Source organism: Pseudorca crassidens, chromosome 1, assembly GCF_039906515.1.
Source record: "Pseudorca crassidens isolate mPseCra1 chromosome 1, mPseCra1.hap1, whole genome shotgun sequence".
NCBI lineage: Eukaryota > Metazoa > Chordata > Mammalia > Artiodactyla > Delphinidae > Pseudorca > Pseudorca crassidens.
Genome location: NC_090296.1, coordinates 121974187 through 122110136, shown reverse-complemented (window position 1 = coordinate 122110136; position 135950 = coordinate 121974187). Strand labels below are relative to the sequence as shown.

Sequence of the window (135950 nt, the reverse complement as noted above, 5' to 3'; positions counted from 1 at the left end):
CACCAAAATCCAGGGACCTCCAAAGATCCCTGGACCACACTTTAAGAACCACTGTTTTAGACCATGTCCTGGGAGTGAGTGGCTGATTTTTCACACCCAGTGAGGTCCATCATTCATTCACTCAACAAATATTGACCACCTTCTGAGTATCAGACACTGTTTTGGGTGCTGGAGATGCAGGTTAGAACCGAACAAAGTCCCTGCCCTCATGGAGCCTACATTCTAGTGGGAGGAGACAGGTAATAAACCATTTTTAAACTATAATTATGTTAGGCAATAAATGTCACCAAGAAAAATAAAGCCAAAGAAGGGAACAGAGACTGAAGTAGGGGGATTTGTGTTTGTTTGTTTGTGTGTTTGTTATATTAGGGTGGTCAGGGAAGTCTCTCAGAGGTGACATTTGGGCAGGGACTGTAGAATATGAGGGAGAGAGCCAGGGGGATATCAGAGGGACAGCATTCCAGGCAGAAGGAGCAGCAAGTACAAAGGCCCTGACATGGAAGTGTGTTCATTGTGTTTGAGGGAAAGCAAGGGAGCTGGTGAAGCTTCAATGGAATGAGTAAAGGGGAGAGTGGTGGGAGATGACGTCAGAGGAGGGAGGAGTGCAGATTTTGGATGTAATGGTGGTTTCACTGAATTAATGCCTCTTTAAGGCCATGGCAGATTATATTCTCTAAAAATGGCCACAGCAATATCTCTAGTCCTACATGCTCTTCCAGAACTTTGCCATTCCCCATCTAGAAATGGAGTCTACTTCCTTTGCCCACAAGCCTGGGCAAAGGCTTAGTGACTTCCTTGGTAAACAGAACGTGGCAGAAGTGACATTGTGTGACACTAAAGTCTAGGTCATAAAAAGCAATATGGTTTATGCCTGGCTCTCTCTGTCATTGGATGCTCACCCTGGAATCCAGCCGCCATGCTGTGAGGATGCTCAAACTACTCTAAGCAGAAAGACCACATGAAGAGGCATACATGGAGATCTGAGGCTTTCACCTGACAGCCAGCAAGAACCAACAGACATGCAAGTAAGAAAACTTTCAGATTATTCTGGCCCCCAGCCTTCATATGAGTCTTCTAGCTGAAACCACAGACACAGGCAAGAAAGAGACAAACCACCCTCGCTGCCCTGCCTAAATTCCTGTCCCACTGAATCTGTGAACATAATAAATTATTGCTTTACACAACTCAATTTTGGATAATTTGTCAGGCAGCAGTTGGTAACTGGAACAGAGGCATCTTAGCATCCTAAGTGAGCATTTCAAAGTACTAACCTAATCAAAACAGGCCGGATTAAAATCCTGCAATGATTTCTTAGGCAAAAGCAGATGTACCTGCCAGGGTATTTAAAGAAATCCTAACAATCATTTAGCCTTCTTCCCTCCAGGTTATAACTGGGGAGCTTTGGGATTCAGGCTCATGGATGGAAGTAGTCCCAAAGTAGGTTAATAAGAAGGAAGTAATAATAGTCAGACATGGGCAGTGCCTAGCTTCTGACTTCATCTCCTCCAATGAAAAAAGGCTTCATGAACACCGGAGAAAGCCCAGAGTATCCTTCTCCTGCTAATCCCCACCCTACCTCCTGTCATAAAAAGCCCCTGGTCATGAAGGATTTCCGGTGAATTTCTTAAAAGTTTCAAGTAGAAGTTACATCTGTGGACCACACTGACCTGCAGATATGTGTGTTTTAATGACAGGAGTTAGTTGATATGGTAGACTGTCCAGAGAGATGGCTCCCGTGCCTGTATATACATGTTAAACCTTCCACCAAGAGGTGGAATTTATTTTCCTGCACCTTGAATCTGGGCTAGATGTTCATCTTAGTTTGACCAATAGAATGCAAAGGAGGTAATAATGTGTGACTTCTGGGCATAGACCTTAAGAGTCTTTGAAGCCCCCATTTTCATCTTTTTGGGATCAAGCCACTTAAGAAATAAGCCTGGGCTAGAGATCATGTGGAGACAGGTCCAGCCAGCACCCCCAGCCGTTCCAGCCACCCCGTCTGAGGCACCAGACATGTGAATGAAACCATCTTGAGTGTTCCAGCCCTGGTCAAGCTCCCCACTGAAGGTCTATGAGTGAGTGACCCAACTGACCCATATGGAGCAGAACGGCCAGCCTGAGCCCAGCCAAACCACAGAAACATTAAAAACAAGAAATCATTGTTATTTTTAACCACCAAGTTTTAAGGTGATTTGGGGCTTCCCTGGTGGTGCAGTGGTTAAGAATCTGCCTGTCAATGCAAGGGACACAGGTTCGGGCCCTGGCCCGGAAAGATCCCACATGCCGAGGAGCAACTAAGCCCGTGTGCCACAACCACTGAGCCTGCGCTCTAGAGCCCACGAGCCACAACTACTGAGCCCACGTGCCACAACTACTGAAGCCTGCGCACCTAGATCCTGTGCTTCTCAACAAGAGAAGCCACAACAATGAGAAGCCCATGCACTGCAACCAAGAGTAGCCCCCGCTCACCGCAAACTAGAGAAAGCCCACACAAAGCAATGAAGACCCAACGCAGCCATAAATAAATAAATAAATTTATTAAAAAAAGAAAGTTTAAAGGTGATTTGTTAGCCAGCAACAGTTAACTGAAACATTTAAAAACCTAAACTGTTACACAAAAATATGAAATTTGGGCTTCTTTTTTGTTTGTGTTTTAATATTTATTTATTTGGCTGTGTTGGGTCTTTGCTGTGGCAAGCGGGATCTTCGTTGCAGCATGCAGGGTCTTTTTGTTGTGGCGCACTGGCTTCTCTCTAGTTGTGGTGCTCAGGCTCTCTAGTTGCGGCACACAGGCTCTCTAGTTGTGGGGTGCGGGCTCTAGAGCACACAGGCTCAGTAGCTGTGGCACAAGGGCTTAGTTGCCCCACAGTATGTGAGATCTTCCCCGACCAGGGATCGAACCCACATCCCCTGCATTGAAAGGCAGATTCTTAACCACTGGACCATCAGGGAAGTCCCTGGGCTTCTTTTTTGAAAACACTGGACCTGTGTTGCTCACTTGAACTTCAGGGAAGAATCTGAAAGGTGTGCCAATACCCAGAGTGAAGATCTGTGGATACAACAAGACAACTGCTTTAGAAAGGGGAGTTCTGCCTGTTCCCATGGCTTCCCTGGAGGCAGAAATGATGGGAGCTGGTGACACCCAATCACAACTATTATCTTTCCCAAAGAAGGTTCACTGAGCAGGTCATTCATCAGCAAGTATGCATGATTTCTGGGCAGAGAGAGGGTTCTCCCAGGAATTCTGCAAACAAAATATGCTCTTTTCCCTTGTTGAAATATGTAAAATTTATCTTCTGGGACAGTATGCACAAGGCACCTTGTGATTCAATTCAGAACAATAGAGGGCAGGCACACTTGGTTAACTTCATCTTTTACTCAAGAGAAGGGAAGACAATGAATTACCTGGTGGTGACAGGGGACCCTCATGGCCATAAAGTTGGATTTGACCAACTAGCTCGTTGAACTGGGATGAACCCCAGTTGGGATGAACCCTGGGATGGTGGTGACAGGAGTATTATGTGAAGAGAGCTGCTTCCATTCTCACCACCATGAGGAGGTGGGGAAGGGACAATTGCCAGGAAAAGAGGCGGTGCAGGGAAGAGGACACTATTTCCTGGCTTCTTCCCAGTGCTCCAAATCCTAGGGGCCTCTACAGCAACAAAATTACAGTTTATTATAAGCCTGACTCTGACAGGATGTGATGGGAGAAGGGATCTACGCATGTAACATTCCGAAAAGCTGATACAACCACTCCCCATTGAAATGAAGCAGAAAATGTCAAATCACACAGAAGCAAAACAAAACCACTGGGTCTGCATTCCTACCTGTCAACAAACAGCTGGGGCCCAGCAGCTCTGGCTGCCCCATGAGGGCTGACATTCTGCTCTGCCTCTCTCTCTCTTTTTTAATCTTTTTAACCCCACCCACCAGGTTTGCCTACAAGCTTTGCTGCTCAGTAGCTGAGTCTTTGGACAAGGGATTTAGCCTATATCTGCGAAGTGGGAGTGATGATCCCATGGAGGTACTGGGACAATTCCAAGAAGTAAGTCCTATTATCATCCTCATAGGTTCCATTTTACAATAGAGGAAACTGAGGTCCAGAGAAGTCCCATAGCTTGACCAAGAGCACAGCTAGCAAACTGCAGAGCTGGGATTCAAACCCAGGCAGTCAGGCTCCAGAGTCCATGCTCTTAACCACCTCACCAGCTGCTCATGTGTGTTAGATAGGCAAGCATTTTGTAAGTTGTAGAAAAACTCAGTGCATCCCTGAAGGATAATTGTAATTCTGGGAAGGCATAAACCAAGCACCCTAGCTGTGGCCCAGGTCAGAGTGGGAGGAGGAAGAGCGGCCCTGGTTCCCCCCACCCCCCCATCCCAGGCAAGCACCTGGCAGAACAGAATTCTACCCTGGAGTTCCAGGACCTTCGTTGTGGGTAGCTGCGGAGGCCTAGAGCTGGTGGTTTTCTGCCCTGCTTCCCCTTTCTCCTGCAGATGGTCTAATGCCATGATTAAGAGCAGGCTCAAGCCATACTGACTCTGGATCTGGCTCTACCTCACTTATGAAACGGGTAGTGGCTTCACTGTTGTATGAAATGAGTTAATATGTGTGAGTGTCCGGCACAAAGTAAGTGCTAAGTAAGTGTCCGCTAGAGTTGGTAACTATTCCCACACCTTATCAGCTCTATACTTGCCTCCCACCCCAAGGTTCTCAAACATGCTGATTCTTTTGTTTTTGATCAATTCCCACCTTGGAATTAGGAGTATAACCTTATCTTCAGAGGGCAAAACTGACCTAAAGGTGGAAGAAATAACGGGGGATTTCAGGCATCCCAGCAGGCTCTTGGGAAGTCTTTTGGGGACAAGCACTCTCCTGGGAACTCTAACTTTGCCCAGGTGAGTGGCTTTTTACTATACTTGCCTCTGGAATCTGGAAGGAAGGTGGACGACTAGCGGTAGCACCCACTCCTGAAGAGATGGAGAAGGAGCTCCGGTGGCTTCTTTTGCCTCTCTTCTCCCCATCCTACAGACCCCTCTCCTCACTCACTCTAGGTCTCACATACCCCCTCTGACCCCGGGACTCAGGTGACTTGGCCTGTTGGCTAGAAAAGCAAGCGAATTTCATGCTAGGTTAATGGCTCTTGTCCGCAAAGGGAAGCACTCACTGGGTCTGCTATGCAAACCCCTGTTCTCCATCTGTGGGGCCACAGCCAGCACAGCAGGAGGAGTGGCCTGAAGGTAGAGGCTTTGGTGGTGTTGGGACTCCTGGGTCCTATCCTGGCTGGTCCAAGGGGAAAAGCATTGATGGAAGTGAAACATGGTGAGGAGGCTGGACTATGGCGGAGACAAGGATGGGGAGCTAGAATCAGAGCACTGGCCCAGGGCCCCAGACTCAGTCTAATGGAGGAGGTACCTGTCTGTTATAGCAGAACTCTCTCCCAGGCCACGCTCACCTCCAGGCATCATTGCCCAGCAGTGTTAAATTTACAAAGAGCTCTGATAGCCATAATCCTACTCAACCTCCAGGAGAGCCCTGTAGAGCGGTTACTGCTCTTACGCCCATGACCAAAAACAATCTCGGAAAAGTTGTCACTCTTACATCCATTTAACAATAAACAAATAAATCCAGCTCTCCTGATTCAAAGTCTTTCCACATATTTGCTTCGATATGTTGAGTCCTGATTCCCTCTCCTCCTGAATTTGCCTCCCAAATACTCCCCTTCTGTTGTGGTTTTGAAATGTCTACAAATTCTTTGATACTGCTCCCTTCAAGAATTGGAACCAGATTCCCCTTCAGAGGAGGTGGGGCCATAAAAGGCATTGTGGCTTCGTGCTTGTTCTCTCTCTCTCCCTCCCTCCCTTTCTCTTTCCCCCTCTCTCTCAGCTCCAGGGGAAGCCAGCTGCTTGTCATGAGATCTATGGAGAGATCCATGTGATAAGGAACAGAAGCCTCTGACCAACATGTGAGTAAGCTTGAGAGCAGATGCTCCAGACCCAGCTGACATCTTGGCTGCAACCTCATGAGAGGCCCTGAGCTAGAACCACCACTATAAGCGGCTCTTGGATTTCTAGTCCTCAAAAACTGGGTAAGAAAATGAATGTTTTTGTTTTAAGCTACTGAGTTTTGGGGTAATTTTTATGCAGCCGTAGATAACCAATACATCTTCCCCACTGTAGGAACTGCCTCTCTCCCCAAAACCAACTCACGTTTACTGGGGAGCTCAAATCATTAAGAAGTTTCTTTTTTTCTTAAACTCAGGTGAGGTAGAACACCTGCATTCAGGTATCTGTGATTGCTGCTTTCTAGCTGTGGTATATTGGGCCAGTTACTTAATCTCTCGGGGCTTCAGTTTCCACATCTGTCAAACAATGATAGAAAGGAAGATTTCAAAGTTTAAATCAGGGAATAGATGTGAGGGTACCTGGCCCAATGCTGGGCACTTGGTTGGTGCCTGATAAATCTGACCTCCCTCTGGCCCTCTCTAACTTTCTAGTTTCTGACTCCTTTGCATCCCCCCAAGCCCCTGCCTGGACAAGCTGGGACTAGGACCAGGAGTTTTAGGGGATCCCCATCCTCTTCCTGCCACTGGAGACAGAGAAGGAAGAGACCTGCCCTGCACCAGGGATCTTCTCCCAGTATTGGGGTGACAGGCGACTTGTCCACGAGAGGCGGGATGTACTGCTGGAAAGGTCCCATTGCAGATCAGGGGCTGGTGCTGCATTGGCGAGGCTTGGACTCCAGCCTAGTCACCCCTCCACCTCCTTGGAGGGTGAAAGGAGTCTACTTTGCCACTCACTAGTCCCCAACATATTAGGAAAACTGTTATTTCCAAGGCTTTGCCCATTTCTTTTCCTTTTCACCAGGTTTCTTCCTCCCCCTCCCTTTTTAAATTTTTAAAATTTATTTTAATCACAAATAATGTATGAAAAATAACATTAGCCAACATTTCCTGAGAACTTACCAGCCAAGGTTCTAATACTGTTATGTGTCTCACAACCACTTTATGAGGCAGGTTCCTGTATTAGCCCCATTTTACAGCTAAGAAAACCAAGGCATAAGGATTAAGCAAATTGCCCAAGGTCACAAAGAGGCAAAAGAAACTAATGAAGCTCAGGCTTCAAGATCAGGACCTCACTTACACAGACTGTTCTAAAACACTGGTTTTAATTTTGTATTGATATTTAGTAGTTCTTTCCTTAGAGAGGCCCACAAAATGTGGCTTCAGAGGTAACAGATGCAGTGTGCTGTTTTTTTGCAGATATTTTAAAATTATTTGAAAAATACATTTACATCTATAAACATGCACACACGGAAACAGACTCCCTAACTTTAAAAAAACAATACTTGTGGTCCCACTGTGTGGCTAGCTGCCACCCGACTTTTTTAACAGAAAGTCTTGACTGTCCACGTTTCTAACTGTCGCGGAGTGTGCGCCACAGATGCTCACATTTATTTACCCACGTTCCCAGATTTGAGCCCTCTACTCCCCTCCCAACCTCTTCCGCCCTGTCCTCCCGGTTCCTCCCTGCCTCCCCCAGCGCATCCTGCCTTCGCCCCTCTCCTCATCCCGGTTTCTCTATCACAGCGCGCCTTCCCCAGCTATCCTCACTACCTCTCCTTCGCCTCCATTCCTAACTGCCTTGTGCATTTCTCCGCTCTCCCCGCCCTGCTCCCGCACGTCACCATCGAGCACACTGGCCCCTTTCCCGCCCTCGCGTCCTCTCTGCCAACCTCGCTCCCCTCATTCACAGTTCCTCCCCCACCTCAAATCTTTCCGCTCCCCTCCTCGAGTCCCCCGCCCCCGCTCCTATCCCTCACTCGTTCCCCACCGGGCCCTGCCACTCCGCGGCCCGGCAGGAGCGCACAGCCGGCTGGCTACGACGCGCGCTGACAGTGTAATGAATGGCTTCAGCGGTAATTAGCGACCCGGCGGCTAATCACGGAGTACATTTACATTTTAAGTGCTGCAGAGGGAGCTGGGAAGGGGAGGGGAGGGACGGGAGGGGATGCGGGCCTTTTCCGCGGTCTCCCTTCACTGACTGGGGAGCGAAGTGAATCGAGACTTCCACAGCTGGCGGCAGTGGAGGGGGATGGCGGTGGGGCGCTTTCCAGGGCCAACTCAGGCGGACGCATAACGGCCTCACTCTCACCCGACGTAAACTGGGAGCTCCCAGGCCCCTTTCTCCAAACTGCAGACCCCCGCGTAATCCCCTCCAAGTGAACGTTCTGCCTAGGCTTGCATACCCGCGTGAATGGAGAGCTCGCTTCTTCCCTAACCAACCCGTTCGAACATAGACTCCAGCTGTTCGGGGACTTTTTCTCAGGCCTAGAGAAACTGATGCCCTTTAAGTCCCACAACTGCCCGAGTCTTACAAAGCTTGAGGTTCCCTGCGCCCCGCCACGCGCTGCAGACTCTTGTGTCTTCTCCGGACTGCTGTGCCTCCAACCCCTACGGCTGCTCCTTGTGGGGCCCGCGGGAACTGGCGAGACGGAAATACAGGTTCCGAGGGGAACGCGACCTCGAGGGCCCCTGATCCCAGAATGCGAGCAGAAGATCCGAGAGGCGGTTGGTCATTCGTACGCTGGGGCTCAAAGGTCCACCTGCTCCAGTCACTCCCAAGGGGCGGCAATGGGGTCAGCCCCGGGTTCCAAACAGGAAGGCTGGGAGATATAAGATGGGAGCTGGGAGATATAAAATGCTGAGGAGGACGCGAGGGGAGGGAGGGGGACCCCGGCAGCCCCGTCTCAAGACTGGGGCCCAGCTCCCCCGGGCACTGTCATGTCCCCAGCACTTCAAGGGCTTCCCGCCCGCCGCAGCTCCCTGCGTTCCTCCCCGCCAAGCCCCGTCGTAGTCACTCCCGCCGGATCAGGTCTGGCCCACTCTCGGTTCTGTGCGTGCGCGAGGGGTTGGAAGGATGAAGAGCGAGACGCTAGGGCAGTTCTAGGGAGGGTCCAGCTCCTTCTCAAACCCCCTCCCTCTCATCAGCAGTCCATCAGCAGCCCCAACTTCACCTCTCCCTTCACTGTTCATCTCTCCTGGCAGGAGATCCGGGGCCACTCCCTCAGTCCTGCGGAGTTCACGGGGAGGGGCACCCAGTAGCTTTGTAATGCCCCCGGGGCTTCAACTTCCCACCTACCTCCCTTCTCTCTCAAAACCTGCCCTCACCCAGTCTCCTTTCTGAAAAAGGACCATGCTGGGTCTCATCGAGCCAGGCTAACAACAAATTCCACTTGAGAAAAAGGGGGACCCACTTTAGCAGGGAACAATGCCTGGCTTACCCTAAAGCATGCAGCCCTAATACTCGACTTTCAGGCATGGATGGAGGGAGCTTAATTCCCTTTGAGAAGAGGTCTCCTTGCTCTCTTCCCATTCATCTCAGGGAACAGCCTGGCCCAGCGCCTCAGTCCCCACACCCTAGGGGTGTGCGGGCGTCCAGGAGCCTCCAGCCCCAGTCAGGCACGGCGAGGCTGAGACCTCAGTCTCCGGCTGCCCTGCGAGGACCCCGCCGCGACGTAGTCCTCGAAGGCAGGCGCGGAGCGGAGCCGGAGACAGCGCCTCCCGCACTCTGCTGACGGTGCACAGGGCTGTCCTTGAGTGGAGAACAGCGGCTCGGGAGCCGAAGGGACGAAGGTGGGGGTGGGGGGTTCCACTGAGGAGTGGGAGAAAGAGGTGCAGCCCCCAGTAGGCCGCTTTGAAATCTCTCCTTGGGAGGGGACAAGGGGTGGCCTTCAGCTGAAACGCGGAAGGGCTCGGGGACCCGGGTCGAAGCGCCGCTTGCCCTGCAGACGCAGTTTTTATTTAGGTTGCCCGTTTATCAGGGCTGGCTCTGGGAGGGCTGATGGCGATTACAGGGAAACTTCACCTGACAGGTCACCCCCTAGCGCTGCCACGGCGCACCACGGTGCGCGCAGCTCTCACGCCCGGGTAGCTGACGACCGGACTGGATCCGAGAGGCTGGTGAGGCTGGGGCCCCAGCTGGGCTGGCTGAGTTAGGGGCGGGGCCTGGCGGTAGGGGCGGGGCTCCTAGGCTCTCAGGCGGGGCCTCAGCCAAAGGCGCGGAGAGCGCGGAGTAGAGCAGCGCCCAGTGGAGAGAAGTGGAAGACGAGGATCGCACCGTCCTAGCCCTAGCCCGCCAGCGTCCACGCAGCTCCCTCACCCTTACCCCGGCCGGCCCTTGCCAGACGCGACCGGCCGCCATGCAGCCCCGGGGCTGAGGCGGCCCAATGGCGAAGCCTGCGTCCCCGCGGTCCCGGCAACGACGGCGCATGGAGAACTTCCGTAAGGTGCACTCAGAGGAGGCGCCGGTGGGGAGCGGGGACGAGGGAGGCGGCCCGGGCTCGGGCCCCTTCGCAGACCTGGCGCCGGGCGCCGTGCACATGCGGGTCAAGGAGGGCAGTAAGATCCGGAACCTGCTGGCCTTCGCCACCGCCAGCATGGCGCAGCCAGCCACGCGCACCATCGTCTTCAGCGGCTGCGGTCGGGCCACCACCAAGACCGTCACGTGCGCCGAGATCCTCAAGCGCCGCCTGGCGGGTCTGCATCAGGTCACGCGGCTGCGCTACCGGAGCGTGCGCGAAGTGTGGCAGAGCCTCCCTCCGGAGCCCACGCCTGGTCAGAAGCCTGGCGAGCCAGCCGCCAGTCTCAGTGTACTTAAGAACGTGCCCAGCCTCGCCATCCTACTTTCCAAGGATTCACTGGATCCGCGCCAACCCGGCTACCAGCCCCCGAACCCCCATCCTGGCCCCTCGTCCCAGCCAGCTGCATCGACGTCCAAGAGGAGTCTAGGGGAACCCGCAGCTGGAGAAGGCTCCGCGAAGCGGTCACAACCTGAGCCAGGTGCTGCTGAAGAGGACCAGACCGCCTGAGAGCTCCGGCCTCTGGGCCACCTAGGTGGGCTGGGTCTTACCCCCAGAGCTTCGACCTTGAGATGTACCTCCAGCCTTTCATGCTTTGGTGCTCTGGAACCCACGACCTGGCAGCATGGACCCCAAGGCGACAAGAAGGGGACCCCAGGGAAGCTTCGTGGTGGGGTTGCTCCTTCACCTATGTGGACTGACGACACAGAACTGCACCTTCAGCTTTTCTGAACCATATGGGGACCTTCCTCAGGGGGGGAATGGTGGGCAGTGGGACTCGAGCCTTGCTCAGGACCCCCAAGGGTTAAAGGCACCTAGGATTCTTGAAGTGGGCCTGGAGGGTGGAAGCTGAGGAAGGCTCTTGGTATCACCCCACCACTGTCAGCAGAGGGCAAGGGGTTGGAAACCACGCCTGAGGGCAGCGGATTATGAGTTGTGGGGGTGCCCTGTTGTGCCCCTCACCTAGGACACAGTTTCCTTTCTAGTTTCCCTTCCCCTGCTTTTAAGGAGCATCCTGAGATCATGCTGGCAGGGGCATCTCCATAGGTTCTAGCTCTTTTAACATCCCCCTTTCCCAATGCTGGCCCAGAGGGAGAGACCCAGGACAGAACTTCCCATGCTTCCTCCCCTGAGCCCCACAGCTGGAGTCTTGCTTCCAATAAAACAAACACAAAAATGGCTCTGTCCCTGGGTTTTTTCCTAACCAGTTGTCTGTGCAGAGACTGCTCTGGTCTGCCCCCTTGTGTCTCAGTCCCCTCCAGCCTGGATCCTTAGGCTTTGGAGTCTTAGGGGTCAGGCACAGAAACTGGACAGCTTCAAAATGGTTCAGGGGGCACATTACCCAGTCCCCGGCTTCTCCCTCTTTCTCAGCCCTCCCTGGCTGGCTCTAGCTTAAGGGCTTGTGGCCAGAAGGGGACCATTTTCACCTTACACATTGCTACTAAGGGAAAGGGAGCAGCACATTGCTTTTCTGGATGGGGAAGGAAGGTGAGCATCGATGAACTCTCCTGTCACTGCCAAGGGTGGCAGATCCAACTGGGGTCCCTAAACCTGCAGCCTCCTGCCAATAGACAGCCTTATCCAGAAAGCTGGCACAGAGCCCCCCCATCCCCATGGATAGGGTCTACCCTTCACTGCTTTCTCTCTCTGAGAAAGGACAGCACACCCTTGGGAGAGGGGGAGGAGAGACGGAGCGCAAATCCACTGCTGGAAATTACTATTCAGCAGAGAAACTGGGACTTGGGTTGTGAATCACTGCAGGCTCCCTGATAAGCTGCTGCCTCCAGCCCTGCACAGCTGTCTGTTGAGAGATAATGGCCTTATAAGCCTTTCTGCCCAACTCCAAGTAAGGTGGGAGGGTGGAGAGAGTGCTGTGTGTACTGGAAGCACTCTAACAGGTAGGGCGGCAGCGGCGGGGGGCACATAGCCCTGGGATCTCAGGGGACCTGCCCCCTTGCAACTTAACAGCATCCTTGCAAAGGAGGAGATGGGGAAGTATGTAAGTCACTTGGTAGGCAGAAACCTGAAATAAATCCTGCTGGTAACAAGAGGTAGGTTTCTGCAGTTGACAGAAGGGGCTCTTTGGGGAGTCAACCCCACCCCCCTATCTCGGCTTCAGCTTTGGATCAGAGAGCCCTGCCATACAGATTCTGACACTGGTTGCCCTCCCCAATTTCTTGTTCTTGATAAGTCCCTAGGAGGGCCAAGGGGTTTGTGTGTGCTTGTCTGACTCTCAGTGGTGGCCCAAGAAGTGTGGAGAGAACGTAAACTATCCTGACAACTAAGGTGCCCTGGGCTGGCACTGGGCGTCTGCATCTAAAGTACATGATAAAACTTGGAAGAGGTCCTGCATGGTAGGATCTTAAGAGAGACTGGTCTTGGTTCTGGAAATGGCCAACTTTCCAAGACCACCAGTGTCTGAAGTCCTGATTGCCGGGTCACCAGGACTATGCAAGAAGAGACTTTCTCTTTTGATGCCTTGGGTCAGGTAAGTCCCCTTCATGTTGTTTCCCAACCTTCAGAGCGTTAACCTGTTCACATGTGGGCTGTTTCTGCCCCCATGCTAGAAAGCAGGTTATGAAACTGGCTTTCTTTTGTGTACCTCTACTCTACCCCAGCAGCTTCAGTTCCCAGGATTTTGATAGGTGCTCATGGGTGCCAATGGAACCCAGCACCTGTGAGCTCCCCACCCCTGCTTTACTGGACCCTCTGGCCCTGCTGACCCGGGAGCAGGCTCCAAAGGAAGGTGACAGATATCCCTATACATCCCCACGCCCAAGGCTAAGGTGGGAACCTGAGAAGTGCTGGAGTAAGGCAAGGAGTGGCAAGGGGAGCATCTCAAGAGACGCTCACTTTGAGAACTGACTAGTGGCAGAATGGGAGGGAGTGGGAAACCCCACTACCACCACCACAACCGTGAGACCTCATCTTTCCAATAGTGGCCTCTAACCAAGAGCTTCCTGGGCCCTGCCTTGGGGCACTTCCAGGCTAGGGGTGTCAGTGAAAACTCACACCCACAAAACTGTCCCGTCACACAATCAAAATCCATTTGGGAACATAAATGTGTATCATCCAAGGCCAGAGCTTGTGGTCAGATGGGCCGTGGACCACCAGCTGGACCTCGGGGGACTTCATTATTATGCCAAGTCTCAGTCTAGGCCCAGGGTGGGACTGGGGTGGAAGGATCCGAATAATCCGACATTGTTTCTGCCGCAACGATGTCCCAGTCTAGGAGAGAGAAAAAAGAAAGTTACAGCACAATGCAGTGATAGTGGGAGAAGGGAGCTCTGAGAAGAGGCATTTAATTCGCTCAGAGGTGTTGATGGAGCCGGTTCCCCAATGATCAGAAGGAATTAGCCAGCTGGACAGGACTGGACAGGGAATTCCAGGCAGAAGACAGAGAGGTGATGCTTGTCTGGTGTTGAGGCAGCCACAAGTGTCTGAAGGAAGCATGGCAAGAGGCAGGTGGGACTGGAATACCAGGTGGGAGCTAGATCACAAGGAGCCTCCCTGAATGAAGGGGAGGGGGCAGGGAGTGGAAGCCAGGGAGTGCCCTGGTCTGACTGATGTTTGAGAAGGATCCCTCTGGCACCTGTGTAGGTGGGAGGTGGATTGGAAGGGGCCTGACTGCATTCCATATACTGCAGGGAGGTAGGAGATGGGACAGTGGGAGTGGGGACAGAGATGGGGACAGATATGAGAGCTACCCAGGCTAGGTAGGATTTCACTGCCATTACAGCCAGGATAGAGAAGGGTTTCTCCTTGTGGCTTTAACCCTAGCTTGGCCAGGACTTAGCCTGCCTTCCTGGCATCAAACAATAGATGGATTTTGGTGGGGAAGGGGAGTGAGGTAGGGGGGTCCACAGCTTTAAATTGGTAAAAGCTTTAGAAGCTCTTGTCCACTGCCCATGAATGTGCCAGGGCATGTTCACTGTACAGTTGGGGGAAGACCTGGGTCAGACACTCCCACCCTGCCACACCCATCTCCCCTACCAGCTCCCTTCATGTCCCTGCCCCTACTCCATAGTTCTGCAGTTTGGATCATTGCTATACCCATACTAGCCACTAGGGACTCTCTAGTCCCCTCTATTTCACTGAGATGTTGAAATACTTACAGGTCTCCCAGAGAGAAGGGCAATTGAAGAAAAAGAAGGAGGAAATATAGTCACAGGAAGGTCTCCTTGGTGACACCAGGTTTCTTCCTGTCAGAGCACAGACCTTAGTTTATAATTGTGCCCTCATTATTGTGAACCTCTGGTTGTCAGTCACCCCAGTAAACCATAAGCCATGATTGAATGGATCCTGCCTGCCTTGCTCCCTACCCAGATGTTGGAACACAGGAAGCCCACAGAGAGCTGTTGACTGAGTGAGTAAAGACTGGCTGAACCAGATTTCTGAACTGTTCGGATGCCACATCAAAGTCCTTAACTGTCCAGCCCCATAAACAGTGACCAAATGTTCCCCTTTTCCCCACCACTGCTTATCCCCTGTCCCCACCGTCTGGGCCCTTGGGTTTTACCTTCTCTTTGAAGAAGCTAAGGGTCACCATGGTGATATCAAACTTGAGGATTCTGACATCTGCTGACTATTATAGATACTGTGAGTTGAACTGTGTCCTTCCGAAAGGTATTTTGAAGGCTTAACCCCTGATACCTGTTAATGTGACCTTATTTGGAAATAGGGTCTTTGCAGATGTAATTAATATGTAAGGTGAGGTCATTCTGAAGTAGGACGAGTCCTTAATCCAATATATCCTTATAAGAAGAGGAGAAGAGGGGGCTTCCCTGGTGGCTCAGTGGTTGGGAGTCCGCCTGCCGATGCAGGGGACGCGGGTTCGTGCCCCGGTCCGGCAGGATCCCACATGCCACGGAGTGGCTGGGCCCACGAGCCATGGCTGCTGAGCCTGCGCGTCCAGAGCCTGTGCTCCGCAACGGGAGAGGCCACAGCAGTGAGAGGCCCGCATACCGCAAAAAAAAAAAAAAAAGAGGAGAAGAAACAGAGACAGACACGTAGAGGGAAGAATGGCATGTGAAGTTGGAGGCAGAGATTGGAGTTTATGCAGCTGCAAAACAAGGAATGCCATAGGTCGCCAGCGAACAACAGAAGGTAAGAAAAAGGTACAGAATGGAGTCTTCCCTAGAGCCTTCAGAGAGAGCATGGTCCTGCAGACATCTTGATTTTGGACTTCTAGCTTCCAGAACTATGAGAGAATACATTTCTGTTGTTTTAAGTCATCCAGCCTGTGTTACTTTGCTAAAGCAGCCCTAAGAAACTAATACGATAGGTATTCCCACCACCTTCAGTGGGAATAGGGAAAAGGAATATGGGGTGTTTGCCAAGGTCCAGTCTTGCATGGACAGAGGGTCTCTGCAGGTTTCTGCTAGCAAATATGAAGCCTGGTGTCATATTGAACAGGCTTTGCAGGAAATGAGGCTGACTCTGATCTGGAGCAAGTTAATTCTTCTCTGAGCCTCAGCTTTCTCATCTACAAAATGGGACAGATCGCTGTGGGGACAATACCAGGCTTCCCAATCATTCATCATCAGAATCACCTAGGGCACTTGTTTAAAATATAGATTGCATGTTATATGTTAATTATACCTCAATTTTTAAAAAATACAGATTGCCGGGGTTGAACTCCAAAGCAGCGGGATCAGAATATCCCAGGAAGGATCTGGAAATGGGCAGTTCAATTAGATCCTCAGGTGATTTTGATGATTAATCAAGGTTGCCTAGTCCCTGAGATAATATATAGAAGGAGCGGCACTCCCACTGGTAAGAGACCCAAAGGTAAATCCCCTTCTCTTTCCCTTCCCATTCAGCCATGGAGAGAAACTCAACTGTTGAAGAACTCTTGAGAGCTGCCCCCTACAGCTGGTGCTGGAAAAGAGAGTCTCTTGGCTCAAGGAGCTGGGGGACACAGGAAGAAACCTTTAGGAGAGCAGCTAATGAACTCAGAACACAAAGTACCCCTGCCCTGGGCTCTGTTTCCTGATTGGAAACTGGGGGTGTGGGGCTCAGTTCAGACAGCTACAAAAACTCAGCTTTCTTTGTTTAAAAAAAAAATTATAAGGATGTGGAAAACATGGAACCTCCTACATTGCTGGCAGGAACGTAAAATGATGTAGGCTGCTTTGAAGCAGCTTGGCAGTTCCTCAAAAAGTTAAACATAGACTTACCTTATAACCCATATAATACTCCTAGATATATATCCAAAATAATGGAACACGTGTCCACACAAAAACATGTCCGCAAATGTTCACAGCAGCCTTATTCATAATAGCCAAAAAGTGGAAATAGCTCAAATGTCCATAAACTGATGAATGGGCAAACAAAATGTGGAATATCCATATGATGGAGTGTAATTCTGCCATAAAAAGGAATGAAGTACTGATTACAACATGGAGGAACCCTGAAAACATTATGCTGAGTGAAAGAAGCCAGACGAAATAACATTCATATTTATATGAAATGTACAGCATAGGCAAATCCATAGAGACAGAAAGTAGATTAGTGGTTGCCTAGGGCTGGTGGGGTAGGGGGAATGGGGAGTGACTGCCATCGGGTATGGAGTTTCTCTTTGGCGTGATGCAAATGTCCTGGAATTAGATAATGATAATGCTTATACCACATAGTGAGTATACAAAAAAACACTGAATTATACACTTTAAAAGGATGAATTTTATGGTATGTGAGTTATATCTCAATCAAAAATGATATCCTTTAATGATGTTCTGATCATAAAAGAAATAATTGAGGAAATTACATAAGTATTAATTGATTAATTATGAAAAAGTACCATTAGAGCTCTCCTACCCATACTGTATGGTGGCCCCCCACAGGATCACCTTTGAAGGCTCCTGCCACCCTTTCTCCCTGATTCCCAGGTAATCTATATGGTGTGTTTGTCCCCCCCCACCTCCATGCCTTGTCCCTCGTCTCACAACCTGCCATGCCTTGGGAAAAGAACTCTCTATAATTTACAACAGAAGAATACAACACTCACCATTTATTGAGCTCCATTTATTGAGCTATGTCCAGCCAGGACATAGTATTTTATATGCATTATCTTATATAATCTTCCCAATAACCTATTAAGTAGGTTCTATCGTTATTCTTTTTTTTAATATAAATTTATAAATTTATTGGGACTTCCCTGGTGACACAGCGGTTAAGAATCCGCCTGTCAAAGCAGGGGACACGGGTTTGAGCCCTGGTCCGGGAAGATCCCACATGCCTCAGAGCAACTAAGCCCGTGTGCCACAACTACTGAGCCTGAGCTCTAGAGCCCGTGAGCCACAACTACTGAGTCTGCATGCCACAACTACTGAAGCCCGCGCACCTAGAGCCCGTGCTCCACAACGAGAGAAGCCACCGCAATGAGAAGCCCGCTCACAGCAACGAAGAGTAGCCCCCGCTTGCCGCAACTAGAGAAAGCACAGGCTCTAGGAACACAGGCTTCAGTAGTTGTAGCTCACGGGCTCTAGGTGCACAGGCTTCAGTAGTTGCGGCACACGGACCCAGTAATCCATTTACTTTGAATTAATCAAAAGAGAGATAACGCTGGATGTGCCTGACCTGATTAGATGAGGTCTTTAAAGGAGGGTGAAGTGTCAGAGATACTCTCCTGCTGGTTTGAAGAAATAAGTGGTGGTATTGTGAGAGGGTCTATGGAGGGTCCATGTGGTAAGGCCCTGAGGGTGGACTCTAGGAGCTGAGAGTGATCCTTGGCTGACAGCAAGAAAAAAATGGGGACTCAGTCCTACCACTGTAAGGAACTGAATTCTGCCAACAACCTAAACAAGCTTGGAAGAGGACTCTGAGCTCCAGATGAGAATACAGTCCTGGCTGACATCTTGATTTCAGTCTTGTCAGAAGACCCTGAGTAGAAAACCAGTTATGCTATGAAGGCATAACTGACCTACAGAAACTGGGCAATAATAAATGGATATTGTTTTAAGCTGCTTAGTTTGTGGTAAATTGGTATGCAGCAACAAAAAAAACCCTAAAACAGGTGATGAGGGCTTAGAACTGCCCTCAAAGTAGCAGGGGATTCAGAATTTGCTGGGAAGTCAGCAAAGCCTACCTTTATGGGTGGTGGGGAAAGAAAATTTCTGGAGTCAGACAAAACTGGCCTCAAATCTAACTAAGCACTACTGTTTATCAGCTGTGTGATTCTTGGGCAATGTCCTCTGAGTCTATTTCTTCATCCATAAAATAGGGATAAATACTTATCTCACAACAATGTTATAAGGCTTAGATGGGATAATAAATAGTTTGTAGCATGCAGTGGCACATAATAAATTATGGTCATAATTGTTTCTGAAAACAACAACAACAAAAACACACAACACTCCTGTAGCCAATCTAAGGTCCTGTAGGCCAAGTGGAGAGACTGACAGCAGAGACCAGTTGGGATTCAGTTGCCATATACCCCAGTGGGTTTTTTGTTTTGTTTTTTTGGCTGCGCAAGGCTTCAGGGATCTTAGTTCCCCCACCAGGGACTGAACCCAGGCCATGGCAGTGAAAGCGCCGGGTCCTAACCACTGGACTGCTACGGAACTCCCAGCCCAGTGCTTTCTTTTTTTTGTTTTCAAGTTTTTATAGTTTTTTGGTTTTTTTTTTAATTCTTATTGGAGTACAGTTGATTTACAGTGCTGTGTTAGCTTCTGCTGCACAGCAAAGTGAATCAGTTACACATATACATATATCCACTTCTTTCTAGATTCTTTTCCCAGTGCTTTCTTAATTATGGGAGTCCTGACCTCATCCTGAGCTTCCAGCTCTTGGAGATTTGATGAATATTAATTAAAATCAAAGAGGCGAAACCTTCCCCAGGTGTCCTTTCGTTAGGTTGGTGGGAGAAGTTGAGGACAGGTGCTTTGAAAAAAAGCTTTTTTATCATTTTCCCAGCCAGGTTCATACCCCCTAAAGCACTGCTAGGTAGGAAACAGAGAAGGGCCAATACTGACACCCTGGAGACAGGGCCTAGAGTCAGGAAGTGGAGAGTGAATGTCCATCTTTTCTTTCCTCAGATCCAGGGATAGAGAATGAGGGATAACAAGAGATAATGAGACTTGTCTCATTAACTCCTTGTGGCACCGAGATAATTCAGGCCTGGAGAATGTGGTCTCACTGCCCAGGAGCTCAAGGTCAGAATGCAGTTAGTGAAGCCAGATTAGACGTTAAGAGTCTTGGAATTTAATCAACCACCTCCTGTAGGGACTGGGGGAGGGCCTTTCACCAGAACTATCCAGGTGAGTCCTGGGACTGGGGATTAGGTGAAAAGAGCTTCGACTGCCAGCAAGGAATCTAATTTCTGAGCCCGTTTCTTTCTCTGTAACGTCAAGTGGTTGGACTCATTTTTTTAATGCTTGCGGGTGTGGTATAAGAATAGTTACTAACAGGATCCCTTATAGGTAAGCAGTCGTTCTGTCCCACTCGTTCTCTTATTTTAGGCTCAAACAGGGGGGTAAAGCAAAGAAGGTATTTTTATAATAATTTGTCGTTGTTATTGTTATTGTTCCCATGTTGAGGTGCTAGAGTCGCCTCCCGAGCCAGACTTGAACCACGCTACGGTCCACTGACGGTTCTTCGCCTTCTTCCTTCCATCCTAGCTCCACGATCGCCGCTGCAGTCCACGGGACCAGCGAGTCGGAGGAGAGCGGGGCCGAAATAAATTGTCCTGAGCGCGCCGCCGTAGCCCGCCCGAGGCCGCGTGGTGCCCCCTTCCGCCAAGGCGCGAACGCCGCAGTGGGCGGGCCCTCACGCTCCGCCTGCCGTGCGTCGGTGCGTGAGTCCGGACCCCACGAGCTCGCGAGCGGTCTTGAGCTCACACCCGGCTTCTCCTCAGCCTTATCCTGCGCGCCGCCATCACCGTCATGCTAGGCGCCGCTGTCCGCCGCTGCTCGGTAGCAGCAGCCGCAGTCGCCCGGACCAGCCCTCGAGGCCTCCTGCACCCCACTCCGGCCCCCGGCCCCGCCGCCGGTAAGGCCCCCGCCTGCCACTGTCCGCGCCCGCGTGTCCTTGCGGTGACCTGGGCCCCCGCTGCCACGCGAGGGCAGGCTCGCCCAGAGGCCTAGCTCCTGCCCTGCGGGCCGGCGGCCGAACCTGGTGACCGCTGGCCGTTCTCTCCGCCGCCTCGAGTTTTGGAGGACTCGAGGGCGCGCCCCCGGGGCCTCCCTCGGCGTGACTTCCTGGTGCGGGCACCGCGGACGGGTCAAGTGTGGACCTGCTGTGGGCGCCAAGGAGGGGGCACAGCGCACCTCCAGCGCCCACCGAACCCCTTCGGTCCCCGGGCCGTGACCTTGCCCCGGCGCTGACCCCGCGGCCACCTGACTGGGAGTGGCCACCGCCGGCCTGCAGCGCTTCGGCGAAGGTGACATTGAGCTCAGGGTAGGGGCGGGGGGGGTGGTCCCTCCGGGGACCCCGGCACCGCCGCCCCCAGCGTCTTCCGAGAATGCGTTATACTTCCGTGTGGAACGCAGTATAGCCGTTTTTTCTGACATTTCTCGGTTAGCGTTTTGTGTGTCACTTTCTCAGACCATTCTGTTCTTTTTAGAGACTGCTGTGCCACGTTCTGATTCTTCCATTTTTACGATAGATCGACGTGTGTGGTTGTTTCCTGAGGTCTGGAAGAAAGCCTGACTGTTGATAGGTCTTATGATAAGAATATTACTCTTTCGAAAATTGGGTACCACAGATCCAGGAGTACTGGCTTCTACAAACATGGGGAAGCGTTATTTTTGGCTTCCGGTTAGAAGCCTGATTGTTGGAGTATGAAATGGTCTGCTGATTGCTGTCTCTTATTTTGCCTTCCCCTTATATGTGTTCCGGGAAACTTTGTGTCCAGCACGGAACTTCTAATTATTGTAACTGCACTTTGATTTTGGTCCATGATGGTAGTATATGCGACATTATGAAATTTGGCCCCTAAGCATGCATATTTAAACATGTGAACTCAAACTCTTAGTAAGTTTGGACATAGTGATTTATCTTCTAGGCACTCTAGTCACCCTCTTTAGTATAATTCATAAAAAGCTTTATTTTAGGTGTTGTCCTGTAAACCTAAATATTTGCCACAAGGAGGCAGTCTTGGTTACATTTGTGTCAGCTACTTTCTAGCTGTGTGACCAAGGACTTATTAATTAAACCTTAAGACTCAGTTGTCTCATCTGTAAAATTGGGATAATATTTAGTAGTTGTGAGGTTTAACTGAGATAATGTAACTCTTAGCACCTTTCCTGGCACAAATGCTTAATACATATTTGCTTTTTTATAGTGCATTTCATTTTTGCATATTATAGGTGAGGTTTGTTATCAATATGAGATGAAGAGGTTTTATGCAATTAAAAGTCAGAAAGGACTAAGATTCTTGGATGAGGCTATCCAAGGTCAAGTGAAAGAGCTCTGGAGGGGTTACCTGAGGGGCCTCAAGTTTGCTGTAGGTAAGTAGCAACCCAAATTCCATATTTGGTCCCAGGAGAAGTCTCCAACTTGTAACAGAATTGTTTTCCAATAACTGCTGAGTTACATAATTAAATGTTTTGAATAATGGTTAGATTCTCTAGTCAACCGTTAAAAGTTACACAATCCTGGCACCTGTCCTTACCCTGATAGTTCTGAAAAGGTGGGAGGAGTTTCCGCTTTTCCTTTCTTGGTGCAGAGCTAAATTTAAGTAGCACTTTTTATTACCTTCCAACCTTTTCTGCACCACTCCCACATTTATAGATTTCCAGCCTTTGGACCCCAAGGTTCATGACTGCTCTTAAGCCTTACACCTCTGCAACCCTGCCTTTGAGCTTGTTCATGTACCCTCTACATTATTCACTTCTTTCCATTATTCCTAGAATCACCACCACCAAAATGTCCATTCTCTGAGCCTTGTCTGAGCTGATTAGTTATTGAAGGGGATTAATGAGCCCCTTAATTTTTCTAAATATATTGTTAACCCTTTTTTAAAAAAAGATTGCTTAACTGAATGCCAGAAAGCAGTGTTAGAAATAGATTTTTAGATTGTAGCCCTAGAAATGTCCCAATTTTTTACAGTTGCTTCCTTTTCCCTACTCTGGAATCTTTAGTTTATATGAAAGCACTGAGTAATTGTTTTCCAAAATAATTTACCATACAAGCCTCAAAACTAGGTGGAAATGCTGTACTTAAGTAGGGGTGGTGTGGGGGAGGGAAAAGATGCCTATATAGTTTACCTAAAAATCAAAATGTTAAGCATGTTCATAATAACTACAAGAATAGATCCTGCTCTGCCCATTACTAGAATTAAGAATATAATTTAAACCATGTGGGAGAGTATGTTTTTCCCAACCTGGAAGCTATGTGTGTTCCCAGTGCTTGCTTGGTATTCTAAATACTTGTCTCATACAGGGTTTTTGTTTTTTGTTTTTGAATACAACCAGTTTGTAATTTGGGACTCTCAGAAGGAAAGTGAACAAATTGTCGAAGGTGATCCATTGATCTCCCTGTCTAGGATTTGTAGTTGCTAGCCATCTTTTTCATAGTTAGAAAACAAAACAAAGCCGCGGTCATCCAGTGAAATCCATGCCCATGCCCAGCAGTGAGCAAAAGAAATTTGTTATGAAATGCTTTTCTGGGTGGTTGGAGAGAATTATATGCTTCATTTTTCTTGGGTAAATACTTAGAAGTGGAATTACTGGGTATGGTAGGTGTGTATTTAACTTGATAAGGAACTGGTAAACAGTTTATACTTCGATTATATACTTACACTTTATTCTGCTAGGAATAAGTTTAGTTTTTAAAAAAAGTAGTCTACAAATTTTGGTAACAGTGGGCTAAAGCGTTATTTTTGGTATGTTAAGCCTTTAAAAATAACTAGAAATTATACCAAGCTTGTCTAATTCGTATAACAAGAAATGCAATTTGAAGAATGTTTTATTTCTATAAATTAGAATTTCCATAAATAGAAGATCAATTAAGACATTTCTAGATAAGGATTAATTTAAAGCTACCATTCATTGAGTACCTACATACAAAGTACTAAACCCTGGGCAAAGTGTTAGCTTGCTTTCATTTTTAATCATCATACTCTGCTAAGGTAGTAGTATCCTCATTTTATACATAAGGAATATAAAACTTGAGTTAATTTTACCAGGGCCAAACAGTGGGAGAGTGAAGAGCCTAGAAGCATCTGACCACTAGGCTCGGCTGCCTCCTAAAACCCAAAGGTAAAAATGCCTTTTCCCACCTCCTGCTCCATTCAGAGGCTGTTTAGATAGAATTCAGATTTCTTAACTCCCAATTCACTGTCCATTTGATAGGCAGAAACTAAAAATGGGAAGGCTTTTCATATGGTACTAGAAAGGGTATATTGATTGAGAGCAGAATACTAAGTGTTTCCTATTTTCTTGATAGTGTTATATTAATAAATCTCACTTCTTAGAAATCTAGTAAAACTTTTTTCCATTGGGTGTAAGTCACTTTTTTAATTAGAATTTTCAAGGAAGGGGCTGTAGTTTGATAAAACAATTTTTAAATTACCATTGCTTTGTCAGGATGTATAATTTATTTTGGGATATAATTTAATGGAGAGCATAAGTTTTTTTTTTAATTTATCAAGAAAGTGTATCTTATAAATTTGCTTAAGAACTAGAATGGACATTGTTTTATTTTATTTTTGGCCACACCGAGTGGCTTGTGGGATCTTCGTTCCCCGACCAGGGATTGAACCCGGGCCCTCGACAGTGAAAGCGCAGAGTCCTAAGCACTGGACCGCCAGGGAATTCCCAAGAATGGACATTATTTTAAATTAAGAATTAATAATTGCTTATCATAAAACTAAGTGTATAAAGAAAGAAAGTTTTTCCTTTCAAAGATAACCGCTGTTAACAATTACATGCCAGCATTACACATTAGTGGGATAAAAGCATGAACGTACACACATAGTACTTTTTGTTCTACTTGCTTTAATGTGCTTAATTTTTAAGATTTTTTTCAAATCAGTACATAAGATTTGTTTCATTTGACCTGCTGAATGATTTTCCTACCATGACATACATAGCTGAGTCAAAACTTCATGCATTGAGTGTATTTAATACCACTGAACTGTACATTTAGAAATGGTTAAGATGGTAAATTTTATGTTATGTGTATTTTAAGACACACCAAAAAAAGAAAAAAACAAAAAAACTTTATGTATTGGCAAGATATGTCAAGTACTACTTCTATATATTGAAGTTTTTGCTCTCTCTCCCCTATAGCTATCCAGTCCATTCGCTGCTACTCCCATGGGTCACATGAGACAGATGAGGAGTTTGATGCTCGCTGGGTGACATACTTCAATAGGCCAGATATTGATGCTTGGGAATTGCGTAAAGGTAATTGGAACATAGACATACGTGTCTATTTTCGTATAGAGTTATGAACTGCTATGTAGTCTTCCACTACTTTGTTGAAAGTAACTACAGTTAACCCTTGAAAAACTTGGGGGGTTAGGGACACCAACACACACCCCCACATAGAAAATCCACATATAACTTTGCACTTGGTCCTCTTTATCCACAGTTCTGTGTCCAAGGTTCTCCATCTATGGATTCAGCCAACTTCGGATCACGTAGCACTGTAGTATTTATTGAAAAAAATCCACGTGTAAGTGGGCCTGTACAGTTCAAACCCATGTTGTTCAAGGGTCAACTGTATCATGCAAACTGGGGATTGTCATGCATCTTGCAATTAGGAAAGTTTATAGTTTCCAGAGTAAGTATTTCCTGTAAAGCAGGGTTTTAAAGGAGGCACAGTTGACATTTTGGGCCAGACAGTTCTTTGTTGCAAGGGCTGTCCTTTGCATTGTAGGATATTTAGCAGCATCCTTGGTTTCTACACACTAGATGCCAACACCCTCACACACCCCCAGTTGTGACAACTAAAAATGTCTCCTGGGGGACAAAATCATCACTGCTATAATGATAGGCCGGGGTGAGCAAGATTTAACAGTTGTGTAATTTTTAGATAATTTACGCAAGTAGTCATTTGGTTCTCTTCCTCTCTTGGTAATAGTTTGGGATTTTTGTTATTTTTATTCTCAGTTATGATTTGTCTTGCCCTGAATAAGAGTCCGATCTGAATAAGCTAGAACTTGTTTATCCTAAATTTGTAAGTACACATTTAACATAAGTAAGTAGCATTAATAATAACCAGGCTAGTGACTGGTAGGTAACTAATTCTAAGTGTAAGAAGTTTATCTCAGACCAAGAGTTCATTCTCTATGACTATATTCTAGCATTGCAGTCACTGGTGTCCTTTGTTTAAATATTTTTAAATAAATAAAAGCAAGAAACCTAAGTGCTTCATACTTTTCTGCAGGAATGTAATGACACCATTTTGCTGCAGCTGGGGAAATTCTTATTGGATAATCTTGAGTAGAAGTAATAAAAAGAACAGCAGTTCTGCATTCCCATTAAGAGAATCTTAAATTTTATGATGTATCATTTTGTGCTGAGCCAAAAGGAATCATGCCCAGTCATTTTCTGGTTGAATGTTTTTGATTGTGTGCTAATGGCTCTCTGTATCTCCTTAATGTCCTCATTTGGGCTTCATTACCTCTCCTTAAGCATTTCTGTGGTGGTTTTTAGATTATTTTCCAATCAGATCTATTTTAAAGCAATCAAAGTACATACATCATACTAAGAGTTAAAGATATAAGTTGAAAATGGCCCTCTTGTTTGAAAAGAAACCAGCTACTTTTGAAAACAGGGTTTGCATTTAAGAAAACTCTTGAGGTTTTTTTCCTTCCGTCTGCATGCTGCTGCATAGTTCTTTTCACTAACTCACTGTGGAAGATCCACTGTGATCTCATTATCTAGAATATATTTTATTTTTGGCTGCACCATGCAGCTTACAGGATCTTAGTTCCCTGACCAGGGATCGAACCCAGGACCCTGGCAGTGGACCCGCTGAGTCCTAACCAGTCCTCCCTAGCCTGGGAATTCCCAGTTATCTCATTTTAGAGATAAGAGAATAGAGGCTCAAACAGACAAGATCACATGTCTATGGTTCAATAAAAATACAGATAACTAACTCATAGTTTAAGTGAGGATATACCAGGTTGATATGACCCCTCTTTTTAATTTGACAGGGATGAACACCCTTGTTGGCTATGATCTGGTTCCAGAACCCAAAATCATTGATGCTGCTTTGCGGGCATGCAGACGCTTAAATGATTTTGCTAGTGCAGTCCGCATCCTAGAGGTTGTTAAGGTCAGTAAAATAACAATGTTTTGGAAGTAGGTGGACTGTTGATTAGGTATTAGCATATTCTGTGTTTCTGAGTTTGTTAAAATACCTAAAATTAGTTCTTATATAGCTAGAGGGAATGTACATTGCGGTTACAGTCTTTTTGGAGGGTGGTTTGGTAGAATTTATTCAGAGACTTAAAAATTATGCTTGATACCCATTTGTTCAGCAATCCCATATGAGAATTTACCTTAAGGAAATAATTAAGAGTGTACAGTTTATCTTTGTGCTGTTTGTGATATGAAATTCAATGTTGCTAGTGGTTTCTTAAGGTGGGACTTCCCAGAAGAGGTTATTATTCATGTTGTAGAAATGTGTTTAACATTAAAGATATTCATAGTATATTAACTGAGGGAAATTATGAAATAATTTTTGCAGTGTATGACCCCATTTTATTAAAAAGTATAGAGAGAATGATCAAAATGTAAGAGGATATATACTTATTCTCCTCCCTCTTACTTGATTATAGTTTCTAATTTTTCTGTAATGAACAAGTTAATGCATGGAATTTTAAATAAGAATTTTATAATTTAGCAAACAGCTAAGGGACCTAGAGTTTGTTAAAGACAGAAGAGTAATAGCTTGGCATTGTCTTAGTTCATTTGACTTTTTTAATATTTGTCCCTGAGGAACAAATATTATGACAATATAGGTGTGATTATATGTTATGGCGAGTATTCATCAAAACTCTCTTGCCTTGGAAATAAGTATCCTCTAAGTGTGGCTCTCCGTGAAAAGACATTGTGTTCTATAAGAAAGAAATTCAAGGTCTGTAAGAGGGAAAGTATGATACTACTTTATCTAAAATGGGTAAGATAATTAAGGGTTCTGTAGGCTATCAATCCATTCAGCACCAGTAGTTAATTCAGTTAGGGTCTCAAATTGAGGCAAATCAAAAAACTTTTTTCTGTGATAATTTAATTATTACTGTTGCCTGCTAGGCATGTTTAATTGCCTTCACGAAATTCTGTCATCACCACCTTCTTTTCCAGTAACTCAAGGCTTTAAAATGTTTTTTTCCCTTGGGTTTAGACCAGTTGTCTTAGTTAGTCTCCAGGTGTCTTAAAAACCTACCTTTGTTTTGTTTTTTATTTTTGGCTGCGTCGGGTCTTCGTTGCTGTGCGCGGGCTTTCTCTAGTTGCAGCGAGTGGGGGCTACTCTTCGTCGAGGTGCGCGGGCTTCTCGTTGCAGTGGCTTCTATTGTTGCAGAGCACAGGCTCTAGGCGCGCGGGCTTCAGTAGTTGTGGCGCGTGGGCTCAGTAGTTGTGACTCGCGGGCTCTAGAGCGCAGGCTCAGTAGTTGTGGCACACGGGCTTAGTTGCTCCACAGCATGTGGGATCTTCCTGGACCAGGGCTCAAACCCATGTGTCCCCTGCATTAGCAGGCGGATTCTTAACCACTGCACCACCAGAGAAGTCCCAAGTTGCTGTCTTTTTTGAACAGATATGTTAACTTAAAAGTAGGTGACTTGTATTCTCTGCTACTAGCCTCTGCATATGTGATTAAAAGCATTTTCAAGTTCATTTTGTTAATAGAGACAGCTTTTCAGAGCTAAATGTGACTATTTTCTTTGCCATCAGGACAAAGCAGGACCTCATAAGGAAATCTACCCCTATGTCATCCAGGAACTTAGACCAACTTTAAATGAACTGGGAATCTCCACTCCAGAGGAACTGGGCCTTGACAAAGTATAAACCCCATGGGTAAGCTACATACCTGAAAAAGGCAGGAAAGAATCCAGGGAGGGGTGAGTGAGTGGCATTTCAGTATTCTCAGAGTAAGACCTTTTCGTGGCCTTTTTAGAGGCTGTGAGCTTAGAGATTGAGAGAGTACCTATGATGATTAATTTAAGGAGCTAGAATTGTTGTTTCTAGTTGTCATAATTATTCTTTTACTGGCGTAAAGGCAAGTAAAAGCCTTATTTTAAAATCTATATAAAATATTTCAAGCATAATGAATAGCATAGGGAATAAGTATAACCACACCCAGATTTTGAGGTATTATTATTTTTGCCATGTGTGCTTTAGTTTTCCCCCTCCCCCAAGAAATGACATGTTTCACATAGAGTTGAAGCCCTCTCTGTACCTCTTCCCTAATTCCAGCCCTTTAACCTCCCCCAGCTAAAGGTAATCTACATAGGTGTTCATCATGCATGCTTTTATACATCTGTTTATTTTTAATAGGGTTTTATTGATTTGATGATTCTGTTTTTTGTGTGCCCATGTTGGAATATGATAGTTAAGTAATATTCATTGATAATAAAAGCTTATTTGATACCTTGTCCTCTATGGAAAGACAGATTAGGTAATAAAACGAGCCACAGGATTGCCTGGGTGGTGAGCAGTACGCAGAAAATCCTTTGTAAAACAGAAAATATATAAGTAAAAAGTCATATATTTATTTTATTTAACAAACACACATAGTGTATATAACTCTTACTATGTGTCAGGTACTGTTTTTTGAGCTTTATAAGTATTAACTCATTTAATCCTCAAACAGTCCTGTGAGGTACTTACTATTATTATAATTATTCCCATTTTACTATTTTACTGATGAGGAAACTGAGGCACATTGTCCAAGGTCATACAGCTAGTAGAGGAACCCACATTTAAACCCAGGCAGTCTGGCTCCAGAGTCCATTGCTTTTACTATGCCACACATCCTTTGCATTGCAGTGCTGAGGCATTTACTAAGGCCATACTCTTACTTCTCAGAGGTAAATGATGAGGCTTAAGTAGAGGATTTGCTTCCTAAGAGTAAGAAGAAGCTTATTTTTAAAAGATGGAACTAAACTATCTTATAAAAGTTTTAATAAAAGTGGACCCCAAATTATTTAAAGAGCTAGTATCAGACTCCTCACAAGATAAAGAGCCAGGTTAGGATACCATTAGTCAACATCTAATTTCACACCTAATAAACATTTAAAAATCAGGGCTTCCCTGGTGGCGCACTGATTAAGAATCCACCTGCCAATGCAGGGGACACGGGTTTGAGCCCTGGTTCGGGAAGATCCCACATGCCGTGGAGCAACTAAGCCCGTGCACCACAACTAATGAACCTGCGCTCTAGAGCCCGCGAGCCACAACTACTGAAGCCCGCTCACCTAGAGCCCATGCTCTGCAACAAGGGAAGCCACCGCAGAGAGAAGTCTGCACCATATTGAAGAGTGGCCCCTGCTCCCTGCAGCTAGAGAAAGCCCATGCACAGCAACAAAGACCCAACGCAAATGGATGAAGATGTGGCACCTGTATACAATGAAGTATTACTCAGCCATAAAAAGAAACGAAATTGAGTTATTTGTAGTGAGGTGGATGGACCGAGAGTCTGTCATACAGAGTGAAGTAAGTCAGAAAGAGAAAAACAAATACCGTGTGCTAACACATATATATGGAATCTAACAAAAAAAAACAAAGGCCCAACGCAGCCAATAAATAAATAAATTAAATTAAATTAAATTTTTAAAAAATCTTAGAACTCAAAAAGAATCCCTATATTCAATCTTCCTGCTGACAAAGTGAGCAGAAAATGCCTGAGGTTTTGTTTTTGTTTTTTTAAAGGAGCTTTTTTTTTTTTAAAATTAATTAATTAATTTTTGGCTGTGTTGGGTCTTCGTTTCTGTGCGAGGGCTTTCTCTAGCTGTAGCAAGCGGGGTCCACTCTTCATCGCGGTGCGCGGGCCTCTCACTATCGCGGCCTCTCTTGTTGCGGAGCACAGGCTCCAGACGCGCAGGCTCAGTAGTTGTGGCTCACGGGCTTAGTTGCTCCGCGGCATGTGGGATCTTCCCAGACCAGGGCTCGAACCCATGTCCCCTGCAGCGGTAGGCAGACTCAACCACAGCGCCACCAGGGAAGCCCTGCCTGAGGTTTTGTAATCCAATTTTGAGGTCTCTTTTCACAGCTTGCTTTGGAGCAAGAGTCTTAATTTTATCTTTGTCCACCCCTATGCCACTACCACCTCCTCCTCCTCCCTGAAGCCAGATAGCACATCTTTGTAAAACGTGGAAAGGCTTTCATTTATCAAGTATTATTCCAAGAAGTCCAGAAGATCTTTGTTATGTAGGATATTTTGTAGCAGCAGTAACACTGTACTCTTTTACTCAAAATTTTTTTAAGAGGGCAACTCCCCAACACTCTTCTGATTGGAAAAGACTACCCCAATAATTACCAGGTGTATGACAACAAAAAACTAAGCAGTACCTGGTGTGTTGATTGCAGGCAGGATTAAGTAAGAGCAGAAGAGACTACACAGAGACAGTGATTTTCTTGGGCTGTTGCTCTAAAGGTTATTTTTAGTAAGATTTCTACCTTTTCTTTATTTCCTAGCTAATTTTTCATGTTTTCTCTTACAGATGGGCTTCCTAAGGATTTATTGATAATGCTACTTGATTGTAAACAATCACCTGGAAATACTGATGAAAACATATTACCTTATTTGAACAAGTTTTCCTTTGTTGAGTACCAAACCATGTAATGTAACTTGGACTTTAATAAAAGGGAAATGAGTTTGAACTGAAATTAGGTATTGTTTCATGTGTTTGCATTGAAAAGCAAAAAAAAAGAACTATTATAGGGTCGTTGGTTTCATTGGTTTCCGTGTTATATGCTGAGAGAACTGCTTCAATTCTCTGGAAACCACCCAACATGAAAGTCAGCTACATAAACATATTTGGGTGCACTGGCTGGTAAATTAGCTAAAAATTAAAAGTCATTTATATAGAATTTTCTTGCTGACAGGCCAGCAAGTACCCTGGACTTAGGGGATTGGATGTCCTTGGGGATAGATCAAATTGTGTACCTTCCCAAAAATGGGTGAAATAAAGTTTTAAAGTGGTCATTAAGATAGTCTTGAGGATGTGCTGATAATAGCCAGCCCCTTAGTGCCTCTTTTTTTCCCTACATGTTCTTCCCTCGCAGTACAGTATTAGCCTTGGACATCGAAGACTTTGCTGGGGTAGATTTGGAGGCTTTCTGCTTAAAGAACTGAGTAAATGAGGTTTGTTTTTTTTTTTAAGTAATTTTATTTATTTATTTATTTTTTTGGCTGCATTGGGTCTTTGTTGCTGCGTGCAGGCTTTCTGTCTAGTTGCGGCCAGCCGGGACTACTCTTCATTGCGGTGCACAGGCTTCTTATTGCTGTGGAGCGCAGGCTCTAGGCGCATGGGCTTCAGTAGTTGCAGCACGCAGGCTCAGTAGTTGTGGCTCGAGGGCTCTGGCGCACGGGCTTAGTTGCTCTGCAGCATGTGGGATCTTCCTGGACCAGGGCTCGAACCCGTGACCCCCGCGTTGGCAGGCGGATTCTTAACCACTGCGCCACCAGGGAAGTCCAAGTTTACTTGAGAGAATAAAATACACAAATCCTGTCTTACTTTAGAAGCCCCGTAATAGTAGAAACCAGCTGCTGGATAACGAGGTTTTAGGTTTGAGTGACTTATAATACAGCCAGTTCAGACTGCAGCCTCAGGCGAATTGGATTAATAGTAGGTTGAAATTTAGATGTCTTCTCTCCTAAAGCCGTGTAAGGAAATGTTAGTAAAATCAGTTATCGGGGACTTCCCTGGCGGTCCAGTGGTTTAGACTTCGTGCTTCCACTGCAGGGGGCATGGGTTCGATTCCTGGTTGGGGAAATAAGATCGTGCATGCCACGTGATGTGGCCAAAAAAAGGAAAAAAAAATCAGTTTTGGTAAGATTTAACACAAATGACCTTTTATAAAAGGCTGATTCCCTACCAAAACGTCCCCCTTTCCCCCTTTTTAAGAAGTAGAGATGTGAAACTAACAATATGGTCTACTTTTAGGTAGAGCTAGAACACAGTCATAGCTTGATGATGGGTAGGGCTTCTACCCTAACAGAATGGGGTCTCTAGCTTTTTCTTTCCCTACTCTGTTTTGAAAAATTTCAAACCGATTAATGATTTGCTACATTTGTTTCGTTCTAGTATATACACACACTTTTTTTCCTCAATCAGTTGAAAATGAGTTCCAGACGTGACACTTTACCCGTTAAATGCTTTTTTTTTTTTTTTTTTTTTGCGGTACGCAGGCCTCTCACTGCTGTGGCCTCTCCCGTTGCGGAGCACAGGCTCTGGACGCGCAGGCTCAGCGGCCATGGCTCACGGGCCCAGCCGCTCCGCGGCATGTGGGATCCTCCCAGACCGGGGCACGAACCCGTGTCCCCTGCATCGGCAGGCGGACTCTCAGCCACTGCGCCACCAGGGAAGCCCCTTAAATACTTTTTTTTAAATAAATTTATTTTATTGATTTATTTTTGTCTGTGTCAGGTCTTCGTTGCTGCACTTGGGCTTTTCTGTAGTTGTGGCGAGCGGGGGTACTCTTCGTTGGGGTGCGCACGCTTCTCATTGTGGTGGCTTCTCTTGTTGCAGAGCACGGGCTCTAGGCATGTGGGCTTCAGTAGTTGTGGCACGTGGGCTCAGTAGTTGTGGCTCATGGGCCCTAGAGCACAGGCTCAGTAGTTGTGGCACACGAACTTAGTTGCTCCACAGCACGTGGGATCTTCCCGGACCAGGGCTCAAACCCGTGTCCCCTGCATTGGCAGGCGGATTCTTAACCATTGTGCCACCAGGGAAGCCCCTACCCCTAAATACTTAAGCAACGTTTAAGAGAGAGGCCTTTTCCTCCTAAATAACCACAGTACCATTAACATGCTTCAAGAAGTTTGGCATAAAATATATACAATTGATTTTTCTGAAGAGGCCAGGCCAGTGGTGTAGAATGTCCTACATCTGCATCTTCCTGATTGTTTCCTCATATTAAAATCCAGTTAAATGTTTCTGGCAAGGATATAGTAGTCCCTTCCCTTATCTGCAGTTTTGCTTTCTGCAATTTGTTACCCATAGTAAACTGAGGTACAAAAATATTAAATGGAAAATTCCAGAAATAAACATGTTTTAAATTGAGCACCGTTCTGAGTAGCATAATGAAATCTTTCGCTTTCCCTCTCCATCCCATACATCCCATTAGTCACTTAGTAGCTGTCTTAGTTATCAGGTTGACTATCATGATATCACAGTGCTTGTGTTCAAATAACTTTACTTAATAATATCCCCAAAGTGCAAGAGTAGTAATGCTGGCAATTTGCATATGCTAAAGAGAACCTGGAAAGTGCTTCCTTTAAGTGAAAAGGTGAAAGTTCTTGACTTAATAAGGAAAGAAAAAAAAGTCCTATGCTGAGGGTGCTAAGGTCTAAGAACAACTCCAGTCTGTTTTATCGTGAAGAAGGAAAAATATTTGTGCTAGTTTTGCTGTTGAACCTTGAACTGCAAAAGTTATAGCCACAGTGAGATAAGTGCTTAGTTAAGATGGAAAGACGTTAAATTCGTACAATAAGATATTCTGAGGGAGAGAGAGAGACCACATTCACATAACTTTTATTACACTACATTTTTATTAGTTATTGTTAATCTCTTACTGTGCCTAATTTATAAATTAAACTTTATCATAGGTATGTATAGGAAAAAACATAGTCTTTACAGGGTTCATTCTGTACTATCCCCAGTTTCAGGCGTCCACTGGGGGTCCTGGAATGTATCCTGCATGGGTAAGGGGGTACTACAGTACTACACAGATGATGTGAAATTCCAATTATATCGCCTCAAGAGGGACATGATGTGAGTATGTCCAGCATTTTTTTTTTTTTTTTTTTTACATCTACCCATCAACCAACAGAAGGCAACACAATGTAGAAATAGGGTGAGAAAATGGTTTGTATTTAGACCTATGTTCAAATCCCATTCTATATAGCAGTTATATGACTATGGATAAGTTAGCCAACCTTCCTGTGCTTCTGTTTTATGATCTGAAAATGGGAGCTACTTTGCAGGCTTATAATGAGAATGAAAGATTAATAAGATTAGGTCTTATTCATTATAATCATTTTTATAATCATGGTGCTTAGGAAAATGGTTTAAGCCTAGCCATTCTTTCCTAAGCTTTGCTAGCTGCCAATGCAGTTTCTCCTGTTTGTACAGATGCCAGGGCGCTTGTCCTTAGCAGCACGTGGAGTCCATCTTCCATGTTTTGCAAAGGCAAGTTCATTTGGCCCAATTTTGCATAATTTTCCTACGTTGGGGAGGTTTGTTCAAAACAAAGAAAAGTGGGAGGGAGGAGGGTAAGCTGGGACGAAATGAGAGAGTGGCATGGACTTATCTATACCAACAAATGTAAAATAGAGAGCTAGTGGGAAGCAGCCACATAGCACAGGGAGATCAGCTTGGTGCTTTGTGACCACCTAGAGGGGTGGGGTGGGTAGGGAGGGTGGGAGGGAGACGCAAGAGGGAGGAGATAATGAGGATGTATGTATGTGTATAGCTGATTCACTTTGTTACACAGCAGAAACTAACACACCATTGTAAAGCAATTATACTCCAATAAAGATGTTAAAAAAAGTGACGTGATTCTGTGGTAGCCTTGGCTCACCACAGCTGTGGTCATGCTTTTATTTATGATTAGCTTTCTGCCCAGCATTTTAATTCTAAAAGTATCATGTTAGAGCAAGTATTAAGCTCTGGAAGTAAATTCTGAAAATTTGGAGAATGTCATTTGTATTAGTGTACTAGGGCTGCCATAACAATACCACAGGCTTAAAGAACAGAAATGTAGGAGTTCCCTGATGGTCTAGTGGTTAGGATTTGGCACTTTCACTGCCGTGGCCCAGGTTCCATCCCTGGTTGGGAAACTGAGATCCCGCAAGCTGTGCGGCCAAAAAAAAAAAAACCACAAAAAAAACAAATTTATTTCTCACAATTCTGGAGGCTGGAAGTCCAAAATCAAGGTGCCAGCAGGGTTGGTTTCTGATAAGACTGTCTGCCTTGCTTGCAGAGAGCTGCCTTCTCTGTGTCCTCACAAGGCCTTTTTCTCTGTGTGCACACATCTTTGGTGTCTCTTTTTTTTTTTTTTTTTTTTTTTGGCCACACTGCATGGCATGCAGGATCGTAGTTCCCCGACCAGGGATTGAACCGTGTCCCCTTCAGTGGAAGTGCAGAGTCCTAACCACTGGACTGCCAGGGAATTCCCTGGTGTCTCTTTTCTTAAAAGGACACCAATCCTATTGGATTACAGCTCCACCCTTACGACCTCATTTAACCTTAATCACCCCCTTAAAGGCTTTAGCTCTGAATAAAGGCACATTGGGGATTAGGGCTTCAACATATGAATTTGGGTGGGTGGGGGCACAATTCAGTCCATAACATTAAAGACATACACCTGACTGGTATAAAAAGAGGTCAGGGGCTTCCCTGGTGGCGCAGTGGTTGAGAGTCCGCCTGCCAATGCAGGGGACGCGGGTTCGTGTCCCGGTTTGGGAGGCTCCCACATGCCGCGGAGCGGCTGGGCCCGTGAGCCATGGCCGCTGAGCCTGCGCGTCCGGAGCCTGTGCTCCGCAGCGGGAGAGGCCACAACAGTGAGAGGCCTGCGTACCGCAAAAAAAAAAAAAAAAAAAAAAAAAAGAGGTCAGGCCTTTGAGGCAGATAAGGATTCAACTCTTACCTATACAACTTTGTGGCCTTCGGCAAATCAATCCCTGTGACTGTCACTTTCCTTATATATATGTGAAGTAGGTATGACAGTACCATATGAGGATCGGGAAATATCTCTTCCCTAGAGGGAGATGACATGAATTAATGTGGGGATTAAGGTGGGGCTGGTGACCTGGAAACCCAGAAAGACCCGCAGATTCATAGGCTCCATTTGTCAGTTATCTGTGCTCTACCAGTAATAGGAAAAGTCAAAAGGTAAAATCTGAAACCTGGTGAGATGGGAAAAGAGAACCTCAGAAAGAAGTAGCAGGATAAAAAATTCACCCCTGATGAACACAGATGCAAAGACCCTCAACAAAATAGTAGGAAACAGAATTCAACAATATATTTAAAGTATCATACAACATTATCAAGTGGAATTTATTCCAGAAATGCAAGGATGGTTCAATAGCCACAAATTAAATCAACATGATACAGTAAGTCCCCTACATATGAACCTTCAAGTTGTGAACTTTCAAAGGTGCGAACGTGTGTTCGTATGTCCAATCACTTGAGTTAGTTCACGTGTCCGGCATACTTTTCAAGGTACTTACTTGTAAGATTTAAAATGTTTTCTTTATATTTGTGTTTGTTTTTTATGTATTATTTGCGTGAAAAATACTATAAACCTATTACAGTACAGTACTATATAGCCAATTGTGTTAGTTGGCTACCTAGGCTAACTTTGTTGGACTTATGAACAAATTGGACTTACAAACGCGTTCTCAGAACAGAACTTGGTTGTATGTAGGGGACTTAATGAACATCACATTAACAAAATAAAAGGATGAAAACTGTATGATCATCTCAATAGATGCAGTTGTGATGAATTGGGAGATTGGGATTGACATATACACTAATATGTATAAAATGGATAACTAATAAGAACCTGCTGTATAAAAAAATTAATAAAATATATAAAAACATAATAAATAACAAATTCCAGGTTTACCACTTAACTGGTGAATTTGACCAAATCTAAGCCTCATTTGCTTAGTGGGAGTAACAGTGCTTCATTGGGAGGGCAGGAGGATTAAATATTAAGTTGAGCCACATGAAATTGCTGTCTGGAGGTCAAAAACAGCGGTGGAATCTACCCAAATAGTTAGCATTCCTTTGCGCTTCTGATTTTTCAAAAAATTTAGTCCTTTCCTCTTATCCTGTCTGCGGCATACTCCTGCTCAACTCTCTGGGTGGCCCTGGGGGTTCATAAGTTGCACACGGTTGACCTACCCTGTGGAAGCTAATAAATTCACCTTGGGACAGCCTTGTGAGATTTGGCAATTACTACAAGGATCTGGAGCTACTTTCCAGCCAGCCACAAGCATATCCCTTGGGGTCCAGAAACGTCAAGAGCCATGACAGCTCCATGCCCCGACGCACACAAACACAGCACACTTTCTTAATATTTAGTTATTATTTATTTGGCTGCGCCGGATCGTCGTTGCTGCCCGTGGGATCTTTAGTTGCCTGGCATGCATGGGGGATCTAGTTCCCTGACCAGGGATGGAACCCGGGTCCCTTGCATTGGGAGCGTGGAGTCTTAACCACTGCACCACTAGGGAAGTCCCAAACACAGCGCACTTTTACTCTTCTTTCCAAGTACTATTTTGTCCTTGTTTATCACTGTAAGACAGGTAGTGACGTTGGTTTCATTTTAAAATGTGGAAACTGAGGCCTAGAGAAGGTCAGGTCTCATCCAAGGTCTCGGGCACAGCGCGGTGTTGGAAATAACGAAGGTTTGGCGTTCCCAAGGCACTGCCTCTAGTTTGTGTGACCTCCACAAGGTCCTTGAACCTTTCTCTCGAGCCTGTTTCCTTTTGTAGAGACGGGAGTTAATACCTCCCTTTGTCATACCGCTCTTTTCGGTTCAATCCAGCCTCTCCCCGGTCCGCCCTTGGGGAGCTCCAAATGTGGCGAGAGGACCTGTGCGGAAACACTGCGGGGAGCGCGTGCGCGCCAGGGCCTAACGGGCTCTGAGTCTGAGGGCGCGCACCCGCAGCCCCCCGGAAATATCGATATTTAATTTCGACTAGAGACATAACTTGGCTTGACATCCCCAGGGTCAGGCCGACTACGAGCACCGCAGGGTGCTAGAAAGGAGGGACTGAAACAATCCAGCCCCCGGAAGGGCGGAACAGTTGAGCCAACCCTGCAGCAGGCGCGATCAGAAAGCTCGGGCGCTTACGGCCCACACCTGCGCGCCGCCATCTTGCTTGAGGAGGGACCGCCTCTCTCCCGGCTGACAGCTGGTTAGTCAGGAGGCGGGGCTCCGCGACTCGGCGGGGCGTGGCCAGGCGATGGCGACCGCGGAGCCCAGCGAGCCTGCGGCGAGGGCGTCTGTCCCGGCACCCCGGCCCAGCGGGACCGGCGCTGCAGGGCCGCCCACCGAGCGAAGCGGCATTGGAGTCCCCTGGCTGGGGAAGCGGACCCCGGCGGCTGTGGAGAAGCGGGGGCCGTACATGGTGGCGCGCGCGCCTTCCAGTCAGGCCAAGCTGCGTGAGTGCGGCCCGATGAGGGGTCTCTGCTTGGGCGGGCTGCCGCGTCCCGGGCGGGCTCCGGAGCGCCGCTGGGTCGACCCCGGAGGGGCTCCTATAGCCCGCTCCCGCACCCGGAAGTCTGTTCGGAGAGCGGGCTCCTGGCGTTTGGGAGGCACGGCGGAGTGGGGAACACCCCGCTGACCTGGTCCCTTTGACTTCCAGAGAAGCACCGGGACCTGGCTAAGGCAGTTCTGCGGAGAAAAGGCATGCTGGGGGCCGCGCCGAACCGCCCCGACTCTTCAGGGAAAAGGTCTCAGCAGGCGCCACCTCCTCTGTGCAAGCGTTTCCAGAGAAGGCCTTAGTGTAGTCTGGGAGACAGAGTACCCACGCTTAAGGCCCAGCTAGTGATGCCCCTAAGGCCAACCTGTCCGGTTCACTGTTTTAAAACGGGAAGAGGAACGACCTTGTCTTTCCCTTCCAGGATGTGATGACGTCAGGGAAGGAGCTTTGGAATAAGAGTTTTCGTCAGTGCCTAGGATCATTCACTGTCTAAATTAGGGGGGAGCATAGTGGCTGGGATCCCCAGAAGTGAGGATGGAGAGCAGTGTGGAAACAGCCAGGGCTGTATTTTCTTCTTAACAGACGGTAAACTCTGAGGGCTGGATGGGACCTTATCCAGGGCCTCTTTTACAAAGAAGAGCTAAAGCAGGTGAAGGAATTTGTCTAAGGACTTTGGATTTTCTGTTCTCTGGTTAAATAAGGTGGGGAGATGGGGCTTTTCCTGATTCATGAAAGAGGTGTGCTTTTGCTCAGGAGCAGCAGGGGGAGTGGTGTGGGGAAGTGCACATTCTGAGGAGCTGTGCCCAGATACATGGCAGGCAGTGATGGCTGTCCAGACAGAAGGCAAGTCAGGAGTAGTGCAGTTTTTTTTTTTCCATAAGGGCGAGGACTCTGGCTTTCCCTGTGAAATGCTGGCGTTTCATCTATGCTTGGTCTGTCCCCCCCATCTCCCCTTAGGTCAGTGAAGTTTAACAAGGGCTATACTGCTCTTAGTCAGAGTCCAGATGAAAACCTGGTGTCCCTCGACTCTGACAGGTGAGTGCCCTCCTTGAAAATACCCCTTGGGGAGTGACTTGGATAAAATTTCAGATCACTTGCTTCGCTTATTCCCTGTCTCTTCCAAGACCTTTTGTGCATGTTCCAGGGCTGCTGCTTCAGAGCACTATCTCTTCCCAGGATGGCTTGCTTAGAGGACTCATAGGTGATCTTGCTGCTCTTGGATTTGAAGCACCAACCTTGTCTGGGGGAATCATCCTGCCCTATTATGTCTGCACTGTTAGTGACAGTGACCCTGTCCCTGCTGGAGCCAATGGAAGGAGCCATTTATACTCATGGCAGATTATGGGTTTGAGTTCTATGGTGTGTGGTCTTTGCTTCACAAGTCCTCCAGACTCTTTTGCATGCTGTGCACCTTGCCATTTGTAGCTGTGCTCCACGGGCATCTCCCCGAACTGACTGTCTTCCTTTTCTCCTAGTGATGGGGAGCTGGAATCCAGATACTCCTCCGGGTATTCCTCTGCAGAGGCAAGTCCAGAGCACCTTTCTGTGGTGGGGCCAGGCTGCAGGCAGTGTCACTGCCGCTGCCAAATGCTTGTCTGGTTCCTGCTGTATGCATGGCACTGTGCTAGACTTCCAGTCTGTTCTCCAATCTTCTACTCTGCCCTCTTCCTCCAGCAGAAGTTTAGGTGTCTGAGGAGTGCTGTTGAAAGTCCAGGAGACCATAGACCCTTAGGGATGGAAATGACCTCACTAGTCTTCTAATCCAGGCCACCACTTAGAAAAGGAATCCTCTTGATAAATCCCAGCTAAGTGTTTACCATCCTCTGCTTGTTTGAATGCTTCTTGTAATTGGGTAGTGAGTAGTGAGTACTACCTTCAAGAAACCTTGCTGCCTGTCTTCCCCCACCGGCACACACAATTCAGGTAGCTCATAGAGAAGTCTTCCTTGTTAATTGGAAGTGTCTCCTGCAGCCTGGACTTAGTGGTCCTAGTCCTGCCTCCAGCATCACACAGTAATTCTAGTCTCCCTTCTTTTGATAGTCTTTTATCTGAGATTAGCATTTCTGTCCCTCCCCTGGCCATCCTCCACCAAGCTTGCTTTCTTCCAGGCCGACTTCTGTTCCTTCAGTTGTTCCATCTATGGGAACTGAGACACAGATAGATACTCCTGGGCTGGCCTTTTGGACAGTTTCCAGAGTGACTGGCCCAGACAGAAACACGGGGACGTAAAGTTCTGGCACGTGCGGCTTACTGCCTTTGACAGAGATGAAGTGCTGGGGACCTGACTGTATACCACTGGTATTTCTTCCTTATTCTCCTGGAAACCCTTGGCCGCCCCCTGAGTTTCTGCCAGAGAATACAGGCAGTTTGAAAACTGTATCCTCCTTGAACCTCTGGCTGCCTAAGATTGTTAAAAAAAAAAAAGAAAAACAAAATTAGCCAAGAACCAGAGAAAGTCCTACACTCTGCAGTCTCATTTTCCTTCTGCTCAGTGGAATTGGTGAAGCCGGGCTGACAGATGCCACTTTGCAAGGAATGAGCTCTGTTGGCATCAAAGGATGACACGGCTAACTGGCAGTGCAGAATAAGCTATTCCCCACCCCGTTCAACTCTAACCCATATTCCTCTACCCTTCTACCCGATTATTCTGTTACCATTGTTCCATATTCTTCAGCCTTCATAGGGACCAGTCTGGGTTCCCAGTGGGAATGGTCAGGTCTTGACTTTCAAACATAATCTGTAATCTGATATTTATATCAGCTTTCTCAGGATTCTTTAGTGAGGGCAGCTGCCCTGGCAGCTAGTGACAATGCAGCCTGGATAGTACTGGCTCAGGCCCCTGGATGTCCCTCCCTGCTGGGTGAGGCACTTCTTCCTGTAATCCCGGGTTGTGTGGGCTTGGCCTGAGGGTGGAGCATGCATAGTAAGGAAATGCGGGTCTGCCTTTTGGGCAGCAGTTATTTCTGCCTTGTAGCCTGGCTTATAGTTCTCTCCTCTCCTGCTCTTAGCAGGTGAACCAGGATGTGAGCCGGCAGCTGCTCCAGGATGGGTACCACCTGGATGAGATTCCAGATGATGAGGACTTGGACCTCATTCCCCCCAAGCCTATGACTTCCTCCACATGCTCCTGCTGCTGGTGCTGTCTTAGGGATGCTTCCTCCTGTACCCTCCAGTAGACATAACCCCCTAAGATGGGCCCTGCTCACCATGACTGCAGAGTCCTGTTGGCCCTTCATTGGTCACAGAGTGCAGTGGGAACTGCTGTCAAGCCCCGAATCACTGGAGACACTGACCCTCTGGGAAAGTCAGTGACCGCAGTTACCCCATACCTGGTGCTTCTCAGGCCAGAGGCCCCCATCTGGGCCACAGGGGATAGGTGGGATTCTGCAGTTTTCCTCTGCTGTTGGAATGGTTGGAGAAACCACTTTAATAAGGGAAGGAACAGAGGAATTCTGGTTCTTATGGTGAGTGACAAAGTTGGCTAAGAGAAAAACTTGCAGACATCTTTGTCACCATGCCGTATGGAGGGGAAAGGAGAGCTCCTGCGCCCAGGTTGTGCTGGATATGTTGTGTGGAGGCAGAGAACAGCACTTTATGGCTTGCAGCTGGGAGTCTCTGAAAAAGAATTTAACTATTTGGGACCAATCCAGTTCAAGAAATTCCATATGCTCTCCTCCTCTTCCTAGCTCCAAGATGGGTTACCTATTTGACCTTCAAGAGAACATAAAGCAGGGCCCTTTGAAGGCCCTCTTCCAGTTGTTCCTGTTTGACTGTTCAGCAGGTTGCTTAATGGCACAACCTGATCAAGGCTTCCAGAATCCCTGGAAGCACAGCATTCCCATCTGGTCCAACTGTCTGGGTGAGCTTAGTAACTTGGTCCGTCCATCCTTAGAGAAAAACTGCTCTACTGTGTAGACAAAATTTGTCTTTCCTTGGTTGCCATTCTTCACCTTGGTCTTAGCTAGTATCTTCACCCAGTCCTTGAGCTAAGGTTGGGTGAAGGTTCTGGAGCTCGCCCCGGAAGCCTGCACTTTTTGCTTACCAGCAGAGGGAGCTGCAGGAGTAGTTACGTGCCTTCCCATTTGTTTAACTTTATATTTTCCCCCACCCCCGCCGCACTGCGGCTTGTGGCAGTGTTGGTTCCCCGTCCAGGGAGGGATGAAACCCAGGCCCCTGCAGTGGAAGCGCGGAGTCCTAACCACTGGACCGCCAGGGAATTCCCCTATTTAACTTTTTACACTTGAGTAGCAGCAATGGGTGAAAAGTATACTGGTGCAGATATGTGGGCTTTGACAGAGACAGAGACTCACAGACAGGATGAGGAGGAGGGACCTGGGAAAGCTCCCACGCCCCCCCCCCCCCCCGAGGAAATAATCTTGCCATTGCAGAGGGCCTCCCTTCACCCTAGGGAAAGCCATTCTGTTGCATCCAGATTCCTCTGACCACAGCATGGGCCCCACACTGGATACTCAGGATTGGGCTTTACAGTAAACCTCTGGGTTCAATACAGCCTTTCAGTCCCCAGTATGAAAACACCAAAAGGCCGGCATCATCTCCTGTGACCCCCAGTAGATAGCATCTCTTGCTATACCAGACCTCTCTCTGGAATTTTTTAGTGGTTCTCTTTTTTTTTTTGGCCTTACCTACAACCAAATGGGACTGAATGGAAGTGGACAGGGTTCCCAGCCTAAGGGGTAGGGTAGTCAGGATTGAGGTGTGACCCCAACTTGGGAACTTGCCCAGTCTGTTGCTTCATTTGGTTAGGACAGAGTAGCCTGAGTGTTTGACAGCTGCTGGGGGTGAGGATGGCAGCAGGACCCCAAGAACCAGGCCCTCCGGTGGTTGCTGTCGTAAAGCCACACTGGTGTATTTGGCCACACCTCTCCCCCGGAATGTTTCAGAGCTGGTTGACCCTGTGTGGAAGGCATTACCTTCGTAGAAAAAGTTGCAGGAACATTGTACAGCAAGGAAGGGTAGAAATGGTCGATTGCTTGGGGCTAGAAGCCACGAATGTCACGAACAAAGGCACCAAGGTGTCTAGAACCAGACTGCCTTAATTAAAAGTGCTGGGTGTGTTGCAGGTGACAGCGCTCTGAGGAGACAGGGAGGTATTCAGGCTTACCTCACAGATGGGAGTGGTACTGTATGGTGTTTACTCTACAGAACTCTTGGCTTAGGCTTCTATAGCTCTGTAAGTTTGTAAGAATAAATACAATCATGCTAGTTGAGCCTGAGTCTCTGTGTTGCAATAGGATTTTTAACAAAGGCCTAGACCACGGTCATTGCCCCTTCTGAATTCTGAAATGAAGAAATAGCCTAATAGCCCCAACCGTTCTTCTGAGGACTGCCTCTCCTTTCTCCTGTTCCCAATAGGCGTAGTTTTCAGGCCTGCTCATTGGAGACCACAGATGGAATAGGCCTTTGCATATCACTTCTCATTAGAATGAATTCCCTTTGGCAGACCCTTTCTTCCCAGGTTTTGTTTTGTTTTTCAGGGTTTTTTTTTTCAGCTGAAGAAAATTTACTGGAAGCCAAAAAAAGCCGAACAGATTGGCTAGAACTTTTTTGAAGGTAGTTTCCTGGAATTCCATTGTACAGGTCTAGTGTGGGCAGCAGCCCAGAAAGATTCTTTTGTGTGAGATTAATCCCTTACCTACAGGAAGGAGCTACTAGCCTGGGTCTCTGCTTAGTCTGGGGTGATAGCATCTAAGACTGCTAGTCAGAAACTTCAGTGGCAAAACACACAGCTGTGCAACCTCCTGGGTGTGTCCCACCTCTAGAGGGTAGGCACAGGGAGAGTAGATGCCCTCATAGGTACTTCCTGCCATTGTAGGAAAAAAGTAGCTTGATTTCTCTTCACAACACTAATTAGATTGTCCTGTCCTTTAGTCCCTGTATCTACAGTGACTTAATGTGCTCCAGAGAAGTGATTGACAACCTTTGTGAAGGGCCAGTCAGTACATTTGGCTTTGCAGGCCATACACTTCAGTGCACCCACTCAACTTTGCCATTGTAGCCTGAATGGAGCTGGACAGTATGTAAATGAAAGGGCGTGGCCAGATCCAGCCTGCTGGCCTTAGCCTGATGATCCCTGCCCTAAAGCCAACTAAAGCACTGGAGAGAAGAACCTCTGCACTGACAATGCCTTTCTTTAGACCCATATTCCACTGTGTGCAGGGCTGGAGGGCCCAAGGTTTGCCTGCAAGCTCTGCAGCTGAAGCTACAGCAGGCTATCTCTCCCACACCTTCCTTTAAAAGGCCACTGGAGTCTAGCCTGCCTACCTCAGGAAGCTGTCTGAAACAGGAATAAAGCAAAAACTGGATAACATCCAGGGAGGGCTCTTTCAGCCCGCTTCAGGGACTGGAATGGCAAAGGCTGAGTACTCTTTAGCCCACAGGCCTCAACACAGGTGATCTTTAATTGCTTTGACACAGCAACATTAGTCCACAGGACTACCCTTTTCCCTCCTTCTCTGCACTGAGGAAATGGGCAGTCCCGGGGCCAGAACCCTGTTCTTCCAAATTAATTACCTATCTTGCCGTGACTGATATTGAGCTAATCATAGATTTCACCACCCTGCCTAATGCTATAGGCTGGAACAGCTGCAGCTTCGTGCATCGAGGAGAGCCTGGCTCAAGGGTGGCAAGAATACAAGGGGAGTATCAGCCCTCAGTTCTCACGTGGGCCCCTCCTACCAGGAAGAAGACGGTTCAGCCTAGGCCTGCTCAGGAGTCACTGACTTCAAGCTCTTCTACCCCAGCTCTTTCAGGGTATACCCAAAGAGCCCGGAACAGGGAAGGGATTTGGGCTGGGCCTGAGGAGGTGAGGCTGGCCAGGATGTAGGGTGACTGGCAGAGAAGAGCCAGGAAGGCTGTGGCCTCTACAGCAGGCAGCAGGCACGGAACATCAGCAGGTCCGTAGGCAGCGTGAGCTTCAGTGAGACACTCTCATTGGCCCCAATGAAGAGCACCCCGCCACGCTTCAGGGAGATTGTGGCCTGGGCTGTGCGGGTGCTGGCTGTCACTGTCCCCTGCACCATCAGGAGGATACTTGCAGAGTCCAGCGCCAAGACCCTATATTCAGTGACGGAGCCAGGCACCTGGGCAGAAAGAAACAGCAAGATGGAGCAGGGTTTGAGCTGCTGTTAGCTCACAGGGGTCCCAGGACAACCCCAAGGACAGAGGGAGAGCTCTGCCACCTTCTCCCCCATGGCTCGGGCTTTTGTCAGCACGGAGGCCCTTGTCTGGTCCCTGGTGCAGAGAGCCACAGACAGGCCCTGTGGCCATTCTCCTATCACGCGAGCTTGGTAGAAAGGAAACCCAGCCCCAGGTATACTCCACATTGTGGCCCTTGCCAGTGTTCTTCATGCCACACAAAAAACACCCACCACACACACACACAAAAAAACACCCACCACAGCCCTCACTCACCTCCATCTTCATAACGGTGAAGTCTGGCACAGGGGGATCATAGATAGAGAGGTAGGGGTCTTCCTGACTCCATGCTGGAGGAAAAAGCCTGTCCTGGCTGGGGCTGGGGATATAGCTGAGCATTTCACACAAAGTTGGCACATCGATGAACTTGGGTGTCAGGCCAGCACGCACCGTGTTGTCCGAACATGCCATGCACTCCACGCAGTCTAGGGACAGACAGTTGTCATGTGGTAAGCTAATGAAGGATGCCTTGGAATTTGGCTCTCCAGGGCAGGGCCTTCTAACTTGAGTGCCATGAGCTCTCTGTAGAATTAGATAAAAATATGTGAATTGCGTCTTCTGTGAGAATGGGCTGAGATAACAGATACCAAAACAGGTGACACGTCACCCACCATTGTCAAGGGGAGTCACGTTTATCCCCTGGAGGAGCCCCAACCCTCTAGAGATTTTATAATTTCCCCTTCTACCACAGAATCCTGTCCACGAGTAGATAAATGGCCAATAGTCAAAATGTGACACCGTTCTGTGGCAATGTGTTTTTTTGGGTTTTTTGTTTTTTTGGTTTTTTTGCGGTATGCGGGCCTCTCCCTGTTGTGGCCTCTCCCGTTGTGGAGCACAGGCTCCGGACGCGCAGGCTCAGCGGCCATGGCTCACGGGTTCAGCCGCTCCGCGGCATGTGGGATCTTCCCGGACCGGGGCACAAACCCGTGTTCCCTGCATCAGCAGGCGGACTCTCAACCACTGCGCCACCAGGGAAGCCCGGAAATGTGTTTTTTAACATAAAATCTCTGCAAAGACAGGACAGACATGTGAAGGCAGGGAAGAGAACAACGGCCTTGATCCAATATAGCCTGGATTCAAACTGTGGTTCCCACACATATTGACAGGTCTTAACATGAGAGCATCATGACCTCACAGGGGTGGTGTGAGGATCCAAGCAGTTGTCCAACTCAAGCTGGCATTCATCATCCCTATTGGTCACTTCCCTGCTGACCCCAGGAACCTTGGGAGGTCACAGCTGGATGGGACTTTAAAAGTGGTCTCCTCGACCACCCCCTCCTGTTTTGTCCAGATGGTGAAACAAGGCCTGAGGCGGATGGCAGTGGGGCTCACTGCTGAAATGCGGCTCACCTCCTTTCAGGTAGGCATGGGGCACGTTGGCCTCCAGAAACATGGCCTCCCCCGGCTTCAGGGTAAGCAGGTTCAGGAAGTAGATGGCAAAGCATCCGATATCACCTGGGTACTGCTGGTGCAGCTGCAGCAAGAGTTCCCCATAGATGTCCTCCATGTTGTTTCCAGCAGCCACTGAGGGTCACAGAGCACCCCAAGGTCACTTAGGAACCCTCAGTGGTGTTCACAGCCCCACCCTGGCCAAGGAGAGTCCTAGAGAAGATCCTACCCAAGGAATCCAGAAACTGGTGGGCATATTCTCCTCGTCACATCCCGCACCCTTTGGGGGCCAGCCTTCCTTGATATTCCAGCCTACACAGATGGCCGTTTTCCCCATTTTGACTATCTATATAGTCATATGCCCACCACTCTACTAGGCACTAAAAGGGCTAGAGTGTAGTCCTTTTAGACAGTGTTTCTCAACCTCAGCATTATTGACATTTGGGGACAGGTAATTCTTTGTTGTGGGGACTGTCCTGTGCATTGCAGAATGTTCAGTAGCATCCCTGGCCTCCACCCACGAGATACCACTGGCACCCCAAACCTGGGTTTGACAACCAAAAATGTCTCCAGACTGTCAGTGTCCCCTGGTTGATAACCTCTGCTCTAGGAGTTTAAAATCTAGTTAGGAGATAACCCAAGGGTTCCATGTGGGGTGACCAACTGTCCCAGTTAGCCCAGGCCTTTCCCTTAACACTGAAAATCACTCAGTCCCAGGCAAACTGACATGGTTGGTCACCCCAGATAGCATGAGGCAGGATGCAACCAAGGGCTAAAATGTGTCCTGGAGGCTGAGCAGGGGAGATGAGCTCAGCCTGATCAAGAGTGGTGGCAGTGGGAACTGGGGGGAGGAGGGGAGGGTGGTGAGCTGGGCTTCCTTGACTGTGGAGAGAAGGGGGAGGGTGTCTCTAAGTAAAAGCAGAGTGTGTCAGTGCCACAATGAAGAGACCAGTTGGTCTGGATTAGAGGGTTGTTTCGAGTCTTCATACAGACACGTGCTGAATGCCTACTCTGTGCTAAGCACTGTGGGGACACACGAAGGTCAAGGAGACAGGTCCCTGGCCTAGAGAAAACTCCAGTTTTAACAGGTGTGCATGTGATGATATCTACACACAGGTGTTAAGGGCTATACCTGACGTATGAACAGGGTGCTATGGGAGCTCTGAGCAGAAGTAATCAGCTCTACTGTGAGTGCAAGAAGCCCTAAAGGGAGAGGCATGCAAGCAGAGAAGACAGCAAAAAACAAAACAAAACAAAACGTAGGATATGCTTGGGTAAAATAAATAGTTCCCTGTGGGTCAAAGGTAGTAGGGGAAATGGGGAGAATCAGAACCAGAAGAGCTCTGGGCTTGCCTGGAAAAGGAGCTGGGGCCTCAGCACATGTGCCATATATGCTCCCAGCAGAAGAGTCCATTCTGCCTTGTTTTTCACTGCTTGTATTGACTCTCCAACCCAAAGGTGACACAACCATACCCATCACAGTCATTTCCTGAACTCTCCTTAGTTAGCACAAGGTTGGGCACAGAGCAGGTATTTAAGGAAAGATCTACTGGTTGAGAGCTCTGGACTTCAGGCCTTTGGAGGAGAGAGAGGATCCCTTCATCTCCTTCCTGCTCTCTAGCCCCAAAGTATAAAACACTCCATGGATAGCAGCTAGAAGCAGCACTCAACCTAGGGCCTTGTTCCACAAAGACTGGGAAAGAAATGCTAAGTCACTAACAGGCCGTCTAAGTCGGCCCGTGTTGGTGCTGTACTTGAACAAAGGGGTTGAGAACCCTATCCCCACAGCCTAGTGTCTGTGCCAGAGGCCCAGGACGGAGCATTGCACCCAGGCCTGAGACACCTACCTTGCTGGGAGATCCGCTTCACCAACAGGTTGAGCTGCTCCGCCACTACCTTCTTCTCGCTCTTCATCAGGTGGGAGAAACAGCTCTGCAGAGCAGAGGCCACAGCCTGGGAGTCATGGCTCAGGCTCTGCTTCAGCTGTGTTGCTGCATTATCTCCAATTAGAAACTGGAACTCGGGCACCTCTGCAGGAAGGTCAGGCCGGGGCCCATATCAGGAATGGTAAAGATGGAACGGGCAAACGTGGGAAGCTGGAGGAGGCCTCCCCATCTCATCCCTAACCAAGGAGCCAGGCAATGCTATGCAAGCTTTGCAGTGAAAAGCGACTGCTCACCACCAACCCTCAGCAATCACACCTGAGCCTGGTCTCACGGGCCTGCCCTCGGAGTGTCAAGAATTCATGAGGCCAACCAGCCCCTCAGTTCCTGTGACATTCAGCCTCTGTTCTCTGCCACTGTTCCAGCTCTGCCCTGGGCTGCCCATGCATCCTAGGCCAATATGCATGCTCTCAGCATTTTGCCCAACCTTACTTGTCAGAAAGGTCACAATCTCCTCAACTGGCCGGAAGCCACATAAGCCCTGGAAGGGGGTGAGGGCAATGGCCATCTCTGGCTTATGGTTGGCATCGGGGTAGTGCTGTGGAGCCTGGAGGTGCAGCTTCTCTGCCAGCTCCTGTGGGATGGCCAGGGAAGAGGAGAATGGTTAAGGTGCAGCCATCATCTAGGAAGACACCAGTCTCACCCAGACCTTGCTCTCAACACTCCCCAGTCAGCTTCCTACCTCTGGCACTGAGCCCAGTCAAGGCATAATTCAGAAACTCAGGGCTCAGCCAACCCAAGGCAGGCATGTGGACCAACTGTGGGGGAGAGGTGGGGCAGGCTTTAAGAGGTCAGGAAACCCAAACACCAAGCCAAGCTCTAACACTAACAAGCTGTGTGACTTTGGGTAAATCCCTCTCTTCTCTGGGTCTTACTTTGCTCATCTAGAAATGAGGAGTTTGGACACACAAATGCTTAGGCTGTGACTCACAGGCTTGTGCAGAAAGACATGGGAGTGGAGCTGAGGCAATGGCTAGGGTACTTGCCCTGCCTTGGAAGGTAAACTCTTTGAGAGAGCCAGGTGGAAAAATGGCAGATATGAATAGTCCTGGGTTAGCTGAGGGGAGCCCAGGAACAAGTGTGGAGAAGCTCCCCTGGCACAGGCTGGTCAGCTGTCCACTTAAACTTAGCTGCCACATGTGTCACCAGCAATTGGCTTGGCAGAGCTAAATTGGGAGTTGAAGGCTTGGATTTAATTTGGGGCTGGAGCCTGGCATGGGCAGGGTAAAAGCAGCAGTAAATGTTGTGGGAGGGCCTTGACATAAGTTCTTCTCTACCCTGACCTCTGTGCCCTACCCTGATCCTGTACCTTGTTAGGGTGTGCCTGGATAGACAGGGCCGTTTCGACTGAGAGCACTTTGAAGAGAAAGGGCAGCTTGCCATTAAAGGTGTCCTTGACCTTCGAACCCAAGCAGTCCTGGTTCTCAGCAATCCACTGGCCTAGGGTCTTCTGCAAGATGCTGTTGTCAAGGATCTTGGCATCTCCCCGGGGGTGGGCCCCCATCCACAGCTGTAAAAACAGGAAACTTGGGAGGGAAAAAGGAAGAAGCTGGCACCACCCACTGGCCTGCCCCAATCCGTTACCCTGTGCTATCCACAGGGCAGCCAAGTTCTGAAATGGGACTCCCAAGACCGGGTATAAATGCTCATACCATCACAGACATACATGAGGGCAGCAGACCCAGAACACCAGGAGTCAGGAGACCCAAGCTCTAGTCCAGGCTCTGCCTCCAACCAGCTGTGGAGGCTTGGGCTAGTTATTTCCTGTCTCTGGGTATCAGTTTCTCCATCTGTCCAGTGAGGAGAATGAAACCTGCATTGTCAAGGTCACTGAAAAGCTCTGACTCTCAGGTGGCTCTGTGAGGGGTTAACATTCATTTATTCTAGTCTCAGAAGTAGAGGCTAAGCCTTCCTGTGCTTTGGCTTTTTCTCTACTAAATGGGCAGGAAAAAAATATATTTTAGGTTATTAAAAATGTCAAACTTGGGCTTCCCTGGTGGCGCAGTGGTTGAGAGTCCGCCTGCCGATGCAGGGGACACGGGTTCGTGCCCAGGTCCGGGAAGATCCCACATGCCGGGGAGCGGCTGGGCCCATGAGCCATGGCTGCTGAGCCTGCGCGTCCAGAGCCTGTGCTCCGCAACGGGAGAGGCCACAACAGTGAGAGGCCCGCGTACCACAAAAAAAAAAAAAAAAAAAAAAAAAAAAGTCAAACTTAGTCAAAGTAAATTGTCAAGGAGGGCTGAATTAAAATTCAGTAAGTGCTGGGACTTCCCTGGTGGTGCAGTGGTTAAGAATCCGTCTCCATCCAGGGGATGTGGGTTCGATCCCTGGTCCGGGAAGATCCCACATGCCACGGAGCAACTAAGCCTGTGCGCCACAACTACTGAGCCTGTGCTCTAGAGCCCGCGAGCTACAACTACTGAAGCCCTTGTGCCACAACTACTGAAGCCCGCGTGCCTAGAGCCCGTGCTCCGCAACAAGAGAAGCCACCGAAATGAGAAGCCCGTGCACCACAACGAAGAGTAGCCCCCACTCACTGCAACTAGAGAAAGCCCGCGCAGCAATGAAGACCCAATGTAGCCATAAATAAATAAATAAAATAAAATAAAAGTCAGTAAGTGCTGACAGTTCTTGGGAAATTCCAGTCTATTATGACAAAACCTCACTTCTTCTAGTGCTACCATGTGGGTTCATCAACCTGCACAGATCTCAAAAGCCAAGGAGGCCTCCTCTCTCTTTCCTGTCTTCCCTTCCCAGCTGATTCACATGACTTGCCTGGGGCCCCTTGAGTGGAGGAGTACCTTGGTCCCACCTGCTGGTAAAGTAGGCTAAAATACAGCCCGGGTCTCACCTCTGCATATGGTTTGTCCTCTGAGATCTGGGCCAGTGGGTCACTGCTAGCCAGCAGCCGAGCCACTTCACTGTTGGAACCCATCTTCCCCCAGGCATACTGCTGCACCACACAGGAAAGTGGGAATACTGGGGGTACAGACAGAGTGTCAGTTTCCACTCCACTCCTGAGGCCTGACCCTCCTGTCCCGGGGAAACTACACCCTAGCTGAGGGATCTGTCTGGGGGATAGAGTCAAATGAGGGGTTTGTAGGTTGTTAGTTGAGACCCTTCTGCAGGCCTCGATGTTCCCATCTCTAAGACCGGCAGTAAAGATATTCTGCCGACGTGAGGCAGAATATAGTGAGGCAGATAGTTGCGTTAAGGTGACGGGGAGAGGGTGGCAGGAATCTATTTCCACCGCACCGGGTCTCGAAGTAACCCACGCGCAGCCCTCTCCCCTCAAGACCCTCCTTCGAGGGCTGCAATTACGGCTCAATTCCCATCGCAGGTGCCCCCTCCTCTGCCCGGCGCCCATCCATCTTTCCGCAGAGCCCCGCGGGTGGGTTCTACCTGGTATATCAAGTCGGGAAGGGTCCGAGGACGCGACCCACCCCCACGCTCGCTGGCACCCCAGCCAACAGCCCACCTCTCTGAGCGGCCATCTTCGCGGCGCCAGCCCTGGCTTCTAGCACGTATACTTTTCCCGGCAGCACCCTCGGCCCCTCTGCCCCCAGACCTTCATGGGAAATGTAGTTTCTCGAGAGCCTTTTCGGAGACCCGTGCGCCCGTTGTGGCCACTCCCTGCACTCTGAATCCCTCTCCCACCCTCCAGCTCTCAGAACGAATACCCTCCAGTCCAGAGGCTTCCAGCCCGCAATCTTAGGTCTCAGTATTCATTTATTCATTCATTCACCAGGCACACATTTATTGAGAACCTGGTAAATGCCACGGACTGTTCTGAGGGCTGGAGATACATCCGAGAACGAGATGATGATTACCTTGCCTTTGTAGAGCTTACATTCTTGTGAAGGAAAAACAAAGGCCCTAAGGTGGGAACGTGGAAATGTGCCTGTCATTTTACGGAGTAAATAGCAAAGAGGCCAGAGTGGCTGGAGCAGAGTGAGCAGGAAGGGTGGAAGTGAGGTGGTTAGAGAGGAAAGGCAATGGGCAGAACTTCGTAGGCTATTGTCACGACTTCAGGTTTTCATTAGCCGGTTTGAGCAAAGAATTGTTATGATCTAATCAGGAACTCACTAATGCTTGATGATGATGGCAAATGTCACATGCAAGGCCCTTAATCTGAGTTTCAGTTTCTTTCTCTGTAAAATGGGGATAATAATGCTGGACTGACAGGCTTGTTGGAGGGTGAGATGGGATGATGTGGGACTCCGGAAGGCAGTCAGTGCTTGGTGCTCCTCTGATTCTTCCTGCCCTAAGTACTGCAGGACTCAGAACCCTAGCTTCTCCTCCAAGCTGAGCTGTTCACAAGTCACACAGAAGTCAAGGGAAGTCACCAGGAGTCCTGCATTGTGAAGGCTGGGCTTGGCCTTGGCTGTGGAGTAATCTTGCTATATTCTGGACAGAAAGGCTCTGACATACGGATCTCCTCAGTCAACAGCCCAGGAAGAGGGCAGCCAGCTGGAGGGGCCCAGGAGCATAGCAGCCAAAGCTCCAGGGAACCTGGAGTAAGGGCCTATAATCCTGACTCTGCCTCCTCTTTCCTCCCACACTGATTCCCATGGCCTCTACCACACATGTCCAGGGGAAAGAGGGGTACTGTTTTCTCTGCAATGTTCTGCCCAGCTATGGACATCGACCTCCCTAATGGTCCCCTGGCTCAGATAAATCAGCCTGCATTTCAAAGGAAGCTTCACCATACACTAAGGAATAAGAAAATGAACCATACAAACAGCACATCTCACATACCTCCTAACTTTGAATACCTCTCCTTCCTCTCATCCCCACTCCTCCAGCAATATGAACCTTCTGGGAGAAGAATGAGGGATCAGTCTAGGCATAGGGAGTTCTTAGAGCACCTCCCACTATCACCATCACTGAAGTCAAGTTAGAGTCCCTTCCTCACAGTACCTCTGCACAGGGAAGGAAGAACTTAGATTGTTGGGACAGAGCCCCCACCCCTTACCACCCTCCCTACACACAGAAAAATATATCTAGAAGGGAAACTAGGGTGTTTGGAGAACCTAGAACCTTTCACCCTTAACTCTTGCTTGTCTACCTCTAATAGAATTGATCACACTTTGTTATCTAGCGATGATCTGCTTTCCTCTCTCTCCTTCTAGACCATACGTCTAATTCAGCTTCTCATTTCTGCCAGTGCCCAGCTGATGCTCAAGCAATAATAGCAGCTAACATTTATTTGCTATGTACTAACGATTATGCTAGCCCTTTTCAAGAATTCTCAGGACAACCCTATGAGATAGGTACTGTCATTAGCCCCATTTTCAAGATGAGAAAAATGGGTCTTGGAGAGTTAACAGGTCCAAGAGCATAGAGTTCCAATCTGCTATACCTCCTCCCTTGTTGAACAAGTTAATGACTGAATAAATGTATGATGTCTCTCTCAGAGGGAAGTAGACAGATCCCAGGGGTCTTCAGAGATAGATGGGTGGACAAGCTTCATGTTGGTGATATCAAATTCCATTCTTTCTTCAACAGTCCAGCAATGTACGAGGCTGGGCAGACAAGGAGGAGGCAGGACAGCCTCATGTTGTGTGGACTGCTCTCCTCTCAGGCTGCAGACAGCAAAGATCTCTGTGTGTTGCCTGTGATACTGTGATAGAATAACTGGCTCCTGGCGAGAGTTCCTAAAACCTTTATAATTTCCTAAGCAGTAAGAGTACTAGGGGCATCTTTTGTTCTAATACTTGGTCTTTGACCCTGGTTCCTGACACGGAGCTCCTAAATCCCTTGGAATTTCCTGGGTGATCAGAGCATCTTTTATCCTAATGAGACAACTGTTGGTGGCCTCCTGGATAGCATCAGGATGGGGGCTGGTCACTAGAAAGACTAAGCCACAATTAGAAGCTTGGAACTTTCAGCCACACCTCCCATCTTACAGAGAAGGGAGAGATCGAATTAACAGTTGATCACGCCTACAGCCTACATGATGATGCCTCCATAAAAATACCTGAGGGCTTCCCTGGTGGCGCAGTGGTTGAGAGTCTGCCTGCCGATGCAGGGGATATGGGTTCGTGCCCCGGTCTGGGAAGATCCCACATGCCACGGAGCGGTTAAGCCCGTAAGCCATGGCCGCTGAGCCTGCGCGTCCGGAGCCTGTGCTCCACAAGGAGAGAGGCCACAACAGTGAGAGGCCCGCGTACCGCAAAAAAAGCCCCAAAAAACAAAAAAACCTGAACTACTGGTTTAGAGCTTCCCCGTTGAACACATCTCCTTACCAGAAGGGTGGCAAACCCCAGCTCTACAAGGACAGAAGCTCCTGCGCTCAGAGCCCAGACCTCACCCTATGTATCTCTTCAACTGGCCATTCATCTGAATTCTTTATCATCTCCTTTATTATATAATAAGCCAGTAAATGTGTTTCTCTGAGTTCTGGAAGCCATTCTAGCAAATTATTGAACCTAAGGAGGGGGTAGTGGGAACCCAGGTTTATAGAGGTACAGGTGATGACATGACACCCGGACTTGTAATTGGCCTCTGAAGTGGAGGCAATCTTGTGAGACTGAATGCTTACTTAACTTGTGGGATCTGACCTTAACTCCAGGTAGATAGTGTCAGACTAAATTGAATGACACCCAGCTGGTATCAGAAAATTGATTAGTGTGGGGAAAAAGACTCCACATGTCTGGTCACAGAAATGTCCTGTGTGACCAGTAAAGGAGAAACATGAGAGGTTTTCCTTATACTGCCCTAAAAGGGGTAGCCATGGGGGGGGGGGTTATGGGTAAGTAGTTTCTAAGGGGACACAAACATAGATCCCTACCATTCCCCCACTTCAGGACATTTCCTGAAAAAATCTTGAGCTGGACCCTAAGAAAAGTGGATGAGGGAAATAGTAAAATATTTACTAAATGCTTATCATCTGCTTGGTACTATGTTAGTGCCAGAAATACAACAGTGAGCAAAACAGATGCTGCTTCTGCGCTTGTGGAGATTACAATCTGGTGGGAGGGACAGACATAAATAACCACCTTTACAAGCATGTAATTACAACCTGCAATAGGTATTATGAGGGAAAAGCACGGGGTAATAGAAGAGCTTATGTTGTGGGGGAAGAGTGCTCTAATCTATGGTGGAGAGAGACCACTCCTGAGCAAGGGGCCTGTATGCCTAGATTTGAAAGATAAGCAGGTGTTAACTAGGGGTTGAGGAGGGCATGGGCTAGGAGCATACCAGGAAGAGGGAAAGGCCAGTACAAAGGCCCTGAGGCAGGGAGGAACAAGGGAAGTTTGAGGAACTGAAAAGCCACTAGCAGAGCTAGAATGCACAGCAGTGTGGGATGTGGTGGTGGGGTAGGCACAAGAAGGAATGGGAAGGATTGATAGGTGGGGCACAGATCTTGCAAGTCCTAGAGGCCAAACGAGGAATTTGGGCCTTCATGGAAAATAACTGAAGGATTTTAAACAGAAAGTTCCGTAGTAATTTTGCCCCCTTTGCATGGATCTCTAGTTACAACATGAACAACAATAGACCAATTAGCAGCCCTGTACTTGTCCAGGGTAAGGGATGACAGTGGCTGGATTCAGAGGCCGCAGAAATATACAAAGATATGAATAAATAACATGGGTTTGCAGAGAGTGAATCAGCCATCTCCCCCATGCTTGATGGCTCTACTGCTGAACTCCCTCATTCACTTAATAAATGCTTGATGCCCAGGTTAATCCCAGCTCAGGCCCTAAACCTGTCTGGGCTCAGGGATCCTCATCCCTAAAACGATAAAACTTGACATCCGGGGTCAAGGCCTAAGAGAGGCAGGGCTCAGCTAGTGTGGGGGACAGCTGCACGGTCGGTTCTTCCGAAAAGAACCTCTCTGCTCGGCCCCTACCACCAGAACCGTTTCCTAGCTTGGCGAAGTCCTCTCGAGTCAGGAACTCCATTCCCCGCTCCCGTCGTTGGCTCGAACTTCTGTCCCCTGCCTGAACCAGTGCGTGCTTCCCAAACTTGCCCTCCAAGAAAGCAAAGGGGTTAAGTTTCCAACTCCACTTAGGGAGTTCCCAATACCATGTTGGAACCCATCTGACCGAGAGGCAGTTGGGAACGGCTCCAGCCCCTCCTCAGTCTCCCAAATCCCTCGGGGGCTCCCCAACCCCTGAAGCACAGGCACAGCGAAAAAGCCGATGGAAGCGGAACGCCCTCCCGCAGCTCCACAGTGGGCTGAGCAGGAGGGCGGAGCGGACTTCTGTGATGTCACATGACCACGCCCCTCTGAGAGGACGCTGCGCCTGCGCTAGAACGGCTGCCTCGCTCCCGGAAGTGGAGGGTCTACACGCAGAGCGCCGCTGGGTCTGGGTGCCCGGAGGCAGAAGCACTCTCGGAGCTTCCCCGTCGGTCCCCGACCGCCATGTCGTCTTTCGACACCAACCCCTTCGCGGACCCAGTGGACGTAAACCCCTTCCAGGTAGAGCCCTCATCTTACAGCGCTGTCTAGTGCCGAAGGCCGCCGCCCGGGCCTCTTCGCCACAGCCGGGAGACGTGGCGTAGGAGGGACGGGCCGTCTGCCCAATGGGAGAGGGGGCTTTGAGGGATGGCCTATCGTAGCGTCTGGGGGGCGGGACTAGCAGCAGGTGGACTAGCGGAGGGGGCGGGGTGCTGTACTCTGGGAAGAGGTGGGACTGTCTAGCTCCCGGGACGTAGCCCCTCTAACTGGACACTGCTGGGGAAGGGGACTGGCGCAGACACGATCAGGGAGACCCCCAGCTTCAGGGAGAGAAGGGACTTCACCTGAGGGGGATGTGTGGCTACCATGTCCCGCAGTCTTGGAGAGACACCAGCCTTGAGTCACTTTAGGAGAGGGGGTGACAGCAACATAATGAGGAGGTGGAACCCTCTAGTGGGATGGAGAAATGTGAGAAAATCCCAAGAACACGACCCCCCCCAACATACACACAGCCAACTAGTCTATAAGGTATAGGAGAGCCCCTGAGATTTGTCAGGAAAGGAAGGCTGGTAACCCAAGCTGAAATACGGCCTTGATAACAATTTTACACCTTGGCCATGGATCTAGTTTGGACTGGGTTTTGGCTATATGAGAGCGCAGGTTAGGGAGGGAGGAGAGGGTCTTGAAGTGCAATGAATGTTGGTCTGATGGCCCTCTGTATGGTGGCAGGGTAGTTGAGATGCACTGACCTATGAGCTGGCCTCACCTTTTGAACAATAGACCGAGGAAGAAAGAGACTTCCTATTTAAAGCCAAAACTCTTCCGCCTTTGAGCTAAGAGCACAAGGCTATTCTTTTCCATGATGAAGGATTGGGACTCCTGTTAGCTCCACAGTTCCTATGCCTCTTGTTTCATGTCTGCTCAAAACCAGTTCTAGGGAAGCTTGCTTGTGCTGACTGGTGATTTATGAGCCCTGAGCTTTCTGCTTTGTCAGGATGTCACCAGGCACATGAACTCATCCTGCTTGTACTTTATTTTGGTCACTGGCAACTGTAAGTTTCCTGCAGGTGTAGGGGAAGTTCTTGGAGGGGTCCTTCCTGCAACTCACAGCATGAGCTTTCCCACCTTGAATCCCTTCAGGAGTTAGAACAAACAAAGGAGACTAGAATGAATGTCTGAGAGTAAAAACTTTTTGTCTCTTTCTTGGTCTCAAGGTGACTTAGCCACTGGGAGCCCTCAAGGCAAATTTTGATAGCTTTGTAACCTCAGGGAATTCCTAACATTCCTCATGTAGCTTAATGCTTCTTTACAGAACTATTTGGAGGACTTTATCTCTTATGTAATGCAGTCATCTCTATTTCAGTAAAGAAAGAACATTTGCATTTTTTTTCTTCTGCCAGTGTCTTCAGGTAACTGTTTTGCTTTAGTTATAAAACTGCTGTATGTTACTGGAGTTTGAGTTTTAGTAAGGATCTAGTAGCCTTTTGGTATGTGTGCTGTGTAATGATGTGCCTTTTTCTTTCTTCCTTTTTTTTTTTTTTTTGTCCTCTCAGAATCAGAAATAAAATGTCTGCTGCCATCTGACAGAGGCAGTCAGCTGTCCAAAGATGCAGAGAGCTTGTCTTCAGTGCTAGCAGTGGGACAAATAGTTGGCCTAAATTCTGCCCTGTATAAATAGCAGCTTGAAAGTCTTAAACCGTATCTCCAACCCCAGAAATGATTGTGCAAACTGTGGTAGAAGTAACTTCTGCATTCAAGCAAGACAGTCTGTCCATCAGGCAGCCCCAGGATATGGCAGGACAGGAAGCAACTGTGGTCCTGTAAAGAGCAACATCTGGAGGGGAAGCCTGTGTGGGAAGAAGAGAGCTGGCTGGCTGCGATTCTGCTCCTCCTGCCCTGGGCTGGGTTTTCCCTCTTGGCGCACAGCTGTGTGGGGAGAAGGAGATTAGGGTGTGAGGCCCCAGATCTCCTTCTCCTGGAAAGCTGCCCTCCCTCTCCTTGTGATGGTAGTGTCTGCTTCCCTGACGGCCAGAGCTGGGACATTGGGAGGGTGTAGCCCTTGGGTGACTGGGTGTGAACCCAGCTTCATTTACCTAGGGTGTTGGCACAGAGCTCAGGAGAGAGCAGGTGGAGAGGAGATAGGCTCAGAAACTGTCACACCTAGCCGGCCCTCAGAGCAGAGCCTTTTTGTTTTCCTCCATGGTGGTTTACAAAAATGTACTTAGTGTTTGGAGTCCATGGTTGACTTTTAGAGCTGGGACAGCCTCAGAAATCTCTTCTAACCCTTTAGTTTAGAGATGAGGAAACCAAGAACCCAGGGAGGATGGGACATACCAGAGTCACCAGCTAATTTGAAGCAGGAAGGGACTCAGATCCAGGTCTCATTCTCAGGACAGTGCTGTTTTAAAAGTTTTAAACTGCCTTGGTGTTACTTAGTCCAACAAATTAATATTAGGTAAGCTTTTTTGTTGTTGTTCAGTGGGTGGGGCTGGAATAATATGGATTGTATTGTGCTATTTTAAGATGGTACTTTAATGCATCATGTGTTCTGAGTAATACCAGTCCTGAAAGGTGCTCAGGGTTCTGTGGTCCAGTACGTTTAGGAATCATTTTTCTTGAAACTTGACCAGGCTTTTTAGTTTGTTAAAGGCTCCAAGAAATCCTACAATAAAGATATTTGCTCAACTTTGTTTGACCCAGCCTTTCTCAGAGTTATTCAGCCACGGAATCCTTTTTCTGCTAACTCTTGTAATATCCCCTGAAGCTCCTGGTGCGCCTTTAAGCTGACTTCCTTATAAATGTTCTTTAGGTATACCCTACTCTCATCCACACCCCAAACTGTGGGCATAGGTTTTTATGATCCCCTCCTTGTGTATAGTTACAGTGGGATTATTAGAAAACTTCCTGCACAGTAACACTGTGAGTGGAAAATTGTCACAAGAGTGCAGAAGAGGTTTTACCAAACTCCTAGGAGGAAGCAGGAAACTGCAAGCCAAGTGTGGCTGATTTCCCAACCTCCACTGGCACTGCCTAATCCCTCTGTGAATTATGGCACATCTGCTTTGTACCATCTGGGTATGCAGGTCCTTCTTTCCAGCATGTCTGTTGCCAAAATTTTCTCAGAAAGTCTTGGGTGATGAAGAGGTTGAGGGCTACAGGTAGGCATTGTACTCCCCGTTTTCTTTTTCAGCAGTCCACTAACAAGCAGCTCACCCAGGCAAATGCCTGGGCTGCTTTCCTACTTGGCGTATCTGCCAGGTTACCCCAGGCAGTTCGCATTGATCTCAAGGAGGGGGAGTGGACTAGCTGGTGGTGCTGAACAGAGAAAGCCTTTCAGCGTTCATGAGTTGCCAAATCACACCATATCACTTTCACACGTTGCCTCCTTGCAGTTAAAAGATAATCTCAGTGGTGTGGCTGCTTCCAAGGATTTAAAACGTTTCTCTCCTGTGGGAGGAGAAAGTGGTGGCAGAAACGTGATTTGGGTGTGAACAGAGTTACATGAAGTTCCCTGCACAGACACTGAGGGCTTTGTCACTTCCCAGAGAGGGTGGGCTCCAGCTTGACTGTACCTTTGGGAATTCTCAAAACCACCAGTTAGACCTGGTAGAACTTTCCTGTGGAACAGGAGCATTGTCTCGAGAAATTTGAAAATGGCAAGGTTCATGTAGTTTAACTGTCCCCAGACAGCTGCCCAGATGGGGGTGGGGGGGTGAGGGCAGTGTCCCTGACTTTATGGTTGGTGCCTGGAGCCAGGCTGGGTGTTCGAAAGCACTTGGCCAGAGACACAGCTGAACTTTGACCCTACACTATTAAGTTTTCTTTGGAGCCACTTGGTGTAGGATGATCCTGGGTTCAGAGAAATGGTAATATTTAACCAGGACAAACAAGGGGTACCTGCTGCTGCTTCAAGAAAAGAGTGCCATGCACATTAATTAGCAAGGTGTGACCCGTCCAGCAGTGCTCCTTTGAGATGCTGACATGTTTTTGCACATCACTGAGCCACTGCTGCTCCAAGATCCTGTGCAGGTGACCAAGATAAATGGGCACATGGCCTGTCAGAGCTTGTAATCTGGCAGGAGAGCTAAGAAATGCTCGCTGTTCATGACAGCATGCCGTGGTGCGTAAAGGGCAGTCAAAACTTGCCAAAAGGATCTGTGAGGGATCTGAGGAGGAACGAGGCAGAGTCCCGTGGTAGGAAGGGCTTGAGCTGAGAGCAGAAAGCCTGGCATATGGCAAGAGAGGGTATCTCAGGTGAAGGAGCGCCAAGAACTTCAAGTCGCTTCCACGCACTGTCACCCCCGCAGTCCCAGGCGCCTCCTCACTCTTGGATCCTGTGGTCTCTCTGGGAGCCATGGGCCCACGATATGCCTGCTGCTTGTGATGCGCAAGCTCATTTGGCCAGTCTCTCTTGAAATTCTCTCTGTCCTTGGCCTCTTTACACTGGTAACTCTCACCTCCTTCCGCCTGTTTTCTCTTCCTGTCTCATACCTTTAAAGGTGTCCTGGAGTTCTGTCCTTGACTTTGTTCTCGCTGTATACCTTTCCAAGTAAGTCTTTCCACTTTTATGGCTTCAGAATAGCATCTGCATACCAGCGGTCCCAGATCTAGAACTCTAGCCCTCACCATTCTCCTGAGCTTCAGACCAGTACTTCCAACTCTCACCTGGACATTTTTACCCATTCTACCCAGATGCATTTTTAAAAATTAATTAATTAATTAATTTATTTTATTTATTTTTTGTCTGTGTTGGGTCTTTGTTTTTGCGTGCTGGCTTTCTCTAGTTGCGGTGAGCAGGGACTACTCTTCATTGCAGTGCGTGGGCTTCTTGTTGCGGTGGCTTCTAGGTGCGCGGGCTTCAGTATTTGTGGCACGTGGGCTCAGTAGTTGTGGCGCATGGGCTTAGTTGCTCCGCAGCATGTGGGATCTTCCCGGACCAGGGCTCAAACCCGTGTCCCCTGCATTGGCAGGTGGATTCTTAACCACTGCGCCACCAGGGAAGTCCCGAGATACATTTTACACGTCTCTCCAGTGTGACTCAGTACCTTCTCAGATCCTCTCCCCACTCCCACACACCTGCTCCTGAAAATCCTGTTCCTTTTCTCCCGTGACCGCCTTGTTCAGTGGCCGCCTCCCCTCCCCTCCCCTCCCCTCCCCTCCCCTCCCCTCCCCTCCCCTCCCCTCCCCTCCCCCTCCCCTCCCCTCCCCTCCCCTCCCCTCCCCTCCCCTCCCCTCCCCTCCCCTCCCCCTCCCCTCCCCTCCCCTCCCCCTCCCCCTCCCCTCCCCTCCCCTCCCCCTCCCCTCCCCTCCCCTCCCCTCCCCTCCCCTCCCCTCCCCTCCCCTCCCCCTCCCCTCCCCTCCCCTCCCCTCCCCTCCCCCTCCCCTCCCCTCCCCTCCCCTCCCCCTCCCCTCCCCCTCCCCTCCCCTCCCCTCCCCTCCCCTCCCCCTCCCCTCCCCTCCCCTCCCCTCCCCCTCCCCCTCCCCTCCCCTCCCCTCCCCCTCCCCTCCCCTCCCCTCCCCTCCCCTCCCCTCCCCTCCCCTCCCCCTCCCCTCCCCTCCCCTCCCCTCCCCCTCCCCTCCCCCTCCCCTCCCCTCCCCTCCCCTCCCCCTCCCCTCCCCTCCCCTCCCCTCCCCTCCCCTCCCCTCCCCTCCCCTCCCCCTCCCCTCCCCTCCCCTCCCCTCCCCTCCCCCTCCCCTCCCCTCTCCCTCCCCTCCCCCTCCCCTCTCCCTCCCCTCCCCCTCCCCTCCCCTCCCCTCCTCTCCCCTCCCCTCCCCTCCTCTCCCCATCTTGTCTTGTCCTGCAGTAACTCCATACCTCGACCATCCCAGGGAGTGGCTGAGCCTGTGCCACCTACCTGAGAAGGGTCTCTGGAGCCTGTACCCTCTTCTCCATCTCCAGAGTCATCCCTTAGTTCAGGCCTTATTATCACCCACGTGGATTCTTGTGTCCCAGCCAGTCTTCCCACCATCCTCCTTCCCTACACATCACACTCTCCTCACTGCTGGCAGAGGTGATCACTGCTCACAATCTCTAGTTGTCCACGTTGCCCACAGGGTGAAGTCTGAACTCCTGCAGTATGGCCTGACCTCTTCTGCAGGCTGGGTCCCTGGTGCTCCTCTCTGTATATACGCACTTCGCCCCACTGCCTCCAGAATCTTCTCCCTGAACACACGCAAGCTCTTTTTAAAGATGCTGTGTCTTTGCAAATGCTGTTCTTCTCTTCCTCTTTAGTGCTTGCTAAATTTCTTTCCTCTTTCAAGATCCAGTTCAGATGCCACCTCAGTGAAGCCTTCCCTGAGTCTCCAGACAGCTTCCTCACTCCCTCCTCTGCGAGCCTATTGCACTTGCCCGCACCTTGTTCAGCACTGATAACGTGCTGTCACTTCTTGCCCTGGCTTCTGTTGTGTTCTCTGTGCTATTTGCTTCTTGGGGGCAGGAACCAAGGCTTTTTCTTTGTGCCCTTGCCCTGTGCTGGTGTGGAATGGTTTGTGTAGGGAGTAAACAGACAGAGGTGGAAGGAGATGGCGGGGGCTCCGTTTGATTGAGGACAGGCTGTGCCGAGAGGAGAGCTGGTGCCAGGTCAGGGAGGGCCTCAACGCCAGGCCGGGGACTTAGACTCACTTTTTTGGGTGCTTCTGTACATCACTGCTGTGGCAGGGAGGGAGGCCCCAAGGTGCATGTTGCTTATTTGGTGGGTTCTCAGGCTCTCTTTTTAAAAATAAGTGTGTACGTGGTGTACGTGTGTGTTTAACATAAACATAACATAATCACATTATAGAAAATTGGTAAAACAAAGTAAATCATCCATATTTCTACCAGTCTTTTATAACCGTTGTTATTTTGATGTATTTTCTATATGAGTACTTCTGACAGAATTGTCATTTGATATTCATATAACCAAGCCTTTTCTCTATTGCTGCCCTGTGTTCATAGCTGTGATTTTTAGTGTCTGTTTAGGCCATTGAGGGGATGTGCACCAAAATGTACTTGTGCTCGCTGTCACTGGATATTTAAGTCGTTCCCTGCTTTTTTTCCCCTGTTGTAAATACTGGTGCAATGAATACATTTGCAGCTACAGATTTTTACGTATTTTCCTCATGTTTCCTTTGGATGGCTTCTCAGGCTCTGGCTCAGAGAGTACCAAGGTTAACTGTGGCTCTTTGTACACCTGGGACCCAGCCAGCCGATCTGGCGATGACTGCCCCTTCTTGTTCTATGACACACAGCCTTGTCGCTAACGCAAATAGGACTTCACAGAGGTTCCAAAGTATTGGTGACTCTCTGCCTCCCAGAGAAAGTGGCCGAGTTTCTTTTAGTCCATGAGGTATTTATTTAATGTATTTATTTGGAGCCTGAAATAAATCTCACATTGGGAGCCTGGGTGGAGTGTAGGGTGGGAAAGCAAGGAAGAGTCACAGTAAACTCGAGCACAGCCAGGACCTGGGAGACGCATGGAAAGGGGTTGCCAAACTAGTGAAAGCAAGTGTGTTTTTCAAGGCCCTTGCCCGGCAGAGTTGCAGCCTAGCTGTGCTGCGTCTTTTTCTCAGTCCCTCACACCCCAGCTCCACGGAGTGTTCCTTTGCCCTGCAGCTGTGGTGGCCTGAGCTTTCTGACTGGGCCTTTGCTCCCCTTCCTCCCCTCCTCTTGGAACTGTGCCTTTCTCCAAGCCTGCCTGGGCCTCCTCTCCCCTCCCCTCCCCTCCCCTCCCCTCCCCTCCTGTTTTTACTCCCGTGCTGTGTGCACGTGTCTCAGCTACCAGATTTTGGTCTCCAGAAGGGCAATAGCCGCGTCCTTTTCCTCTTGATGTGTCCCTCACACTGTTTGTGACTGCTTGCTGAGTGAAAAGAACTGAGATCAGGAGCATTCTGTTTGTTATAAATTCAGTAAAGGGCATTAACCAGTTTGAGTCCTTTGGGCACTGAGGGAGTGTCAGGTTACTTCTTTGTAGTTGAAACTTAGCTCTCACCATGCTTTTAAATAACTACTTGACCCACTTGTGAGCCAGCTGATGCTGGGTGAGTGGGAAGGAAGGTTGCTGCTGTTGACTTCTTACTTGTGACTTGGAGTAAAATCTGAGGGTCCTCATTCAGGCCAGTCAGTGTGGTCCTTACTTGCAAGATTCTCTGCCTGTGTCCTACCAGGGGTGTTCGCCAGGAAAGACTGCTCTGAAGTCTGGGAATAAAGAGCCGAGCAGAAGCAGTCGTCCCAGTCACTCACGGTGCCCTTGTCAGCATCCCTCGACCCCACGTTGACTGAACACCTTCCGTTGGTCAGCCCCCAAGCCAGGCTTTGGGGACGCACTGCCCACTCAGGTTTACCACTTGTGTCTTTGGAGACAGACAGACTTGGATTCAAAATTGGGCTCAGAGACTTCCCTGGTGGCGCAGTAGTTAAGAATCCGCCTGCCAATGCAGGGGACACGGGTTCGAGCCCTGGTCTGGGAAGATCCCACATGCCGCGGAGCAACTAAGCCTGTGTGCCACAACTACTGAGCCTGCGCTCTAGAGCCCTTGAGTCACAACTACTGAATCGCGCCCCTAGAGCCCGTGCTCCACAACAAGAGAAGCCACTGCAATGAGAAGCCTGTGCACCACAACAAAGAGTAGCCCCCGCTCGCCACAACTAGAGAAAGCCCCAACGCGACCATAACTAACTAACTAACTAACAAAAACAAAATCTGGCTCAGCCACTACAGTCCCTGAGGTCTTGGATGAGCTACTTCCCCTCTCTGAGCTGGGAACTTCCCCTCACAACAGGATGGTTGTGAGGTTGAATGAGGAGGTGCGTTGTAGCTTTTCTCAGCCAGTGCTGCTCAGCTGGGCTGTGGAACACAGAAGCTGAGTGGAGCTAGTGTTTTCTCCATTCTCCCATGGATAGAACATAACCAGGACTGTTCTAGATGTGCAGGAGAGAAGTCAAGTCACTGCAGACAGTGGATGCCATGGGGCAGTGGGGCTTAATTCTGTCGAGGAACCAGGTTGAAAAAGAACCTGGTAGAACCTTCTTTTCTGGTGGCTTGACACAGTGGCCAGTTCTGGGATGACTAGAATTCCACAGTAGCATCACTGTGTGATGAGCCTGGCACATGGTAGACACTCAGTAAATGTCTGCTCCCTTGGCTGTCCCTCTTCTTCCCTCCCTCTCTCACCAGGCCTCAGCCTCTCTTGAAGCCATATACATCTTTCAGAAAGAGCCTAGGTCTCCTCAGGTGGAAAGTACCCATGTCTCCCAGAGTGTTCCAGGCTCCTTTTCCCAGGCAAGGTGACTCTGGGCCCCAGGGCTGCTGCTGTGATGCAAGTGGCCCTCCCCTTCTGTGTGCCCTAGCATTTGGGCAGTAGCTCCTGGAGAAAGCAGAGGAGGGCCTGCAGCATCTAGCACTTATTCTCAGACATTACCTGAGCTTCTGCTTGCATCAGGCTCTCTTCACCAAGCACTGGGGAGCCAGAAATATGAACTAGATCCAGAAACACCTGGTTACAGAGTTTATAGCCTGCTAGAGGAGACAGGATTTGTTTGTGGTGAGCCTGGTGAGGGTCCAGGGCCGATTTTTTTAAGATTTTAGAGAAAGGAGGAGGGGTCACTATGGATAGGGTAGTCAGTCCCCCTGCCTCCCAGAATCCTCTTCTGGCTGACCTTGGTAAAGGAAATGACATCTCTTCATGGCTCTGGAGGCTGCCTATTAAACATGCGTACCACAGCCAGGCGTGTACGCTGGCTCCTGAAACTGCTGCCAGAGCTGCCCTGCTGTCCTTGTCCTGTAGTGACAGACTCAAGCTCCTTGGACAGTGGATCTGATTTCAGTGACTTCAGCTCACTTTCTCTGCTGTGGCTTGATGTCTGTAGAGTCTGAAAGGGGAACAGATACTGAGCCCCAGATCTTTCATGCAGGAAGGCAGCTCAGTAATTCTGGGATAAATCTGCTAGATGTTCAGCCAACAACCTCAAGGCCAGTTCGCCAACTTCAGGTGGCCTCTCAGGCCTCACCTTGTCACTTTGTCCAAGTTGCAGGAGCCACCAGGCAGGGATGGTGTCCAGCAGAAAGGACACAGCCACACTGCCTCTTTGCAGAGGAGACTGGGTGAGGTGCAGAGGACAAGGACCATCCAGAGATGGGAAGTGAGTTGGGGCTGGGCTAGGCCCTGGGGCCCTGCAGACACAGTCTCACCTTCTAGGAGCTGACGGCCTTGGTAGGAAGTTAGTGTGTGTGAAAAAGGTATGTTCGGTGCTGACCCGTGGCTCTATAAATGTTCAGAATAGCGAGCCAGCTCCCATTTTGAGACCTAGGACAAGTACTGCACTGTGGCGAATATCCGTTTCCACATCTAAAAATTGAGGGGTGGTTTTCTGAGGGTCTGTCTGTTGTTAATGTTGTGTTTAAGAATCCAATCTATGGAGGCTTCCTGCTGGAGGGGAAGCTGGGCATGAAGGACTGGAGCATCCGGACCAGTAGTGAGGGACTAGGGGTGAGGTGTACAGACAGGGGAGCCTAGGTGAGGCCTTATAACGGGGACCTTGGCAGAGTCTGGTGGCAGCTGTTTCCCTCAGAGGCATCTCTGTCCAGTTGGACCTGAGCCCCATGCTATTTTGTATGGGGAAGGGGAGGGAGTGTACAGGAGCTCTGTTGGGTGAGGGGCAGGATGAAGACAGCCCAGCCTCAGGCCAGCACAGAAGCTGCTCTGGTGGAGAGGGTGGCGGAGATCCCTGCGTGAGGCCCTCAGCATGAAGGGTTGGCCTCGGCAGAGATCAGATGGGAAAGGGAAGATTGAAAACTCGGGAAAAGGCTGTGTTCTGAGGACATTTTTGCATTTTCTGAAAAGAATCTGGAAAAAAAAAAAAAAACCAAAACAATTTCTTGGCTTTTCATCTGCGTCCTTCATATCTGTATTCCTAGCAAGTGTGCATGATTTAATAAAATTAGCACTGGCAGCCAGCAGCATGTTTTTGTTCCAGAATCTTAAACTGTCCTTTAAAAAATAAGAGGAATAAATGTTTTCTGTAAAATAATAAATAAAACAGTACAGAGAGGTTAGAAAGTGAAAAGTACATATCCATCCACACCACCTCACTACCTCACTTACCCGCCTCCCCCACCTGCTTCCCCTCCAAAAAAAAAAAACAAACCCTCCCTGGAGGTAAATACTATAAACCATTTTAAATTTCTTTGTTTTCTTTGTTTTTTTTTTTTTTTTTTTTTTTGGCTGTGCTGTGTGGCTTGTGGGATCTTAGTTCCCCGATCTTAGTTCACTGGCTTGAACCCGGGCCCCGGCAGTGAAAGCGCCAAGTCCCAACCACTGGAGTGCCAGGGAATTCCCTAACCGTTTTGAATTTCTAAAGGGCACTAATAGGAACTTGTGTGGTGTCTATTCCCATGCCTCAGAGTGTAGACCTTGCTCTGGGTCTCTTCCGGGAAGTCATCTGGGCTGAACCGCTCCTTTTCCAGAAAGGGAAAAGCGATTGCAGCTGTGATGTGGCAGAGGCTGGGCACAGGAGCCTTCGGGAGAGGCTTTCCAGGGCACTAGGAAGGGCCATCAGCAGCCTTACTTCAGCCAGGTGTCCCTGGGAGGGGCCAAAAGATGGTGATCTCCCTCTGCCTCACCAAGGTTCTCCCTTTTCCCTAGCGTCTAATGGCTCTTTTTCACCTTCTCAGGATCCCTCTGTGACCCAGCTGACCAGTACGCCACAAGGAGGCCTGGCTGAATTCAACCCCTTCTCCGAGGTTGGTGAGCATGCCCTCTTTCTGAGTCCCTGGGTCCTCTGGGTGGTGCTGGCGTCTCTGGGGTAAGGAGACTTGGCAGAGACAGAGACAGAATAGCTGCAATCCTCAAAGGGACAGTCCTAATGTGAACTCAGGGGGGTGGGGTAAGGATGAGGAACTCATCCATTCTCCCCCTGGGGTCCGTGATCTGGGCCCCTCCCAGAACAGGGCCAGGCGATGCTGGGGAGCTCTGGATCCAGCAAGGGTCTGGGTTAGGCATCACATCGTCCAGAGCCTGAGGCTCGTTGGCCAAGAAGCTGCAGAAGGAGGCCCAGGGAAGGCCCAGAGGGAGTGCCCCTCACAGGCAGGGGCATATCACTCACCCTGCTGTGGGTTTGTCCCCACATGGCCAACTAGTGGAGGCCCACTCACCTCCGTCCTCTGATCTGCCCCGTGCAGACAAATGCGGCGACAACGGTTCCTGTCACACAGCACCCCGGGCCCTCGCAGCCGGCAGTTCTCCAGCCCTCAGTGGAGCCAACACAGCCAACCCCCCAGGTACTGTTGACAGGATCCCTGTGACCGCTCCTTTCCAGAAAGGGACACACCCAGACCAGTAGCTGAGCCCTGAGATTGAGGGGTGGGCAGAGGGCTTTCATCCCTGGCTTCCTTTCAGGGCCCTTTGGATCATCTCTTGGAAGTTGGTCACTTGCAGATGGAGAGTCTGCTCTGCCAACCTATATCGTCTCCCAATATCCTCTCCCCCACCCTACTTCCACCACCCAAAATAAGCTCTACTCACCAGGCCAGGGTCCTTGGTGTCAGAGAGAGCATTTGATCCTGTTGTGCCATTCCACATCCTCCTTGGGCCTTTGGTTTGTTCTCTCTTACACAGGGCCCAGAATCTCTCTTCTCTCCCTCCCTTCCTCTCTCTCTCTCCTCCTCCTTTTTTTTTTTTAACCTCATTTATTCCCGCCCACCTTCCTGTTTTCCTTTGTCCCTTCACCAAATACTGTGAATCTTTCTGCTTTGTGCCCGACACTCCCCTCCATGCCTCACTGCCCTACCCCACGCTCCTCACTGCCCCCGGTGAGTATGGCCCACAGTGGAGTTGTATGTTGCAGCTCCTGCTTAGACAGGCCAGCAAGTTCCTGCCTACCAGATTCCTGGCAGTGAGCGAGTTCTCAGAGAGGCAGATGCTACTAGGAGGAGATAGTATTCTCAGAGACAGCTACATGCGAAACCTTCCGAAGGTAGGCAAAGTATAGATGAGCAAGAGTGAGGGCAAGGCCCCTGGAGCCCGCCCAAGCTGGGCTGTGGACTCTAGCGGGCCCCAGGCTGCCCCTACCGTCTGACTGGACTTGCTCTGAACGTTCTGCCCTGCCTGGGCCCTTGAGCCCCACCCATGGCCCTAGAACCCTGTGGAGGTGAGGCAAGGCTTAGGGGCAGGGGTGACTTTGCTGTTCGGCGGGGTGGTGGGCCGTAGGGACCTGGTCCTACTCAGCTGAAGTTGCAGACTTGGGAGAGGAGGCTAAGCCCCTCCACGTGGTCTCGGGTGGTCAATTCTTCCGCCCCCACTGCTTGAAGTTTACCTCCTGAAGGTAGCCTTAGCTCTTTGGAGAACGCCTTTTGGAGAGAGAGCGCACGCGCGTAGCTACGTATGTACAGGTATGCCTGCCTTGTCATCCTGTGAGATGACCTGTTTGATACCTGCTCCCTAAAGAGGACTGTAGACTTCAGGAGGAACCAGGTCCCAACAGGGGGAGCAGGGCCCTGGGCTGGAACACCAGACCCAAGCCCAGCCGTATTCAGCCTCACGTGTAGTATCCTAGCTGCCTCACTCAGAGGCCGAGCTCTGCCTGGAGAGGGAGAAAGCTTGGACTCTTCATGCCATGAAAGCCAGGCGAGGCAGGGCCACACCTGAAGGGCTGTCCTGGGTTATACTGGGTAACAGTTCAGGTGGACCTCTGGGCAGCTCCTGGGGGTGGGGCGGGGGGTGGTGCCTAAACATAGATCCCCAAGGCTCTGGGTACCCAAGGCTGCGCTCGAGTATCTCCCTTCCCCTCGCACTGCTGGCAGGATTGCACTGTTTCCCCTTCACACACACACACACACACACACACACACACACACACACACTTCAAGTGAGGTTGGGTCTCTGGGTTTCTGGCTGTAGGTTAGTTTCTTGTGAGGTCTTTTTCCCTTTGCCGTTACTCCAGAAATCACTTTAACTGAACTTTGCCTGGACTCCAATATGGGAAATAACCCTAACCCTAACTCAAGCTCAGGGATGAAGGGGAGAGAAGAGCCCTGGTAATGGCTAAGGGGCCAGAGGTGGTATAGAGGTGGTAGGGGGCAGGTCACCTTGGCCTCTCTACTGTGGTCTCAGGTACCCAAGACACCCTGGGGCTAGGACTCTGGGCTCTCCCTGCATGGGGGCAAGGCCCCTCTGACTTCTGCTCATGCTGACACTGTCTCACTGTCTCTTGTGTCTGGCCACCTGCCACCTCCTCTGTTCCCTCCAGGCTGTGGCCTCTGCAGCCCAGGCAAGCCTGCTCCGGCAGCAGGAAGAACTGGACAGGAAAGCAGCTGAGCTGGAACGCAAGGAGCGGGAGCTGCAGAGCACTGTAACCAACTTACACAGTAAGGGAGGCCACCGTGCTTGGCTTAGGGAGTTCCCCAAGCCCTCTTGTTCTGGGGCAGCCTCGGAGCTTTTGCTGAACTCCTGTTCATCTTAGAATGGCATTGGCCTTGGGGAATACCAAGTAAGGTGGAGGTTAGGAGACTTGCCATGTACTCCTAATGGATATAGATTATTTCTACACTCCTTCCCAGCTCTAGAATTCTTAGATAGAGTGGGGACACTGGTCCCAGGATTCCTTACTCATGATGAGGACCCTTTGCGCTTATGGTCTGGTTGTTAATGCAAATAATCACTTAGGCTGTTGAGCTCTGTGTTTCCCAGTACATTTGGGGTCCATTATCTTGGAGTGAGCTCATGGGCATTTGTGTCCCATCACCCTTTTCCCATCCCACTCCGTATCCATAGACCCCGAGCCCCGCCTGCTGGCTCTGCTCTGGGAGCCCTGGTTTGACCCATGAATGAGGCCAGTGTGTGCATTCCGCCAAGCTGCTGCTGAGGCTGGGCTCACGTCCTCACCTCTTTCCACACAGTGAGAGAGAACAACTGGCCGCCCCTGCCTGTGTGGTGCCCTGTCAAGCCCTGCTTCTATCAGGATTTCTCCACCGAGATCCCTGCCGACTACCAGCGGATATGCAAGATGCTCTACTATCTCTGGATGTGTGAGTCCCGTTCCTGCCCCTTTGAGCTCCAGGGTGAAATGGGCTGTGACTCAAGAGCCCTATCTCTGCTCTGGCGGCTCCTCCCTGGCGGGCTCCAGCCTTTCTCAGTGCTGGGCTGGGGGGTGCCTTCTGCCCACATAATTGGCCTTCTACAGTCTGCTGCCTGTCCTAGGAACCTCCCCTCAAGGGCCAGTCCAGACCGTGGATCGGGTAGAGTGGGACTAGCTGGAGGCTTCTGAGTTCCTGCAGAGCTCACTACACTAAAGGACCCTCCTTAGGTGAAGGCCTCCCCTCCCCACAGTCCCCTCAGCTCCTAGGAGTGAGGATAAAAGACTTCCTGTAGCTCCATTGTGGGCTGTGCAGGACCAGGGGAAAGAGTTGCTGAGAGAAAGACTTCATTCCCCAAGGGTCAGCCCTTGGGTCTGCATCTGCCCCTCCACTGCTATTCCTCATATACCTATGCTGTCCCATCGTCTCTTAGGAACTTGGTTTGGTCCCTGGTTTTAAGGTTGCAGAAAACCAGGATTTGGGAACTAACCCCGCCGGTGTACAGACTGAGGTCCTCTAGTATTTCTGCAGCTGCCCTCATAGCCTGGACTTCTTTTCCTCTGCAGGGGGTGGTTTGCCTTGTTGGGGAAGCCTTCAGTCACCTTGGTACAAGCCTCTCTATCTCTCCCCTCTCCTTTCCCAGTGCATTCAGTGACCCTGTTTTTGAACCTGCTTGCCTGCCTGGCCTGGTTCTTAGTCGACACCTCCAAGGGAGTAGACTTTGGCCTCTCGATCTTGTGGTTTGTGATCTTCACCCCCTGTGCCTTCCTTTGTTGGTACCGACCCGTCTACAAGGCTTTTAGGTGAGTGGGGCTGGGGCAAGGGGTGAAGCTGGCATCCCCGGTCGCAGGCCAAGGGCCATAAGCCCTGGGGCCCCATCCTAGTCTTAGAGCAGAATGGATTGGTGGGCAAATTCACTTTCCCATTTCCACCCATAGTGAGAGCAGACAGGAAAGCTGTTTTCCTCAGTTGTACCTGAGGTCTGCTCTGGGCCCTGTCCTTGGACTAGACACAGGAGACCTAGAGAGGAAATCAGGAGCCTTACTTGCCTTCCCCCTGCTCCCAGTTTGTCTGGTTCGGTGGGATTTTAGTCACTGGGAAGAGGGTGTGCTTCTCTGATAGAAGTGGGACTTCTCCGATAGTCAGACAGAGTCTGACAGATTCGGATAAGCTCTCAATGGCTTACCCCTCCATGCTCATTTCTGCTCCTCCCCCACCTCCCCAGTAACTCATGAGCATCGCTGAGTGCCAGTATTTGACCGGTTGACCTAGAGTCGATTCTGTGGACATGAATGAATCCACCTCACAACCCCCTAGGGCTTTAGAACTGTGCCTCAGAGTTGATGCTTTCAGGACAGAGAGCCCAGCAGGCCCCTGGAAGAGGGGGCGGGGCAAGTGGCTGAACCCTCCCATGCACTCAGCAGGGTTGCACTCACTGAATATGCACTCTGTATTCTTGCCCTCCAGGACACCGAGATGGAAGTACTCAAAACACCAGTTTTGTCTGATATTCCCTACTCCCCAAATACCTTTTCTTCTGCCCAGGACTACAGTTCTATTATAAAAGATTTATCATCTTTATAACAGGCTTAGATTTTCTTCCCTGTTATAATGCAAATAAGTACTCCAGGAAATGGACTGTTAGGCTGTTTACATTGTCCTTGGGGTGAGCAACTTTATTAGTTCTTTGAGGAAGCAGTCAAGCACTGACCCCTTAAATTGGAAGGCAGTGGAAGGCAAGCCCTTTTTGATCATGGTGGTGAGTGCCTGTGTCCTTATGGACAGTGTGGCTGGCCCGCTGGAGCTCTTTCTACTAGCATCCTACCTCCTGGCTCCTAGCGAGGAAGGTGTCATAGCAAGTGAGGAAGGCTGAGGAATGAGCCCCAAACCCTCTTGTGACTTCTCGTTTCCCCCTCTCTCCACAGGTCTGACAACTCTTTCAGCTTCTTCGTGTTCTTCTTTGTATTCTTTTGTCAAATAGGGATCTACATCATCCAGTTGATCGGCATCCCTAGCTTGGGGGACAGGTGAGAGCTGGGGTAGCACAGAGGGAGTTGTGCCCTGTTTCTCTGCTCCTAGAAAGCCCCCACAGATGACCCATCTTCCACCCTGGCAGGGAGAGGGGACGGTGGGTCAGCTGGGGTCTGCCTTTGTGCCCCCGTCCACTTCTTCACTGGTAACCTACACTCACTGTCTTGCCTTGCTCACCACTTTCTGGGGCATTGTGAGTGGACTTGGCCTGAATCCTTAGGCTACCAGGGCTGTGTCCTGCCCGGGATGGCCTCCTCCTCCTTTTCTCCTGCCATGCCCTCCTAGAGGCTGGTGCTACTCTCATAGGCCCCAGACAAGCCCTGAGGTTTGGGCAGCTGCTGATGGGTGTCCTGGCCTTTGCAAACTGTGAGCTGTGACTTTTTGCAGAGGCCCTGTCATCTCAGGAGATGGAGCCCTTGCCCCTTGTGAATCGGCTCCTTCTGGCTGCTCTCCTTGAGCACAGCTGGCTTGAGTGTCCTGGCTACTGCAGTCTTCAGCTCAGAATTAGTCTCAAAAAGAAAAGCCAATGGCTGATGTTTTCCTTTCTGCTCCAGTGCACAGGGAACATTACAGAAAGGTCAGGCTGGCACTTGGCTGAAAGCCTGAGCCTGGAAGGGCTGTACTATTTTGGTCCCCTCCCTCCAGTGGAGCTGGCAAGTCCAGAGTGGTGGGGAGGGGTGACTCAGCTCGCACGCTGTAAGTGCACGCTGCTCGCACTCAGCAAGTGCACGCTGCCCTCCCCCCACCCCTCTTCCTTCTCACCTTGCTGTTTCTAATCTGGCCCCTTTTCTCTTTGACTGGTGACCCAGTTTCATTACTCATTACCCTAAGTGAGGTCCTGGTAAAAGGCTGTGATTAATAACTGCTGTTTATACCCCGGACTGGGAGCCAGAAGGCTTGAGTTCTGGTCCTGGCTCAGCCACTCACTGCCCTGCCTGGATGAGCTCTGCAGCCTCCAGCCTCCCAGTGCCTTTCTCATCTCACCTCAGAACCCCCCCCCGCATTGGGTGGATATAATCCCCCCTCCCTTTTTTGTTATTGATTGTAAAATACACATGACATAAAATTTATCATTTTATTAACCACTTAAACCATTTTAAAATGTACAATTCAGTGGCATTTAGTACATTCACAGTGTTGTGCAAACATCACCACTGTCTAGTTCCAAAACATTTGCTTCACCCCATAAGGAAACTCCATGCCCATTAAGCAATCACTCCTCATTCCCTCGTTCCCTTGTTCCCTGAGCCCCTGGCAACCACTGAGCTGCTTTCTGTCTCTCTGGATTTGCCTATTCTGAACATCTCATATAAATGGAATCATACAACATGTGGCTTTTTGTGCCTGGCTTCTTTCACTTAGCGTAATGTTTTCAAGGTTCATGTTATTACTTCATTCCATTTTATGGCTAAATAATATTACATTGTTTTTGGAGATACTGCATTTTGTTTATCCATTCATCGCTTGATAAACATTTGGGTTTCCACCTTTTTGCTGTTGTGAATAGTGCTGCTGTGAACATTTGTGTACAGGTTTTTGAGTACCTGTTTTCAGTTCTTTTGGGTATGTATCCTGGGGTGAAATTGCTGGGTCATATGGTAATTCTGTGTGTAATTTATTGAGGAACTGCCAAACTGCTTCCCACAGAGGCTGAACCATTTCACGTTCCCAATAGCAATGTATGAGAGTTCCGGTCCCTCCATATCCTCACCAGCATTTGTTATTTTCCTCTTTTTTTTCCTTTTTTCTATTATAGCCAGTCGAGAAGTGTGGTAATTCATTGTGGTTTTGATTGCTGTTTCCTGAATGATTGTGATGTTGGCCATCTTTTATATGCTTGTTTGGCCATTTGTATATTTTCTTTGGAGAAATGTCTATTCATATCGTTTGCTAATTTAGTAATTGGGTTGTCTATTGTTGAGTTCTTTATATATTCAGCATTGTAGCTGCTTATCAGATATAAATTTTTTTCCTTTCTGTGTGTTGTTTTTCACTCTTGATAGTATCCTTTGATGTACAAAGGTTTTAAATTTGGATGAAATCCAATAGTTTTAGTTATTATTAGGTTTGAGTTAATTTTTGTATGTGGTCAAAGTAGGGTCCCCCGTCATTGTTTTGCATGTGGATATCCAGTTGTCCCTGCACCATTTGTTGAAGAGGCCATTCTTTCCCCATTCAGTGGTCTTGGCATACTTGTCAAAAATCAGTTGACGATTGGGATTTCCCTGGCGGTCCAGTGGTTGGGACTCCACACTTCCTGGGAACTAAGATCCCACATGCCACGTGGCCAAAAAAAAAAAAAAATCAGTTGACGATAATATATAGGTTTGTTTCTGGGCTCTCAATTCTATTCCGTTGATCTATACATCTGTCCTGATGCCAGTACCGTACTGTTTTGATAGCTATAGCTTTGTAGTAAGTTTTAAAATCAGAAAATGTGAGGACATCCCCTTTATAGATGAGGACACTGGGGCTCAGGAAGGAGACATGACTGGCTGGAGGCAGAGGGGCTGTCCCTGGGCCGCAGTGGCAGGAGCTGAGGTGAGAGGATGAATGTAGTGGGTTGGCCAGTGGTCCTCCTTCTCAGAGAGGGGGCCCTCAGGAGTGAGTAGCCAGGCTTTCCATGTCCCCCCTAACCCCCAGAGCAGCAGGAAAAGGCTCTACCCAGGGCTATTCCTGACTGTGAAGACAGCAGCCACATCCTCCCTTCCAGACCTCACATGGCCCAAAGATTCCCAGTGGGCAGTGTGGGGCCTGATGGCCTTCACAGAGGCATGGCCTCTGCAGGGAGATGCCTGGGCGGTGTTCAGCACACAGTGGCCATTTGGAGAAGAGCCCCTCACGGGGAGCTCTGGGGCCCAATCCCACTACACTCCCTACGGCCTCTTCCTCCCTTGCAGTGGTTGGATCGCAGCCCTGTCTATACTGAAGCAAGACTTGGCTGTGTCGATCATCATGATGGTGGTGGCTGGCTTCTTCACCCTCTGTGCCGTGCTCTCACTCTTCCTCCTAAAGCGGGTGAGTGGTGGGTGCTGGGCCAGCTGCAAGCCCAAGGAAGCAGGCACCTCTCTCCTGCCTTCTCCATGGGGGTGTTCACCACTACAGCAGTTGGGCCTCCTGGGTCCTCAAAGGTCCAGCAGCTTCCTCCAAGGTTCTGGGTGGGAGGTCAGGCAGGCTGGGGTTTGTGGTGGCTCCCTTGGGAATATAACCTGGATGACTTGGTTCCTGGTGGCCCACAGGGCGGGGCTTCTCTCACCACAGCCTCTTTCCGCAGGTGCACTCCCTGTACCGCCGGACAGGGGCCAGCTTCCAGCAGGCCCAAGAGGAGTTTTCCCAGGGCATCTTCAGTAACAGGACCTTCCGCAGTGCCGCCTCATCTGCTGCCCGAGGAGCCTTCCAGGGGAATTAGTCCTCCTGACTCTCTTCCTCTGCCCTGGCCTTTTCTCTCACCTGCCTTCTGAGCTGCACTTTCCGTGGGTGCCTTAAGCAGTGGCTATGCCCAGCACAGACCTGGGGAGGGTCTTGCCCGTGGCTCTTCCTCCTTCCTCAGCAACCAGCTCTCCCTTCCACCCGAGGAAAGTGGCGGGAGGGACAGGGACTTTTTTACACAAGAGGAAAAAAAACAGCTGTCTTTCCTTCTCTGGTGGTGGTTTGGTAGGATTTTTTTGTCTCTCTGGAAGCAGCGGGACTGAAGTTCTCTTCTCCCTACACACATACACACACATGTACTCACACACATACAGACACACATGTAAACACTTGGGGTCACTGGCAGCCCTGGGCCCACCCCAGCTGGAGTTTTATTTCTGCTGGAGTCCTGAGATTCCACTCTTTCCCCAACAGGCCTGGCCTGAATCTGGTGTCACAGACCCAGCCTGTGGCTCCCACAGTCCTGTCCTTCTTTCCTGCCCAGGCTGGGGTAGCCTCCTAAGGGCTCCCCTTTAGATGAGCTGCAGTCTGAACTCTGTTCCTCAGATCACTGGAGTGGTCTCCGGGCTTCCAGAGCCTCTAACCTGGTTGCCCCAGCCTCTTTTCCTGCCTCATGTTTCTCACAAACAGTTTCATAGCCCTTTAGGCCCCCTGCACCCTCCCAGTGTGCCCTCTGGGGCCCTTCCCTCTTTAGACTTACTGAACGTGCAATGGGGTTGGTAGGGATTTGCGGATGGAGAGGGATAGAGGACGCCGACCCAAAGTTGTCTTGGCCAGCCTTTGGCTGTCTTCTAGGAAGGTGGGTTTGACTGTTTGCTTGTGGTTTATTTGGTCCTGTCTGTTTTGATTTCTTCTCTTCCGGAGAGATAGCTGCCCTTTCCCTTGGCCTCATATTCTGCCCCCCCCACCCCTGCCCCCCACCATCAGCAATATCTAGCTTGTATGACAGAGGGAGGGCAGGGGGAATCAGTTCAGAACTGCATCCTACAGGCCACCTTTCTGAGGGTTCCAGACTAATCCTCTAGGGTTCTCCCATACTCCCAAGTAGAGTCTAGGTCACCTTCCACTAGTCCTGGGGATTCCCAAGGAGGTGTGTCACTGTGATGGGTGCTTAGGAGTTCATGGTTAAAACCTGTACCCTGTCCTCCAGAGGCGGTAGGAGTCGGTGGGTGGACTGAGGGGACTTCTCAAAAAGCTGGCCAACCTGCTACCCAGAGACAGCCCTCAAGCTGCCAGCTTACACAGCCCCAGAGCCACTGAATGATAATGGCAGTGACCAAGGTTTTGTAAACTCCTTTCTGGTATTTTTTTCTCCGTGTATAAATGTATATGTTATGTCTCAATTTTGTCCTTAAATAAAAACAAGACATTTTCAGACAATACTGGTCCTCATGTCTGCTGGACTTGGGAGGATGGGAGTGGCCCATAGGGTAGGGGCTGAGGCACGCCAGCCATAGGCGAGAGGAGACAGTGAAGACTCTGCGTCTGGCTGCTCTACTCCCTGGCTGGCCCCGTACTGAGATTGCTTGTTGTCTTACATGGTACTTTCTCGTCCCAGTACTTCCACTTTCAGAGCTGCTGGTCTTGGGTCAGACCTGGTCAGACCTCTTTGAACCCCCCCTCCCCGTCTTACACACCTGCTCAGCCGGGCTTCTCTCTTATCGCCCCTTCACGTGGGCGATCTCTAGGATGCTGTCTGAGCCTGGATGGGATTCCCTAGGTGACCTCGTCTGCCGGCCTCCACTAACTCCCGTTAGGCCCGCGAGCTCCTCAGTATCTCCAAACGGATCTTGCGGGTACTGGCGGGTCATGTGATTTCCAGTGCGGGTTGGGGGCGGTGGAGGCGCCCAGGAGCAGCCACTGGAGCCCCTGGAGGGGGCGGGGCTCGGGGGCGGTGGGGAGCCGGCGCCCCGCCCCGCCCCGCCCGCCGCGCTGCACTTTCGGCGGGCTCCGCTGGGGGCAGCGTGGAGTTCTGTCCTACAGCCGCGCGCTGTCCGTTCTGGGCTCCTGGCCGGAACCTGGCGCCGGAAATCAGGAAGCGCCCGGCAGCGGGCGTGCGGCGGTCGGGATGGCGGGCCCTGGCTGGGGCCCCCCGCGGCTGGACGGTTTCATTCTCACCGAGCGCCTGGGCAGTGGCACGTACGCCACGGTGTACAAGGCCTACGCCAAGGTGGGTGCGGGGCGCCCCGGGGCTTCTGTGCGAGGCAGGAATCGGGGGCACGAGAACTTTTGAGGGCCTGGCCCCGGTGCCCGCCAGACCCTGAGCAAGCCCAGGCGGGTGCCGGGCCGGGAAACTAGAAAGGGTTAGAGAGGGTGTGAGAGCCGTTAGCGGCCCACGGCCTGCCCCGTCCCAGGCCGACCTTCCGTGGAGGAGGTGGGTGGTGACCGCCACCAATAGGTTTTCAAAACAAACACACATACACACACCCCTGTTGTGTGAAGAGACAGGTGGAGACCTCGATGGAGCCTCGGTGTCAGTGGCTGAAGAACAGGCTCAAAACAGGGAGGATACCTATGGTCTGGGAGGAGTATGGGGCAGGGTTCTAGAAGGCTGGACCCACTTAGGAAGCAGAGTGGGCAGTTTAGAACAGTGAATAACATGCTTTAACAGGGGCACTCCAGAATACAATGAAAGGGATTGTGGAGCAGAGAACACCAGGCTGGTGGGGAAGCCGGGATTCCAGAATCCGGGTGCCTCATTGGTCTGAGAAGGGGCAGCTGGGAAGCCTGGATGCTAGTGTGAGTGGGTAGGCCCTGTGAGGGGGAGAGGGGCAGAGGGAACCAGAGCCCTTCTGGCCACACATAGTCCCTGGTACCCTCAAGGCAGAGCCGTCAAATCTTCCTCACAGAAGGATACTCGTGAGGTGGTAGCCATAAAGTGCGTGGCCAAGAAGAGTCTGAACAAGGCATCTGTGGAAAACCTCCTGACAGAGATTGAGATCCTCAAGGGCATTCGACACCGCCACATCGTACAGCTGAAAGACTTCCAGGTGTGGGCCTGGGATGGGGCCACCCCTAAAGGGGGCTGGAGAAGAGACACTCTCCTCAAGCCTCCTCTCTGCCTTCGACCACAGTGGGACAGTGACAACATCTACCTCATCATGGAGTTCTGTGCAGGAGGTGACCTGTCTCGCTTCATCCATACCCGCAGGATTCTGCCTGAGAAGGTGGCTCGGGTCTTCATGCAGCAGTTGGGTAAAAGCCTCTGACCCCAGCCTGACACCCCTTCCCATGATCTCTGCCCTCTCACACTACCCCTGCCCCAGGCTTAGTGCTCTGACACTCTTAGCAGTCGTCTCCCAGCCCAGCTTGGATTTTTAGGGCCCATCCTTCCTATGTGCCCATCCCTGGCTTAAGGATGCTGTGAGAGAGACGGGGAGGAGCCTGATCTGTGGGGAGTGCAGGCTTCCACACGTGGAATGTAATGCAAAGACCTTATAGAACATACCAAAGACCCAAGTGCTTTGCTAAAGAAGAGAGCAAGGACCTAAAGGGCTGGGGCATCTAGGGAAGCTTCTAGGAGGATGGGAGACTTGTGAAGGGGTACAAGGGAGGAAGGAGGTTACTTGAGGTGGGGGTGGGGAAAATTCTTAGCAGCAGGGGGAGCCTGGTGCTTGTATGTAAAGCATTTGGTAGACCAGCCAGGTCAGAACTGGGGTTGTGCAGGCTTGAAGGGGCAGATATAAGGCTGGGGAGGTGAGAGGGTGGGGGAGATGGGCTTCTCTGACCTGTCTCTCTGCATGGGTCCTACTCCCCAGCTAGTGCCCTGCAGTTCCTGCATGAACGGAACATCTCTCACCTGGACCTGAAGCCACAGAACATTTTGCTGAGCTCCTTGGAGAAGCCCCACCTTAAACTGGCAGGTATGAGTCTGGAACAAAAGGCATGGAGGTTTGGAGGGTGGCTCTCATGGAGCCCTCTACTGAGTCATCAAACAGTGACAGACTGGGGAGGTCCAGGGATGGGCCCCATCACCAAAAGGTAGGGCCTTTCTCAGGCTACCCAGGCTCGACTCCAGCAGTGTCATGGGCGGGCTCAGGGCTCAGTGTGTGACCAGAGTCAGGTTTCAGAGTGTGACCAGGGTTAGTACTTTATCTGTCACCAAGATTGGGGCTCAAAGTATGACTCAATCTGTGGTGGCGGTGTTGGAGAGTGTGAGGTGGGAAAGCAGTGGTTGTGGCCCCTGATAAAATTTGGAGGAGAACTGACTTGAAACTGGAGGCCAGAGAGGCACCTTAACCTGAAACTGGAGGTCAGAGAGGCCCATTAACCTGAAACTGCACTGGAGCCCAGGGTGAGGCTGTAAAGGCCAGGAGCAGAAACAGCTGGAATCTGAGCCCTGCTGCCTGGCCTCTTGCCTGCAGACTTTGGCTTTGCACAGCACATGTCCCCCTGGGATGAGAAGCATGTGCTCCGTGGCTCTCCCCTCTACATGGCTCCCGAGATGGTGTGTCAGCGGCAGTACGATGCCCGTGTGGACCTCTGGTCCGTGGGGGTCATCCTGTATGGTGAGAGCGCTGTCCCCTGCCCCCACCTGGAGGCCTGCACTGCAAGGCCTCTCTGGGCCACTCCTGAAGCGTTTTAATGAGAACACTGACTCTCCTGGTCTGGGGCTGCTCCCCAGGAGTGGGCCAGGCCAGGCTTGACCCTATCCCCTCCCAGCCTCCCCTCTGCCTCCCTTCCACAGAAGCCCTCTTCGGGCAGCCCCCCTTTGCCTCCAGGTCGTTCTCGGAGCTGGAAGAGAAGATCCGGAGCAACCGGATTATTGAGGTAGGTCTAGCAGGGCCTCGGCACCTGCTGCGGGGCGGAGAGAGTCAGGGCCCTGAGGTAGGAGACCTCACTGCCACCTGCACAGACTGGGGTGTGGTCTCCAGGCCACCTTCGTGGAGCTGGGGCACACTCTAGCCTGGAAGTCGGCTCCATTCAGTTCCAGGGACCCAGATCAGCCACAACAGGGAGCAAAGCCCGCTGCAGGCCCCCCATGGGGAGAAGGCCAAAGCAGACCTAGGCCCAGCCTTCCCCGAAACATATTCCAGAGAGGGGAAAAGGATCTGGAAACAGGCTTCCATGACAGCTACGGGTTCCAGTGAGGGCGTGGACAGGAGCCTGGGGGAGGAGGCTTGGCTCTCACTGGCTGCGACACTTTGACCCATCACTGTTCTTCCTGGTCTCACTTTCTCTATCTGTCAAATGTGTATCTCTGGGGCGTCCCAGGACAGGGTGGTCCTGACCGGCGCCTGGGGCTGGGGGCCGAGGTGCCGGAGCCCAGTGTGATCTGTACCTCCCCCACCCCCGCAGCTCCCCCTGCGTCCCGCCCTCTCCCAAGACTGCCGGGACCTGCTGCAGCGGCTTCTGGAGCGGGACCCCAGCCGCCGCATCTCCTTCCAGGACTTCTTTGCCCACCCTTGGGTGGACCTGGAGCACATGCCGAGTGGGGAGAGCCTGGCACAAGCAGTGAGCAACCAATGGAGATGGGTGGGCTGAGGGCAGGTTGGGGTTTCATCTACCCCTTTCAGTGGTGACCAGGTGACTTGCCCAGCAGGAGGCAGAGGGTGGGCTCAGGGCATCGCCCCTTGTGGTGAGTATGGGGGGTGGGCATGACTTCTTACCTGTCTGTCCCCCAGACCGCCTTGGTGGTGCAGGCTGTGAAGAAGGACCAGGAGGGGGACGCCGCGGCCGCCTTATCTCTCTACTGCAAGGCTCTGGACTTCTTCGTGCCTGCCCTGCACTGTGAGTGCCAGGCCGGGTGCAGCAGGGGTGGGGTCAGCCATAGCTGCAGTGCCTGGATTCCAGAAGCAGCTCCCCTTCCAGAATTTTGTGGGAGACAAGGCAGAGGGTAAATCTGGAACTTAGTGCTTTGGGGGATTCCGGAGGGTTTGGTGTGGGGCAGCCGTCTCCTCGCTCTAGACTTGTATAAACCCGCACTTTCTGCAGATGAAGTGGACACCCAGCGGAAGGAGGCAATTAAGGCAAAGGTGAATGAGAGTCCCCTGAGGAAATGGGTGAGGGATCCCAGGGCCTCTGGGGATTGGCTCTTAGAGGAACCTCTCTCCCTGGGAAGGGGGTCAGGCCAGCCTCAGTTGACCGCTGACGTTACAGTTTGGGGCGGTCCCTGAGGGAGAACCTGGAGGTGGGTGCTGGCGAGGCAGGCAAGGTGAGAGAGCCCTTCCTCGGCCCCTTGCCCTCCTGCAGGTGGGACAGTACGTGTCCCGGGCTGAGGAGCTCAAGGCCATCGTCTCCTCCTCCAATCGGGCCCTGTTGAGGCAGGGGACCTCTGCCCGAGACCTGCTCAGAGGTAGGCCCCAATCCTGGCTGACCACCAGTTCCCAGCAACTTCCCTCCAGCCTGAGGGGGAGGCAGGTTGGGGTCGGCATCCTGAGATGAGAAAGCAGGCTGCTCCCCTCACCCTGAGCCTTTGCGCCTCGTCCCAGAGATGGCCCGGGACAAGCCGCGCCTCCTAGCTGCCCTGGAAGTGGCTTCAGCTGCCATGGCTAAGGTTTGTAGCCAGGGGGAGGGGTCTGGGCAGGGCAGGGAGGAATCCAAGTCATGCCCCTAAATGACCTGGTGTCCCTGTGGCTGCAGGAGGACGAGGCTGGCGGGGAGCAGGATGCTCTGGCCCTGTACCAGCACGGCCTGGGGGAGCTGCTTCTACTGCTGGCAGGTGAGGCCCCATCACCGTACTCCCCTAAGCCTCTGGCTGCCCTGCCCTTACCACGTGCCCTCCCTCTCTCTGCAGCGGAGCCCCCAGGCCGGAGGCGGGAGCTGCTTCACACTGAGGTGCCCACTGGGGTCGGGAGGCTTGGGGGGCTTCCTCTTCCCCGTTTGCCCCGCTCCCATTTGTGGGGACCTCCTTGGATTCCCTCAGGGTGCTCCAAGTCTGGGAGTTAGACCACATAGACTTGCTAAGTTGGTGGCCCCTCGCACTCTGTCAGGACTTGGGTGCTCAGGTCAGGGCAAGGGGACAGGCAGGATCTGGGAACTCAGCAGCAATCGGGAGGCTTCCTGGAGGAAGGAGCAGATAAGGACTCAGCGGCAAGTTGTTCTAATGAGGCAGAGGGTTCTGGAGAGCATCGGGAGTGAGGAGGAGCTCAATTTGGAGGCCTCTCCTCGCCCCACGTCCATGGGCATGTCTTCCCTTGGCAGGTTCAGAATCTCATGGCTCGAGCTGAATACCTGAAGGAGCAGGTCAAGGTGGGCACATGGGGGCCCACACTGGGATGAAGCTGTATGTGTTCTGTTCCTCTCTGCCTGTGGCTGTCTGTCCCCTGCTCCCCGCTGTGTATGTCTTCCTCTCGTCTCTGTCTGAAGGCCTCTCCATCACTGTCTCTGCCCTTTATGTTCCGCAGATGAGGGAGTCTCATTGGGAAGCTGAGACCCTGGACAAAGAGGGGCTGTCGGAGTCTGTTCGTAGCTGTGAGTCCTGCCCTGGGGTCTGACCCTCCCCGCAAGGAGGGGTGAGAGCTGGGGCAGCCCTGGATTCTGCCTCTTTTGCCAGAGACCTGAGACTGACGCTCCCCACTTTCCCCTCCACAGCTTGTACTCTGCAGTGACGCTGCAGGATGATTGGACAGGTCACTGGGAATTGGGGACACGCTCACCCCAGCTGACCCTCAGAATTCTGTGGCCCTCTGCCACCCTGCGGAGCAGGCTTCCTGGATGGGCAACTCTGGGACACCCCACATCCCAGCATCCCCAGCACCACTTGAAAGACTCTTAACCCCCTACCCGCTGTGTGTACTGGGAGCACTGGGGTGGGGAGGACTCTGGGAGAAGAGTGTTTCTTTCATGTGACTTCTGTTATTTGGTGGTTGCTGAGCCCTGAGCCTGTTGATTTCTGTTTTTGCTCTGAGATGATCAGGGAGCCCTCTGCAGGGCACTTGTTCTCTTTCCCCTCCTTGCCAGGAGGCAGCTGTGCCCACCCCTTTCCTTCCTGGGAGCCTTTATTGCAACTTACCTCCCACCTTGCAGTGGAGCAGGGCACTCCAAGACCCCTCAGGGAGCACCCATCCCACCATATGCACTCAGCCCCACAGAACTCACCAGTCTTCCTGGGAGCTGATCCCTGCCCACCCTCTCAATATTTTAAGATAATCCTTCATGCATGAAAATAATATCTTTTGTAGAGGTGAGGCAAATGTGAGAAATCCCATGCCTTGTTCTTGCCCTGGCCTGGGGGGTACAAGGGGAGGGGTCCTCAGTCATTCCTCCCACCTTCATCCCTCTGTGGGGAATGCCCCTACTGGCCTCGGAGCTGGTCCTGGCCTGGGATGGGGAGGCATGGGGGCTGCCTGGCCTTTCAGGCTCCAGGGGACCCAGTGATCCAGGAGACTTGATTCTAGGTCTGACACTGCTGCTACTCCAGTGTGTGACCCCGGGCAAGCTCCTTCCCCTTTCTGGGCCTGGGTCTCCCCATCTCTCCAATGGGACTGCTACTATCTCCTCAACCGCCTACATGGGCTTTCAGGAGAACAAAGTGACTTTAATCTGGAAAGAATATATACACCTAGAGTTATTTAGGGGTTTCTTTTCTAAAAAGTCAGAGAGGGTGTTAGTGATTTCTAACCCTTCTGCCCTGAAATGCCTCCTTGGGGCAGGAGTTGTCTGCCTTCCCTATAGGAAGCTGGGTGTAAAGAATGTAATTCATTGTTTTTCTATTAAATTATTTTCTAAACTTGTTCTTCTCTTCTTGACCTGGGAAAAGCTGGAGGTAGCCCCTATTCACAGGCTGGGACGAGAGGAGCCCCAGGAAAAGCTGGGTGACATGAGGGAGGGCTGGGGAGGCCCCAGGGTGGGCGAGTGAGAGCCACATCTGCCTCCTGCCCTTAGCCCCTGGGAGATCTGGGAGAGTCAGGTGGACCAGCCACCAGTCCTCCCACCACCCAGGAGACCAGCACAGGCCTGGGAGCCCAGGCAAGGCCCTTCCTCTCTGCACGTGGAGGAGGGCTCAATGGCAAGAGTGCAGTCCTATTACCCTCTGTGCTCTGCACTGCACACTCCCTCACCCCAGTCGCTACCCGCTCTTACCCTGGGCCAGTGAGTGGGCAGTGAGCTAGATCGGGGAAAGGGCATCCTCTAGGGTGTCCTGTGTTCATGCTCAGCTCCCCAGACCCCCCAAGTTGGGGTGGTTTCCAGCAGCCCTCACCCCAGCCACTGATGGGGTCTTGGCCTGAATGGCACTCAGGAGCATCTTTGGGGACTTAGGGGAAGGGGAGCTCACCCCCTGGACAGCCACCAAGGCTGCTCAGCCTTCTGTGCAGACCTTAAAGGGCTGCTGTACAGGGAAGGAAAGGTTAGGAGGGACCTAATTTCCCTGAAGCCTGGCTGTTGGGAGGCAGTGTAGAGCAGTGGCCCAGAGGGCAGGAGGCATAGCTAAAATTCTGGCCTTGCCGTTTGGCCCTGAAGCTTGGGACCCACTGATTAGCCTGTTTCTCAGTAAAATGAGGATGAAGATAAATGCCCCGTGGGAATGTTAAGGATTAAATGAGTCACCGTATGTGAGCCCGGCACACAGAATTCAATAAATGTTATTTTCAGATGGGGAACGGGCTGGACGAAAAAGCCTCAGTGAGTAAAATGAGGGGAAGGAAGGAGGAGAATGAATGGACCCAGCTGGGTGGGTGAGTGGAGAAGAATGGGTGGGAGGGAGAGTGGGAGGGAGGAGGACAGGGTTTGTGAAAGACTAATTGAATAGAAGGATGATGGGATGAAAGGTTGGCCCCTCAGACCCCAGTTGTTTGTTTGTGATGTCTGCATTGGCTGGCTGAGAACAGGGGCCTGGTATTATGATACATGTGGATGTGGAGAGGAGTGGGCCCCCATGGGGGCACTGGGTACAGGAAAGGCCTGGGAGGCTGAGGCAGGTGGAGGAGGCCCTGGGGAAGGGCCCTTCCTGGGCAAGACATTTAGATGTGTCTAAGCCACCTGCCAAGGAGGGAGGCAGCCCAGCCAGAGGAGGTGGGGCTCCCTAGGGCTTTCTCTGAATGACAGAGGCCTATGGGAAATATGCTAATCTGCTTTTTTAATAATATGGTTTTTCTCCTAGGAGTGAGAGTTGTTTCTGTCTCTCACCTTTAAAACCTTGAAAGTGCCCAAGTAATGTTTGTGATGTATCTATGGTTCTTGACTACCAGTTAGAACTAGGTCTGTAAAAAAAAAAAAAAAAGTGCCCAAGGCAGGGCAGGCCTCCTCCACCCCCTGCTGCCCACCGCCCCCTCCAGCATCTGGGCGCTTACTCTGCCCTGTCCTCCTACCTCCACTAAGTCCCCCAAGCCCAGCCAGCGTTGGGCCCTTCTCCCAAAGGACCAACCCTGGGAGAAGAGCAGGGGAAGGAAGCGGGAGGCGGGGGAGGCCAGCAGAGCCTGGGGACCCCTCAGCCTGCCCTCCATGCCCATCTCTGCCTGAGCCCCAGAGCCAGCTCCTGCCCCAGAGCCTCCACTACCCACCCCCCACCCCGATTCCAGGGACGTGCAGACAGGTCAGAGCTGCTCAGGGTTCTCAGGCTGTGAGGAAGGAACCTGCCGCTCCCTAACCCCAGGCCCCAGCCAGCCCACTGTGTGAGGGTTCAGTGAGTGCTCACCCCCCAGCCTCCCCATGGCCCACATTCCTGCCTCTTTTGCTCTTGGTCCTGAAAACCACTGAGGGGAAAGGGGTCTGTCCAATCCCATTAGGCAGAAGGCCCCGGAGGGTGGAGTGCTGACGTGAGCCTTGCTGCTGACGCTGCCAAGGAGGCCCATGCCCGCCCCCCACACACAGCCTGGGGCCGGGACTTGGTCTCCTCCAGCTCCAGGAAGATCAGGAGGGGTTTTTGTCCAGTGACTACCCCGGGGGGCAGCCTAGGAGCAGCTCAGAGGCCCAGACCCCTTCCCCTGGGATGCTCAAGAGAGAAGGCCCAGCGTGACAGCCTGAGCAGCAGTGCCCAGCTCCTGGGCCTGCGTCCTTCCCTGCCTCCACCCTCCTAACTCCTCGTCCTCTCTCCTCCACCTGTCCCTCCCCACATTACCTATTGCACAGGTTTTATGTTCCTTGTTCTTATTTTACAAAGGAGGCCTAACAGAAGCTTTGCCCTTGAAACCAAACCCTCAGCTCTTCCACCTGTAAATCTTGGCTGGCTTCTCCACAGGCTGGTGTCAAGTGGGGGCACCAGGGTCAGCCTGTAGCACCTTGTTCCTCTCAGGCCCCTGGGATGGCCTGCTTGTGGACCCTCCTGGTTGGTCTCCTGGATACCCCCCCACACACACACACCAGTGAGCAGGATGAGAGGATGAGATTTGGACTCTTCACTTTTTTTTAAAGAATGGGTCACCATTTATTGATATGGTCCGTCATGTGCCAAGGGCTTTACGAATGGTCACCTTTTGAAACAGGTATTATTATTGGGTGGGGTGGGGCTCTTAATTTCACAGGGGGGAAAACAGGTTCAGAGAAGGAAAGGGACCTGCTCAAAGTCACACAGCAGTGCCTGGGCTGGAACACAGTTGCCCTGCCTTCTTTTTGTTACACCTTCCATTTCCAAGGTGTGGAGGGGGATATAGGCACAGGCGCCAGAGACAGCTGTGGTTGAGCCTCAGCCCCTCCTACAGTCTCAGGTAGTGACCCAGCCTTCCTGAGGTGCCGCCCATCCAGATGGCTGCCACAGCCTCCTCAAAGCCCAGAGTTATTTCATCGGGCCACAGGCTGAACCTGGTGCTGTCAGTGCGGGGACCCCGCCCCAGCCCAGGGCCCTGAGAGGGCAGAGCTTGAATATCCCACAGGAGCTGGCACTCCTGTGAAGCTGTGGGTGGGAGGGAGAGGACACCCCTCCAAGGGCAGGGTTAGGGGCCTGTGAAACCCAAGACTCCTGGAGGTCAGTAAGAAGTGGGAGAATAGGCAGGTCATCTGGAATTTTTATTTTTCACTGAGCTGAGAGAGGAAATCCAGCTATGGAATCCAGAGAGAGTTCTACAGGAACAGAACAGAAATTGGCTGGGCCCTGGGCCCAGAGAAGGCCCGGAGCCACCTGGGCTGCTGTTCAGTGCCAGCTTCATCCTTGGCACTAGGCCCCTCACAGCATCACTCAGCTTCTGAGAGCCAGAGCCCACGGTGGCAGCCGCTTAAGGCTGTGGCTGCAGCTGCTGCCCTACCCAACGAGGGCTGTGGGGTTGACTCTCAGGGGCCGGGGAGGCCAAGCTAGAAAGTCTTAGAAATCACCCAGTCCATTCCCATGTTACAGATGATGAAATAAGGCCCAGAAAGGGCACTGGGTTTTAAGGAGAATAAATGTGGAGACTTGAACTCAGGCCTCCTGACTGCTGAGGGTGTCTGCCTCAAGCCCCTCTCTAAGCGCATCTGAATGTCGGTGTCTAGAGGAGCTAGGCACCCAGGGGAGCTGGCCTGTGTTTGTGTTTGCGTGGGCCAGGATGCATCTGCGGCATATCCCTCTGCACATGCCAGGGTCTCTGTGTCCCTCTGTGTGTCCCTCTATGTGTGCTTCCATGTTCAGGAACTTGGGGCCATGGCCAGAGAGGGTCGGGCCTATTCTTACAATCTTGGGAGGCCTTCCCAGGCTGAGTAGGGAGGGTGGGTCCTGAGGGGTAGGGTGAGGAATGGAGACTTGGGTCCCATGGGAGAGGGAGAAAGCAGAAGGCAGATTGGAGCCATGGATGAGAAGGGTCCTGGGGCTGGCCTGGGGCAGGGAAACAAAGCCAAGATGGGCTATGGGTCCCTGGAATTTGAGGCATGCTGTTAGCACTTATGTGGGGCCAGACCTCTGGTCACCCCCGTGGGCAACCCCAGAGGAAGTAGTCACATGATGCGGCACTTCTCAGCTGATTGCTTGAGGCCCCCCAGTGTGGTCTGGGCCTTGTCCTTAAGTGAGCCAAGGTCCAAGCCAGGGAGACTGGGCAGCTGCCCAAGGACCGAGGCCCTTTCCTCCTCCTCCTCTGTGTCCTCCTCAATCATCTTGGCCAGCTCCCGGGGCAGCTCCACATCTCCACCTGCCATCTGGATCTGGCTCTCATCTGTCTCATTCTGAAGGGAAGAGGAAAAGGGGTGGGGTGGGGTTGGAAGGCTGTGAGAACCCAGAGTTGAGTGGCAGGGAGGAGGCCTGGGCTGGGTTCCAGGCCCCAAGATTCTGGAGCTCCATGTTCCAGTGAGCTCAGTCCCCCTCCCCCATCCCAGGATCAAGCTTTTGACGCTTGGATATGGAGACCTTGCACTTTTACACCACCTCACTTCACTCTGAGATGCTGAAGGTAAGACACTAGCATAGTGAGTAATGACAACATGAAAATCCTTCAGAGGCAGACTGAGTCAGCTAAGTCGTGTGTTGACTATCATTAACTACACTGAAGGATGTTACCAATCACAGTGAGGGGTTCCATTCACCAAACACCTATCCTGTAGCTGACACCGAGCTGAGTGCTTTTAATTCTCACAACAACCCTGTGAGGTAGGTATTGTTTTTCCCATTTTACAAAAAAGGAAATTGAGGCTCAGATAACTTAAGTAACTTGCCCAAGGTCACACCACTAGGAAGTGAGGGAGCTAGATTTAAACCTATGTCCCTGATTCCAACATCTGTGCTCTCCTTACACAGCACCTGCCTACTGATTGTCATTGCACTTCCCTGTCCCTTTGGGGGCCCTGGGGCTTTCCACTTTATGTCCTACTGAGTTACAGCCAAGTCTGCTCTCTCCTATTGGACTCAGTGTTCCCCGATGGCAGAGTTGTGTCTCTTATACGCTTAGTGCGAGCACTGGAGGAATGACTCCATTCCTAGCTGAGTTTAACTCTCCCTTTGAGAGATTTTCAAAAGACTAGTGTGCTCTGGGGAGTCAGAGGCAGCCACGGGCTCAGTGAACATTTGTTGAGTGAGTGAATGTGACATTCACATATCTGATCTTCCAATTCAAGTGGAAGATCAAGGTCAGGTGTACCGCAGCCTGTGCTTCTGTTTCTCTTCAGAGTCTAGCACAATTCTGGGCACGGGGAGTGGCTTGTGCCTCAGTTCCCTCCTTAGGCAACAGGAGTAGAACACTTACATGGTCATCTGATGCTGCAGTACCTAGGGGAGACATCCTCCTGGCTGCTTGGCCAACCAAAGGGGTTCCTTTGCTCTCTGCAGACAGACTTCATACTCTGGAAGGCAGCAAGGGGTCCGGGAGCAAGTGCAGGCTCAGCATGCAGAGGCTTGATCTCTGATCCCGGTTCCATCACTCGCTGGCTGTATGGCCTTAGCCAAGTCCCTTAATTTCTCTGAGCCTCAGTTTCCTTATTTGTAGGTGTGCATAGTAGCTACCTGGCAGAGTCACTGAGGGGTTAGGTAAGGGTGTGAAGGTCAAGTGCCTGGCCCACAGAAGGTGCTGCCTTCTTTCCACCCACCTCCCTCCCTGGGTGTTCAGAAGCCCCAAGAGATTTCACCTGTGGTAAAATCTACTGCCTTCCAACCCTCCATCTGCCTAGGCCTGACTCTGGGTTGGGTGAGTGGGGGGTTGGAGGAGAGAAGGGGCCTGGAATGGCTCCAGAAACACAAACCTATCAGTCCCCCGAGGACTGGACTACCCCTCAGTGCCAAGCCCTGGCTTGGCGGGCTCCAGTTAACAGTGAATGAATGAACGAGTGAGAGAACCCATGATTTAATCAAACACTCCCTGAGAGCTGCGGCGCCGGGAGCGGGGCAAAGGAGTTCGGGGCCCAGAGCTCAGGGGTCCCGGTGGTGCCTTACAGCCCGGGCTCCTAAGCTTACCTTGGGCAGCCGGTATTTGTCTCGGAAGTGGCTCCGCAGCGTGGCCCGCTCTGCCTTCCTCTGAGTGAACTGCGCGTCCCGCTCCATCCTGTGGGGGCACCGGGGGCGGAATTACTGCCCGGGCTGTGAAAATGGGCGGGGTCTGCGAGGAAGGGGCGGGAAGGGTCTCTGGGTCCTGGCGGCAGTTTGCATCCCTCCTGCCCGAGGGCCTGTATTTTGGGTGCTCGGTGCTCTGACCAGCCGGGATTAGTCTTTACTGCCTCTCCCAGCTATCACAGAGCCCTTTATCGCTTCCGTACCCGTCGCTGGACGGGAGCTATCGGTGCGGGGGTGTCTGTCTGTCTGTCTCTGCGGACCCTAACATATGTCCCTCGCGGTCTCCGACTCGGTCTTTTCCTTTCCTGACAGGTTGTGTCGTGTGGGGCGAAGTATTCAGGACAGACATGGGTTCGCGTCCTGAATCCACTACCACTTTATGTATTTGAGTAAGTCACTTACCTTCCTCTTTTGTAAAATGGGGATAAGACTTTGCAACTCACAAAACTGTTATCACGATTAAGTGAAATAATAGCTAACACTTAATGATTTGCCATGTTCCAGGCGCTCCGCTAAGCAGTTTATGTGCATTAAGTAATTTAACCCTCATAAATACATAAGGCACGTTTTATTACCATTGCCATTTTACAGAAGAAGAAACCGAGGCACAGAAAGGTTAAGTAACTTGCCTAGGGTCACCCAGATAAAAAGAAACGAAGCCAGGATCTGACCCAAACAGCTTAGCTGTGGAGTTCAGCCCCTAACGCCACCCCAGCTCCCTCTCTGTCCCAGCGTCGTCCTCACACAAGTAGCCTCAATTATCTATGAGTGCCCCCATCTCAGGATCTGTCTCCATGACTGATTGCGCCTCAGCTGCACCGCTTTTCTCAGAGCCTCAGGCTCAGAGGAGCTCCAGCTGGAAGACACAGACGGCTGGGACCAGATCGGATTAAGGGATTACTTGTTTCGTCAGAAACAAGTAATGCACGTGCCCTCACCTTGTCCCAGGCCCCTATCTCCCCGTCCCCCACTCCTTCTGGGCCCGAGTGTGGAGCGGGGTTCTGGGTTTGAGATGGGATGGCTCTGGGGGCAGCCTAGAGGGCGCATCCCAGCCTCTCACCTCGTCTAGAAAAGTAGGGGAGGGGCTCGGGGTCTGAGATTGCCCTAAGGGTGGGCCGCGCGGCCCTTGGGGGGTGGGGAGGGCTGCTGGAGCCAGGAAGGGATCCCACTCACTTCTCTTCCACCAGTTGCTTCTGGTACTCCTCATACTCCTCTCGGCTCATGCCCTGCGCTTCGGCGGCCGACTTGTCCCCGTCCCCCTTGTCCTCGCCGCCCCCCAGGCTCCCAGTAAGGTTCTTCAGCTGGCCGCCCACCATGGTCTTCACCATGAACGCCATGGTCTTCGCTGGCCCGGGCACCGGGCGCCGGGTACCACGCGGCGGGCACCCAAGCACGTCCGCGCCTACTTCAGCACTAGGGCTTACGGACAGCTCCTGCCTGCGGCAGGAGCCCCACGCTCTGCACCGCCCACCGCCCGCCCCTGTCCGGGCCCGCCTCCACCTCCCCAAACCCCTCCTCACAGGGGGCGGGGGGCATGCACGGGGCTGAGGAGGCGGGACCACGTGCTCGCTCCTCACACCCGCCTCCCCCACGTGCCTCCTTCAATGCCAAGCTCCTCTGGGCACTGCTGCCAACGGATTGGGGCCGGCCGCGAGGGGTTCGGGGAGGGGGTCGCTCCCCAGGGGAACGAGCTGTGCTGTTATACGCCCAGCACACAGCTCCCTATTCTCCCGCCCACTTCCTCCTCCCCGGGTAGCCAGGATTTCAGCTGGGAATGCGAGTAGCCGTGGTCCCTCCCCAACCTTCTTTCCAACCCACTGCCCCAGCAGCTGCCCAGAGAGCTTGACACTGGGAAAGGCAGGGAGATCAGAGAGCAGGGAATACCAATTATGGCTCCATGGGTTGCCTCTCAGAGTTCTGGGTCACACGCCTGCCCTGCTGACCCCTGGAGCTACAGGGAGCATCGAGAGAGAGTTGTTCGTGGTGATGCTGCCTGGGCTGGACCAGGAGGCACCACTCCTTGCTCTGGCTGAATTTGGGGACAGAATTATACACAGCTGTGACTCCATCTCCCACCATAGCCCAGGGTTCAAGGCCTGTGGGGTAACTGGTCTTTTGTCAGTCAAGCCAGTCCTTGGCCTCCTTGCCTGCTTGGAGCCCACGCTCAGCTACCATCTAGAAGAGGTTGCCTTCAGAGAGATTAAGGTGAAGCTGGAAGGTAAATGACCATATCAAAGCTTGAGGAGAGGGAAATCACCTTTAATAAGGTTGGAGCTCCCCAAAAGCTAAGGTGTGGGTAAGAGCTGGGTACCCAGAGGCAGAGGACACTGGCCAAGCTCTCCACCTCCCAGACATAGAGTGACTTCCTAATAATGAGAAGTGGACATTTCTTCAGGGCATTGAGGTAGGTCACCCATGTATGCTGGGGGAGAGGGGCTGCCTCCTCAGAGCCCCCAGGGTCCTAGGGACTTGTGGTGCAGGACTCAAAGGAAGGCTGCCTGTGGACAAATAGTCCTGAAGGTTCTTGTCCAGCCCCTGCTTGCTGCCAGGGAGAGAAGAAGTTTACTTGGGCTTCTCCCTTCTGGGCTCTTGAGACCAGTCTCCTTATATTTACGACACCCACCTCCCTGCACTCACTGCACCATAGCACCCCCTGCTCTGGGGCCTTCTATGGCTCCCTTGGCCTGCTCCATCAGTACCACACTTTCCTCCTGGCATTCAAGGTCTGTCCAGGTCGTTCCAGCCTTATGGCCACCATTGCACTCATACATAACACATAAGCCTGTCATCATTTCCACCTCATACCTTTGCTGTTCTCCACATCTGCCGGCCAACCCCTCTCCCACTGTGCTTTTAAAACAGCACACTTCCTCCTCCTCCAGGACCAGCCCAGCGCGCACTGATTCTTCTTGTCTTGAAATACCACCAACAAGGACTGTCCCGTTTCTAAGCTCCTTAGCACACCTTACATCTCTAAGTGTTTCGTTCATTTACGACCACTCATTAAGCAGAAACGGTGACCTCCCCCAACCTTTTAAATTCTCTTTGCCCAGTTTCACAAACTGGTCCCACCCTTTGCTCTACAGTATTGAACTTGCCACTTTTTCTCCAAAAGATATATTTTTTCATGCTTCCATGCCTTTTCTCATGCTTTTTCCTCTATATCAATGCCTTTACTTATCTTGTCAGGCTGGAAATCTCCTAGTGGCCTTGAGGACCCATATCAAATGTCCCTTCCAGGTGATTCCCTGATCTCCCCAAGCTGGCTCAAGTACTTTTTCCTGCACTCTTATAGCCCCTGAACTTCCTGCCATCATGGCATTGACCACAAAGGACATGACTGTCAGTTACTTGTCAGTTTCTCACATTAGAGAGTGAGTTCTGTGAGGGTAGGACCTAGATGGGACCAGGAGATGAGCAGTCAGTCAGTAGTCTCTATTGAAACAAATGGGTCCTAACTTGGGCGCTGCTTCTTGCCAGCTGGGGGACCATGCAGGTCCCCCGCTGGGCCTCAGTACCCCCTCTCTCAAACTGAAGTGGCTATGGCCCAGACCCAAGAGTTGCTAGGTAGGTGTGGGAAGTCCTGCCATGGGAAGGCCCACCTGAAGTGTACATAGCAGAAGAAGCCTGCAGTCTGGATGAGGAGGAAGAACAGGAAGATTCCAGGCTACAGACACGAGGAAACCCCTGGGGGCCGACCAGGTGGGCAGGAGTCCTTGGCTGCCGCTTTCTGAAAGGAGGAGGGAGGAGGGAGGGGACCCAGAATCTGGGCCACTGTTGGCTTTGTTTCCCTCTCCCAGTGTTGGGGTACCTTGACTCTCATCCAGGGAACTTGGAGAGAGGGCAGAGTACAAAGCTGCCTCCCCACCCCAGATCCCATGGCTCCATCTGTGGGAACAGCTGGGAGGGCCTGGGGCCTGGGATCTCCAGGGGGCCGAAGTCTCTAGAGATAAACAAGAGAGAGAAGTAGAGAGCAAAAGACAGAGTGATGGAGAGGGCAAGGAAAAGAGCAAGACGGGGCGGGGCACAAGGAAGAGTGGACTTCACTGTGAAGCTTTGAATGATCTTGGGCACAGCCCATTCCCGTTTATCTTCTGGTCATTGTGGAAGCTGGGCCAAGTGGTCTCCAGGGCCCTGCTGGTACTGAGAGTCTGTGGGACTCTCCAGAGAGCAGAGAAGGCAGAGAGAAGATGATATCTGTGGGCCTGCATGCCTGTGTGCATGCACACACAGACAGACACAGGTGTGCCTGACAGGAGTCCCAGGAGGGGAGGGCAAAGGCAGGAGGGGCCTGGGGCTGCAGAAGTGCTGGAAGAAGGGGGCTGAGCCCCACGGCCCCCGCTTCCTTGCCCCTCACCACTGGACCCCGCAGGTCCTTCTGCAGAAGGCTCAGGATCTGGGCCAGCTCTAAGAAATGATGCTTGGTGCCCACAGGCAGATAGAAGACCTGGGCTCTTGAGGCCATGTGAGCAGCTGCATCCCTGGTGCAGGGTGAAAACCAAGGGAAAGAGCTCATTATCCCCTCTGATTGCGCCCAAACTGCCTAACCATTTCTCATAATCCCCAAAGGCAGCACCTGGGTGAGAAACAGACGCCATCCATATGGCTCCTTTTGGGGACTGGTCTTTTTAACCCCAGAGCTTCTCCTCAAGACAGCTTTAGCTCAGAGAAGCATCTCCCTAAAGCTGTCTGTCTCCACCCCAGGCTCCCTGGGCTCTGCCTTCAGTCTCTGGCCCCCAGGGATTTAGATCCTCTTCCTCATCCCATCTTCCCTCCCCCAGGCATCTAGATGTAGGGAGGAGGGCTGGGGTTGGGGTGCAGCCACAGCATACAACCTGAAGCCATCCTCCTCCCATGGCATCAAGGTGACCCCCTGCCCCCAGGGCTCTATGGGTAACTCCAGAGGCCTGGCCTAGAGAGGGCTGCTGGGAGGCCGGAGGAGGGTAAAATGAAGTCATGGACTGCCCACCCCCCAGCTGGGCCTGATTTTGGTTGTGCTCCCTCCAAGAACCCCATCAAAATGTTCCCTGCTGGGACTTCCCTGGCAGTCCAGCGGTTAAGACTCCGTGCTGCCAGTGCAAGGGGCGCGGGTTCGATCCCGCATGCCGCGTGGAGCGGCCAAAAAAAAAAGTTCCCTCCTTCCAGAAGCTATCACTGAAGGAAGGCTCAAATTTACTAACCCTCCTGGGGTGAGAATGTCTCAGGGAGTTGTGCTTAAACTAGGAGTTTCAAAATTTTCACTTGATTCAGTTAATTTCAGGTCAGTTCAACAAACCTAACTCGGCCCGTAGCCCCTCGCTATGCTGCAAACTTTGTGCTGGGTGCTCAGGAAATGATGAAAGGAATAAAGGATTAATGGGGGGGGGGGCGGTCTTCAGGCAGAGAAGCCAAGTTGGTGGATGGAGACTTCTTCCTCTCCCCCAGGATCCTCATCTCCCTGTGCCCTTACCTCATCTCTTGCAGGTCTTGGAGCAGAGTCCGCTGTCCACGGAGTAGGGCACTGACCTTAGCTGAGTCCTGCAGGAGTGCCAGCCTCTTCTCTAGGGCCCAGGACACAGCCCCTCTCTTCTCAGAGTTCACCTTCCCCAGGGATTTGCAGCCCTCTTCCTTCTAGAGGCCTTACCCCATTACCTGGGCCCTCCTCATTTGGGATACCTTAGGTTTATCTAACCCTCTCCACCTGAGCTTCTGACTCCCGCCTCCTCTCAAAGCCTCTCCTTGAGGATGGTGGTTTCCCCCTTGACAGTGGCCAATTGGGAGCTTTCTCAAAGTCCCTCCCCTTTCCAGTAGTGGTTCTGCCCCGAAAGGAGGCCAGTCCTCTCCTCCCCACTTCCCCCAGGGCACAGTCAACTCCCGGTGCTTGGGTCGTTGGCCATCTCTCTCAGGGGTGGGTAGAACCTGGCAGGGGGAGTCCTGGGCCTGGCCTTGGAGTGTGGCCTCCCTCCCCTCTGCCCCACTCCAGCAGCCCAGCCTCAGCTGCTCTGTCCTGAGGACATGATTCAAACCTAGAGCTGCCAGAGCCCAGCAAAGCTCACAGGAGCCGCTGGCCTCTTCTGCCCAGCATCTAACATCTTGACTGAGCTCAGCTCTCAGGCCCCAGGCTGGGTCTGCCATGGGACATGACTCCCCAGGGGAGAAGCCAGGATGGCAGTGGAGGGGAAATGAGGATTCTGAGCATTAAGCAAGCGTATGTGAATCAAATCACACGTGGAGCTACATGCAAATAAACACCCGGTCTATTTCTGTCACTTGTCTGGAGACCCACATCTAAATACGTGGCAACTCGTTTCCCCAGCCCCAGCCGTGGGGCTCTGTGAGCCTTCGCTTGTGCAGAGCCGCCCTCCTGCCCATTCCCCTGCCTGGCAGGTCCACCCCATCGTGCGACCTGCAGCATTTCACCCCTGCCCTCCGTTCCCTCCAGACCCTGGGGGAGACTAGTTCCCCAGTACGGTGCTTGCTCCTCTTTCTGGACAGAGGGAGCGCACTGGTGCCATCAGACCCAGTGCCCGTGGGGCTCGGCTTCTCCAGGCCTGCAGGCAGCCCCTTGGATGCCTGAGGGGCCACTCACCCAGGCTTCCTCCGGCCTGGCCTGGCCTGGGGACACCAGCTGCTTCTTCCGTTGCCTCTCAGCCTGTGCCAAGTGCTTGGAGAGACCCTGGAGAGCCTGCAGAATCTGGCTGTGTCTGTGCAGTGTCTCCTCCAGGGCAAAGCTTCTTCCCCCTGGGGATAAGGGCAGAGCTGGGACAGGCAGCCGGCAGCTGGGGTGGGGCAACAGATCCTATCTTTCGAAGGCTTCTTGGAGGGCCAGAAAGGTGTGGCTTCTGCCTCCAAGACTCTCCCCTGGAAAGAGGTGTTTGGGTGGTGGGGCAGGGACAGGACGCATCACCTGGGCCCCAGAGCCTGCTTACATATGGCCTCCTCAGGCCTCCGTGTCCCCACTGGTTAAAGGACTCCTGGTTTGAAGGGAAGAGGATCCTGTGACCCTCAATCGAGCCCTTGCCCCACCTGCCCGTTCCCTGGGTCCCTACCCTCTTCCTGGACTTCACAGTTCGGCTTTGGAATCATGTCCTCCTTGGTGCCCAGGACCAAACTTGCCCGCAGCCCTTCCAGCTGCCTTGCCAGGCGGAGCTGCTCTGTCTCCAGGAAGGGCTGCGGGGGAGGCTGGAGGAAGAAGATGAAAACTTAGGCCCCAAACCCGTGGGAGATCTGGGGGCCGGGGAGTCTCCTCACAGGGCCTCCCACAAGCCCAGTCCCCCTCCCTGACCAAACATTCATCCCAGGATGGGAAGACACCCCCACCCCGCTTGTTCTCTTTCCCATACAGCTGGTTCTCCTTCTGCCACCAGGCCCAGAACATTCCAGTCCTCCCAGGCCCACTGCACTGCCGACCCTCACACCCTTCTCTCCTGCTGCAGCCCAGACCCCAGCAGCTCTCTCAGGCCTCAGGCCTTGGTCCATGCCACTCCCTGTGTTCTTCCAAGCTCATCTTTGCCATGCGGTCTTCCCTGCTCTCCTGGCTGGTTAGGACGCCTCTGTGCTCCCATAGCTCCTAGTCAGGCTGGGAGGTCCTTGAGGACAGACAGGGCCTGGCTCTGGGTCACCTCTGGTCCCCAGCACTGCCTAGCACAAGACTTGGCCTGAGCAGAGCTCCATGAGCCGGTAGAGATAAGGGTTGGAATGACAGGTCTGGTAGCTGGACATGAGAAGAGCATCCGGGGAGGGGAGGGATCCCTGGGCTGCCTCTCCCCCAGCCCTACCCCCAGGGAAGGCCCAGGGCCAGCGCTACCTCTGCACCCGGCTCACACAGACTGAAGGTCAGGAAGGACATCATGGTCATCTGGAAAGGGGGGTAGAGAGGGAAGATAGCTCCCACCCGGCAACTCACTCACTCAGCCCTCTCTCCCCAGCCTCCATTATGTTCCTGGCAGGCAAGAGATCTGGGTGACTTTGGGCAGCTCTTACCCTTGTCTTGTTCACTTCATGGGAAAGGTGTGAGGATCAGACCAGCAGATGGGTGGGCTGTGAGGGTTGACCCCCACACAGAGCCAGAGGGGGGCCGCCAGTGAGTGAGAAAACTGGACCGTCCTGACCTAGAGCCATGACCACAGGCCGAGCAGCACCCTCAGGCCACCACACAGAGGCCACCTCCTCCGCGTGGCTCTGACCATGTCACTGTCCTCCTCAGCAACCTTCCAGGGCTCCCCAGCTCCCAGAGTGTAAAGACCAAAGCCCTGTCATTCCAGGACTCCCACCTCTGGTTGCTCCCTGCTCCCCAGCTGAGTTCCTCCACGGGTTCTCTGTTATATCACATCCTTTTGCTCCATTTCTCTAAATGTCCCTTGCGGCTGTCCCTCTTCCTCTTGCCACACAGCTCCCAGCTAGGGGCCCTCACCTGCCACGGTGCTGGTGGCTGCCGAGACCCCAAAGAAACCTCCAGGGGCCAAAAGCAGGGGCCCCACATCGACACAGACCTCATCCGGGTCGCTGGGAGTGAGGTCACTGTTCAAGGACACCTGAGGGGCACAGAGGGTGCGGGCCCCTTGCAGAGGGAGCCCACTCCTCTCCCCTGACCCCGGCAAGGGGATTGTCCCCACCTGACTCACTGGCTCCCCTGGCCCGGAAGGCGGGCAGCAGCTTGGTGTCAGAGTGGTGCAGAGGGGCTCGCACACCCGGTCTCACGCCAGCCCTCCCAAGCATGTGCTCAGGGCCAGTTGGGAGTCTGTGTAGGGAGGAGGATCCCTGGGGTGCTGCCTGCATGGACCAGGGACAGTGTGTGGTGTCACAGGTATGTCTGTGGGGTCATGGGCATTCAGAAAGCTCGAGCCCTGTCATCTGCACTCCCTGCCTGGTGAACCCACAAAAGCAGGAGGGGAGACTCACACGCAGCCTCTGCCCCCAGTAGGTGATCTGTGCTCTGAAGGGGTAAGGCCGGTTCCGGAAGTCCTGGTGGCAGGAGCCCAGCACCCGGCTGGCTCCATCCCTGTCGGCACTTGGAATCCAGCCAGGCCACACAGGACCCAAGGCCTAACCAGCAGGTGTGGTCCCAGAGGCCGTTCTTCCCAGGCCTGCAGTGCCAGCCACCCCCACTGGTGCAGGACCTGTCCTTGCTGTCTAGCTCGAGCCTCCCTTGCTGTCTTCTGCTCCTGTAGCAGAAGAGAGGGGAGCGGGGAAGCAGGCCTTGCCTGGCAGAATGCTGGGACTCGGCCCTCCCTGGGACTCCTCCCTAGGGGGCAGAGCCTGGACCAACAGTGGGGTTTCCACCCCCAGTCCCCCGGGCCTCGTCCCACGGGCTTCCCTCTGGGTATGGCTTCTCTTTCCTTTCCCTTCTGCCAAGCTTGGCCTGCAGCAGGACAGACAACACGAGACTCATCCTAGCAGCCAGGGACAGTGTGACCAGCCTGCCTCCCCCGCAGGGGCGGTGCCGCTAGCTCTGGGTGTTTGTTAGGAGTGTTGAGCCTGAGACGCCCTGAGTCTCTCTGGGCTCATGGACACGCAGAAGCTCTCACACCAGAGAGCCTGTCACCACTGCCTTCAGCCACGAGGGAGGCGGCGCGGGGCAGAGGAAGGGCCGTGTGACTCGGGGCAAGTTACCTCAGCTTTCCAAACACTAGTTTCCCCACCTTTAAAATGAAGATAATAATTGAGATTCCCTCATAACATTGTTATGAGGGTCAACCAAGTAATGAATGTGAAGTACTTGGCGCTGTGCCTGGCGTACAGTAAGCTCAGGTCATAAACGTTAGCAATTACTCTAATTGTTACGAGCTAGGGGATGCCTGCCGAGAGACACTGACGCACTGGCCCAGCTACTGAGGAGGCAGCCTGGCTCAGGAGGGATGGGCAGCCACGTCATCTGAGAGAAAGAGACGGTGCAGGCAGGCAGCTGGTGCGGGAAAGGCGTGGACACTCCATGGGCAAATCTGCCCTCGTATCTCAGCTCTGTGCACAACGGTGTGACCTGGGGCAAATCACTTCCCCTCTCTGGGCCTCGGTGTCCTCACCTGTAACTGGGCACTAATGATCCCCACTTCTCAAGAGTGTCAATATGAGATGATGTGAGTGAAAACACTGAGCATGGGCCACACCTCGCATCATTTCTCTGCTCCCGCTGCCTGGGGCTGTTGGGTTGAATGAGTTGAGGACTCAGTGGGGGGTTCCCAGGAACAGCAAGCAAACTCTGGTCCCAGGCCCCGGAGGAGGAGGCACCTCTGGGACCGAGTGGGAGGGAGTCCCAGGGCAGTGCCATCAGCTTAGATGAGAGACCAGAAAGGAGGGCACCGCCCTAGGAGTGGGGCTCCTCGCCAGAGGCCAGGGCAGGGGCATGGTGGGCAGAGTGGGTAACCGCCAAGCCCCTGGCAGCGCAGGAATGGGGTGCGGGGCAGGCCAGGCGGGGCCTTACCCAAGCGCCTCGTAGGGGTTGTGCCCATCACTGGCCAGCACACGGATGGCAGGGCTGTTCTGTGTGGGAGGCGACAAGCAGCCTGGACCACGGGCACAGCGAGGAGGGGGAGGGTGTGGGCGGGACGGCGGGCAGGAGACCATGACTCACCTGGGTGTCCTCAGCTGAGGAGTCGAAGAGGGTCCCAATGCCGTCCCCCGAGTCCAGCGCCCCCAGGACAGAGCCTACTTGGCCCCTGCCCTGGGTGTACCACACGGCCTGCGGGTCCCCAGCTGCTCAGCTCAAGGGTCCCTGCAGGACACTGGAACCCTGGGCTCACCACCAGCCCCGCTGACTCACCCCCTCTACTGGACCTCGGTGGGGCCACTCACCATGCCCTGGGCTCCCCGGCGCCCTGGCCCAGTCACCCTCATCTGCATTTCCACCTCCCAGGCAGAGAAGAGGACAGGGGTCCTGCTCCACACGGCACCATTCCAGTTCCGCATGGCTGGGGCCAGCCGTACCTCCTCCGGGCCTGAGATGGCATCTGCGGACCAGGGCAGCTCAGGGCCTGGGCCCCACCAGCCCCTGCTCCCCCATCATTCTCTCTCATTGGTCAAGGCTGGGCTCCAGGAGGAGGAAGGAGGTAACATCACAGCCATTAGATAACAGGCTGGCTAGTCCGACACAGGAATCCACCAAAGAAGTGAGACCCCAGCACGGCTGGATGGGCCTTTGCCAGGGGAGGGCAACGGAGGCCAAACCCACACAGAGCACTTGCCCCGCATTCTCATGTAAGCCTCACCACAGGCCTGTGTGGCCTGCTTTTATAAGACCCCCTTTTATAGATGAGGAAGCTGAGGCTCAGAAAATTTAAGGAGCTAAGTGAATTGGAACTCAGCTCCGTCTGACTCCAAAGTACAAGCTTTTTCCGCCATGAGACAGATTTGTGTCCAACCCTTTGTGTTTCTCAGATGAGGAAACAGAGGCCCTATGAGGGAAAGGACATGCCTGAGACCACAGAACACAGGGGATCACCTGGAGAGAATAACCACGTGGACGGTCAGAACTCTAGACCCTGAACAGACACTTGGGTGTGTCCAGATGCGGCTGGGCCTTCCTAATGGGGGCACCTAGGGGACATCTCAAGGTGGGGAAAGTATGAAAGCGAAGGTGGGAACTGGTCTGCGGGACTGAGGAAAGGGTGAGGGATGGAGTGAGTGTGAGAATTACCACTGGTGTGGGCGGGGTGGGGGAGGAGGGAAGAAAGGGGTGAGAAACTGAGGCAGGCTTGGCAGGAAAAGGAGAAGGGTGATCAGAGGCCCCGCCCCTGCTGGCTCCCCTCCTCTGCGGCCTGCCAGCCTGGAACGTGGCCCAGGGCCCAGTCCCTGCCAGCCGTTCTAGAGACTGATAACCCAGCCTGTTTGCTTGGCAAAGGCCAGAGCTGGGGGCAGGGAGGCTCGGAGGCTGCAAGGCCAGGAGTGCCTCTGGAGTGGCGGGCGGGGGGCAGAGATTGCCCACACCTGCCACCCTCCTGTGCTCTGCCTCATGTGGATTGTTCATGGGACCTCCCCCTAGACTGTGGGCTCCTTGAACCAGACTCAGCTCTATGGCTCTGGGCTGGGCACACAGGGCACCGGGTGAGTCTGATACAAGGAGGAATGAATGAATGGACAGTGAGCATATCACTGGGTGGCCTTGAAGAACATACCTCTGCTCCCCTATATGGCCTGGGACACCCCAGACTTGGCATGGCCCGGAGCGTGAGTGTGGTATGGGCCTTGCCATCTTGGCCCTCAGGCATCCTGGCCCCGAGGCAGGGCCTGGCTCCGGGCTATGAGGAACAGCCCCCTCCTTGGCTTACCTCCTGTGTCTCTGCGAGGGAGGACTGGGCCTAAACACTGCCGAGAGGGCCGGTCTTCTTAAAGGGATGTTTGTTCTGGTCTCAGTTAGGAGTCATGCTGTTTTTCAGAAATTTCATCTCACAGACACGGAAATACACAATGGATCTGCTCTCTCTCTTTGGTTTGTCTGCTAGGAGGCTCTGAACCAGATCCACGGCCCAACTCTGAAGGGTGGGCAGACTTCACAGCTTATGTTTTGGCAACAAGCCACATTCTTGGACTCATTTCAGGACTCAACCCTAAGTCTTATTCTTCTTGCTCACTCCTAATTTAAACTCCTCTGTATTGCATAGGTCCTTATAAGTCCTCCAGAATCTTTTTAGAACAAGACCAAGCAGAAGAGAGATTCTTCGTAGGTCTGGATTTAGAAGGCCCTGGATACAAAGTATGGGCTAAGATGCTCTCATGCTTGCTTCCACCCAACAAACATACAGGGCAGGGTTGGGGCCCTCTCTGGCAAAACAGCTGGCCATGGGGATGCCTCCCTTCAGGTAGCCCCCTAGTTCTCTTGGACAGCCACAGACCCAACAGCGTGGAGCCAAAGTGTAGGTTGCTGCTGGTCCAAGTTGCCTGGTGTCTGTGTGTCTGGGACTCATCCTATGAACGTGTGTGTGTGTGTGTGTGTGTGTGTGTGTGTGTGTGTGTGTGTGTGTTCACAGGTCCAAGAGGCAGGGTGAGGGGTCCTCCAAGGAGGGGTAAAAAGAGAAGAGAGGGCTTCCCTGGTGGCGCAGTGGCTGAGAGTCCGCCTGCCGATGCAGGGGACACGGTTCGTGCCCTGGTCTGGGAAGATCCCACATGCTGCTGAGAGGCTGGGCCCGTGAGCCATGGCCGCTGAGCCTGCGCGTCTGGAGCCTGTTGCTCCGCAACGGGAGAGGCCACAGCAGTGAGAGGCCCGCGTACCGAAAAAAAATAAATAAATAAATAAAGAGAGAAGAGAGAAGCCCCAGGGCAAAGAAGAGGAGAAGCAGAGAGGAGAAACTGAGGCTGCTGGGTGGGGGTGGGGCTGTCGTGGAGCAGCAGACAGGTCTGGGAGGGGTCCTGGGCCCCTGGCACTGGCTGCCCAGGCCTGGCCCCATCTTGGGCAGTGGCTGGTACTGGCAGGCCTGCTCCCCACCAAGTCACAGCCACACAGAGCTGGTCGGCCCCTCCAGTGTTCCACCCTGGGCATGGCTGGCCCCCTTACCTCCGTGATGGCTCCAGAAGGGTATTCCAGCCCCAGGCAATGCCAGCCTTGGTCCTTTGAAGCTGAGCTTGTACTCAAATCTTCGCTGAGGAGGGTGGCCCCACTCAGGGCTGTGAGGGTCCAGGAGTAAGAGGAGGAGGAGAGGCAGAGCAAGGGATCCAGGCCACGGACCACCAGCATTGTGAAAGGATCTGGTATCTGGGCCCAAGGGTGGATTTGCAGCTGGGAGGCCAGGGAGGGCCTCCTGGGATGGGGCCAGGTGGGGAGGAGCTGGGATGGGCCAGGAGCTGGGTTTTGGCACTGTCCTCTCCCCACCTGCCCAGCACAGACATCCTGTTCCTTCTAGGCTTGACCTCAGGCCCCGCCCGTCACTTCACCTCCAGCCTGACGGGCAGCCCGACCTCTTGCCAACCTGAGCTCTGCCCCTGCTCCTCGTCTCAGGCCATCCTTCTACCTCCCTTCTGCCCCAGTGGCTGTGGGGCCTCAGGGGTCACTGGGATGGGCCACCCTCCGCAGCTCTGACTTTCTTCCCTGCCTGGGATGGGCCCTTACATCCTGCCTCCTTCCCACAGATGGATGTCCCCACTGTCTGGCCATTACCTACCCACCCCATCCTTCCCTATCCTGCTCTCCCTGCTGCAATACTCCGCTCTCTGCCATATTCCCAAATGCTCATGCCTCCAAGCAACCTGGTTTCCTCAACAAATAAAGTATATGAAAATAGAAAGGGAGTCTTAAGAGACAGAGTAAATAAATGCAATGCATAGACCTTGTTTGGAGCCTAATTTTAACCAACTAAATGTGGGAAAAATGAGACAATTGGGGAAATTTGAACAATGGATATTTGATTAAATTAAGGAATTCTTGTTAGAATTTTTAGGAGTAATAATGGTATTGTGGTAGTTTTTTTTTTTTTTTTTTCTTCTTCTGGAGAAACATACTAAAGCTTTACGGATGAATTGACGTAACATCTAGGATTTGCTTCCAAATATCCCAGAGCTTGAGGGGAACAGGGTGCGCATGGCACAGGACTGACCTTGAGCTGATGACCGATGAAGTTGGGTCGTGGGGACGTGAGGCTTGCTTATGTTCTTCTCTCTACTTTTATCTGTTTGATAATTTCCATAATAAAAAAAGTTTTTAAAAAGTAAGAAATCCTATATTTCAAATATTTTCATCCAAGTACATTTTGGTTTTCCAGAGTAGCTCGTTTGCCAAGATTTCTGGGTAGCTGAAGTTTTACTGTACTTTGTAAACCCCCAGTAGGATTACGATTCTGGAGCTCCACAAAGTAATTAAAACCAAGGCTGTAAATGGAAAATTTTAGGACACGCTAAAAGAAGAACTTCATTTCTCTACACTAAGCCCTCAGCTACCTCCACCTGCTCTCCCGCTTCACCTTCACAGCCAAGCTGTGGAAAGGTGGGCTCCCCTCCAGCCCTGCTTCCTTACCTCCCCCTAAGCCCTTCCAGCTCCTGCCCTCCCCACCTCCGCCTCCCAGGAAAACTGCTCCAGCAAGTCCTGACGATGCCCGTTCTCTGTGCTTAGCAGACAATTCTCAACACGGTCTCTGCAACGTGAAATGCTGTGGACACCCCCTCTCTTCCCCCTGCTCTAAGAACCCCTGCCCCAGGGCTCACCTGCCTCTCTGCTGCCCTGGGCCATCCCAGGAGCTGCTTCTTGGTCACTGTTCTCCCTCCGTGGCCCCTTACGGGTCACGTCTCTCCTCAGGCTCCACGTGCTACCTGGCCAAGCTCGTCCACGTCCATGGCTTCAAGCACCATTGCTGTGCCCATGATCCCCAAATCTCTACTTTCAGCCTGGCTTCTCCTGCAGCCACAGCCCCGAATGAATGTCTAACCCTGGAGTAGACCTCTCTGCTTGGATGTCTCAAAGGCCCCCAGACAGCACGTCCAAACCAAACTCCTCTTCTCCAATGCCCAGCACATCCTCCTCCAGGGCTGAGGGGAAATGGGTGGCACCACCCACCTTATCAAGCTGGAGACTGGAATCCCCCCAGATCCCTTCCTCTGCCTCATCCTCGCATCAGCCATCAGCAAGCTCTTCAATTTGCTCCTGCCACTCATACTGTTACCTGATGCTTCAATCTCCCCAAGCCTCACTTTCCTTATCTGCAAAATGGAGATAATAATAGCGTATATCTCCAAGAGTTGTTTGGAGGGTTACGTGAGGTACTACATCCATTAGAACAAGGCATGACAGAACTCAGCTCCGTAAAACACCGTGTTCATCTTCCTCTCCACTTCCTACCAGCTTCCCTAGTCCAGGTCACCATCAGTCACCTCCTGTCTGGCTTCTCAGCCTCCCCACCATCTCCCTGTCTCCACTCCGGACACCACCACCCTGTTGCCAAAATCTTGGCTCTCTGTGCACCGATGCCGAACAGAAATACGGAGACAGAGTTATGGAGGAGAAAGAGCGAGCGGCTCATAGTTCTTGAGGCGCTAGACTACTGTGTTGCCTCTTTGCCTGGCAAAGAAATAAAGCCACTCTTTCTTTCTCCTCTATAACTCTGTCTCCGTATTTCCGTTCCGCAGCGGTGCACAGAGAGCCAAGATCTTGGCAACAACCTCCTCTAGCCAGACTGCAGCCAGAATGATCTTTCTGAAGTGCAGATCTACGTCACTCTGCCCTAAATCCTTCAATTGCTCTTGGTCATCTTTGCATAAAGTTAAACTCCTTGAGGGGCCTGCAAAGCCAGGTGGGGTCTGGGCCCCTATTTCTCTTCAGCCTCACCTGCTCCCAAACTACACCCCATGGCACCTTATCCCGGCCACACTTAAGCACCTCACCGCCTTTGCCCAGTCAGTGCCCTTCCCTTGCCAGGATCGCCCCACCCCGTACCTGACTGCTCTCCACACGTCTGAGAAGCCGCCCCACGCCTCCGTCCCCTGCCTCACAGGCTCGGTGCTGGTGGTGGGCAACATCCACCAGATTTCTGGGCACCGAGCTGAGCCCTGAGCGGATTCCCCCAGGTCTGTAAGCTCCTTGGGTGAGAACTCTGTCTCGCTCATCTATGACATGCCAGTTGCCAGTAGTTGCCAGTAGAGCACAAGGGGAGGATGAGAGAGAAGAAAGAGGGGGAAAATAAAAAACCGTAAACCAAGGGAGAGAGGGGAGAAGTAATGAAGGAATGGGAGCAGGAGGGGGGCTCACATGCCACCAGGTAGAAGAAACATCCCGTTACCTGCGCCTGCATTCCCGCAGCACCCCATCAGCCGGAACTTGCCCCTTTATTCTTTTTTTTTTTTTTCGGTACGCGGGCTTCTCACTGTTGTGGCCTCTCCCGTCGCAGAGCACAGGCTCCGGACGCGCAGGCTCAGCGGCCATGGCTCACGGGCCCAGCCGCTCCGCGGCATGTGGGATCTTCCCAGACCGGGGCACGAACCCACGTCCCCTGCATCGGCAGGCGGACTCTCAAAACCACTGCGCCACCAGGGAAGCCCGCCCCTTTATTCTTGCTCGTCACACTTGGTGCAATTCTCCATTATGACGCCTGCCTGGCCCCTCTTGTGGCCTCATGGCCACAGGCATCTTTGCATGTTTCTGAACCTGAGCTGGCTTCCAGACCAGCTAGTGAGAGCCTATTGTCAAAGTCCACCCTGATCCCTGCTTTCAGTGAAGTCAGGTTGGTAGCATGAAATCTACCCTGGCAGAGGGTACACCATGGACACCGGCACATACATCAGAGCTCCCTTCCCCCACACCTGCCCTAGACCTGAGTGTCAGACATTTACCACTGCGTCATTCCCTCTCCTTGGCAGTCTCACCAGGACAGTCCCTCTCCCATCGCAGACCCACTGCCCCTTACGGTCTGGATTCCAGCTGCCCGACCTTGCTCTAGGGAAGGTTCCACCTTCAATCACTACCATGACCTCCCCTCTCTATTTTCCGCCTCCCTCTCAGTATGTGGACGCTATCCCAAGGTAAACGTCCTTCCCTTTGGCAGTCAGATTTGCTCAAGCCTCTGCTGCCTTAAATATCCTCTCACCCCCTCTCCTCTTCATTACCGCTAGGCTCCTCCAAAGATTGTCTACCTTCCCGCATTCCTCGCACCTCCTCTAGCCATTGTGATCTGGAATCCACCCCCAGCAAACTCAGGTCTTGCTAAAGTCACCAGCAACCTCCTTGTGGCTAACACCTATGGCAGGATCAGTTCCCCTCTCCAGTGATTTCTGGGAAGGAGGGACCAGCTGGCTCCTCCCTCTTGGTATGCTGCTACCCACTCCCTTACCCTCCCGTTCATCCTTCTGACGCTGCCTCTTCTGGGAAGCCCTCCCTGATCTACAGTCAAGGCCCGATTCCCATGATGTATGTTTCTTTCACAGCACTTATCAGTTTGTAATTGTCTATGTGATTGTCTTCCCCACTGTGAACTCCACGGGGTCTGTTTTGCTCACTGCTGACCCCCAGTCCTACACACAGCAGGTATCCAAATATTTGTTGTTGAATGAAGTCTAGTTTTAGAAAAATGAGTCTGGCTGTGTGCAGAGAGAACGGACTCGGGGAGGTGAGGAGTGGCAACACTGGGCTGTGGGAGGTGATGGTGCTGGACCACGGTGGGCCGAGGAGCTGCAGACGCGAGGCGTACTGCCAAGTCAGAACTGCCTGGATTTCAGGGCTTGCTGGCTAGGAAAGGCGGGCACGGAGTGCCAACGACAAGGGGAACCCCACCCCTGCTGCCTGTCTCAGTGAATGAGGTGAGCCTCCCCACAGCCCTCAGAGGTTCCACACTGACCACTGGCCCTGGGGAACCCGAGGGGAGAAAATCCCATGGCTGGTCCGCATTCTCCATCTGTGCCCCACAAGGTGCGGTGGGGAAGACCCCCCCACCTTGGCGTCCTCAGGCACGGGGCTGGGCACACACAGGGCTGGGGACGGGGCGGCAGTGCTACATCTTAGGCGGACTGTGAGAACCACCAGCGTATCAGAGTCTCCCCTTCCCCCTCCCACTCCAGGTCACCATCTCCTCTGAAGCACCAGACGTTTATCCTGCCTCCTACCAAGGGGAGCCCATCTCCAGCTGGTCAGGCCTGGCTTTCTCCCCGGTCCGTGGCTCCAGCCCTCCTCGTGCTGAGGGCCTGAACAACACGGCAGGAGAGGCGGCCGGGATGCCCAGGCATCACCCTGTGGACGGGACCCAAGCCCGGGGCGGCCTCAGGGCCAAACCTGCCTGGCAGCGGGACACTGGGAGAGGCGGGTAGTGAGAGCTCTCCCATGGCAGACACAGGACACTCGCTCGTGCAGCTGACATAAGGCGGCGGCTACATCTGCCCGCGGTGCTCCCCACCCCGCCCCACTCACAGGGCAAGCACAGCCTCACTCACAGAGACAGGGGGATGGACAAGATGGCACGGGGATGGGAGGCCGGGTGGGACAGGCAGGCTCGGCGGAGGAAGCGCCGAGACTGGGTGGCGGGGTCCTCATGGAGTGGTTTATTACGATTCCATCTCACAAGGCAGGTGGGTGGGCGGGCGGCAGCGGCACACGGACTCCAAGCCCCTGACAGACGTCTGCCTCGGGCGCATGCAAACAGTGCAACATGGTCAAGCGCAGACACGGGGCGACCGAGGCAACACGGACAAGGAACACGGGGTGGGGAACGAGGCTGGGGCGATGGGTCCCTAGAGAGGGGCCTGGTCTCCCCAACCCTTGTGGGCAGGACAGGAAAAATAAGATTCGTACTTCTTGTAAAATGCCCATTTGCTGGGTACTTTCTTTCTCCTTATCTTGAAAAATAATAAAAAATAAACACACGGAAAAAAATCTCAAAAAAGGAAAGGGATAAAACTCTAAGAAGGCGAGATATGGGAGGCCAGGGGGAGCCTGACCCCAGTAGGGCTCCTCAGCCTCCTCCCTTCTTGGCCCTTGGGCGGGGTTCCCAAAGCCCCACAGGTGGGTCCATGAGAGAAGGTGCCAGGCCTAGGCGGGGTCTCCGGGGGCCAGAAGGGGCGCAGGCGGCGACAGAGAAAAGAGGCCCACGGTCCTGCTGGGCTCAGTTCGGGTTTGGGCCCAGCGAGTGGGGCACCAGGTCCGCAATCTCTCTGGGTTCAGTCCCCACAGGCCCCCGACCTGGGCGGAGGCCGGCAGTCACAGGTGCAGCTCGTGGGTTTTGATGTGCTCCAGCTGCTCACGGAGCTGCAGGAAGGAGGGTCGCATGGCGGCGTCCAGGTGCCAGCAGTTCTTCATGACCTCGTAGACTGCAGGTGGGCAGCCATCGGGGGCGTCCATCTTGTAGCCCTTCTCCACCCGCGGGACAACGTCCTTCAGGGGCTGCGGGCAGGTGGGTGGTACGCATCGGTGTAAGGCCTGACCCCGAGGGGACCCCCACTCCCCCCTAGTTCCGCCTCAGCCCCGGCCAGGGGAGCGCCTGGAAGGTCCCGAGGGCAGGTCTGCAGCTTCTAGGCCTCAGGCCGGGGAGGTGGGGCTCAGCCGGTCCCCCTCCCTGTCACCCCCTCCCTTGCTCCAAGCCCCACCCAGCCCCAGCGCCCACACTCACAATTCTCGGATAAGGCACTCGCCCGAAAGAGTAGATTTCCCAGAGGAGGATCCCAAAACTCCACACGTCAGACTTGGTGGAGAATTTCTGCCAGTTGGATGGGAGAGGCAGTGTCAGGTCCTGGGAACTGGGGGGTGCGGGTGACCCGGGAACCCCACCCACCACAGCTCAGGCCCTGAGGAGAGGCGCGCCCACCTTCTCTCTCAGGGCCTCGGGGGCTGTCCACTTGACTGGCAGCTTGCCCGTGTCCTGGGTGCTGGAAGCTTCCTTGGTGAGGCCGAAGTCGCTGACCTTGGCCACGTTGTCCTCGGACACCAGCACGTTGCGGGCTGCCAGGTCCCGGTGCACGAAGTTGTTGCCCTCCAGGTATTCCATGGCCTCGCAGACATCTCTGGGGGCGAGCCAGCCACATGTCCCCTCAGACAGGGATCCCACAGCAGCCACCCCCCCCCCCCGCAATCAGGCATTGCTTCACTCACAGTGAGAACTTGAGGAGACAGTCTCCGCCCAGCACCGACCGACCCCGAGACCGCAGGTAGTCCACCAGACTCCCCTGGGGGCAGGACAGACAGACCAACAGGCCCTATAAGTCAGACTTGCCCTCTAGACCCTGGGAACAGTGGGCCTGGGGCTGGGTAAATGGCGACACTCAAGGGAGGTGTCAGGAGAGGGGAGGGGCAGGGGAGAGGTCAGGACGTCACTACTGAAGGAATATCAGAGTCTGGACACTGGACGCTGTGCTCAGCAATTATCATGCATTATCTCTTAATCTTCATAAATCTCTGAGGGAAACTTTGTTACTACCTCCATTCACAGATGAGGACCTGAGGTTTGGAGGGGTAACAACTTTTCCAAGGTCGTAGTGAATAAATGATGAGCCAAGACAAAAGCCAAGCCCTGGTGACTTCAAAGACCAGTTGGAGAGAAGGGACTGAGGGAGCAGGGGCCCAAGGGTATGGTGGGGGGCTTGGGGCAGCTGGAAGGCTCGACCCCAGTGTTTAGCTCCAGGCTGGCAACTGGATCGCGGGGCAGGCACACACCTTGGCCATGTACTCGGTGACGATGTAGAGCCCACCTTTCTCCTCTACGATCACGCCCAGAAGCTGTACCAGGTTGCTATGCCGAAGTTGCCTGGGGCAGGACGGGGTGGTCAGAGCCTGCCAAGCCTCCCCATCACCTCTTGGCCCCGGGTGACCTCCCCACCCCCTGCCCCAACTCACGTCATGACCGAGGCTTCAGCCAGGAAGGCCTGGGCAGTGGCGTCGTTCTTAATGCACTTGACGGCGACTTTGTTCCCTCGGTAGTCACCTAGCATCACGTCTGGGGCAAGAGAGTTGGGGGTCGTTTCCTGGACTCCCCCCAGTCATCAGCCTCTCCTAGGGCTCCCACCCTCTCTGGCTCACCTCCAAACTCCCCCTTCCCAATGGTCTGCAGCAGCTTCAGGTCCTTCATGTTCAGCGCCCAGCCGCCTGTGGGGGGAGTGGGTGGTGAGTGAGGGGTGCTGAAGCCAGAGCGGGGGTCACAGCAGAAGCAGACTGGACTGTGACTTATGTGGGGTCCCCTGGACGTCTCCAGAGCCTCCAGGAGGGGGTAGTGCCAGGAAGCCCGGGTGGGAGGAGGCGGGTGGGCAAGTGAGGAGTGGGCGTGGGGGGATGGCACTCACTGCGGAAAAACTCATCCTGGGCCGCCACGGTGCCCTCCATGACCTTTGGCTTGATGAGGCGAGTACAGAGTCCATCTGCGTCTGAGGTGTAGTGCTGTAGAGGGCAGGGCAGGCGATCAGGGCCAGCCCCCTGTGTACCACCCGCGGCTCCCATGCACTGCCCTGGTCTGACCACCAGATGGCAGCAGAGGCCGGTCCCACCCAGCCCAGAGATGCTTTGGGTCAGGAGGGCTCTCCATTTCTAGCAGGGGTTAGGGAGGCCCCAGACACATGGTCCATCTCCCATGCTACCCCACACCCAGGTGCTGGACGGATACCGGGTTGTTGTGATCACTCTGGGCCTCACCAGCATCCCAAAGCAGAGGACAAGCCCTGGCTCAGTCTAATACCAGCCTCTAGCCAGGTGTGCACAGGACCCTCCCCTGTCATAGGCCAACCCAGGCCAACAGGGGGAAGGTGCTGAGAGTGAGTACAGGAGGCATCTGGAGGCTGCCTGGGGTAGAGATGGCCTTGGGAGCTGCAGGGACATGTGGGCCGTCAAGGTGAAGCTCATGAGGACATGTTTACGTTCACACAGCTGGGCATACAGCTCTATGAGTGGCTGGAAGGAAGCTAGTTCTGGGATCAGAATACTCAGATTCTAGTCCTGGCGCCTCCAAGTCACAGCTGTGTGACCAGAGGCAGGTCTCTTAACCGCTCTGAACCTCTGTTTCCTGGCCTATGAACTGGGGTACCACCTCCCTGTGCAGGCATTGTGGGGTCAGAGCTCAACGCTGGCACACAGCACGGGCTCTATCGAGGCATGAGGAAACGTGGGCTTGCAGAGGCTGCAGGACGTGCCCAAGGTCATCCACCTAGAGTGGTGGGACTGTAGCTGGAATCAGGGCCGGCGCGCTCTGCTCACCTCCACCAGCTGCATGAGGTTCTCGAAGTACACCTCCTCGTCGATGCTAAGCTTGCTGGCGTGGTATATGATGCGGTAGTGCTCCACCTTGCCGTCGCAGCTCACGCACAGAGTGTAGTCCCCGGGGTAGTTGGTGCTCTCCCGCACCAGGAACAGGCCTGTCTCTGGTGGGCACAGGAGCCGCTCTGCCTGCTCCCGCGTGATCTTGCCATGGAACCAGCTGCGGGGAGGCCAGGCCTGGGGTCATGGTGGCCCAAGGGCACTGCCAGGCTCCACTTCCCGAAGGCCCTCCCTCTGGCTGGCACCTCTCCACAGTTCAGGGCTCAGACAGGCTCTGGAGGCCCTCATCCTCTGCCTCCTGCCCTTCTTTCTTCAGCCCTCCTAGCTCCGTCCTCCCCTTTGAGGTCCGGCACCCATGCCCTTGCCCTCGTCTCGAGAGGCCCTCACGGACATCCCAGCCCCTCACTCTCGCCTCCCTGCTCTCCGGACTCTCTTCTAGGGGTAACAGGGCTCCCCGTCCTCCTTCCTCCCAGACTGGGAATTCCCAACCGTACCCAGAGGTACTCACGGCATGAGGCTGAGCTTGGTGCCTGCCTTCACGCCCTCCCGCTTCTGGACGTAGTTGGCTGGGATGATGCCCTCACGGCCCACCTTGTTCTTGGCTTTGTACCAGTTGGGGTCCTGGGGAGAGGGGAGCCCAGACACGCTCTCAGGCTCACCCTCCCATGCAGGGGAGACAAAACCCAGTGGGTAGGGGTGTGAAGTCCCTGGTTACCTTGGTGACAGCTACAATGGTGAGCACGTCTCCTTTGCAGAAGGGAAGGTCCTGCTCAGCAGTGCCGTGAAAGTTGTACTTGGCAATACATTCTGTACCGGATGGCCAGGCAGCCTGCAGGGCAGGCGACACGTGGGCGGAGAAGCCTGGGGCCCCACCCACCTGCAAGCCCTCAAGGTCACAGCCTCTTGGCTGGCCTCCCTGAGTCTGGGTGAGGTGCCCTTCCCCTGGAGAGCTCTGGGTGTCTTCTAGCTGAGACTTCCCCACGGCCCCCAGACCTGTGCTCCCATCTTGAGGGCCGTGCATCTGACAGTGGGCCCTGGAATTCCATTTTGCTGAAAGCCAGGACTGGGGAAAAGGGGAATGAATCGACCTGAATCCTCATTCTCACTCTTCTCAGCACCCCCGTGGCGGTGGTGGGGATACTCCACTGCCCTAGACCCCTGCCCCTGCAGTACCTGAATTGCCGACATCTTCTCAGAAGATCTGGTATCCCCGTGTCACAGGAAGGCCAACCTGTCACTTGGTACCATGAGAGCTGTGGGGAGAGGGGAAGATTGAGGGAAGGCTGTGAGAGGAGATGGTTCCCTCCATCACTGAGACCCTACTCCTTCCCCATAGCAATACGAACAGATGCCAGAGGCTTCTGGAGCTGGGACCTGGGGCAAGGGCTGTCCTTTCCAGTCTCAGCAGGCTGAGGGCACGGGGCAGGGGAGGAGGCAGGGGATGAGGGCTGAGGACCCCCAAGGACAGAGGGCTGTCAACCCTGAGCCCATTGTGGCCTTACAGCCCTTGGAATGACCAACAGAGGCTACAAAGCGTAGTGGGTAAGTAGTGTCTGCCCCACCAGCCCTCCATGGCTGGATATCAGCTAAGTGGTCTGTGGGGGACCACAGGGCAGCTGTGAACCTGGGGAAGGTGCTTGGGACCTTGGGAAAGTCCCTTGTCCTCTGTGGGCCTCTTAGTTCTGTCACCTATAAAAACTCACCCAGGCAGTATCTCTGAAGCCAAATGTATGCCAACCCCATGGCCTGGCAACCCTACTTCCCAGCACACACCCAAGAGAAAACAGGGCAGGCACTGCTGACACAGGCACAGGAGCACACGCAGTAGCACGGTCTGTAACGAACCTCACACTGGGAACTGCCCAGACGCCCGTGAGGAGTGAGATGGATAAACTGTGTACATTCACAGAGTACCGGCCAGCAGTAAACATGAATAAACTACAGCTATGAAACAACACTGATGCATCCAAACATGCTAACCAAGACGCCAGACAGAAAGCACACATGCCTTGTGATTCCATTCGTATAAACTCCACAGTCAGGGGATTTTCCAGTGCAGGATGGCGACTCCCCTTGGAGGAGGCAGCGACTGGAAGGGGGCAAGTTCAACTCTGCAGTGCTTCACTGAGCTGTACCCTTGTGGCTGGTATACATTCTGGTGTATGTGTTTACTTCAGTAAAATTGACTACCCCGAGAAAGTTACCTCAGCCAACCCCACGCCCCAAGAGCAGCTAGTCAACCCCGTCTTGCACACATACTCTTTGTGGCCCCAGCTCAGCACTCCCTCTATGACCAGCATCTTCCCAAACACAGCCCAGAGCCCCCGAGTACCTGTCCCAGGAAGCAGAGGGATGGGGCTACTGTTCTCTTCTGACAGATGAGGAAACTGAGGCTTAGAAAGGGCCAGTGACTACTCCGTGCTCACAGTATGTTAGAAGAAAAACTCCTCCATGTGCCTTGTTCCCAGGCTCATTTGCAGGACACACAAGGCCTGGGGCCTGGTGGACACTCACAAACTTTACCACCTACCCCAGGCCAGGTGGTGGAAGAAGACATTTGAGTGCAAGTGCCTAGGGGTGTGAGGTGAGTGAGGACTGCAGAGCTTAGGTGGGCTTCCTGGAGGAGGGAGCGCTGGAGCTGAGCCCTGAAGGTTAGAGGGCTAAAAAAGGCAGGGGCACCCCAGGCTGGAAGCCCATGGTGAGGAGGGCGGGAAACAGACCCTGATGGTCTGAGCACCCCGTCAGTCTGCGGCAGGGGACCGTGTGTACTGGGTCCGCCTGGCACAAAACTTGCAGGGATGCGGGGGCTTCAAATGCTGACGTGAGGACACAGGGTTTGCTTCTGAGGGCCATGGGGTCTGTGGGCCTCAGCAGGGGAGTGTGTGGTCTTGGGGACCAGAAGGAGCCGGGGAGAACACAGGTGGGGAGAAGCACCACTGCGTCCAGGCCCCACTTCCAGGCTTCCCTTCCTGCCGGTATACATAGTGCTTCCTGTCCCAAGGCCAGCCCGTCAACCTCTGCCATCTGGGCAGGGAGCCTGGGGCACAAGAAGGATGAGCCTGGACTCCCCTACACACACACATACATTGACACGACTGAGCCACCATGAGTATAGGAAGCACCTCCAGGCTCCCAAGAACCACATGTGGGAGCCGTGAGCTCCTCTTGCCCCCATTTTATAGAAATGGAAACTGAGGCTCATGAGGTTTGAACAACTTGCCCTACGTCGCACAGCTAGTTAGGGGCGATGGTCCGGAACTTGAACTGGGGTCCCTCTGTGGCTGGCTGGGTCCCCAATCTTCAAGACCTTCTGAATAGGGGCTCTGCCAGCTCTCCACATCCCCTTGCCTCCCCCTCCCTCGCAAGATTCACCACCACCAAGGGAGAGAGGGCGAGGAGGCTGAGGCACCATTAGTCACCCTCCCAGCTGTCAGTTTGCAAACACTCCCTCCCCTGCAGGCCTGCAGCTGCTGCTGCCGCCTCCCCACTGACTAGATGATAATAACAAAAATAATAATAGGTCCTGTTTGCTGAGCACTTATTCTGTGCTGCGCCCTGTCCTTGGCACATTATGGCTCATCAAATCCTCTAACAACTGAGAGGGAGAGGCTATTATTATCCCCATTTTACAGATGAGCCAGGCTGAGAGGCAAGTGGCCTTACCTGAGGCTACACCTCCAGTGAGCGTCCTGCCCCACGCAGATGTCATATGCCTGAGCCAGCAGGCCAGTTCGACCCCCACCCCTGGTGCCTCCTGCCTTATGTGCACGCACCATGCGGGGGCTGCCAGGAGGCTGGGACCACACTGGCCTCAAAAAGAGAGTGCAAGGGAAGAGGGAGAATCAAGCGGTGCTCAGAGGAAGGGGCAAGGCCAGGAGGGTCAGGGTGGCCTGCCTTGAGGGTCTGGGTTTTGACAGATATGGAAACGAGAGGGAGGAGCTAGCCTCTCCCCTTTGCTCTACTGGCTATGACTTCAGGACTCAGTTTCCCCATCTGTACAATGGGCTGGTGACAACCCTACAGCTCCCAGGGCTGTTCTGAAGCCTGCTTTCTTCCCACAGAAATCCTGCCAGCAGGAGCTGCAGACCCTCTCTGATGGCTCCTCCCTGGCGAAGTCATGAGGCCAGGAAGGTCCCGTCCTTAGGGCTCTGAGGGTCCAGCCGGGCTATCCCCTTCCAGGTCAGAGGCCAAGAGTCAGAGTGGCTGGGAGGGGCTACTGCGAACCTAGGCCTCTAGTCAGGCCTTGATCAGGCACAGAGGGGCCCTTCCAGGGTTATGTGAACCTTGTTTCAGGCCACTTTGTGGAAGAAGTGCAGGAACTTTGTCCAGGGAGTCAAGGGCTCTGAGTCCTGTTCCTGGCTCTGCCACCAACTTGTTGTGTGACCTTGGGAAAGTCCCTTGACCCTTCTGGGACTCACTGGCTCTCCAGCACCTGAACCAGATCCCTTTCTCACCCGCTGCTCCTAGGACCCTGGTACCCCACCCACCTTCCCACCTTGGCATTCCCTCTCCACTCCTTCCCCCTTCTCTATCCAAGGAACTTCCATTCAACCTTCAGGGGTTGCACGTGTGCCTAAGAAAATGTAGTAGGACAGTCCCTGCAGTACTGTTTGTTGTAGCAAGAGATTGGGAGAAACCTTTATGTCCGTTAATAAAGAACCAAGTAAATATATGACCAGATAGCCTGAAAAGGCAACAACACAACTCCAGCTGTTATGGGGCCAGGATGGATCTCTGGGTGCTGATACAGAAACCTCCCCACGATAGAGTAAGTAGAAATGGCAAAAAGCCAGCTCAAGTCACGAAGGAAACGTTGCTGGGGGAATAGGACAGTGACATGGCATCTCAGTACCACCCTCCAGATTAATCAGAGAGAGGAAAAAGCACCTCCACCACAGGGAGATGTGGCAGATACCTCGTTAACCGAGTGATCAGATTAAGCATCACCAATAATGAGAGGCGCACACTGAGTGCCTCCTGCACTAAGGAGGGCACAGCATCCTCTGTGCGATGGGCCCGCAGAGCTGCTTAACCTGACTCCAATCAGGAAGACGTAGGCAGACAGAGACCAAATAACCGGCCTGGACTCTTAGAGTCAATGTCATAAAAGACAAAACAAACAAAGAAAGGCTGGGGAATGTTCTGGATTAAACAAGACACAAAAGAAACATGAAACAACAACAAAATGGTAATTATGTGAGGTGAATGATGTGTTAAGTAACCTCATTGTGGTAATCATTTCACAATATGCACATATATCAAATCATCACACTGTATACTTTAAACTTACACAACATTAAATCGCAATTATATCTCAACAAAGCTGCAAAAGAAAAAAAGAAAAGAAAAGACACATGATAGCAAGATTCAGTGAGTGATTCTGAATAAGATTCTGGATCAGAGGGAAAAAATAGCTATAAAGATCATTTGGGGACAACTGGGAAAATGAAAATGTTAGATAATGTTATGGAATTAATGTTAATTTTCTTAGGTGTGATCATGGTACTGTGATTATGTAAGAGATACACGATAAAGTACTCAGGAGAGAAAGGTACGATGCCTGCAACTAACACTCAAATAAATCAGCAAAAAAAAATACGTATACACATATGTCCATGTATATAAAAGAAGAGGTAAAGCGAATGTGGCAAAATGTTAAGAACTGGTGAAACTGGGTAAAGTATACATGGGTATTCATTATACCATTATTTCAGCTTTTTGGTGGGTCTGAAATACTCAAAGACCAAAAAAAAAGCAGGGTGCAGGACATCACCCATGGTATATTACAAATTATTGTTTTTTTAAAGGACATACCATTCACCCCTAACCTTAGATATGAAAGATAGATATCTCTGAAAGATAGAAGAAACTGATAACAGAGGTTGTCTCTGGGAATGGGAAGGAGTAGTGAGTATCAAGTTCAAGGGAAACTTACTGTTCGTTGTATATTTGCTATTTTGTTCTTTTAACTTTTGTTTTTTTAACCACATGCATCTATTGCCTTCCCCCTAAAAATAAGATTAGTAAGAAAATCAATAACTTTTTGAAAACCACTTGTGCCAGGAGCCTTCCGGGGCTCCCCAGCTGTGGTGGCTGCTGGGGCCTCCAGAGCCTCTCACGCCCCATGCTCCAGCGAGAAGCTCACTGACCCTGTGGGAGCCCCTGCAGGAGGGGAGCCGGGCCCAGGGCGGCCGCTCAGCACGTGAGTGCTGAATGAATGAATGAACCAACAAACAACAGGGGGAAGCTAGGCTGGCTGCACCACACTGCGGTCCCATAACCGACAGGACTATACTTAACCCCTAAGGGACAGCAGCTGCCACCCCACCCCCACAGGGCTGGGGGACAGGGGGCTTTCACTCCGACTTCCTGCCCCAAACCCTGCTCCCAGGAGTTCTTGTGCTGGGGTCCTGGGAACAGGCTGGGCATTGTGCCCAAGCGCTGAGGTCAGTGACCACAGCCTCAGGCAGGCCTTTCTTGGGAGCCCAGGCTGGCAGGCAGGGGGGAAGCCCAGCAACTGCCCTTTGCCTGCCTTGGGGAAGCTGTAGACCCTCACAGCCTAGCACGTGCTGAGGGCCAGTGTAGGTTAAGGGGCTCCTGCCCTGCCCCCCTCACCAAAACTCCACTGCCTAATGGGGCGTGGGAGCCTTCAGTAACTGTTTACACCCAGCTAAAAATAGCCACTGAAAAGGGAAGTGCACAAGAGACCTGGGGGAACTCTGGGGGCCATGGCCCCCAGAGACTCTGGTCCTGCCACAGGACCCAGCTGGAGCCTCTGCGGGGCAGGGCAGCCCCCAGAGGCAACAAGCAGGTCCACCTTGCCCTCTTATTCTTTGAGCCACTGTTTCAAGAGGCTCCCTGTGAGCCCAGCTCCATGTGTGGCAGCCAGGATGGACAGGAGGGGGGAAGGGCCCCGGAGGTCCTGCCCTTGGGACCCCAAGAATGCTACTCAGCATCTCTGCTCTGTGCGCAGCCCTGCTCCACCCCTCCTGGCTACCAGCTGATCAGTCCCGGCCAGGTGTGCTTGGGGCCTCAGCAGAGACGGACAAAGGCCACTGGGGAAGGCTTCCAGGAAGAGGGGGCGGGGAGGGGAGGATCTCAGGTAGAAGCGACTGTGCTAGCTCCGGCCAGGATTAGGATTTCAAACCGTGGTACAGAGAGAGTTAATGAAGGCGGGAGGAGGCTCAGGGTGAGGCGGGTGAGGGTCAACAGAGGCTCTGAACCCAGGCAGCCTGGCACACAGCTCTGCGTTTCTGATTGGGCACGCCCCTCCGAAAGACACCTGAGGAGGGCGGGGCACCAACAGCAGCTGGGCTGGTTTGGCAGCAGTAAAATCAGCCCCACCTCTGGTTCTAGAAGCACAGGGCACCCAGGCTGACGGCCCTGTGATGCTCCTGGTGACACACCAGGCCACGGGCTGGAGGCTGGTTCCCACTGAGCCAGATGGGTGGTCCCAGAGCCCTCAGCTGGGCAGCTGCAGAATTGGGCACAAGACCCTTGGAGAGGCCTGAACCTCCCCGGGGGTCAGAAGAGGGCTGGAAGGATGGACGGTCCCACTTTGTCTCCAGTGTGAGCTGCCCCACCCTCACCCCCAGGGTTCCCTCAGCATCCAGCACCCCTGCCCTAAGGGGAGGGGTGAGTTTAATGGCTGCAAAGTGTTAAAGACCAAATTACAGCAACTCACTGGCTTTTTTCCTGCCCCCCAATGGCTCAGTGGGGGCTGGAGCTAGAGGAGGCTAGTAAGGGGAGCCGCCTTCCCCAGGCGCTGCTGCAGCCTGAGGCTGACACTCCTGGCCCAGAAAGGTTTCTAATTACCGCTCAGGAGCCTAATTACCTACATGTACTGGGCAGTGGGGACTCCAGGCCTCTGTTCCGCCACCCACCTCAGCACAGGCTGTGGTCTTTGCATCTTCATTTGCCTACGTTTACATACAGCCTCTCAGCACTGACCTCCAATGAACCCTTAAAAACCACCTCCAACGAACCCTTAAAAACCAGAGTGTCCTTGTCCCTCACCCCAAAGTCCCCTAGGCACGTTACAGGTGGGGAGATTGCGGCCCAGAGGCCGGTGAGCTGGCCACCAGATTCCTGGTCTCCCCATCTCAGAACTGGGACCCCGAGAACGCATGGCTCAGAAGGTAAAGCTGAGGGGGCCCAACTCAAAGGACGTACAGTCTTGCTACCCAGTGTAGGGAGAAGGGTTACCAACACCCTCGCCCCACGGGATGGACTGTAAAAATGAAAGCACGAACAGTGAGAGCCTACTGACCCAATCCTGCCTTAGTTATTTAATCCTCCAAAAAACCCCATGAAGTTTTACTGCTGATCTGTTTGACAGAGGAGGAGCCAGGCTGAGGAGGATCACCCAGCTTCCAAGGGGTAGAGCAAGGATTTCAGCTCAGAGTTGTCTGAACCTGGTCGGGAGAAAACCCCTCCACCCTTCCCTTGGGCAGGACAGATGACACCCTGGACAGAGAGGTGCGAGTGGGCAGCTGAGGGGAGGTCCACCCAGAGATCAGCCCTCCTGCTCTGGGAAGGATGGGTTACATCTGTGCCATACCGTGCCTCGCACAGCAACTGGAGAAGCCAGCAGCCCTAGAGAGTGGAGGAGCTCTAAGCAAGGACCTCTGCCCCTACCCTGTCTCTTTCTCAAACGCTTCTTGATTTTCATGGCCCTTCCTCTCCAGGAAGCCCTCCTGGCTGCTCCAGCCTACGCAGATCCCCAGCTTCTGAGCTCCCCAGAGCCCTGCCAGGAAGTTGGAACCACAGGCCTCTCCCTACTGACTGACTCCTCTCTGACTCTGGCCTCTTCTATTGGTCGGCAGGGGGGCCTCAGGGTTCCTTCTCTCCTCTCCTCTCCAGTCTCCCTGACAGCATGGGCCACAGACGTCCGGCCGGTTGGGGAGCAGCGGCTGGGCTGGGCAGGGCTGAGAAGCAGCAGCCTGGGTGTGCAGGCGTCAGATGACACCCAGGTTTTCACCCACCCACAAGGCTTCCAACTGTGCAGAGAGGAGGACCCGCGGGGAGGAGGAGGACCCGCGGGGAGGAGGAGGGCACCAGGCAGCCTCTCCTGCTTCTAGGGGCCTAGACCACGGAAGGGGAGGGGAGGCGGAGGGAAGCTGCGGTTGGAGGCCCAGTCCCACTGAGGCGTACAGAGCTGGTGTGTGATGAGAAGCTACCCTCATCACAGTACCTCAAAACCAGGAAGAGAAACTGAGCTGGCAGAAGGGCGAGCTGGGCTGCGTGGGGCCCTCAGGTCCCTGGGGGCCTGCCAAGGGGAGCTCTTTGGACAATCCCTGGACAAACCACTTGTCCCTCCCAGGCCTCAGTTTCCCCACGGGAAAAATGGGATTCTCTCCCTGGTCCTGCCAGTCTGACCCTGATTGGTATGGGCTGCATCATGCCTGACACAAGAGACGCCCCCCAGTTAGTGGAGTACTCCTGGTCCCCCAACAGGCTCTGGCCTCTCCCGGGTAGCAGGGCTTGGCCCCCCGAAGTGAGCCTCGCCCTGCCTGCTTCTCCCCTCAGCCACGCAGGGAGCACACTAGCTCTTCCTCACCAGCTCTTTATTTTTAGGTCTGAATTTGACTTTAATCATTACTTAGCGGATTCTATTTCCAGCCCTTGGATGAAGGGACCCAGAGGAGAGGAGGAGGGGAGGCAGTGCTCCCTGCCTGGTGTGGAGGGTGGCCTGCCTCCTCTACCCATCCTGTCCCCAACCAAGGAGGGGGGGCACTGAGAAACTCCCAAAGTGCTCACCCCAGCCAGGCCAGCATCTTGGAGAGGACCGCACCCTGTGACCTCATCCCAGCCCGAGCTGTGGGACAGGAGGGCAGTTGTAATGCCCGCCTCCCCTGCGCCAAGACCAGGGACGAGGGGGACACTCCAAAGGCAAAAGTCTGGTGGCCGGAGTCCGAGGTCATGTGCCTGGGAGCCCTCTGCAATGAATGGGCCACCTTGGGGAGGACCCTCTACCTAGGTTAGTCCTGAGCCATACCAGGGTCAGCTGGGGCTATGGTCTCCTAGGTCCTGGGAGTGCCAAGCTGAGACTGTTTTCCTCCTACTGTCCATGGGCTGACCCTAGCAGGGCACTCCCAGTTCTCTGATCTCCACAGACGTGGAACAAGAGGAAGTAAGCGATGTCACAGCAGTACACGCTCAGATTACACCTGGGGAGCACCTGCTGAAGAGAAGGACACTAACACACAAGACTTCCCTAGTGATTTGTGGACCATCTATGTTCCCCTTCAACTCCCAGCTGGGAGGCTCTCGAATCTCTGCCTCTGACCCCAACTTTCTTCCCTTCCCCAGCCACTGGGCGGGAGGATGAGGCTGGCATGGCTGTCCCTGGCTTGGGGCTCCGGATGTCGGGGTTCCTTGCTAAGACTCAGTTTTCCCAGGGAAAGTAGGCCTCTATCTCCACTGGGGAAATGTGGGGCTGGCCTAGGAAGTAGCTGAAGCTGGGGGACAGGAGGCAGCCAGGCTCTCAGAGAAAAAGCCTTGTCCATTCAGCTCTGATGCTGAAAGAACAGAGGGAGAATGGGTAGGGCCAGGCCCCAGAAACCAACCAGTAGCCCACCTTCCACATGGTGATGGGGACGGGGGAAGGCAGAGGGGGGGACAGGATACTGGCCAGAGCAGTCTCTGAACACAGGGTTTCTGAAGGGCTCCCTGGGCAGAGACCACCCTTGGCTGGGTGAGCCATCAGCCAGCCCTGGCCCGGGTGTCTTCTGCACACACTGAAGCAGCCTGCAGTGGGCATTCCTTCAGCAAAGCCTACCCCTTCTCACAGAGCGCCTAGTGGATGCCAGGGGGTGTGCCAGGCACCTTCTAGTACCTTGGTTAGTTAGTTCCGTGTCCGCACACTCCCCTCTGACGTAGGTATCACCGTCCCTGTTGTGTATAAAAGGAACTCTGGCTCAAAGGATGACCTGTCCAAGGTCCCTCTTCCCTGGCCTAAATGGCACAGCTGGGCCTGGAATCACGTTGGTTGGGTGCCAAGCTGCCCACTCTCTCCAATACTCTCAGCTGCTTTGGGGGCCTGCAGTAACAACAATTACAACAGCAACAGACGGGAAACAACGATGCACAAGCTTGGTAAGAGGGTTGGGGTAAGGCTGCTGCGGCAGAGCTTTCGGGAATATTTTGTAGCTTTTTAGGAGCAAAGTTGCACAGATTGTGTAGCAACATGAGAAAATGCCCAGATATGGTATTAAATGAAAAAAGGCGTGATGGCACGCATACCCAAATGAAAACAGCGACAAAGGCAAAAAAGATCAGGAAAAGACTGGCTGGGAGCTCGAAGATACTAACAGCCACTATGCCGGCGAAGAAGCAGTGGGTGAATTTTCTGTGTTCTAAATTTTCTGTAGTGCTGTTTTGTTACTTTCTAAATTAAGAACCCTAATACTATTTACCTACATACGTAGTTTTCTGAGCTCAGATTTGCTTCCTGGGGACCCACCTGCCACCCAGCTCTGGTCCTGGTGTCTGGGACATCAAGGGATGGCCTTTCTGATTTGGGACAGCCCCTCAGACACATGAGGGTGCTTCCCTACCTTCTCGTTCCCAGACCAAACACCTTTGGGGACAATGAGGTTCAAAACCTCCCAAAGAACAAGCTCAGAACTGGACCCAAGCCGTCCTGCCAGATCAGGCTTGTTGGGGCGGCCACGTCACACTGTGAGCCCTGGGCCTCTGTCTCTGCCTGTACTCTGGTCTGCTCTGTGATGGCTCAACCCCTTGGGGCCTGGTGCCCTCTGCAGCAGTGCTGGGGACCGTCTTCTGGTCCTTCCCTGTCCCAGACCCAAGGCAGAGAGAAGAGCAGGGAGGAAGACACCAAGCTCGTCACATAAAAAGTGAAGCCCTGCACACGTGCTTGCCTGAAGCCAGACCCCTTTCTACAAGGGTCTTGGGACCCTGGTCTGCACCCAACAGCTCACAGGCATCCAACCATGTCAGGCTTCAGCCCCAGGCCCTCAGGCTGGCAAGGAAGTTAGGGCTGGGTGAGGGGAGCCTCCAGGCCCAACACATCTGTGTCCCCTCCACTGTGCATGTCAGGGCAACCGGAAACAACTCTAAATCAAGGGCAGAGGCCTGAGCGGGACGAAACTGCCAGCATCCCCAAGGGGCCCCAGACACGGCTAAGTATCCTCCAGGGAGCCTCCCACACTTCCAGCAGCAAAAGGATCCTGCCACAGTCCCAGTCTCCTTCCTGCTGCCTTCACCCTGTTCCTGCTGGGGCCCCACCAAGAAAGACACTGGGAACACCAGGGTGTAGGGAGCTTGGAAGAGACACCCTGGGTGTCCCCACTCTGACAATGTTCCCATGCCAAGGCTGAAGGGTGCTCCTTGTGGAAACAGGGCTCTCGCCTTCCCCATCCAGATCCAATTCACCAGCTGGGCCAAAGGTGTATAGGAGGGAGAGGTCAGGAATGACCACCAGGCTGCTTCAGTTCAGCACCAGGGCTGCACCCCGTGGGTGCCCCACACACTCACCGCATCCCTCAGTGGGACCCAGCCTCAGGCACCAGGGGGAAATCCCACGGGCAGTGCCAATGCTGCCCGAGCCCAGACCCAGGCAGAGCCGGGGCCGGAAGCCCTCTCCCTTCTCTCTAGCCCTCTGTAGGGGAGCACGTGCTCACCCCACAAGGACCCATGGGCCAAGCTGGGGGCTTATGTCCCTGGTGGGTAAAGGCACCTGGCTGGTTTCTCTCTGCCCACAGCAGTCCAGCTCTGCAGAGCCGGGGGGATGAAAGGACAGACAGCCTAACTCTGCCAGAGGCCTGGGATAGCAACTCCCCCTTTAAGCCTCAGTCCCCTGGTCTACAAAACAGGAGGGAAGATAAACCCCTAGTTAAGCTCCAAGAATCTAGTGGCTGGACACGCCCCTTCCTGACACCTGGCTGGGCCCTGAGGAGCCTGGGAAAAGGGGCTGACAAGGCTGCCAGGAGGTGGGGCATGGTCCTAATGCCCAGTGTCACCTCCACCAGGACAGAGGCCCAGCCCAGTTTCCCCACCCTAGGGTCAGAGGTCCCTTGGCTTAGGCCTGGTCTTCTGGGAGGCCGAGGGTGACAGGCTCAACCTCTGGCAGGCTCAAGGGAGGTGGCTGGGCCCTGGGCTTCCTGGAGACGGCAGGGCCTCCGCAGGGGAATGCGGGAGGGGTCAGAACCAGGCAGGCCAAGGAACCCGCAGGGAGGCCCTGGGCCGGGAATGGCAAACCGCCCATCCTCCTGGGCCCTGGCCCATGCCGACCCCCTCCCTCCAGGCTCCAGCCAGCCCCCACAAGAGGGGGAGGACAGACTCGGGGTGGCCAGAGACAAGTCTGTGGGGCTCGAAAGGTAGTACCTCCCTCGTGCGCTCCCCTCCCAGTCGGGCTGGGCTGACAGTGACTCCCGGGAGATTTCGAACCCGGGAAGGAGGGTGTAAGGGAGGTGGGGGATGGGTGTGGACGCCACGGCAGCTGCAACAGAAGCAACAGAAGCGGGACGAGCGACCTCCACCCACCTCCCGCCGGGAAGCACTCGGACGCCCACCTCCTCCAGGTCTGTCAGGCACTCACCTCTCTCGGGGCACTGCGGTCCGGGCCACCTCGCTGCGGGCAGCATCAGCGGCCTGCGGGGCAGTCCATGCGGCCAGGGGGGAGGGGAGGGGCGCAGGGGTCCCCGGGTGGTGCGGTACAAAGAGGTCTGGGTGCGAAAGGAGGGGGAGGAGGGACGGCCAGACAGAGGCAGGGGGACGGCCTCGCGGCCCGGGTCGGGGAGGGAAGAAAGGCGGGGGAAGGGGGGCGGGAGGGAGTCGGGGGGAGGAAACAATGTAGCCGGCGCGGCCCCGGTAGAGTTCCGCTTCCGAAAGCCGCCACAGAGGTTCGATTTTGGGACGTCGCGCCGGCTGCCCCGGGCTGCCCCGGACCCTGGATCGGGGCCGCAGGGGGTCCCCGCGTTCCACGTCCCGGAGGCTCCGGCGGCCACAGGCTGGCTGGGGCGGGAGGGACCGCTGTCCGGGGGATGGCCCCGACGGCGGCGCGGCCGGGCGATCGCCCCGCTCGGACCCCACCCCGGCAAGACCTCCGGGCAGGGTGCGGGGTGGGGCGAGAGCTAGAGGGCGACGGTGGTCTCAGTGGCGGCGGCCAAGCTCGGCTCGCCCTGGGCTCCGCTGGGAGGAAGCTCGCAGGCCTGGCGAGAGGAAGCGCGGCCCGGATCCTCCGCCCGCGGCAGCGCGCCTGCGCGAGGGAGCCGGCCCGGCGCGCCGCGGGGCGTGGGCCGGCGGGGCGGCGCCCCCTGCCGGGCTCCGGGGGCACTGCGGGGGGGGTGTGTCCGCGCCCACGCCCTGCCCCCACCTGCCCACTGGCGCTGAAGGATCCTGAAGGCCCCTCACCGAGGGCCGACCAGCCCGCCTTGGAGCAACCTCCAAGCCTTCCTCGGGCGCAGCTCCCCCGATGTAGAAGCGATTGAGGCCAGGCCTGGTCCCCTCTCCTCGGATCTGTTTGTGGAGAGTGGACCTCACTCACAGCAGCATTTATAGATTCACAAGCATTTCCTGGCGCTGAGAATGTGACAATTCAGGAGTCTACTAGTAGGACCACTTCGTTACCGTCAAGGAGTTCCCAGTACTGACAGGCCAACAGACAAGTGCCAAGAGATAACTGATAAAAGTGAAGAAGTGGTGTACAAGGTCCACAGGAAGCAGAAAAGAGGGAAGGCCTAATGAGACTTCACAGAGCTGGGACCTTAGGCAGAAGGAACAGCATGGACAAAGGTAGGGAGAGGTGAGAGCACTTGATGGCTCTGGGAACTGTAAATAGCTCAGTACGGCTGCAGTTTGCAGTGTGGGTCCAGGAAAGTAGTGGGAGATGGGCTCCCTGCAAGCCCCAGAGACAAGAGAGATCCAGAGGGCCTTATGGAACTTTCCTGGACTTTGTTTTCAGCTTGGCAGCAGTGAGGAAGTTGTCAGTAGCTATGTGATTTTGGGAAAGTTACTTAACCTCTCTGTGCTCTAGTTTACCAAATGGGGGAAGTTATAACACCAACTTCTTAAGGTTTTGTGGGGAGGAAATGAGTTAATACGCTTAAAGTGCTTAGCGTGCAGTGGGCGGCACGTGGTCAGCCCTTAGCTAAGTATCGCCTGTTATTATATATTACTGTTAACGAGGAGCAGGGCGTGATCTGCTCTGAGCTCAGGAGCAGACTCTGTGTGTGTGTGTGTGTGTGTGTGAGTGTGAGGGGGGAGCAGAGAGTTGGGGGCGGGGGCAATGATGGAGGAGAGACCGGAGACTCCAGTGTGGGTACAAGGAGGCAGGCTACTCCCTAGGGACTGGGCCCTGAAGGAAGGGTCAGGATTGGTGGGGCAGAGGGGAGGGGCATTCTGTGGTGGGGAAAATGAGGTGTACAGGCAAAGTCTTGAAATTCAAAATAAGTGAGGGACTAGGGTCCTGGAGGAGAGTGAGTTGAGAAGGCAGTGTGGCTGTACATTGCAAAGAGCAGAAGTTGGGTGTGCCTCCCCAGACAAACTGCAGGATGGCCCTCTGACCCAATGCACCCCTTGGCCAGTTTCCAGAAAGGAGCCAGCCCTTCAAGGAGGGAAGTGGTAGTCACACCACAGCCCTTTGAGGAGACATCCAGTCTCAGAGATAGCTATGGTGTGACAGGAAAAAGCATGGATTTGGGGTTCAAAGTGTAAAGTTAAATTTCAGCTGGGCCACTTCCTAGTTGTGTGATCTTGGGCTAGTTACTTAACGTCCCTGAGCTCAGTTTCCTCTTCTGTAAGATCAAGCTTAAAATGCAACTGTCTCACAAGAGATGGTGCAGATGCAGCAAGATAATGGCCTAGGGGTGGGGGAGGTGGGGAGGGTGTTCAGCTTGGCTGGTTTCCCTTTCTTTCCTCTGAGGTCAAGATGGAATGATAAAGTGGGACCGGATGGGGCCACCTCTCAGCCTGAAGGAAAGCAATTCAGCAGCTCTGCGAAGGCTTCTCGAAGGGCCAAGTTGATATCTCCCCTCCCCTGACTGATCAGCTGGCAAAATGGGAAAGGGCTGTGGGGATATGTGGAAAATGCTCTAATCCCTGTCCCAGTTTTTCACCAATGCATTTTCCTTTACCCCCCAAACATGTTTGACATTATCCCCTGGGTTTGCTGTGGCCTAAGTGTGAACTTTGGAGTCCAATAGACTTGTATTTGCATCCTGGTTCCACCTCTTCACGGTAGAATGCAATAAATTTGTTAACTTCCTGAACCCCAGGCACAGGGGACAAATCAATAAAGGGTCCTGCCCCACAGAGCTATCCTCCAGTGGAAGAGCCAATGAACTTCCAACCTCACCACCATTCATTCATTCATTCATTCCCTCACTCAAATACTTACTGAGCACCTACTAAGTGCCTGGCACTATCCTGGATGCAGGAGTTGAAAGGGCGAGAAAGACCATTGTGGATAACCATGTGGTTATCCCCTCATGGGATAAATAAATAAGCAGGGCAATCAGACACTGTGGCATGAGGGCAATGAATGCTTGATGGAGGAGAGCACGGGGCGGGGAAACAGACACAGAGGGCCCAGCAGCTTAAGGGACAGCCAGAAGGCCAAGGTGACAAGACCAGCAAGCGAGGGGGAGTAGTATGAGAGGAAGGGGCTGGATCTGGGGGGGTGTTATGGGGCGGGGGGTTTATTACGTGAGTTTGGATTTTATTACATGAGCGCTGGGGAGCCGCTGAAGGATTTTTAAGCAGGGGAGTGACACGATTGAGCAGAAGTCAAGAGACCAGTGAGGAGACTTTGCATATTATGGCCAGTGATGATGGGCATGGACCCCAGTGGACAAAAGGGAGCCACGTGGCAGCTCTGGGTGATGGGCTGTTCGGAGAGTGAGGCCCCAGGAGAAAGGGGGCCTGATCCTTAGGTACAGCTGGAACATGGGGAAATGCTGGTGCTTTTTGCTGAGGTAGGGAGGACCTGGGAGAGGCGCAGGCTGGGGGTAGCGCTCAGGAGCTGTACTTTGGACAAGCTAAGGTTAAGACACCTGTGAGACAGGGAGATGTCAAGATGGCGTTTGGAGCCACGTTTTTACGGACAAGGCCACTGAGGCTTGAAGCACTCAGAACTTTCCCAGAGTCCCACTCCCAGAATTGGGGTTCCAATCTGAGGACCTCCAAAGCCTGGGGCACCAAACAGCCTCCCCTCTCAGCAGACCCTAGGAAAGGAACTCATCAGAGAAGGGTCTTCTGGTTCTAGGATAGGGGAGGAAATTTAAGAGGAGCCCCTCCCTGCCAGGTAGGCTCAAGTGCTAGCTTTCCCAGGCTGAGCTGTTGTCCCCACCTTGGGGGAATGGAGAAAAGAGGGGAGGCTTGAGACCCCTGGATGTGGGAACAGGGCTTAGGACTTCTGGCTGCATTTGATGACACAATGCCACCGCAGTAGCTCGATGCAAAGTTGGGTTGGTAGCCAGAAATCCAGAGCTTAAGCACCTTTATGGGTGGACTGAGCTCTGATCCCAGGGTCCCCTGGGAAGGAAAGGACTTCCCGCCACGCTGCCTCCTCCTCTCCCCCAGCCTCTTTGCTCTGAAATGACAGTTTAGAGAAACTGGTGTGAAATAGTTTGAAACTCAGACGTCTGGGCAGTCCCTCGGGGCAGAAAACAGGAAGCCAAGATTAAAGGCAGATTTCCAGCAAAGTCCCCTTCTACTTCCTGCAGAGCAGGTGCTCAGGCTGAGCTGACTGTGGGCAGCTTCCCTCGCTGACAGCACCTCTGGGTGACTCTGCACAGGCCGGCTCTCCTGCTTTAGGAGCTGTTCTTCAACCTCGTCATCACCATCCGCACAGGAAGCTCCTGCCAGGCCCTTGGGGGAATGAGCCTCCTGCAGAAAGAGGCTGTGGAAGGTGGAAGGAGGCACCAACAGGAAACAGCACCTGGGGACACCTAGGAGGCAGTGAGGCCAGGCGGAGAGGGCATGGGCTTTGGGATCGTTCAGCCCTGGTGTGAATGCCACTTCTTGCTGTAGGGTCTCACTGACCTGTGGGAGTGGGTCGAGGGGTAGGAGCAATGCAAAGGGGGGCTTCAGGGAAGGTAGCCGGGGAGACTGGACCAGTGCTGGGGCCTGGGAGGCCTAGGGGAGGGCAGAAGCAGGAGAAAGCAAGTGGCCACAGTGGCCATCTCAACATCAGGGACCACTCGGCGTGGTGGCCAAGCTGATATCCACAGCTGCTAAAGTCTCAGGGAACCAGGGGCCAGCATGGGCCTCCCCCGTGACCTCTTTCCCTTCCTGACCCGCAGGAGAGCTGGCTTCCGTGGGCTCCATCAAGGCAAGAAGCTACGCCTGCCTCATGCAGAGGCAAAGCCGTGACCTTCCAGATAAGCCCTGTGTTCTCCTCAAGGGGCCTGAGACCCCACCCACGCAAAGCTGTCCTTGGGAGGACACCTGCATCAGAGGCATCACGCGTTGGAAACCTCCCTTCTTGGATGGCTGAGTTTATCACGAGGACAAGGCATTGCCCTGGGAGACCCAGGTTCTAGGGACAGACTGGCCTCTGATTTGGGGCAAGTCCTCCCCATCCAGGCCTCAGTTTCCCCTCCTGTGTACCGAAGGGTTGCATCTGGTGATCTCCTGCAGCTCTGACTTCGTGTGCACAGGTGGAGGCCCTGGGCATGGGGAGGGTGGGCAGCTGCCAACGGACTCCAACTTCTGTCCCCCTGGGACCAGGGAGCTTCCGTTTACTGAGCACCTACTATGTGCCCGATACTTTATTATTGTTATTGATGATGATACTGATATTTACTGGACACTTACTATGCACAAACATTTTTAATGTCAGATTAAAGTCTCTTCTCTTTACTGCAACAGTTTGCTCTAAGGGGATTTCTAAGGAAGCTTGTTTGTTTGTTTCCACCATGATGGTGGCAGAAGTCTTGGTGCTGATGGTTTGGTGGCTTTTTGGCTTTTGTGGTTTTAGCGGTGGTGGTGACCCAACCGAGAGGCCATTGAGAGCTGGAGGACCTCACTCTTGTGGCTTGAGGCAGCCGGTACATAGGGCTTCCTTGACCACACCACAGGGGTTAATTGGCTGGTCTCCTGACCTTGAAGGTCATGGGTCTGGGCTTCGCAATTCAGAATCTCTCTGGAGCAGGCAGATGCAAAACCAAGTTCATGACATGAATTGGTCAAGGAACCTGGGATCCCTGCAAACTATCTGGTGCCTTCCTCCAGGAAGGCATATTTCCTCCAGAAATGTGGCACATATTTCTTTCCTCCTTGGTCCTTGGTCTTGCAATGTTCTGTCTGGTGGGGCACAGACGTTAAACAGCGTGATGAGAGTTACTAGGAGGGATGTGCAGGTGTGATGCAGGTGCACAGCAGAGGAGCCCTCCTCACCTGAGTGCTCAGACCCTGCAGGAGGAGAGATGCCTGGGATAGTAGGAGCAGAGGCCCTGGAGCTGGAAGGGGTTGAGCTTTGGGAGAAGCAGAAAGAGGCTAGGATGGGCTGAGGGGCAGGGCATGCGGGCAGTCTTGGGAGCAGAGGTCAGTGACCAGAGCCTGCAGGGCCTCCTGTGTCCACCTCAGGGCAGAGGGACCCTGCTCTTTGAGGGTTTCACCAACGCCTCAGCTGTGTGTTTGCATTTTTAAAAAAATATGTATTTTTTGGCTGCGTTGGGTCTTCGCTGCTGCACGCAGGGCTTCTCTAGTTGCGGCGAGCAGGGGCTACTCTTCATTGCGGTGTGCGGGCTTTGCGTTGCAGTGGCTTCTCTTGTTGTGGAGCACAGGATCAAGGTGCACAGGCATCAGTAGTTGTGGCGCACAGGCTCAGTAGTTGCAGCTTGCGGGCTCTAGAGCACAGGCTCAGTAGTTGTGGCGCACGGGTTTAGTTGCTCTGTGCATGTGGGATCTTCCCGGACCAGGGATCAAACCTGTGTCCCCTGCGTTGGCAGGCAGATTCTTAACCACTGTAACACCAGGGAAGTCCCTGTGTTTGCTTTTCTTTTTTTTTGTGGTACGCGGGCCTCTCACTGTTGTGGCCTCTCCTGTTGCGCTCCGGACGCGCAGGCCCAGCGGCCATGGCTCATGGGCCTAGCCGTCCCGCCGCGGCATGTGGGATCTTCCTGGACCAGGGCACGAACCCGTGTCCCCTGCATCGGCAGGCGGACTCTCAACCACTGTGCCACCAGGGAAGCCCTGTGTTTGCATTTTTAAAAGATCACTTCTTCCTGTTGATGGAGAATTGACTGGCTTTTTGTCCTCCAGGAAGCTGCAATGGCCTTTCCCAAATCCCCAGGCTAGATCACTGCCCTCTGCAGTGCCCCTCAGTGGGCCCTCTTCTCAGCTTTGTAGCATTGACTACCTGCTTTGTGCAAGTTTCCTGGTCTGCCACTGGAGGCTGAACCA

At 52.6% G+C, this 135950-nt stretch overlaps 9 protein-coding genes and 1 long non-coding RNA gene across 30 annotated transcripts; 6 read left to right on the top strand and 4 right to left on the bottom strand.

The window, feature by feature from the left end:
* The first annotated feature begins 10054 nt into the window (after window positions 1-10054).
* Window positions 10055-11529, top strand: RPP25 (ribonuclease P and MRP subunit p25). Its single transcript, XM_067755211.1, has one exon. The coding sequence runs from the start codon at window positions 10226-10228 to the stop codon at window positions 10865-10867; it is 642 nt and encodes a 213-aa protein (XP_067611312.1). The 5' UTR covers window positions 10055-10225; the 3' UTR covers window positions 10868-11529.
* Window positions 11530-20137: 8608 nt separating this feature from the next.
* COX5A (cytochrome c oxidase subunit 5A) lies at window positions 20138-31134 on the top strand. Of its 3 annotated transcripts, none has more exons than XM_067753864.1 (6): window positions 20138-20344; window positions 21664-21804; window positions 24589-24705; window positions 26463-26584; window positions 28201-28323; window positions 30969-31134. In XM_067753864.1, exons 1-5 carry the CDS (start codon window positions 20239-20241, stop codon window positions 28312-28314), a joined length of 600 nt encoding a protein of 199 aa, XP_067609965.1. In that variant the 5' UTR covers window positions 20138-20238; the 3' UTR covers window positions 28315-28323; window positions 30969-31134. The 3 variants fall into 3 exon arrangements, with proteins under 3 accessions (XP_067609965.1, XP_067609978.1, XP_067609969.1); XM_067753868.1 differs by lacking the exon at window positions 20138-20344 and adding an exon at window positions 20409-20735; XM_067753877.1 differs by lacking the exon at window positions 21664-21804 and having other exon boundaries at window positions 20142-20344.
* Window positions 31135-38410: 7276 nt separating this feature from the next.
* FAM219B (family with sequence similarity 219 member B) lies at window positions 38411-43923 on the top strand. Of its 3 annotated transcripts, none has more exons than XM_067753852.1 (5): window positions 38411-38648; window positions 38852-38939; window positions 39647-39724; window positions 40165-40213; window positions 40367-41688. In XM_067753852.1, the coding sequence occupies exons 1-5, from the start codon at window positions 38450-38452 to the stop codon at window positions 40448-40450; spliced, it is 498 nt and encodes a 165-aa protein (XP_067609953.1). In that variant the 5' UTR covers window positions 38411-38449; the 3' UTR covers window positions 40451-41688. The 3 variants fall into 3 exon arrangements, with proteins under 3 accessions (XP_067609953.1, XP_067609943.1, XP_067609933.1); XM_067753842.1 differs by lacking the exon at window positions 40367-41688 and adding an exon at window positions 41701-43923 and having other exon boundaries at window positions 38412-38648; XM_067753832.1 differs by lacking the exon at window positions 40367-41688 and adding an exon at window positions 41698-43923 and having other exon boundaries at window positions 38413-38648.
* A 303-nt stretch (window positions 43924-44226) lies between these two features.
* Window positions 44227-52822, bottom strand: MPI (mannose phosphate isomerase). Of its 10 annotated transcripts, none has more exons than XM_067753746.1 (8): window positions 52715-52822; window positions 52088-52215; window positions 50546-50746; window positions 49669-49810; window positions 49141-49323; window positions 47255-47428; window positions 46121-46329; window positions 44227-45789 (listed from the first exon to the last, which is right to left on the bottom strand). In XM_067753746.1, exons 1-8 carry the CDS (start codon window positions 52728-52730, stop codon window positions 45571-45573), a joined length of 1272 nt encoding a protein of 423 aa, XP_067609847.1. In that variant the 5' UTR covers window positions 52731-52822; the 3' UTR covers window positions 44227-45570. The 10 variants fall into 10 exon arrangements, with proteins under 10 accessions (XP_067609847.1, XP_067609876.1, XP_067609858.1 ...); XM_067753775.1 differs by having other exon boundaries at window positions 52639-52761; XM_067753757.1 differs by having other exon boundaries at window positions 50546-50762; window positions 52639-52755.
* A 4651-nt stretch (window positions 52823-57473) lies between these two features.
* On the top strand, window positions 57474-79530 carry SCAMP2 (secretory carrier membrane protein 2). 2 transcript variants are annotated; one of them, XM_067753720.1, is made up of 10 exons: window positions 57474-57664; window positions 69292-69360; window positions 69799-69897; window positions 70464-70592; window positions 71865-71982; window positions 72514-72642; window positions 73334-73493; window positions 74616-74717; window positions 77622-77739; window positions 77996-79530. In XM_067753720.1, the coding sequence occupies exons 1-10, from the start codon at window positions 57608-57610 to the stop codon at window positions 78128-78130; spliced, it is 1116 nt and encodes a 371-aa protein (XP_067609821.1). In that variant the 5' UTR covers window positions 57474-57607; the 3' UTR covers window positions 78131-79530. The 2 variants fall into 2 exon arrangements, with proteins under 2 accessions (XP_067609821.1, XP_067609814.1); XM_067753713.1 differs by lacking the exon at window positions 70464-70592 and having other exon boundaries at window positions 57475-57664.
* A 617-nt stretch (window positions 79531-80147) lies between these two features.
* Window positions 80148-86821, top strand: ULK3 (unc-51 like kinase 3). 4 transcript variants are annotated; one of them, XM_067753675.1, is made up of 17 exons: window positions 80187-80320; window positions 80762-80889; window positions 81000-81140; window positions 81225-81345; window positions 81909-82013; window positions 82515-82658; window positions 82838-82920; window positions 83449-83604; window positions 83775-83880; window positions 84085-84125; window positions 84343-84445; window positions 84582-84646; window positions 84733-84811; window positions 84887-84927; window positions 85294-85341; window positions 85497-85563; window positions 85684-86821. In XM_067753675.1, the coding sequence occupies exons 2-17, from the start codon at window positions 80779-80781 to the stop codon at window positions 85698-85700; spliced, it is 1428 nt and encodes a 475-aa protein (XP_067609776.1). In that variant the 5' UTR covers window positions 80187-80320; window positions 80762-80778; the 3' UTR covers window positions 85701-86821. The 4 variants fall into 4 exon arrangements, with proteins under 4 accessions (XP_067609786.1, XP_067609776.1, XP_067609798.1 ...); XM_067753685.1 differs by lacking the exon at window positions 80762-80889 and having other exon boundaries at window positions 80148-80320; XM_067753697.1 differs by lacking the exon at window positions 82515-82658.
* A 2626-nt stretch (window positions 86822-89447) lies between these two features.
* On the bottom strand, window positions 89448-94418 carry CPLX3 (complexin 3). The gene is made up of 3 exons (XM_067755087.1): window positions 94142-94418; window positions 92873-92960; window positions 89448-91155 (listed from the first exon to the last, which is right to left on the bottom strand). The coding sequence occupies exons 1-3, from the start codon at window positions 94303-94305 to the stop codon at window positions 90931-90933; spliced, it is 477 nt and encodes a 158-aa protein (XP_067611188.1). The 5' UTR covers window positions 94306-94418; the 3' UTR covers window positions 89448-90930.
* A 703-nt stretch (window positions 94419-95121) lies between these two features.
* Window positions 95122-103867, bottom strand: LMAN1L (lectin, mannose binding 1 like). The gene is given in 13 exon segments (XM_067728301.1): window positions 95122-95503; window positions 96567-96698; window positions 97326-97449; window positions 98418-98578; window positions 99537-99688; window positions 99997-100129; window positions 100755-100794; window positions 100796-100805; window positions 101361-101481; window positions 101849-101948; window positions 103368-103426; window positions 103518-103625; window positions 103739-103867. Coding segments are annotated over 13 exon segments (1380 nt in total). The 5' UTR covers window positions 103853-103867; the 3' UTR covers window positions 95122-95377.
* Window positions 103868-111866: 7999 nt separating this feature from the next.
* CSK (C-terminal Src kinase) lies at window positions 111867-129405 on the bottom strand. 3 transcript variants are annotated; one of them, XM_067753618.1, is made up of 13 exons: window positions 129142-129405; window positions 116754-116833; window positions 116296-116457; window positions 116089-116201; window positions 115521-115740; window positions 114617-114710; window positions 114357-114422; window positions 114174-114273; window positions 113994-114084; window positions 113433-113506; window positions 113149-113344; window positions 112954-113040; window positions 111867-112727 (listed from the first exon to the last, which is right to left on the bottom strand). In XM_067753618.1, exons 2-13 carry the CDS (start codon window positions 116766-116768, stop codon window positions 112545-112547), a joined length of 1401 nt encoding a protein of 466 aa, XP_067609719.1. In that variant the 5' UTR covers window positions 116769-116833; window positions 129142-129405; the 3' UTR covers window positions 111867-112544. The 3 variants fall into 3 exon arrangements, with proteins under 3 accessions (XP_067609719.1, XP_067609727.1, XP_067609737.1); XM_067753626.1 differs by having other exon boundaries at window positions 116296-116409; XM_067753636.1 differs by lacking the exon at window positions 129142-129405 and adding an exon at window positions 126418-126452 and having other exon boundaries at window positions 116296-116409.
* Window positions 128538-134411, top strand: LOC137232220 (uncharacterized). 2 transcript variants are annotated; one of them, XR_010946914.1, is made up of 3 exons: window positions 128538-129124; window positions 130104-130337; window positions 133847-134411. It is a non-coding gene; the product is annotated as an uncharacterized lncRNA (long non-coding RNA). The 2 variants fall into 2 exon arrangements; XR_010946913.1 differs by lacking the exon at window positions 128538-129124 and having other exon boundaries at window positions 129802-130337.
* The last annotated feature ends 1539 nt before the right edge of the window (window positions 134412-135950 follow it).

Coding starts and splice junctions, on each gene's coding strand:
- RPP25 (XM_067755211.1), top strand. CDS start 10,226: ATGGCGAAGCCTGCGTCCCCGCGGTCCCGGCAACGACGGCGCATGGAG.
- COX5A (XM_067753864.1), top strand. CDS start 20,239: ATGCTAGGCGCCGCTGTCCGCCGCTGCTCGGTAGCAGCAGCCGCAGTC. Junction 20,345..21,663: donor GGCCCCCGGCCCCGCCGCCG/GTAAGGCCCCCG, acceptor TGCATATTATAG/GTGAGGTTTGTTATCAATAT. Junction 21,805..24,588: donor GGGCCTCAAGTTTGCTGTAG/GTAAGTAGCAAC, acceptor TCTCCCCTATAG/CTATCCAGTCCATTCGCTGC.
- FAM219B (XM_067753832.1), top strand. CDS start 38,450: ATGGCGACCGCGGAGCCCAGCGAGCCTGCGGCGAGGGCGTCTGTCCCG. Junction 38,940..39,646: donor CCCGACTCTTCAGGGAAAAG/GTCTCAGCAGGC, acceptor ATCTCCCCTTAG/GTCAGTGAAGTTTAACAAGG. Junction 39,725..40,164: donor GTGTCCCTCGACTCTGACAG/GTGAGTGCCCTC, acceptor CTTTTCTCCTAG/TGATGGGGAGCTGGAATCCA.
- MPI (XM_067753735.1), bottom strand. CDS start 52,603: ATGGGCGCCGGGCAGAGGAGGGGGCACCTGCGATGGGAATTGAGCCGT. Junction 50,747..52,087: donor AGGACAAACCATATGCAGAG/GTGAGACCCGGG, acceptor CTGTTTTTACAG/CTGTGGATGGGGGCCCACCC. Junction 49,811..50,545: donor TCCAGGCACACCCTAACAAG/GTACAGGATCAG, acceptor GCCATCCCACAG/GAGCTGGCAGAGAAGCTGCA.
- SCAMP2 (XM_067753720.1), top strand. CDS start 57,608: ATGTCGTCTTTCGACACCAACCCCTTCGCGGACCCAGTGGACGTAAAC. Junction 69,361..69,798: donor AATTCAACCCCTTCTCCGAG/GTTGGTGAGCAT, acceptor TGCCCCGTGCAG/ACAAATGCGGCGACAACGGT. Junction 70,593..71,864: donor ACATGCGAAACCTTCCGAAG/GTAGGCAAAGTA, acceptor TGTTCCCTCCAG/GCTGTGGCCTCTGCAGCCCA.
- ULK3 (XM_067753664.1), top strand. CDS start 80,779: ATGAAAGGGATTGTGGAGCAGAGAACACCAGGCTGGTGGGGAAGCCGG. Junction 80,890..80,999: donor TGGGAAGCCTGGATGCTAGT/GTGAGTGGGTAG, acceptor TCTTCCTCACAG/AAGGATACTCGTGAGGTGGT. Junction 82,659..82,837: donor CGTGGGGGTCATCCTGTATG/GTGAGAGCGCTG, acceptor TCCCTTCCACAG/AAGCCCTCTTCGGGCAGCCC.
- CPLX3 (XM_067755087.1), bottom strand. CDS start 94,305: ATGGCGTTCATGGTGAAGACCATGGTGGGCGGCCAGCTGAAGAACCTT. Junction 92,961..94,141: donor AAGCAACTGGTGGAAGAGAA/GTGAGTGGGATC, acceptor GTGCCCCCACAG/GATGGAGCGGGACGCGCAGT. Junction 91,156..92,872: donor ACAAATACCGGCTGCCCAAG/GTAAGCTTAGGA, acceptor TCTTCCCTTCAG/AATGAGACAGATGAGAGCCA.
- CSK (XM_067753618.1), bottom strand. Junction 114,274..114,356: donor TGGGAAGGGGGAGTTTGGAG/GTGAGCCAGAGA, acceptor CTCTTGCCCCAG/ACGTGATGCTAGGTGACTAC. Junction 114,085..114,173: donor GCTGAAGCCTCGGTCATGAC/GTGAGTTGGGGC, acceptor GTCCTGCCCCAG/GCAACTTCGGCATAGCAACC.